At 40.1% G+C, this 144,179-nt stretch overlaps 1 protein-coding gene across 1 annotated transcript; it reads left to right on the top strand.

Moving 5' to 3' along the window:
• The first annotated feature begins 51,502 nt into the window (after positions 1-51,502).
• Positions 51,503-110,607, top strand: RECQ4A (DNA helicase (RECQl4A)). Its single transcript, XM_087676190.1, has 26 exons — positions 51,503-51,836; positions 52,519-52,702; positions 52,847-53,002; positions 71,462-71,519; positions 71,612-72,217; positions 72,314-72,502; positions 72,573-72,703; positions 72,960-73,368; positions 73,461-73,592; positions 102,116-102,202; positions 102,297-102,424; positions 102,525-102,645; positions 102,836-102,987; positions 103,094-103,229; positions 103,325-103,448; positions 103,529-103,599; positions 103,691-103,759; positions 103,857-103,991; positions 104,070-104,228; positions 104,975-105,055; positions 105,140-105,301; positions 105,403-105,455; positions 108,688-108,814; positions 108,894-108,988; positions 109,167-109,244; positions 109,328-110,607. The coding sequence occupies exons 2-26, from the start codon at positions 52,680-52,682 to the stop codon at positions 109,884-109,886; spliced, it is 4,041 nt and encodes a 1,346-aa protein (XP_087532316.1). The 5' UTR covers positions 51,503-51,836; positions 52,519-52,679; the 3' UTR covers positions 109,887-110,607.
• The last annotated feature ends 33,572 nt before the right edge of the window (positions 110,608-144,179 follow it).

Here is a 144,179-nt window from a genome sequence, read left to right on the forward strand (position 1 = left end):
ATTTGATTGCCATGATTGTCTTATACTCATGATGCATGATTTGATTTGTTTCCCACCCCTACAATTTTTTTAATAAAAATAATCACTTGCACATGTTGTCTTTATACGTGACAATGTTGTTGATTCGAGCCTTGGAGCTCTTGTGGCTATTGTGACATGTTCTTTAGGCATTTTCATTGCATGGTTACATTGGTTTTTGCTCTTCTTTGCATGACATGTTGTTTTATTCCTTTTATGATCTTATTATGTCCTTGACTGCACACTTTCATTGTATTATAATCCTATCATGCAAACAACATTGGAAGTTAAATTCTTGCATCAATTAAGTGCTTTGATTGTCTATACTAAGGCATGCTTTTATTTCTTAGAGCTTTGGAGAGAACATCAAGAAAATCTACATGGTAACATGAACGAGCAACTTCTTTATCTATTTTTAGATCCACACAAGGAAAATTGGAACAAAACTTCATCATAGAATATGTCTCCCACAGTAATAGATTCAACAAAGCACGTAATATTCTTCATTTCAATGAAAAACAAATAAGAAGAACTCATCCACATGATAATATGAATGGAAAATGATAACATAGTATTCACATCATGTCTGCAATAATGTATCCATAGTCTTCTTCTCTTACTCAATTTGTTATAGATACAATAGATTGATGACAAAAAATGACTAGTTCTTTCTCCCAATTACTCTCTAATATGATCTCATACAAAGATACAATTGAATAATGATCCATAAACCTCTCTTAGTTGTGGAGCCACCCCTTGAAAGGGCATGTTTGAAATGAAGAGGCATCAAAACCACTACAGTGTCCCTTCACATTGAACTACTTTCATCGTCATTCAAAAACTTTAGTCTTCAACTCCTACTTTCTTCATTTGAACTAGCTAAAAAGAGCTTCTATTACCATCTTTCCAAAGAAGAAAAACATCTCAAGCTATGAACTCATCATATGTAACCCACGCAAACACATACAAAAGGCTACAAAAGCTCATTCAAGCTACAAAAGGTCAAAAAAATGTAATAAAACCACATAGTCCAAAGAAAACCCATATTAATCAAAAATCATCCAAATAGTCTTCAATCATATCAGCAGGGGAGATTTGAACTCAAGTATGAGCCTTTTAGTTTTGGAGAGAGAAAGCCTCTTGACCAATAGGGCAAGAGCTACCGTTACGGTAACACATGGGTTTGTCAATTTTGAAGTCTTTTATCTCATATTTAAATATTTTTTAAATAAATAATTTTGAGGTATTTTTGAAGCAAAATTTCATGGAGACGAACTACAAGAGGTATTGTTACAATAAAAGGTGCTAGATAGAGACATTTCTTGTCAATCCAATATAACTTTGCAATCTCCTAGTTGTTTTCTTGAAATTCTTGAATAGTACACCCAAATATATTCCTTCCATTGTAGCATTCCTCTCTTTTTCAAGAAAGTATATACCCTCCCTTCATTTTTACACAAGATTTTCTATTCTCTCTTTTCACTTGATGTCCTCTTTCGATTCATCTTCTATCTCAATGGAAGCTTCATGTCCTTGGTGTCTTCATCTTCTATCAAGGCAATCACAATATATAACAATTTTGACCTTGACAATAGTATGTGGATAAAAGAGAAGAAAATATGTAAATGAATTCATTGATACTTAAAGGGGCAACTTAAGGATTTCAAGCTTGAAGGACCATGAAAAAAAAGCAAGGAGGTGCTTATACAACATGCATATATACACTCAAAATTGCACTTGTAGAATTGGCCCATTGACATGCCATGCCATAGATCAAACTATAAGTTTACTAGAATATTTCAATAGGCTTCAAAATAGGTTTTATGTTTTAGGAATTTGCTAAAGTTTGTCTATGTTTGTAGATATATATCCATCTCAAACCTCAAAGATTGGCAACCTATCAAAAGCATAGTTGGAATATTTGATGCATTTCATGGCTCTATTGGCGAGCATTTGTAAAAAGTGATCTCAAACAAGTTATTGGCTAAGGAATGTGTATTTTATTATATATTTTACAATGTACCATCAAGCATGATAGGATATAGATCTCTCATGCCTCTTTCACTCCTAGCTCTAGAAAGCATAGGGTGGCCAACTACAAACCCAAAATCACATGAATCTTTTAAGTTAAAGATTTACATAAATATTCAAAGATATATGTAGCCTAATATAGCGATTCGGCAAATGAATATCACAATCTTCATACCATTACATGTTTTTGTGGACTTCTTTTATGATGAGGAAGTTTTGAAAACATAATCAATGTTCATATGTACATCCAAGACATACATGGACTTCTTAAGTCAAAGTTGGGATGCAAAAAAAGTGCATGGGATTATGTCTAAAATCTTTAAATATATGAGTGTATCACAAAATGTTATTTTGACTTTCTATTACATGAGATAGCATTATGTAGATGGAAAGCTTATAGTAATTGATCAAGACTTTCAGAATGACATTGATAATCTTATAACAATGTAAGACATTTGGTTAGAAGATGAGCTCTTAACAATGCTAAGTGTAAGGGCAAACATTTCCCTATGTCAAGTACAAATGAACTTAGCAAATGAAGACATAAGTATCCCTACTACTTATTCATTCAAGTGCAATGGCTACAAGGTAAATAGAATATGTAATCCAAAAATGTGAAGCATTGTCTAAGATACACATTTTTAAATTTACTAATAATGCTAATCATGGTGAACCTCATGTGTAGGTGTCCCAAAGAAAAGAAAGAAATACTTTATGTGGGAATATTATCACAAAAAAATCTATTATCACAACCTATCTTATAAGAATATGCAATAGCTGTAACAAGGACAAAATGCAATATAAAAATAATTTAAATTCCATTATCAATGATTGCATCTGATTACAAGGTTATGTTTGATATACAACAAGGCGGCTTCTAATGTGTATACAAATTCATAGTGTATTTATAGTACTTGCATTCTTTCTACATCTAAACTCTCAAAGCCATCACTATTGTCCCCCCTACCTCATCACTCGGCTCCACATCATTAAAATGTATGGTATTTGGATAGGATTGAGTCCTTCTGACTTCACTGGGAGGTAGGCGAGCTGGCAGAGATGCATAGGCTAGTGGTATCAAGACACATCTATGCATCATCAACTTCACTTTCTAAGCATATTTTGGCCTCCATTATTCTCAAGAGTTAGAGACTATTCATGTGCAAATTCGATAAGGTTCACAAACTCTACAAAGCTCTTCATTTCACAAACAGGTTGCAAGTGTTAAGTGTGGCAAATAATATTTACAAATTGTTAGACATCATAGGTGTTGCTCAAGATATACTTATATATCAATTTCTATAAATATGACAATTTACATGAATTAGCAGGTTATTGTTAAAAGCATATTTTTAGATTTTACTGCACAATGTATGAGGGGTTTAATTTTATTGTCAGCGAAAAACTTGGCAAGCATAACTTTCATGCTTCAAAGTTCATATTCACTAATTTTCTTATGGGGAAATGTTATTGGGACTATGTTGAAGGAGATAATGCTGAGGCTCTAGAGTTATCAAAGGAAAATGCCATCCTTGTTCAAGCCAAGGCATTTAAGAAATGGAATCAAGCGACTCACAAAGTTATGTATTGACTTTCCATGAATGTTTCAAACAACATGATTGGGCATATATAAGATGCATATAGTCCTATAGAAACATGGAACAACCTGATAACATGTTTGGTACAAATACTAGAGCTAGAAAGTTGCAATTGAAATATCAATTAAACAATGTCAATCATGGAAATCTGTCTATTAATGACAATGCATTGTAGATTCGAAGTATTGTTGAAGCTCTTGGATCTACTAAAGTGCAAGTTGATGATGATGATGAAGTCACTACATGTTTGGATAGTTTAGACAAGGAGTGCAAGTAGTTATGAACCTTCATCAACATAAGGGATACTATCCTTGACTTTGTAGACCTAATATCTACATTAATATTAAAAGAGGAAAATTTAGGCCTTATTGTATCCTTGTCACAAATCAAGAATAATTCAAAATTACATGCTCTACTATAATACAATGAGGTAGAGATCATGGTGGCAGAGGCTGCGATGGTGGCCGTTATGGGCAGAATTAGGGGCAATCTCATGATTCACAAGAGTAGTCACATATAAGTGGTAGGGGCTAGTCTCAATGCAGGGGAAACCATAGAGAACGTGATAAATAGAATGTAGGTTATGATAATGGAGAATGCTATAATTGTGGTAAAAAAGGTCACATTGTATATGATCTTCTAGAAAAGAGAAGAGGTGCAAACAATAGAATGGGAGAAGACAATATAATAATTATGCCTCTACCAGTAATCAAATTAATAATCAAAAGTTGTCACTTATGTAGCACATGATGAACATTGTAAATTCAAATCTATTAGTAGTAATAACTAATGATCTCTGGTATATGGATTTAGCCTCTAACCATATGACGTCTCATGGAGAATGGTTTAGAGAAATGAAAAATCCTCAAATACTTGATTTTGTGAAAATAGGTGACAATACATCACATCCTATTGTTTATCTTCAGAGTATCACATTGTTTACTAACATCACAAAGAACTTGGTTTCCATTGGGAAAATGATTGAGAAGGGATTGTAAGTGAAGTTCAATCAGGATGGTTGCTTTGTAGAAGGTTTCAAAAATGGAAACTAAAGGCTACTATGTTTGCACAAGGTGGCCTTGTAGTTGATATTGACATTTGGCACAAATATATTGGGCATGTAAATGTGCAACAGTTGAAGAATATGTAGTCATACGAATTTGTGATATGCTTACCTAAGTTTAAAGTGGTTGATATGTAAAAAGTGCGTGATGTCAATTTGGAAAATAAATAAAGCAAACATTTACTTGAAGTTGTACATTCAAATATATGGGATCCTACAAATATTGCATCAATGGTTGGATATAAGTGTTATTTAACCTTTGTTGATGATCATATAAGAAAGATATGGATGTATAAAATTGAGGCATTCTCTCACTTTCAAGATGTAAAAATGTTGTTGAGAAGCAAACAAGTGTGCATATTAAGTACCTAAGGTCAAATGGACGGGGAGAGTATTGCTCAATGAATTCAATAAATTTCTAAGACAACATGGAGTTCAATGACAATTTACATGTAGGTACACTCTGCAACAAAATGGTGTTGTTGAAAGGAAGAACATGCATGTTATAAAGATTGTAGAGGAACCTTGATAATGATTGAAAAGAATATACCTCATTATTATTGCGCCGAAGTTGCCTCTATAACTCTGTATATTATGAATAGGACTACTCATATAGTGCATTGTATAGCATTAGAGGAGAATTTTACTCACAAGAAACTAGATTTATCATATGTTAAAGTATTTGGATGTATTGCATATATACATGTGCCTCATGAACTAAGAAATAAGTTGGATCCAAAAGTGAAAAAGTGTATATTTATTGACTATTCCTTTGAGAAAAAGTGTTACACGTATTATAATCCAATTATAATAAGATATCAATAAGTAGAGAATTGTGTTTGATGAGATGAGAAATTGGTATGCTATTGAAAGTAAATTATTGATAATGATGTAAAAGAAAAGGTGGTTGCAAAAAATGTGGATTCATAGTCATAGACATTGAGTGGGCTAGAAAAGTCTTCTAGTAGGTCTACTAAGAGGCCATGGAGTGGTAGGTTGCATGTGAATAGCACTCCTATAAGTATAGAAAATATATCACAAAAGGGAAAAGAAAAAGTGATTGAGCCACTTGGTGTACTACTAGAAGTTTTTGCAAGCTATTCACATGTAGATGGCGAGTCCAATGGTTCATATTAGAGTATGGATGAGGAATTTAATATTTTGGTTATTCATATACTTGGTGTAAGAAAAGTAGGGGTGATGTAAAGGAATCATAGAGTGCTCCGCAAATGTGTAGGTCAACAAGAATAAGGTATCCCATAAATAAGATGATATATAATGGTTACGTTGCTCACCATTATGCATATCTGGAAAATGTTATAAAATCAATTGAGTCCACTTCTTTTGAGGAAACTATTGTGCATCAGGAGAAAGCTATGGATAAAGAAATGTATTAAAAATGATAGACTAGAGAATAAGAGAATAAGATGACACTATGCATAATGTATAGAAAGAGAGACAAAGGGAGTATGAAAAGTAGAGTGAACTATAGTTGTTGATTTCATTACTTGCAGATGTATATATACATGGTACATTAAATGAGATAGGTGAACTCGTACTCTAAATATCTGAGATATTTACAATGACGATAATTATGGGATCCTTTTGTCCACGTGTTGCATATCCTTATCTCTAAATATCTTATCCTAACATCCCCCCTCAAAAGGATTTCATGAGTGTGTGTGTGTGTGTGTGTGTGTGTGTGTGTGTGTGTGTGTGTGTGTGTGTGTGTGTGTGTGTGTGTGTGTGTGTGTGTGTGTGTGTGTGTGTGTGTGTGTGTGTGTGTGTGTGTAATTGAGTACAATTGAAGGAAAAATAGAATACCAATGAAGATTTGATTTTACATCCATCCATGAATTCATATCATGTCTCCCTTCCTAGAGCATGCAAAGGATTTGCATTGTAATTTTGTGCTTTAAGTGAGGAATTTATTTGATAAGAAAGTCATTAGCGTTGTCACAAGAGGGAACAAAATCATGTAATATGAGAGTTTTCCACTAACTCTCATACAAAATGATATCTCATGTCAATATGACGGAGGTTAAGAGTTAAATTTGGTCATTACTTCAAAGTGCTTGAGTGATACAAGGACATATTGGTGGCTTGAGAATGTTGGCATGGAGAGAATCTCCTGTTAAAATATCAAAGATATATGCTAAGGAGGATCATTGATGAGAAAATAGATAATCATAATGAGGCATAAGCAATGACAAAGAAGAACAACTGATATTATCCAAGCATAATGCAAGTACAAGTGAATGAGAATGATAGATGAAATGAGTGTGGGGATGAGTGCCTTTTATAGGCTTACAATAGGTGGTATTGGTAGGTGAAAAAAGGTGGAAAGTGACCATAGTATTCGCCAACTGTGGTTTTAATAAACCATGCATACATGATCTAGTCTTAGGATTTATTTGCAATGTGTTTCTTTGCCTTGCTATACCTTACAAAGAGGCTATGGAGGATGTGATTGCACATTTCTCAACACCCCTCCTCAATCACAACCAAGAAGAACACTGAGTATACAAAGGATGTCATGAGTAGAACCTTGCTAAGTGTAGACATGGAAACAACCAACCATACAAATCTAGAGGCTGTCACAAGGCCTCATTAAGTGTATAGAGGATGTAGTATAGGAGCTTATGGTAAGAACATTAGGCAAGTCCACATTTAAATCTTAAAAAAGTCCATCAAAAAATGAGCTACAAAAGAGGGACTAGTGAGTCCTACCCTTTTGTTCTTGGGTGTCTTCTTCTTCTTCTCCATTGTTGTCTTCATCTTCTTTGACTATTGCAAGATATGATCTTTGAGACCTTTTCTTAGCATGGCAAAACTTCTCAATATGCCTAGTTCTCTTACAAAAGTCACAAACTATGCTCTTCTTCCCTTTCACATAGAGGAGTTGTTGGTCTCCTCTTGTGATGCTTGTTTCTCCCTTTCTCTTAATCTTCTTTTCCTCTTCCAGGAGAGAGGTTTTGATATCCACAAGCTTCGGCTTTTTCATGTTGACAAATGTGGTAGATGCATTATCAAACTCAGGTGGATGACTCTTGAGAAGCACTCCAATGTAAATGTCTTCATCCATCTTTCTTCAAGTTGATTCCTACAAGTTGTGTCAACAAGATTTCCATATAATTCAAATGAGTTGCAAGTGAGGTACTACTTTTCATGTCAAGCCTTAAAAAATCAATTAGTAAGCCATATTTGGAGGATTTTGAGTGAGCTCCAAATAGGGTTTCTAATCGATCCCATGTTGCTTGAGAGGTTTCACAATCATCAACATGATGAAAGTACCTATCATCAAGTTTGAGCTTGATAATAGCTTGAGCCTTATCATCATTTTTATCCCATATGACTGAAAGTGTAGCTTCCCTTGGTTTCTTCTCTTGACCACTAATGATTGACCACAAGCCTTTCTTCATCAGGATTAGTTTATCCTAGTTTGTCATGTATGGAATCCGACACCATTGAATTGAATTGTTGGTGAGTCCTTGCCCATGTCGAGGTTGCAAGATCAATAGCAAATTAGCTTCAAAATTTTTAAATTTCAATAGAGTAGAAGAGTTGAGCACAAGGGCCAAGAAGCACTAGGTGATTAGTATCAAGAGATACTAGGTGGCTAGTATACCCTTTGAACTTGAAATCTTCAAAGAGATTTGAGGTCTTCCAGATCTTGCAAGTCCCCAAGTCCTCCCCTCCTTGATTTTATGTTGGAGTAGCACACAAAAAACTCAAATTTGATCAAAGGCATAGCTAATTGTGTATGATGACATAGTGACAAGAGTCACTAGATCAATGTCGAGAGACACTATGCTTGACTATGCTTCAATCTGGCAAAAAAAATCACCAAGATCTCCCCTCCTCTCTAGCATTGTGTGGTTTCTCAGTCGCTATGCTTGTTCACACCTGCATTCTGTTTCTACAGCCTACGCAGTCCGTGGTGCAACATTTCTAATGATTTCCATGGGGTTTTTTAAGCCTACTATCTAATCTACCTCCCCATCAAATCTCTTGCTACTCACTCTTATATCATGTTAAAATATTGAAGGCACATGCTAAGGAGGATCACTGATGAGCAAATAGATAATCATAATGAGGCATAAGCAATGACAAAGAAGAACAATTGATATTATCCAAGCATAATGCAAGTACAAGTGAATGAGAATGATAGATGAAATGAGTGTGGAGATGAGTGCCTTTTATAGGCTTACAATAGGTGGTATTGTTAGGTGGAAAAAGTTCGAAGGTGACCATGGTATTCACCAACTGGGGTTTTAATAAACCATGCATACATGACCTAGTCTTAGGCTTTATTTGCAATGTGTTTCTTTGCCTTGTTGTTCCTTACAAAGAGGCTATGGTGGATGTGATTCACATTTCTCAACATCTCCTGCTTGACCAATTGCAATATTAGCTTGAACTAAAAGATCGTTTGAGCTTTTGAAGCATGGAGTGGGCATTTATAGCACTTCATCTTCATCGTTGCAAATGAATTGAAAATAGTAATGGGTTTGGAAGAGAAAATGGGTGAAGGAGGATGGATATTAGTAACAATGAGGGCACAAGGGGTGTGATGTTATTTGTGGAAGACATTGCAGCTAAGTGTGCCAATCTTTGAAGAACTCTTGCATAGGAGGAAGTCTCTTTACTTCTTAGATTACTTGATGTTCCTTAACTTGGCACTTCAAGAGATGAAGATGATAAATGGGGGTTCCCATCAGCAGCACTGAAGGTAAGGAGGATAACCCCTTCTCTGGAGCTAGAGAAAATAAAGATGGATTAGCAAAGGGAGTTTTGAGTGTGTCTTGTCCTACTTGGCTTGCTAATATAGGTGCCTTGTGTGGGTTACTACTGAGCTGAAATGGAGAGATGCATGAGTATTCAACTTTTGAGCTTTCATGACAGTGATTAGGAGAGTGGAACTGAGGTGGGGAAAGACTGAACAATTGAGCAGGAGTAGCAACCGTAAAGGAAGTTGAAAATGTAGCCTACTCATCCTACTATTATGGCACCATTAATGGTACTTGGTTGTGCTGATTTAAGCTCCTTGCAGGGTTAGGATAATGATGACGATGGCCTACTTCAAACTGAAAATGGTGAGGAGGATTTTTGGGCGAATGAAGAGGAGAAGAAAGAGTTTAAATTTTTCCACCATGGCTACATTGATTTACACGTTGTAAGCTATATTGTAATGTAATAGGGGAATTACTTTTGTTTTGTCCCTTACTAAACATTTAAATAGGAGAGCCGTTAAGGTTTATTGGACATGTTAAATTACAAGAGGATATGCAAGACCCGGTATTTGAAGTGTGATGGTCAATGGATGAGAATGGAGATGTGGTGGATTTAAGGGGTACAACTTGGAGAGTAAGTGACTAAGAATGAGTGGTGGCTAAGGATTTTGGAGAGATCTTTAGTTCATGAAATATAGCACTCTAACCACATATGAAGACTTCATTGTGTAGATCAAAAAATTTGTAGGCTTTGTGGCCATAGGGCTCACAATATCCAATGAATACAAGTTGTGTGTCTCTAGGTAAAAATTTTGATTTGTGGTAAGTATTGACCAAAAAGGTTGTGCATCCAAAAATCTTGAGATGTGATAAGTCAAGAGGGTGGACAAACCATAATTCATAGGGAGTGTGATTGTGAAGAGAAGTAGAATACATCCTATTTTGGAGATAAGTTATAGTGGCAATTGCTTCTTTCGAATACTCTTTGTCAAGATGTGTCATTGATAGCATAGCTCTTACTGCATTTAACAGAGTGCACTTCTTTTGTTCAGCAACTCCATTTTTTTGTGGATGATACAGTATAGTATGCTTGTGATGAATTCCAAAGGCTTTGCGGTAATCTTGAAACTCATTGGAAGTGTACTCTTCCAAGATGCTAGCTCATTATTTATCAAATTTTCCTAGGTAGTCAAATTGCATTTATTACAATCCCCCCCCCACTCTCGAGTTATTTGCAATAGGTCAACTAGATTTAGGGCCCTTCTTTCCAAGTTGGCTAGATTTGGTGGTGCTCAACTATTTATAGTTGGTCACTCTTTAATGTGACCATCATCTTTTGCAGGTCACTCCTCTCAATTTGTCATCCTCCTCCATCTTCGATGTTGCTACTTTGCTGCTACTGATGCCATGATTTCAAGCTAATCTTGTGCCCTCACTGACTCTATGCAAGGATTGATCAGTCCTTCCTTTGTATTTAGCATTCACTTTTAGTTAGTGCAAATTTCTTTCCTCTTATTCTTGTTGTCTCTCTCTTTCCTTCTTATGGTGTTCATATTCCTTCTTCCATTGTGCACTCTCACATGGTATCATCACCTAAGAGAGGACACAGTGCAGTCTGTTTGATAAGAAGACCATCTAGCCCCAAAATGCAAGTACAAAACCTCGTGCTAGTTGTAAAAAAAACATTCCCTAGTGCATGCAACTGCGTTTGGTAGTAGAGGCAATATACTAAACAATAGCATTTGACTGTCAAAATGCAAGGTGTGCTACTTCCAGTTAATAGTTCTTGCTAAGTGATAGTCTTTGACTGTAGGCATATTGATTGACATCATTTATTGTCTCAACATCAAATTTTTAGCTTTGATGACTCAAAGGATGAGATCTCTCATCATCATTCCTCTAAGAGATGGAGAGATTATCATGCTAGCCTGTGCAAAGATCAAGAAGAACAAAGGTCACCAAGCTCATTTATACATGAGCCTTCTCCTATTCCATCCCTTCATGTTTCTCACAAGACCCAACACCATGGTCTTAAGAGGTTGCAATGGCACCCTCTATACAAGTTCCTATACTTCCTTCCTTGCGTAAGGAGGACCGCTTGGATGGTTCCAACTATTCTTTGTGATCATGTAAGGTGGAGTGTATCCTTCGCACCTTCGACATTTTGGGAGTTTGTTTCTCATCTCATACCTGGTCTCGTGGAGGATCCGCTATCAGAGATTGACAATGGATTGTGCTTCCTTGTGGGATGGGCTCAACTCTCAAGCGAGATTCTTTCTGTTTATGAGCTTATAGGATTTTATCCTAGTGCATGTCCATAGATTAAAGATTGTTGTGGAGGTTTGGAAGAAGATTGTGTCGTTCTACCATCAGAAGATGTTTTCTTACCACATATCCCTTGAGAAGAAACTTCAGATGCTCAGTGTTGACGATTCCCCTTCCATGAAGGACCACATCAACATATTGGAGGACATAAGAGATGAGCTTGCATCTCTAGATGGACTCTATCTTCTGAGGACATGGCCATGATTTGATTGACTCAGCTACCATCTACAAAGTTCAATGTATTCTACAGCAATCTTCTTACTTTGAGGACTTCAGATATGCTTCTTTGTGAGGATCTTGCATCACTAGTCTTGGAGCATAACGAGCAACTCATAAATATAGGTACCCATGCATTTTAGCATGCATTTCTCCTATTTTAGTCCCTTTTCATGTGTTTGTCAATTGGTTTTTACCTCCTACCAATGCCTACCTACTTCTAGATTGTCTATGATGCCACCTCATTATTTGTCAGATTTTCCTATGTAGTCAAATTGCATTTATAAGCAAACCTTCAATTATTTGCAATATGTCAGTCAAATTTAGGGCCCTTTTTTCCATGTCAGCCAGATTTAGTGGTCCTAAGCTATTTACAACTGGCCACTCTTCAATTTGGCCATCATCTTTTGTAGGTTTCTCCTCCAACTTTGGCATCCTCCTTTGTCTTTGGTGCTATTGCTATTGACGTCATCATTTCTAACTTGATATGGTGCCTTCACAGACACCCCGAGCTACATGTAGGGATTGATCATTCCTCCTTTTGTATTCAGCATTCATTTTGAGTTAGTGCAGGTTTATTTCCTCTTATTATTATAGTCTCTCTCTTTCCTTCTCATTATGTTTGTGTTCCTTCTTTCATTGCACACTCTGACAACACTACCTTGAGTTACAAAGCTCGGAGGCTAAAAGGAGAAGTTACAAGATATTTATGTTAATCCAAGGATTCTTATTATCCTTCACATCCATCAAGATAGTTGGCTGTTGTCCATGAAGTATTAGTATTTGAGTCTAACCTCATCGAGGCAAACACTAAACTCGCTCTACTATACCAATGCTCCTTACTTTCTTGACCATGCATGCTAGAGAGGGTTTCATCTAGTAATTGAGCACATGTCAATGTCATGAAATACCCATTCAACAATTGTGTTTGTAGCTAATCTATTACCCACACCAATTTCAGATCACTTAGACATTATCAAACACATCCAAATTATTGTTCTTGTGGTTCAAGATCCATTCAACACACTTGGACACCCATGCCTTCGACCACCTTTTCCCTAATCTTGGAGATATAGAGGTTTAAGGTCCTCTAATTGTATCTATTATCATTAAAACTACTAAAAATATTTTATAAAACCTTAAGAGCTAGTTTGTGATCACTTCTACAATAAAACTAGTGCTTTGTATTTATTACAAATGGATTTATTAAATTCTTCTGTGGAAAAAATAAACTTACAGTGATGGATTTATAAATTATGGTGAAAAGTTACGAAATGGTCAAGAAAATGTCACCAAATCACTCTTGCTTGACATATGCGTTACTCTCCACTTTCCATATCAAAGCCTGTGAATCCATAGGGTTATGAACATGCATCAATCTAACCTTATTGACTCTAAGAATGAATTGTCAATACACCCTAATAAAGCTATTCTATTGCATGGAAGTTTTGTGTGAGGCCATGGAAACTTGAGCAATACTAAGAAAGTTTATAGTAAGAGATAGCACTACATCATCAATATAGAATTGAATTATGATGAGACATGGCTTGAAATTTATACCTCATATCAAACTTGTGGCCTAGTGTGTCCTAGAGCTCTTCCAAGGAGCTTTCTTGCTTGACATGAAACTCCTATGACACATTTAGACTTTTTTAGTGTGAGATAATAATATTGATATTATTATCAATAAATATATTTACATGTGCATCTTGATAGATGCTACTAGGGGACCAATGGGCTACCCACCAAAAACTTGGACAATGATCACTTAGGAAGGGTACATTTGAAAAGGGGCTTTCTTTAGTAACTTAAAACTCACTTTAAAGAGATGGCACTTCTTCTTCAGCCTTTTTACTATTGCCAAGGTTTCCCTTACTATTTTGCCACACAAAACTCGAGAGTTAAGCCTAACTTCCTTTGCCATTAACACCACATATTTATTGTTCCACAAAGCCCATGAAAGGTGGAGTAGAAATGGAAGCACAAGTAGAAGTGAGAGAGAAGCAAGAGCTATAAGAAGAGAGAGACTAGTGTGTGGAAACTCCAACAGTCACAATGTGTGACCTACCTTCACTTATTCTATTGTCATGTAAATAATAAAGAATAAAGTGATAGTGATGACACCTGCAAGGTACAGGTGTGGGACAGCAAGTACAAGTAAATGTGGCGACTAGACATATGCAAGCTTTAACCCCTAACAACCTCCCGCTTAAAGGTGAATGTGCATGAGTGTATAGAAAATAAGAAAAAGGTGACAAAGTATAATGCATGCATGTAAGTACAAGTGGACAAGGAATAGACGTCATCTCATCCTATGCCCATTATCTTCCTAAAGAAGGCATAACATTCCACTCAAAGACTTTTAATGAGTGAATTTGCAAGATTTTTATTAGTCAAGATCTTGACAAGCTCTATCTACTTGTCCTCAACCACCTCTCTGATTAAGTGATGGCAGATCTCAATGTGCTTGGTCTTCACATGAAAGACCGAATCAAATGCCAGTCGGATGGCACTCATAGAGTCCAAATGTAATGTAGGACTCATAATCATACTAAGGTTTGCCATTAAATGGCCTAACCATGAGCCTCCTTACAAGTCTCAGTGGTTATAATGTACTTGGCCTCAATAGTAGACAAGGCCATACATTTTTGAGACATCTAAGAAACAACATCTCTAGCAAAAGTAAAGACATACATAGAGATGGACTTCCTACTATCTACATGTCTTACATAATTAGAGTCTGTGTAGCCCATGACTCTAGTATCCTAGCCACCATAACAAATGCATGTATTTGCAATGCCCTCAAGGTATATCTCATGATATCCTTCACAATATCCTAATGTCACCTGCCAAGTGTTGCCATATAACAAGCCACAATTCCCATTACAAATGCTATGTTAAGTCTAGTGGCTATTATGTTATACATTAAGTTGCCCACTACAAATGCATACAAAAAAACTTGGCTATCTTAGCCTTCTCATCATTTGACTAGGGACAATCTACCTAACTAATCTTCACATGAGAAGATAATGAGTAGCCAATAGGCATTCCACCCTGCATCTAGAACCACTCAAGGACTTTATGAATGTACTCCTACTATGACAAGTAGAGGATTACCTTAAAGTGATTGTGTATAATGTGTATACCAAGTATGTAAGATGCATGCCTATTGTTACCCTAATCTATACAAAATGCATGGTAAGACAGACATTGCCCCATGGGAAAAATACCTAATCTTATATCAAACAACTCATAGAAACTCAAAGATAATCACATAGAGACATAAGAACACATAATTTAGTACTGATAATCAAAAGAATGAGAAGTAGAACACAGAGAGAACATGCTGAGAATAGAACAAGAACACAATGAATGATTGCACCAACTATCAGATCTACTATATAATAATGAGAATCCATCATACACAAGTCATGAACATCAGAGATTATCCCAAAAAAGAGAATGACACCAGTTTGCCTTGTTAGGCCATGCTTTTACAACTGCCTATAAACTACACTTCATGAGGCATCTAAGGGCTGCCCTACACATAGGACTATCATGACTAAGGTAAAACCATGCTAAGGGCATAATACATGAATTGTGTCACCATGGCTAACACCTGGCACAACTTGGTGGATGGCTGGCATAGACATGACTCGAACCCTAGCATGATTCATGGTGTCAAATGTCTTATCTAAAAAACTGACATATCTAGTGAGAAAAATTATGCCTTACTCAAAGCCTTGCACCATGAAGTAAGCCACAAAGAGAAACAATAAGTAAAGCCTCTCTTGTAGGATACTTATAGCCCTCTAATATGGTTGTATAATCCACTCAAAAGAGAGTCAAAACAAAATAAAGGCATACATAGTGAGTATGATGGAAAAACAAAGAAACAAAATCTGACAGTGGAACGAAAAGTGTGTCATGATCTATGAGGCTCATGAGCATCATGAGAATCGGTGAATAGATTGCTCTTCTGCATGTTGCTCATGTGATAGAAGAGGTAAAACTTCCATGTCATGGATCTTATCCAATGTAAGCTCCCTCATCTCTGCATGTTCACTGATGTCATGCAATACATCATTGATATCAATCTTGATAACATCAACATCCGAAAACCAATTTTCAACATGGTCAATCTGCTTAACACTCTGCAAACTAGAAACCATTTCCACAAGTCTATGATACTTAGCCTGCATCCCATCAAGTTTCTCCTTAAGAACATTCTTTTCATGAATAAGTGCTTTCGTATTTTCAAACACAAAGGATTGCTACAACACTGAATAAGGGCGATCAATAAATTGTGACATCCTACCAGCAATAGCAACCCACTAATCATGCATCTCACGAATCAAAGTCGCCCTCATAGCAGCCAAATCCTACTACATAAACACAGAACCATCCAAATCCACTTCCATATCACACAAAAGTTGCTTCTCAACCTTAAGTAAAGGTTGCGACCAAGCATCTAAAAGAATCCTTTCATCCTTAAGTTTGGCATTCTGTTGAGCTACTAAATCAAGCTCATTCTGAATTTTTTCTTGCATATTTGATATCCGTTTCTTAAAAGCGGCCAAATATATCTTACATTTAGACAACATATCACCATATTCATCAATGTGGCTTCATAAAGCATCCACTTCACTAGCATGCAATTCTTTCATTTTTTCCATCTTAATGAGCATAGCATCCCTCTTAGATTTCATTCATGTCAATTTTTCCTGCAAAGATTGAACCACATATTATTTAATAGTACCACTTTCATGCAAATCAACCATAAAACTATGTAATCCTGACATAAGCGAGCAAGCCTCCTCAAGATTTTGAGGCACATATCCTACTATAATAACTTCCCAATCATAAGGCATACCATCTCCCTATTGTATAGAATCAAATTGCTTAGACATATTCTCCATTTTACCTTTGGAGAATCTTACTTTCTTTTGCACACTTGTAATGACCATATAATCATGAATCAGATCATGCTTAACGTCCTCGTTTAGCCATTCAGAAAAATCCAAAGACATAGCACTACCCATAATCTCAACATTTGATACATCCTATGAAGAAAAATCCATAGACAATGGAGCAACAAGGCGTTGTCCTTGATCATTGTCAGCATCCAATGAAGCATGAGAGTGATGCAAATCCCTGTCATCAAGATCCACAAGAATGCCATCCACTAACTTTTACTTTTTGCATACATTAGACTTATCCCCCTTTCATGATTCCCAAAGAGATGCATGCAAAGTTGGACATACCACCTGCAAATGAGCATATAAACTTGCCAACATTGGTTCAATTTTACGCTTTTGCTATTGCTTTCTAATTGTCGGTGCATGCACCTCTTGCATGATTTTAGAATGTAAAGTACCATGTCAACTAGGGGTTGCTACATTTTCAACATACCAAAGTGATAACACCCATTTTGAAGAAAAGAAGAAACCTTTGCATAAACCATTTAATGAAGAATCTCCTTTTAGGATCAACATGCCTCAAACATATTGATTTCTGGCACTTGTAATATTGCCAAACTCCTGTTGTGTAACCTCATCCTTGCATCTCCAATGCTTAGGTTGGTCACTAAGCTCAAGAGAGAAAACTTGAGATGGAAGAGAAGGTGTAATTTCCAATTTACCCCCAACTTTTCCACTTTCTTTAAGCATAGCAAGTTGCTATTGTGCATGCATATTATTGTTCCAAGATTCCCATCGAAATTTAGCAAAAGACAACAAACTAATTTACTTGAGCCACCCTCTAGTGTTGGGCTCAGATGTATCCATGAAAATAGTATAATTGGTGATTGGTGTTGACAAATCACCATCTTTGTCACTCGAAATAGTTGGTGATGCATTCGGTGTAGTTTTCTTTGAGTTAGAAGGAATGAACTCAAGAGGGCTATCACTACAGTCCTCTTCCTACTCATGAACCCATCTCGACTTGCTATCACCCCCTCTTAATAGGTAATTTTGACGACTTCTTTTGCCTCGTTTTCACCACATTAGCTCTAGCAGTAACCTATGAAGAATTGGGTAGCAAGAAAGATAGAGAACAAGCAGGAAGATGAAGGTGTGGACTCGAGTGATGGCATTGTTGAGCAGTCACTTCAAAAACCTATGCCAAACATCATGTTTCCTTGCCATGTCTCTCCCTTTCCCCCTTTTTCTAGCTTGACATTGAATGAATCCACTAGAAAAGAGGAAGTGTGTTAAACACTAATTACACCATATGTACTCTAAATGAGTTGACATTTGTCCTATGTCCCCTCAATTGGACCTCATGCAACTAAAATTCTATGACTTCATACAATTTTAGTGTGAAAATAATTTCAATTGAGTCCATTTGTCCTTTTAACCCATCATTTACTAATTTTTTGTTAGAGGTTATAAATCCTTTCAAAGCATACTCTACCAATGCCATAATTATACTTTCCCAAATCATGATGTCTTGCAAAAAAAATTTAATTATATATTTAGTTGTTAACCCTCAAACGAACGAAGGTGGAAAATCCAGAAAAGCTAAAGCAGAAGACAAAGAAAAAGGCCAAGGCAAAGAGAAATGGAAGACAAAGTCACACAAGGAGAAGAGTCCTAAATAAGGGAGAAAAGCGCAAGTCAAAACTTTTGTAAAAGAGCGCAAGCGCATCATGTTTTAATTCAAGGAGCGCCGGGCTCTCACCCGTGCAATTTGTAAATGTAGATGGGCGGTGGAAAAGAAGCTAGGAAGATAGAAGGACAATGGGAAAAAGGGCCTAGGCTATGGCCGGCCATGTAAAAAAGGGGAAAAGGGAATGACTCCCAAAAGGGATTTAGGATTTTGTATATAAAGTTGAAAAGTGAATGAGAAGCTCATTCTTTGGTGTGTGGCAAAAGGAGTCTTCTTCTTCCTCTCTTCTTCTCTCTTTCTTGCTTGTGTGTGCTCTTGAGAGAGGGAGTGTGAGAGTGTGAGGGAGTGAGTGTGTGTGAGAGTGAGGGATCAAGAGGGTGAAGCTCTTCACCATCTCCTCTCCTCTTCTTCTCTTCTCTTCTCTTCTCTCCTCTTGCGCACGCGGCTATAGAGAATGGAGCTTGGAGATGGAGGAGGCTTGAGGATGCTTGAGCTAGCATCTAGGATCGTGGAGCTACCGGAGTGCAAGAGGGAGGAGGGTACTCGATCGAGCATCAAGGTAAGCTCACTACACTCGTAGGATCAATGGCGTGTCGGCTAGGTGAGAGATAGCCATTGGAGCTCGCTTGAAACGCTTGAAAGAATAAGTGGTCTGAGGGTCTTGGCGGTTGAGCGAAAGCTCCCACATTTTGGTTTCGTTTTTCCGGGACCAACGAATTCAAGCCTTGAGCGCTTGCGCGCTTCGAATCGAGCATCAAAGTAAGGGGTTTCCCCCGAACCAGTGCTTGAGATAGGTAGGAAGTGAGGGGGTTGAAGATGGTATTCGATCTCCTTGACAAGTAGGTTTTTTGATTTTTTGAGATTTATGTTATGAGATGGAGTAGTGTAGGTATTTACTTTGTGTTTTGGATGCATTTAGGATAGGAAAAAACAAAGAAAAAGAAACAAACAGTAGGGTTCTCTGTTGCTGTATAACAGGCTAAAACAGGAAAATAGGGGCACAGATCCTTGGAGTGCCATTCGATTCGAGCACCACAGTGGTTCCAAGCATGTTTGGCATTCCCTTGTAGTGTCACGCACCTATCTAGAAGGCGTTGGACGATTCGATATAGTAGACGTCAGTTTAGAGGCATCGCGTGCAACTTGCGGGCCGTCGACCGCGTAGTCGGACCAGGTCGTCCGAGTCCCAGAATCGGACGAGTCCATACTCGAACACTCGAAATCAGACCACTCGGACCAGTCCATAATCGAACGCTCGCCGGGCCGATCAGGCCATCCTCTCCAATCGGACCACTCGGATACTGGGACTCGATCCACTCGGACTACTCGGACCAACCCCGTCCGATCGGACCAACCCGTCTGACTCAGACTCGGACCACTAGGACCAACCCGTCCGATTTTGGAAATCGAACCACCCAGAATCGGACCAGTCAGAATCGGACCACCCAGAATCGGACCAGTCCGAATCGGACCACCCTGTCCGATCTGATTCCCAGAATCGGACCACTTTGAAAATCGGACCACTTTTTTTATCCGATTCCCTAAATCGGACGTGACCAAAATCGGACCACTGGGCCGATCGAACCAACCCAAAATCGGACGTCCGATTCTAATAATCGGACTCCTGAAAATCGGGCATCTGAGAATCGGATAGAAAACTGTCAAAATCGGACAGGTATCGAGAATACAAATTTTAACGCATCTAAACCCCAAGATTGACCCCAAAGGCTACGTAGAGCTAAAGGCACACCACAAATCCATCACTGGGCTAAATTTTAGAGCACGTAGTTCAAAATTTGGCTATAAACGGTCCTCCAAATTGTGCATGGATTTTACCACAACGGCCCTGCGGGCCGGGGGGGACTGCCCCCCGGACCCCCGCAGAGGTTTGCCCCCTCCGCATCTCCCCTGAGTAGGTTGAAGAGAAAATGCGCGTCGTGATAGGTCTTCCAAATTGGACCCTAGTGAAGTAATGGCTCTACACGAGCATGGATTCTCACTTGCAAAAGAGCAGCCAAAAGTCCATACCCTAATAGAGACAAACAGAGACCCTAGAACCTCAATGGGCCCATCTAGCCAACAAGGGCAAAAAGGCCACACTGCAAAAACAAATATGTGTTGCATTCGGACTGCATCTAGTCAAAGCGAAAAGCAACAACATCAAGCTACAATAGCGAGAATGACTAGATATGATAGCCTTGACGATAGATGCTCCTTGAATAGCACTACACTAACGATCCAAGGCACCAGTGGAGAATCCACATCTGGTCGTACAATTGGGGACTTAAGGGCATTTGTCAAAAGGCTTAAATTTACAAGCCAAGACCCGAAAGATGAAGACATAGTACCACCTGCGTAACTTAGGGTCAAACTCACCGCAGAAAGAGGGCATAGTGTTGATGCTCTCATTGATGAAGGAGCAAATTTCAATATCTTGACTTACGAAGCATGGACTTTACTAGGTCAACCAGAGCTCAAACCGACTGATGCAACTCTTGACCCTTACGGGGAACACCCACAAGCACTTCTAGGGAAGTGCAAAATCCTTGTAACTATTGAAACAGAAAGCTTGCCAGTCTTGTTCTATGTTCCTCCAACTAGCGAGAATTGTGGAAAGGAAATCCTCCTAGGAAGGCCCTTCAAAAAGGCAACGAAGTGTGAAGCCGACTATATAGCACAGAGGATACACCTAACACTACCAGGTGTGAGGATAATCACAACTTTTAGCAAGGGTGACCTCACCAAACCTCGAGGGAAGGGAAAGGAGCATTCTGACATACCAAGCAAGCCTAGTAATGAGAGCAAGGAGTTGTTGAAAGAGTTAATACAAGCGCAGGTTGAACGGAGAGAACCAGTGAGTAAGGCCATACTTGAGACAAAAAGGGTAGGAAACAAGGCCAAGGATAGGGTTTGGACTCACAAATATCATAGAAGACCACGAAGGAAGCCCAAGCCTTATAGGCGAAGGCATCGATGGAGAGCTAGCACAACGCCACGATGGATATCCAAGGCATTGCTTCGTACTCAAGGGTATTATGCAGGCAACCGATGGATTTGGGTACCAAAATCCCCTGTTAAACCGCCTCTATCAGCTGAAGGACAGATTGCATCAAAAGCAATGAAGCACAGGAGGAAATCTAAGAGAAAATCTAGGTCTCGAGGCAAGAAACCAGACATTATTGTTCGAAGGAAAGAGCCTCAGCCTAGCATGCTAAATAGACAGATGTCATGCGTAGCCATTGAGCATGCACAAACATCATTAGTGCCCAAAGAGCCTTTGATTTCCCAAGGGGAGAACAAGCATCATAGGCACAACATTGCTCAAGGCAAGGCTGATCGCTCAACAAAGCAAATGGCACAATCGTCTAATAGCCTTGAGCAAGTCAGTCAGCCAGTGCCAAGTCTACTTAAGAGTCTTAGATCTCCTACACCCTCTTTTGCCAAACAGACACAGGAAGCACAACAACAGTCGTCAAGGGCGGCTGCTCAATCCCAATCTCCATCTCCATCTAAGCTTCCAAATGTCCAAGAGGTGGGACATGACGCCATCTGTAGCTCTCGGCCCAAGGATAGGCCTGTGCAACCTAATGTGACTAGATCAACTCATGCTCGATCTACACAGATAAGTGCTCAAAGGGCAACAAAAGACACGACCACTTCCAATCACCCTAGGGACTTGACACTGCAATCCACCAAGGGTAGCCAACCCACTGGACTAGCCGCTACTACTTCCAATCAGGGATCACAGCAGTCACAATCCTTGGCCATGACTACGCCCCTGGCGGAGCGTGACCTTAGTAGTACACCTGTGAAGGAGGTGCCGCAACCAGTGTCCTTGACAACTCCAGCACTTCCAAAGCACCTAGAGCCTAGGCTTGAGGAGAGACCTCCCAAAGAAGTGGCCAAGGAGACGGCACATCTGACCACTAGCAAGGCTACTCCGCAGGTCACGACTAGGTCCCATGAGGACCATCTAAAGAAGGAAAATACTGAGGCCCGACCAAGCACATCAACAGTCGATGTAGCCCAGGTCCTAAGACGTTAGATACACCTACATTGACCAAGAAAAAGAGGAGAAAACATCGAAAACAACGGCAGCTACAGGTGGTTGTGGACCCCAAGAGCATTGAGACCAAGAGCGAGGGAGAGCAGAGGAATAAAGCATCAAGTCCATCCACCAATGAACCCACTGATGTCTCTCTTGATAGCGGTGAAACCTCAGACACATCCATGTGCTCTGAAAAACCAAAGCAACCGTTGCCATCAACAGTTGCTTGCAACACTCTATCCACTAACAATGGAACTTACATTGATCAATTAAGAGTGGATACAATGCTGTCACAACAAGGTGATAAGACCATACTAGTCACATCCAAGAAGAACCATAACGCAGCAGCAAAACCTTAGGAAAAACATGAAAACCCCAAGAGCATAAGAAATCCTAGTGTTGACCAATCTTGCTCATCTAGGCCTGAGCCCCCAGCCATGCTAAAGCCTAAGGAAACTCTTAGAACTTTGCATGAGATAGCAACCGAGCAAGCCCTCGTTGAACATAGAAGTGTCATAGAATGCTTAACTGAGTTGGATGCTAAGCTCAAAGTGGTCGCACGTGTCTACGTCCTTGCGGACATGGGCACAATCCCCAAGGAGTAGCTTGGAGATTACTTGCCCTTTCCTCTATCCTGGGAAGAGCAAGAACATCTTGACGAGCACTACGACAAGCTCCTGCATCAACACATGCAACTCATCTCTGATGAGGAGGCTAACAAACAGCGCTTAACCGTCACGTTCAGTGAAGTGCTCTGCCGACCGAATCTCGTAGACATAGAGCAACTAAAGCGACTGACAACAGGCCAGACTCAATTCGAGCAGCGTTGGTACGAAAGCCGCGTTGTAATGGCCGAACTAGGGGCTCAGATAATGATAGTCTCTGAGGAGCGATTGGCCAAATGGCAATCCCAAAGGGACCCAACATATGTGGCACCAACTTCCCTTCGAGTGTTGACTACCATTCGGGGTAGGGACTTGGCTAAAACTAGCCTAGAGAGCCCTCTGCTTGATAAGGTTCTCACTGAGGAGGAGTTACATGTTGCCAGTAGACTCGGATAAGAGTCCATACTGCTCGATGTGGCAAAATATCTATTGGTCCTAAGTAAGCTGCCACGAGTACTACATGTGTGCGCCACGCTCCGGTACAACCCCGAGTTCTACACTTGGTTCTTATCCTCGTGAAGTGACATGGATTCATAAATATGTATATAAATAAACACTCATTTTGGTGTCACCGTGTATAAACAATGTCACCACACATAAGCAATGATAGTCAAGCGCAACGAGAAGAGTTGGGTCTGACAAACTAAGCTCCTCCAGTCCTCCTCTCATCACGCATTGAAAAGCCATGTGACCATCCCCACCTCCAAGTGAAGGGCATGCAACCCACATTACCGCCATAGGAAGCCTTGACCAACAACTCTGATGATGTAGGCAAGATATAGTCCCTTTCTATACACCTTCTTCCCTTTTTAATCTATCCTTTTGAGGATGTACCCTGTCCCACTCCATGACAACCAGTCCACACAACTTAGCATAGGCCAATATCGGCTAATGGCTAGAGGCAAAACGAACATCATCATGGGGGCTATCCCTTTACGACAAACACTGCATACCTCACCCCTCCCCTTCTTGTCATATGCGCTTGATAAACCACACTAAAATCCCTTCCATGTGAACAGTTGTATCCTGTATCAAGGTCTAACCCTTGAATTGCATCTCGCAGGCTTCCAAACGGAACACATAGAGAACCATGGATGTCTGGCATGCAAAGACGCTCTTCACAGATGACGGGAGAATGTGGCATGCGCCCCTCCACCGGAGCGCTATGTGCCCACCCTCAAGAGGTATGCCAAGAAGCAAGGCCCCAAGCGACACCGCCCCGGACGAAGGCCAAAGAATCCACGGGCCAGGGGAGTGGGCGCTCAGGGAGGCACACAAAATGTGGCAATGCCAGTTGCACATACCCCCAACGCACGCTCGGGCACCAGGTGCTCATGAAGTGACAAAGCGGCTAGGGAGAGGGCGGAATTTGATGAATTGTTTAAAGGCATACTGGAAATGGTAGCGGCCCGGGACTACACCATTCATGTTCTGGCCGACATGTTCCCTGATCAACCCCACGGGAGCCCCACACCAGTAGAGCCCCAATCACCCGGCCACCCAGACTCGCCTCGTCTCGTACAAATCGAATAGCCCATGATGCATAAAGGGCTTATCAAATGATAACTGGCCATAACTTTTTGTTTTTAAATGGTTAAGTGTTTCCGACTTGTTAAGTGTTGACATGTTTCCGACTTGTATGAACTTTTCATATCTACATTTCTGACCCATTGAAGCTTAACATTTTCCAACCCATTTTCCAACCCATTTTCCAACCCTTAACATTTTCCAACCCATTTTCCAACCCTTAACATTTTCATATCTGCCCCTTTTCTGAGCCTTCGAAGCTTAACATTTTCCAACCCATTGAAAGGCTGATAGTCTCAACATATTGTAATGGTTGTACTCAGGCAGGTCAAAAAAAAAAAAAAGAGAGAAAAAGAAGAAGAAGAAGAAGAAGAAGAAGAAGAAAGAAAAGAAATGAACAAAAAGAAGCACCCACAATCACATCACATCACCTAGGGGTCCTCAAATTAGGTACGTCCAGTGACTTGATCGACTGGCTCCGTCCCTAGTCCCCTAGCCCTTTAGCATCACCCACAATTGTCCAGGGCACATCAAGGGCAGGACATACCTAGGGAACTTGTCTCGCCTATGGGTAGACCTATCACCCTGACCCACTTGCACAATTCTCTCTTGCACTCTGCCATAATACCATTGCAATCAATTATGGTAAGCATCGTACAATTGGCCATGAAATGTACACCATCTTCATCAGGCAAGTCCAATAGCTTCCAGCTACCGAAAGTGCAGTGTCCCTGTATTCAATTACGCTCCGTCGTGCAGTCACAATGCAAAAGATGTCTCGTATACATTCACGTGTACTTATTCTCAATATGGACAACTTTGCTTCATCCACACATTGTTACGAGAAACTAGCCCATGGTCTTCTAACTACGTAATATCTAAGTATGCACGAGCACTCACCTAATATCTGCACCAAAGTATATACACAGTTTGGGTCCTCAAGTGCAGGACAATACTCTCAGCTTGCTTAGAGTTTGACCTGTCTCCCAAACTAATCAAATATATCTTGTGCACGATAAGAAGACTAGCACTACCCCTTAGGGAGAGACCACACGAGAGGTTTTCAAATTGCAGGTGTTGAAGACTCCAACAAAAGTGTCGTTCGATCTTCATCAACACCCAACTCTGAATGCTTACCCCTTACCATCCGACAAGCCTACAAAGGATCATCATGTGAAGAATCCCCAACAAACCAACACTTGTGCTGGCCATCAATGCAATCTCCAACACAAAATAGCCCTACCGCCAACTCCAACAACCTTCCACCAGCCACCTTGGCCACCAACAGGTCCCCCAGAACCTTCTGCCACACTACCACCAACACTCCTCCATGGAAACCACAGGCGTCCTTGTCACCCATGTCTTCGGTGCATGCTAAATGCTTGCTACCTACGACGGTGAGTGCCATGGGACTGGCACTCGTCTAGGAGGGAGGTAATGTTAACCCTCAAACGAACGAAGGTGGAAAATCCGGAAAAGCTAAAGCAGAAGACAAAGAAAAACGCCAAGGCAAAGAGAAACGGAAGACAAAGACGCACAAGGAGAAGAGTCCTAAATAAGGGAGAAAGGCGCATAAGGAAAAGCACAAGTCAAAACTTTTGTAAAAGAGCGCAAGCGCATCATGGTTTAATTCAAGGAGCGTCGGGCTCTCACCCGTGCAATTTGTAAATGTAGATGGGCGGTGGAAAAGAAGCTAGGAAGATAGAAGGATAATGGGAAAAAGGGCCTGGCCATGTAAAAAAGGGGATGACCGCCCAAAAGGGATTTAGGGTTTTGTATATAAAGTTGAAAAGTGAATGAGAAGCTCATTCTTTGGTGTGTGGCAAAAGGAGTCTTCTTCTTCCTCTCTTCTTCTCTCTTTCTTTCTTGTGTGTGCTCTTGAGAGAGGGATGTGAGAGTGTGAGGGAGTGAGTGTGTGTGAGAGTGAGGGATCAAGAGGGTGAAGCTCTTCACCATCTCCTCTCCTCTTCTTCTCTTCTCTTCTCTTCTCTCCTCTTGCGCGTGCGGCTATGGAGGATGGAGCTTGGAGATCGAGGAGGCTTGAGGATGCTTGAGCTAGCATCTAGGATCGTGGAGCTACCAGAGTGCAAGAGGGAGGAGGGTACTCGATCGAGCATCAAGGTAAGCTCACTACACTCGTAGGATCGACGGCGCGTTGGCTAGGTGAGAGATAGCCATTGGAGCTCGCTTGAAACGCTTGAAAGAATAAGCGGTCCGAGGGTCTTGGCGGTTGAGCGAAAGCTCCCACATTATTATTAGCCAAAAAGCTCCCATGGCCAAGCTCTAATATTTGATAATACCACCACTCCATGAGGTTCCATAACGCTTGTAACAAGACTATTAATAATTCCAAAATACCCCACACCTCATAGCACCATGAAAGTTTGAGTAGCTTCCTTATGAGGACCAAAAACAATCTAAAAGATAATAACGTGAGCAAACATCTGACAATGAAATGATGGTACTCCATTTAAGAAATCAATCCATGCAAATTTATAGACAACCATAAGAGTGAGAGAGTCATAAATTGTCTTATGAGGCAAAACTCAACTGCTTGTTGTTGTATGAAGCAACACTGCAGAAAGTTGAACCAGATTAATTGCAGGTGTGTGCTTCCTATGAACTTCTTGACCTAAATCATCATAATCTAGTTATATAAACCCCCTTAATCTGAATCCATTTATTGTTGGCTTAATTATCTCACCATGCAATGTAGCCAACACAAAATTTCCTTGACCCACATCTTTGACAACCTCATACGGACCATTATACCACAACTTCAACTTTCCTAGATACTTTCCAAGCTTTGAATTATAAACCGTGACAAGATCTCCCCCCTTAAATATCTTCTTCTTAATGTGTCAGTTTACCCATGCATGTCTTCTTGATTGCACCATCGCTAAAATATAATGAGCTATAATCCGATCGTCTTCGAGTTGCATTAACTATTGTAGCCTATCATGCACTAAATCCTCATGAGATAATCTATGGGTCACTGTCACTCTCAGGCTAGGAACTAAAAACTCCATTGGGACCACTGCTTCAAGTCCATAAACTGACTTAAACGGAGTCAAACCTATTGAAACCTTATATGTTATACAAAAAGACCACAATGCTGAATCCAATTTAATGTCTCAATTCTTATGATTATCAGTGACTATCTTCTTAAGAATCCATAGCAAGATCTTGTTAGAACTCTCGGCCTGCCCATTTGCTTGAGGGTGATAAGGTGTAGATTTCTTATGCAAAATCATATGTTTAGAAGTCATATGTTTAGAATCCATAGCAATATCTTGTTAGAACTCTCGGCCTATCCATTTGCTTGAGGGTGATAAGGTGTAGATTTCTTATGCAAAATCATATGTTTAGAATCCATAGCAAGATCTTGTTAGAACTCTCGGCCTGGCCCCTTGCTTGAGGGTGATAAGGTGTAGATTTCTTATGCAAAATCATATGTTTAGAAGTCAACTCCTTAATAACTTCATTTAGAAAATGCTTACCATGGTTACTTACTAACTCTATAGGGCAACCAAACCAAGTCACTATATTAGAATAAAAAAACTATGCCATACTTGTTGCCTTATTGTCCCACAAGGCTTTAACTTCAATCCACTTAGTGCAATCATCCGTACATACCAAAATATACTAGTTTTTGCTTTGACGAGCAGCTACCTTAATAGGACCCACAAAATCAATACCCCACTTTTGAAAAGGCTCTAGAGGCAAAACGAGATGATCCTGCATCTTGTCCGTAGACTGAGGTTGACCTTCCTGCATATAGATAATGCACTCCTTTGCATATTGTTGGGCATCTTTAAGCACCATTAGCCACCACAAACCAGCTTGAAGAATCTTCTTGCCCATAATCTCACCAAAGAAATGTCCTCCTATCAATCCCACATGTGCCTCATGCAGTACAGAGGGTTGTTCTTCAACAGTTACACATCTTCTCAAGACATTGTCAATGCCCCTCCTGTAGAGCGCTCCATAATAACCTAAAAGTGTCTGCTCTGCAATGCCAACCTTCTACAATGATCTCTTGACAATTCTACAGGCATCACTGCATCAAGCAAAAAATTCAGCATTTGATCATAGAAAGAACGAATTGATTCACCGAAACACTAAAAAACTCTCCATCAGGTAACTAATCATTTACCCCTGATATAGAGTCTATTGACTCTAGTCTACTAAAAAAATCAGCTACTATCGCATGCTCTTTCCTCAGTGTATGTACTATTTTATAATAAAACTCTTATAAAAGAAGCATCCACCTTACCAATCTTCCTGTAAGCTGTGGTTTATTGATGAGATACAATAAAGCTTGATGATCCACATGAAAATTTACTTGATTCTCAAACAAGTAATGTCTAAATTTTTGTAATGCAAATATCGTTCCAAGAGCTTCCCTTTTAGTCACTATATAATTCTTCTTGGCTACCACTATAATTCTTCTACTTGCATAATAGACACGTCTAATCCAGTATGCAACTCTTTCCTGCATCAGAAGTCCACCCATTGCAATGTCAAATGCATTAAAAAATACATGAAATGGAATATCCCACACCAAAGGTTGTGAAATTGGTGCTACTACCAACGTCTTCTTCTATACACCAAAAGATTTATCATGGCCATGCCTCCAAACAAACTAAACTCCCTTCTTAGTAAGAGCACAGATATGAGCTAAATACTGCAAATACCTACAATGTCATTTCACTTGCCCCATGAAGCGCATCACTTCTTGAACTATTGTAGGTACAACAACCTTCTATAAGTACCCTAAATTTTTCTTGGATCAATAGCCATACCTTCCTCTGTAATAATATGACCTAATAGAACCCCTCTTTTAGCAACAAAAATATATTTAAACGAGTTAAATGACATCCCAAATTGACGGCATCTTTCAAAGCACAACCTAAGATGCTATAAGTGATCTACTTTCTTGCCAAACACACAAAAATCATCTATGAAAACTCTCATAAAAGAAGTAAGATATGGATCAAAAGTTTTATGAGCTACACCCTAAGACTCTGGTGGTCTGTTTTTTTGGCCAAATTTCATAAGAGTACTTACAAACTCTCCCCACTCCGTTTATAAGTGGTCTTATCCATATCATTTGGATGCATTTGGATCTAATTATATCTCGAGAAACCATCCCAAAAACTATAAATCTCATGACCTCTGCTACATCATCCAATAAAGAATTTGTAAATGGAAGAGGCAATGGATCAGATATTGTTGTTGCATTCAATTTTCTATAATCCACGCAAACCCATATCTTGTCATTCTTTTTTGGGCATCACTACAATATGTGATAGCCAAGTCACTTCATTCACAAGCTTGACAAAGCCAACTCTAAGAAGTTTGTTAATCACTTCTTTCACCTATTTAGCATAGCTCAAATTCATATAATACCTCTTCTGAATGATAGGTTTAGTATCTGCCTTCAAGTTAATTCTATGTTGACACACCCTTGGATCAAATCCCTTCATGTCAGTATCTCCCAAGCAAAAATATATTGAAATTCTTTGCATAGATCAATCAATTGCTGCTTAAAATATTCCTCAACAAAAGTACTCACCTTTATCAATTTAGAATGAGACTTGACATCCAAATACACTTCTTGAACATCATCTTCGAACACTCTAGCTAACTTACTCATAATGTGTTCATATTTCAACTCCACATCAATAATAGCTTGTTGACTTGCTCTATCAAAATCCTCCTATCTTTCTGGTGAAGGCTTTTACTGCTCCTTAAGTGTCTCCATATCAATTCCCTCATTACCCTTAGGGTTACCATTGCTCTTTGCGACCAATGTAATATCCTATTGTATCAAGTTACTATCTTGTTGTATGGGGTCCTTGTTTACGAACAATGGTAAACCTGTTGTTGCTTGTAGCGGTAAATCAGCTTTCGAAAATATACTACTGAAAACACATTATATTGAGATAGAATCTTTGCAACATCTACCTCAAAAACTAGTACAATAGTAGGATTAGCCTATAAAAACAATTCCTCTTTATCATCTTCAATCTCAAGTATGCCATTTATTGTTTGAGCAGCCAATGGATGGTACTTGGGTTTCAATACCACTTGATTAACTGAGGATAAGTTAACCTCCTTACCACCATGAGGAATGATTGCGATATCCGAATCTCAATCTTGCTTCAGCTTGGCTATAAGATCTTCCCAACATCATATTATATGAACCCCCTAAACCTTTCATGTGGAGAACAACAAAACTTACCTTGAACTTCAAACTTGCTACTCAAATAAGTTGATTCTTTAATATCCCCAATGATTGAAGTCTCCATTGGTCTGCCATTTTAACTTGAAATGGTATTGCCACCAATCCCTATCGTTTATGTGCCAAATACAACTCTTTAGGTAATATATTGACTCCTAATCCTATGTCTAATAATACATCATCAATTTTACTACCCAAGTATTCCACTTGAATAGTTGGAACCTTATAATCCACCATCTTTCACTGTGTGAGGATAACTATTTGACATTGTGACATCTTCCTACTATCATTGTTTCCACACTTTTTCCTGATTTAGCATAATCTTTTCTATGAGATTTTCCTTGAATCCTAGAATCAAATCAAGGATTTGTTCCAAAGTTAATTGAAATGAGAAATTAGCTAATGCAACAAATAGTTCATGAGACTGCAACTGATCATATGAATCTAAGCTTTGGTGCTGGTCACTAAACTGCATTTCTATCAACGGCATATCCTGTTGTTTTTCCTCATATAGTAATTGTCTATCCTAGCCCCATGTGGCAATCATGCGAAATTAGGCTATTTTAACTACTTATTCTTCTGCCATTTCAGAACTTCTTAGAAGGCCACTTCCCCAACTTTTTCCTAGTCCTCCCAATTGAACTTCTACCTACTTGAGCTCTAATGACGACTAAAATTGTTGTCTCTTCCAGAGATACTCTTCCACAACTATACAGTTTGAGCAATCACATTCTACCTATGGCTCTAACCCATGCTTAGTTACATTTAGGACACCCTTACTTGGCACCTCTATTGGAAAAACGTATTTAACTTGCTACTCCAATTGTGTCGGGCTGTTGCCTGGACCTTCGTGACTTCAATAGGTATCTCAACAAAAACGATTGCTATGGGTGCCGGTGGTTGTTGTCCATGGGGTAGTTTTGTCAGTTGCATGCTTTGCTGCTCTTTGGTCTGTATTCCCCTTTCAACCCGATGGCATACCCATAACTCACAATTAGGTCCTGATGTATGTCCCTACCTACCACAGTAATAGCAAAGCCCTCATTGTCTCTACTAGAAATTATTCCACAGCCTTGGTTATTCATTGACCCATTGCTTAGGTGGTTGACCCTTCCTGCCAAAACCTCTAAATCCTCACTACTATGCCATCTCAGGCGCTATTTGGTTTATCGATGCTGCTATTGGTGGCATTGTTTATTGTCTTGCATTCCACACCACTGAGTTATACCAGCATTCTCTAGTCTCATGTCCCACATTCTAACATATGCTACATGACTTCACATTCCAGGAAGTACTCATAACTCCCATACCTAACAACTATTTCTTTATTTTCTTTCCAACCTTTTTTCCAAGGCTGTACTTCTCTCTTTCTGTTTCCCCTTCCTCTTATCCATAAAAGAATTCTTATCCTTCTTGGATTTCTTTATATGCCTCTTTTGATGATGTCTACTCCGGTCATCATCTAAGTCACTTGATTCAATATCCAACTCAAAACCCAATGAGGTATCCTCTTCATCACCACTATCCCCTGAATTAGGATCATCAGAGAGTTCGAGGAGTCCCGCATACTCTTCTTCTTAGATTTGCTCATGCTAAGTCTTTTTTCCACTCATTGCACAGTTTCAGCTAGTGCATCTCTGGTTTATTATTTCCTACTTCTACATTAGCAATTGTTCCTACAATAGCTTTATCCAACCCCTTAACAAAGTATGAATATTGTAAATCCAAAGAAGGCCTATCTTGTTGATTCAACCAGTTGACAAGGTTTTTAAAATTCTGTGCATAGTCCTGGACCAACATGGTCTTTTGTTTGATTTGATGTAGCTTCTTAACACATCCGTAGCCGTCTCATATTTTCTAAATGTGCTAAGAAAAGTATTTTTAAGGCCATCATATGTAGTAAAGTGTCCAGCATCATAGGTATTATACCAATCCATGGCCTTACCTTTAAAGGTTGTTGCAAACTACTGTAATTTGACTTGATCCCCAAATATATTGTTAAAACTGCTAGCAACCCACCTTGTTTGAAATTGCGCCACACAACAGTCCGAGTCCTCTTTCTTCTTACCCGAACACTTAGATGCCGTAACCGAGTGGTGGGTTAGGATTCATGGCTTGCAACTTTGTCTTCTTTAATGGAGGCAATGGATCAAAACTAAGAGACTTCTTTGTAGTGATTACTTTACTCCTTAACATCACTACACTTCCCATCGCCAAATGTTGTAATCTTTCTATTACATAGTCTAGAGGAGTTGAAGTACTATCCAAATTAGGCATGTCATTTTTCCCTTCAGGACTACTTGGAGGAGATTTGCAAGATGTAGCAGGGGAATGATACATTGTAACAGTACCAGCAAAGGTACTGACCTCCTAAAATTCCCCTTCAAATGGTGCAAAATTCCTCTTCATCTAGGATGCCAATTTCTCCTACCTCACTACCATCATTTTGCAGCAACCCCTACTGTTTTCTTGTCAATAACTCTCTTAATTCTTTAGATCTACTTTGGGTGAGGATAACATTCGATAGATGCGGGTAATTCTTTGACGTAAATATAGAAATGCAAAATTAAACCTTTAAACTGTAGCATCCTACTTTAGTCAGGTTGCCATTGCTTAAGGTCTTGACAAATATTTCAAATTTTGGACATCAAAGAAGAATAGTGTGATTAAGCTTTAAATCCATAAATAGAGAACACCATAAGAAGGGTTGTATCGTCTTGCTTCCAGCCATGCATTACTACTTCATACATTGCATTCTGCTTCATACAAGATCTTTGCTTCAAATAGGAAATTTGCTTCATGCAGAATAATCAAATTGCTGGTCTCAATCTTTGCCATTTTTAATGGTGTTTTAACACAAAGATACATGGATGCAATGGTAGGGTATACAAATAGAAAACCCTTTGAACTCCATATAGAAAATTCATTTTTCATCCATAAAACAACAAAGTCATTTTTTCTAGCATCAAATTAAGTCATTTTGATGTTAAGATTCCACACCAAAGATTAAAAAAAGCATGGTAGGATCACCAAAGTATTGCTGCCCTAGTCTATACTATAGAATGTATAGCAAGACAAACATTGCCCCATGGGGAAAATATCTAATCTTATATCAAACAACTCATAGAAACTCAAAGATAATCACATAGAGACATAAGAACACATACTTCAACACTAATAATTAGAGAATGAGAAGTAGAACATAGAGAACATGCTGAGGATAGAACAAGAACACAATGAATGATGGCATTAACTGCTTGATCTACTATATAATAATGAGAATCCATCATACACATGTCGTGAATATCAGAGATGATAAAAAATAAGAATGACAGTAGTTTGCCTCATTAGGCCACAATTTTATAACTGTCTATAAATTGCACTTCGTGAGGCATCTAAGGGCTACCTTACATATATAACCACCATGACTAAGGTAAAACCATGCTAAGGGCATAATACATGAAGTGTGTCACCATGGCTAACAATGCCCCATATCCTTCATCTCAAACCTCTTCTTGAGCTAAGTCTACAAAGCATCGAACTCATCATGAGCATTTCCAACAATCAACATATCGTCAACATATAGTACCAAAATGATAAAGCCACCATCACAAGTCTTCTTCAGGTGAAGACGCAAATCCATATCATTATGGGAGTATGAATGCATAAAGGCATCACACTTATGATACCATTTCCTAGGTATCTACTTAAGTCCATAAAGACACTTCCTCAACTTACACACTAGGTGTTCCCTACCCTTTTCCTCAAAGCTCTTAGGCTTCTAGATATTAATGTCCTCATGTAAGTCCACACGAAGGAAAACCATTTTCATATCCACCTAGTATAAGTTCAAATCCATCTATGCAACAAGGGCCAATACCAAGCATAGGGTAGTCATCTTGATCACATGAGAGAATTATCTCATCAAAATCAACTCCCTTCTCTTGCTTTAAAATATTGGCAACCAATCTCGTCTTATATGCTAGCTTGGGGAAACCATCCAGTGGTACTCTTCAACTTGTATACCCACTAGCATGGTAATGTGTGTTTCCCATCGAGCAAAGGAATAAAATCTCATGTACAGTTTTTCTATAGTGAATAATACTAAAACTGCATGATTCTTTCCTAAGAGTGACCGTAACCTTTACACATAGCCTCCTCATAAATAAGGAGCTCATCAAAATCTATCACCATGACATAATGCATAGAGGGCTCAAAATGATCAAGAGGACATGAAACTCTAGTAGAGTGTCGCAAAACTAGGTATGGGGCCTATATGGCCTATCCTCTCTATCCAACACAATAGGTGGATCTTGGGCTACTACATCATCAACAATTGCAATAGACTATCTAATTGGGGTTGGCCATATTGTAGCTGGATGCTTCTTCTAAAAGATCACCCTTTGTACCTCAACTACCTACTCTGGTCTCATATGGATTTTTTCCTCATGAAATTTGATGTCGTGGCTCTGATACCCTTCCGAGCATGCAATTCCCAAAGGCAATAGCCCATCTCACCTACATCACCATATCCAAGAGAGATACATTTGACAGACTTTGGATATAACTTATTGCATTTGTATTTGAAAACATGACAGAAAGCCTCATGTCCAAAGCTACACAAGTGCATATACAAGGGAGGTTACCAAAGCATACCTCCTTTGCAACTCTATCAGCAAGAGAAGTGCATGGGGATCTATTAATCAAATGAATGGTGGTATAAATATCTTAATCCAAAAGTATTGTGGTAAGCTTTCTTGACTAAGTATACTATGGACTTTTTACTGATTAGTCTTATTCATGTACAGGTCAGTCAACTGATGCTTAATACTCTTCTCATCATAACACTACTCAAATTCCTTAGAGACATATTCACCGCCATTGTTAGACCTTAGGCATTTCAGGTTATGCCCGGCTAGTCATCAACCATAACTAAAAATCATTGAAACATAGCCGAGACATCAAATTTTTACGTTATGGGATAGGCTCAAACCTTATGCAAATAATCATCAATGAACGTGACAAATACTTAGCACCATCTAATGATTGACAATGGGACCACAAACATATGAATGAACAAGAGCTAAAGGCTCACCCACGTTTTATGACTATACTTTAAAAACACATCATAGCCCTCTTTAAAAATAGTCATGCTATGAATATAAAGTTGAGGGAGTCAAGAGAGACCAATCCATCACCCTTTAAAGGTTATATGGTGAAGATGACTCCACTCTAAAACATAATGTAACCCCTCATAAGAAATAACCCTTATGCTCTGAAGATTAGAGAAAATTCAATATGAGTAGTCAAGAGACAAAAAATATTGCAAATGGGTGAGTACTTTCACTCCTTTAAGAGACATATTCCCAAGATGACAATGGCAAAGAGATACATGAGGAACATCAGTCACGACCAAAATATGATCATCAACATATCCAAACACAAGCAAGGGGAATAGGCTATCAACCTTGGCACCTCTACCAACAAGAACAAGACTACCATGAGTGATCTTCAATGCAAAATCACCAAAAGAGACATGGTATGTGTCATCATCTAACTATCCAATGGAGATAAGGCTTATGTCAATATCATGAAGCACAAAATAAGCACCATTATCAAAGTGCAATCTCACATCACTTATACCAATAATATTTGATGCAATGTCATCTCCTAGTCTAGTGAAACTTTTAACAATACAGCAGGTATAAAACCACTAATGATACAAAGTAGCATGAAAGAAGCCCACAAATCAAGAAGCCAACACTGAGTAAGAAAATAAAGTATCAGTCGATTAAGTAGCATCAAGTGATGAAGTAGCAAGTATGTAATCATCTAAGCTATACTCTAAGGCATTTGTCTCTTTTATCTTAACATTGGACTTGGGAACAATGTTGCAGTCATCAAAAGATTTGGCATTATCTTATGCTTTTTCTTTGCCTTTTTTACACCTATCATTGCACATCTTATGGAAGTTCGACCTTATTTGATCTTGTTGCCCATAATAATAACAAGTAAGAGAGGACTTAGGACCACTGCATGATTGCCCATGAGACTTAGACTTTCCCCTGCTAGATTGCGAGTCTCTACCATGATTTTTTTTCCCATTACCACCTAGTCTGCCTCTTACCGTAAGTGCATGAGAAATATGAGCTACATTAACATTTTTCCTATTTATTTTCTCTATAAGCAAATTACCCTCTATATCCTTGAGTTGAAAGCCACCTTTGGGAGGGCTTACACTCATAGCAGTGTGGAATATATCCCAAGACTTAAGCAGTGTGACAAGGAAGAAAGGAGACTTGGCATTCTCCTCAAACTTAAGGCCTTGTGAAGTAACCAGCAATGAAATGAAACTCATTTAGCTAAGAAGATATAGATGCCCCTTTCTTCATACGAAGGTCCATGGGTTCCATTAGGCTAGATGAAAATCAGCCTTTGAGTGCAAAGGCAAAAGGGAGCTTGACTGCAAGTTTCTTAAGCCAATACAGTTGAGTTGTTGGACTCTATTTATCATAGAGATCATAAATCCTTTTTCATAATGCATACACACCACCCTCAATCTTAATGATATTGAAGTACACCTACTTGGACAATGACAAAGAATAGTTGACTTGCATAAATCATCAAGCTCTTCCCAATTGTCTACATCATGAAGTTCTAGATTTATGCCATGTAATTTCAATGGTTTGGCTTACTTCTTTTGCAGAAATATCTACCAAATCTGAGTCTTCCAATATTGAAAGTTATTACCATCCAACTCCTTTATGTTGAAGATAGCATTGTCATTAGAAGTATTTTGGAGCACCTACCATTATGTCTACCAAATAAAGAGAGTACATGCTATTGTAATAACAACAAATTATCCCCAAAACCAAGCCAAAAAGAGTGTAGCAGAAGAAGGACCGAGCCAATACACTACTTCCACAAGTAGGAAGTGTTAGAGTGCTAAATACGAGTGACTGCTCTTAAGAGAACTACTCAAATTTGATTCTTGACATGGCTATCCATTAACTAAAGTAAATCAACATGTAGTTATAGGAAAACATACAAAAGAATAGACTCCCACTGCCAAGAAGATTCAAGTAGCAATTGGGATGTAAAATGTAACTAGCAATGTATCATACCACCTAGTACCAAAGACTGTCAAAAGCATCCAAGGTGTTAGGCACATAGATGCATACCACAATGCATGCCAAGCATGTATCTACCATTGATAACCCACTGACAATAAGTGATACAAGGTATCAAGTTAAAGGCAAATCAACCCACAATCATAAACTCTGGGGTGATAGTATATTCATAAATTAAGAGAGCATAAGAGAGCCTTCCACTAACTCAAATGAACTGAGATCTGCATAAAAAATAGCAAGTACTCCCACTGGAGCAAATTCAAAGTATGAAAAAGAAAGCTCAAACCATAGAACTCGTAGCATTCAAGTGCTCAAAATACATAGTGTATATATATGGGAGTATAAGCTCGTAGCATCCGAGTGCCCAAAATACATAATGTATATATCATGGACCTTAAACCTTCAATATATATTCCAGTTCGCAAGTGGAAATCACCAAAGCAAATAGGTGTTGCCCAAAAGCAATAAACTAAGTTCAAATCCAAGATGTAAAGCTCAATACAAGCATATTCGAGCATAAATAACAATGCCAAGTAGCATCAATATCACCATGTAGAGTATAGACTGGCATGTAGGTATTCAATACATAGGTACTCATTGTGAATGCTTGTTGTTCAAACTTTGTTATATCAATAAACCCTTGAATAACTAAGTTAATCAAGCTCAAATCTGTCCCAAAGGGTTTCCCAAGCATTAGACCAACATCTGAGAGTTTCAAGCTTGCCCCATAAGCATTGCATAAGCATAGGCATTCAAATACATATCATCCACTATATTACAATAGGCCTATCATGAAAGATAGTCAATAGATAAATGTATTCATCCTCAATATGTGCCCAAATGCAAGCTCTCAATGCTAGGGGGGATAGTCGCATACTGTATTGTCATGTAAAGAATAAAGAATAAAGTGACAATGATGGGTGGCCACCACTTGCAATGTACAATTGTGCAAGTGATAACTGCAAGTAAATTAGGTGATTAGGCCCATGTAGCCTTTAACCCCCAATAGACTAAAGAGTGACACCTCTAATGATGTGCCATAACTTTATGGTTTCTTCATCAATAGAGCTTCTGTCTCCAAAGAGAGCACCCTTCGAATCTTGCAACAAGCAACCCATGATTTGATTCTTTTCACACCACTTGGGCCGTAGGGCACCCCCAAAAGGCACGAATGATTGACTCGTTTTCCTCAAAGCACATCTGGGATGAAATTTGGCTATCCTATCTTTAGTTGCAACCTTCTTGGTGAAAATATCCCATAGCAAGCTATTCAGTTTTTTTGAGGGCATGCAAGCTTAGACTCTTATGACTCTACATCTCTACGTTTTCTAGTGAGTTTTAGGGAAGTCATCAACTCGACCTACAACCTTAGGAAAATATATTGTTATCTTTGAAGTCCTTTCTTCACTTGGCTTGTAGGACTCTCTTGCCTCTCTTGGTACACAAGGATCGAAGCAAGGAGTTCACATTGGAAAAGAGCCTTGTGGACCAATTGTCTTTTTTCCTCTCAAGATTCTCCTCTAGCTAGGCTACCTCACCTCCATTTAGCCTAAACCTCCTACATTTTGAGCTACCTCTAAAAAGGAGTTGTGACCAATATCCCATATGTCCACCCATTTCATGAGGCCTTTTCTTTCTGCTACCTTGGATTTTTTCCAATCTAGTCTTATAGGTGTCACTCTGTCTTTGTAAGCCATAGGGGATAGCCAAATGTGTTGTACCAAAGATACATTGCCCCTTTTCTCTTGGTTAGATACCCATTCAATCTTCTTGAGCATATCCTTCTAGCTTTTCAACAGAGACTTAGCTAGTGTGGATTGCTCAATTCCTCCTATTAATACATCCATCCAACAGAGATCACTCCACCTTCCTTTGCAGTTATGGCCATACTCATCCACTCTCTCATAATAACCACCCAAGGTAAGTTCAAAGCAATCCCAATGATTAATTTGAAGACAAGCCAATATGCTTTATTCTTCATGGCCTCTACCCCCAAGCCTCCATTGGCCTTGGATTAGCTAAGTAGACCCTACATCATTGCATGCCAATTGGTTTTGTCTGCATAACCCCACAAAAAGTCATTGCCCCTCTTCTCTAGGGTTTCCTAGTTTGCCTTTGAGAAAGCATTGGTAGCCACAACAAATGGTAGTGGGGTTAATGATAGTGTTGAGTATGATGATCCTCTTGCTCAATCCCAAATGAAATTTTTGAAACTTTGCTAGTTTGGTCTCCACCTTCTCTAGCAGCCAATTGAACTTCTACTTCTTTGAGATTCCCGTCCCCATTAGAAATATGAGGTAGCAAAAGATTTGAGCTAGTCGGATTTCCTTGAATCCATAGGCTTGCAACCACTATTCCTCATTGTCAAGAGAAATGAGCAACAATTTCATCTTGTTGACATTGATCACCAACCTTGACACAAAGCAGAAGAGGTTGTAGACCCCCAATAGATAATCCACATTTTCTTTGGTGGCCTCTACCACATTTCACTTGCCATTTGCAAAGAGCTGCATGTAAAAGATAGTCTTGTTTAAGAGTGAGAGTCCTTTTAAGGTGCCTTGCTACACTTTATAATCAATAAGACTAAGCAAAGGGTCAATCACCACTACAAAAAGGAGAGGGGATAGGGGGCAACCGTGTCTTGCTAATCATCTTAATTGGAAACTGTGGGAGGTTAAACCATTCACACTGACATATGTCGTGGCATTGGTAAACAAGTCATTGCTCATTCTACAGAAGGGTGTACCAAGTCTTAGAGGTTGCCAAAATGAAATCTCATCTGATTCTATTGTATGCTTTGTTCATGTCTATGTTAATTAGGACAAATTTTCCATCCCTCTCCAACACATGATCTATGGATAGCATCAAACTAAGAATGACATCATGTATATGTCTTTTGTGAATGAATCCATATTGATCTCTATGAGTTATGTGTGCCAATAAGAACTTGATCCCTAGAGCTATTGCTTTAGTTGTAATCTTATATCATACATTTAGCATTGTCAGGGGTTTCCACCACTGTGTGATTGCTAATCTATTTATTGACTTCAAAATGAGTTTGATCATTCCATGGTTGGTGTACCCATGCAAGTATCCAATCTTATTAAAATAATTGACAAAGTCATAAATATCTTGTCTACAAACCTCCCAAAGGACCCTATAGCACTTAATTGGTAAACCATCACGACCAAGAGACTTTTGTTGTTTAATCTTCTTTTGAATTCCAATTCATCACAGTGAAGGGTCTAGCAATCAGAGTAGCTATCTCAAGACCCACATTATTGGCATACAACTACAATAGTTTCATCGTATGCTCCTCATTGCCTTCACAAGACACAGTTGCTTGTCCCATGATTGAAGCCAAGTGTTTCACAAAAGCTCTTGCTATGTTGAACTCATCTTGGTGCAATACTCATTTAGCATCCTTAATCACAACTATTTCTTATTTCTTCTTATTGGCCGGCAACATTTGAAAGAAGCTAGGATAATTAGCCTCATACTCAACATCAACCTTGGCTTTAATCAAGTCTTAATATAATCAATTTAGTATATTTCCTAAGCCTTTGGTGCACAGATCGGATGCTGTTTGCTCGCGTAGTGAGCACCGGAAGGTCCCCAATAACAAAAGAACTCTACTTTTTGCACAAAACTCAAGGTAAAAAGCATGCACGACATGAACAAGAGACCAATTGGGTGCAATCTCCCCCCATGCCTTGTGCGAGTGCTCCACAAAGCATGTATTTTATGTATTAATCATCTTCAAGCTCAAATAATAGCCCAAAATACAAAATAGCACGCTTTTGGCTTTTGAGTTTGCTTTAGCACAAAATAGAAATAAAGCTAATGGGTGAGCGCCCAAAGAGTCTGGCATACCCAATACAATGTCCAAATACAAATATCATAATCGTGCGCCCATGCGCATACAAAATAATAAATAAATCGACGCGACAAAATATAGGCACCATGCCTAAGGTATGCGCCTATCAAAATATAAGTGATAACTCGAATACACGCTATCCTCCAATGCTTTCCTCCGCCACTGTTGCTATCTCTACACATCAACTAAAGCATTCACAATCGTTAGTAAAATAATACAATTAAACCGACAAAAGTGAATACCTAGCAGTCTTCAGCTACATAAATAAATCAACTGGTTAGAAATCAATCCTAACCTTAATTTATCACGAGTGCGCACTCTAAACTCATAAACGTTTATTAATTTAATATGTATTTTACGGAATCACCCACTATGGAATCACCCATGTACACACTAAATTAATGAAACGCCCGAAAAGGATAGGCGTCCCCATCAACTTCCCGCACAAAGAATCCACTTTGTGTATGAGCCCCGGTCAACAAAGTTTACGGAATCCACCGTAAAACCTCACGGAATCCACCGTGAAATATGCCTCCTGGCATCATACCCCCGGGGTGGGATAGCAATGGTCCTCAATTGCTATTAGCTCAATGTGGAGCTAACAGAGTGGGGAAAGCATTTAAGTCTCTAGCGTGCATCCATTGGGCCTCTTCGACAGGATGGTTTTTAAACTTGACCAAATATCTAGAATATCTACGGCCAGTTCTAGTGGTCATAAAGTCAGTATCTATGATAGCTTTAGGCTCAAGGATTTCAATCTCTTTATCTAGCAAAGGTGGGTTTTCATAAACAAGGTGTGCAGGTAATTGGCCTCTAAAGGGTCATAATAAACTAATGTGAAAGGTGTTGTGAATTTTCCAGTGTGGTGGTAGTTCTAACTTAAATGCATTGTCATCGATTTTATGAATTATCTTAAATGGTCCATAGAATCTAGGTGCTAATTTCACAATTGGGTGTTTTTCTACACTTTGTAATCTACGTTTTTCTATTCTTAACCAAACATAGTCATCAACTTTGAAATTCATGGCTTGTCTTTTCTTATTGGCTTGTTTTGTATATGATTACTAGGCTTTGGTAATCATGTCTTTAACCTCATCAAAAATAGTAGCGTGCATGTTAGCAATATCATCAGTACTATGAATTCTATTTGATAAAGATGCAACATGTGTAGACAATCTATAACCATAAATCACTTCAAACGGCGCTTTCTTTGTAGCTGTGTGTGATGTATTGTGTGTGTATCCCATGTCTGTGGTTGAGAAATAGTGTAAGCACGTAAAAGATCTAAAATAGTACTATTAGTAGCTTCTGTTTGTCCATTAGTTTCAGGATGAAATGCAGATGAGAAATCAATCTTTGTTCCTAGATTAGCAAACAAAGTAATCCAAAAGTTATTACAAAATCTAGAATCACGGTCAGAAATAATAACTTTTGGTAATCCATGATTAGTGACAACAGTTTTCAAAAATAAATGTGCTGCCTGAAATGCTGTTAAAGTTTTCTTGCATGGAATGAAATATGATTTACTAAACCTGTCTACAACAGTCCAAATCATATCATGGTTAGCTTTAGTGTTAGGTAAACCAGTAATAAAATCCATAGAAATCTGTTCCCATGGTCTTGATGGAATAAATAAATGCATAAGTAAACCATACTATTTATCATGATGTCTCTTAACTCTTTGACAAACCAAACATTCAGAAACAAAGTTAGATACATCAGTGTCTATATGTGGCCAATAAAAATCTTCAGTCAATGTACACAAAGTAGATATAATACCTCTATGCCCTTGATATGGAGGACAATGAATCTCATTACTGTAACACATAATCTCTTTTCATAAAACATAAATCCATCATTGTAAGACAGTGAATCAATAGGAATCCAGTTATTTCCAACTAATTTATTCCAATCAGCATGAAAAGTAATGTCCTGATGATAAGTATCTTTCATAGGGGTTAGAGAATCAAATGATATGACAGAGATATTATGAATGGTTGGTCTTCTACTTAAAGCATCAGCTACTACATTTTCTTTTCCTGGTTGATATTGGATAAGGGGATGAAAACTCTGAATAAAGGCTACCCATTTGATATGTTGGTTAGATGTTTGGGGTTGACTAAGGAGATGTCTAATGCTTTGTTGGTCAGTCTTAATCATAAACTCAGAACCCATTAGATAATATTTCCATTGTCTTAAAGCTTGTACAACATCTAAAAATTCTTTATCATATGTAGAATTTAAGTCCTGATGGTTTCAGTTTACAGCTAGAATAGGCTATGGGATGATTATCTTACATAAGTATGGCTCCTATTTTAAATCCGCTAGCATCAGTAACTACTAAAAAGAATGGTCTATTAAAATCAGGTAGTTGTAATACAAGAGCATGGGTTAATGCATGTTTCAATAAATCAAAGGATTTCTGTTGATTATCAGACCAATGATAAACAATACCTATCTTTAAAAGTTTAGTCAAAGGCAAAGCAAGTAATGAAAAATTTTGCACAAATTTTCTGTAAAAACTAGCAAGACCTAGAAAAGAACGTAACTCATGCACATTTTTAGGTATAGGCCAGTTCAATATTGCTTCTATCTTCTTAGGGTCAACCTTAATACCATCTGATGACACAATATGACCTACATATTCAATTTCTGTTTGAAAGAACTCACTCTTTTTCATGATTAGCATACAATTGATTATCCTTCAACAACTTGAAAACCAAAGACAGATGTTCATAATGTTCTTTCTCATTTATACTGAATACCAATATATCATCAAAGAATACTATAACACAATGCTGATATTTTAAAAATATGCGATTTATCATTTTACTAAATGTAGCAGGTGCATTAGTCAATCCAAAAGGCATCACTAGAAATTCATAATGACCAAATTGTGTTCTAAATGCAATTTTAAATATATAAAATTTATCTAATCTCACTTGATGATAACCAAATTTAATATCTATTTTAGTAAATATAGCAGAACCTTGTAGTTTATCCATAAGATCATCTACCCTAGGAATTGGATATATATTCTTTACAGTAATCTTATTTAGGGCACGATAATCAATGCACATGCGATAAGTATTATTATTCTTCTTTACCAATAAAACAGGTGCGTCAAATGAAGAACTACTAGGTCTAACTAATCCTTTGTTTAATAATTTCTCAACTTGATTTTGAATTTCTTTCTGTTCAATCTGGTTATGCCTATACGGTGCTTTACAAGGTGGTTGTGTACCAAGAATTAAATCTATTTTGTGGTCTTCAGGACGTGAAGGAGGTAGTCCAAGTGGTAAATCTTCAGCAAAACAATCTTTAAATTGTGCAAGGAATTCTTTATGCCTAGGGTGCATATGTTTATCTTTAGCTTGTAGTTCATTCACCCAAAAGATAAGATTTACTACTTTTGCGTAATGCACGTTTAGCTTGAGTATGAGTAAGCAGTGGAAATTTATTAGATGTGTGCATACCATACAATGTAATGTGTTTTCCTTGAAAATAAATTTTAATTGAATGTGTGGAATAATCTATGTTAGGATTATGCTGATGATGCCAAGGCATACCTAGGATAATATCGCTGGACTATAATGGTATAACTAGAAAATTCATTCTTTCAGTGTATTCACCAATTTGAATTTCTAAATCATGCACCTCTTGTGTTTCATTATACCTTGTGCCTAAGAATGCTGCTTTAATGCGATAATACATAGGAACAATTTGTAATTTTAATTCTTTCACTAACTTTGCAGAAATAAAATCATGTATACTACCATCATCATGCAAAATAATCTTTTATTTTCCATGCACTAAACATTTCATTGTCAACAAAGAATGTGGAGTTGGCATACCTGGTAAAGTATCCGAAGGAGTAGCAATGTCGTCCTCATCTTCCGTAAAGTCAGGCGTTTCCTCATGTTCTACATCTTCCATTGCTCCAAGATAGTTGATATAGATAGGTGGATTCTTTGATTGGCAATTGGCTGCTAGATGTCCAGGTTGATGGCATTTGTAGCACACTATAGGTTTGGCTTTAGATACATTGTTTGCGATGGTAGGAAGTCTAGGAATATTAGGATTTGGCTGTGAGGATGGCTTAGGGTTTTGATTGGTATTTGATGGCAAAAGAGGTGGTTTTGTCCAAGACTTATGGAAAGATGATGAAGGAAATCGACTTTGATTGAATCTTCTAATATTTGAATTGAATTGCTTAGAACCATAGTTACCATTTGCTTGAAATTGGTGTGGACTCTTGTCTCTTCCTCGAATCTTGTCTTCAGTGTCATGAGCTAAAGAAATTGCATCTTCAAGAGTTGCAGGCTTGAACATATTGACTTCAGCGCAGTAATGCCCAAGTAATCCAGACATAAACTTGCACTTGTGAGTCGCTTCAGGTACGTCTTCAAGCATGCGTAGTTGGAGTAAAGAATTCCAAAAGTGTTCGGTGTATTGGGAAATAGGCTCACGATCTCTTTGCTGAAGAAGGTCCCATTGCTTTATGGTTTTTTCATGGAACTGTGGAGGAAGGAAATTCTACATAAACTTCTTTTTGAAACTCTCCCAGGTAGTAGGACAATTTATGCTTTTACGAACCACGGTCCACCAAACAGATGCTCGATCCACTAAATGATTAGTGACACACTTAATTGTATCTTTTTCAGCGTATGTCTCTTTATGGAAGTAATCATCAAACTGACTGATGAATGCAAGGACGATCTTTCCATCCCGAGTTCCATTAAAAGTACGGAATTTGAAATTTCTTTTACTTATCTTTGTTTCTTTGCGGATGGATTGAGCTTCGAGAGTTGCATCAATGGTTCATGGGATAAGATCTTTGGGTTGTGGTCCATCTTTGTTAGTAGTAGATCATTGTAAATTGGCCAATTGAACTTGCAAGGCTTGCTGGGCTCTTCGTTCTTTATCCAGCTGCATTATAATTAAATCCAATTTTTGTTCCATCGTAGGTTTAGGAAGATCGCCTTCAGCCATTAAATCATCCATATTTTGTTCTGTCATCCTGTAAAAATTCAAAAGACCTCACGCTCTCAAAATCCAATTAGCGGGATGAGCGTAGCTCAAAGTCGGGTGTACAAGGCTTATAAATTTTTGTGTTTGGCTTTTACGGTCTTCAACTTTTGTGGTTGCAGGATTTAAAGTCTTCGTAAAATCTGTGTATGACCTTCTGCTTGTGCTGAAACTGGTTCAATAAGTCTACGTATGTGAACAGAGTCTTCTAAGGAACAACTTTGCAGTTCAGTGCTTCTACGCAGGAACAGTCCTTATGGGAGTTTTTAGCATAAGTCAGTTTTGACCTTTGTTGGCTTGCAAAACTTGCAGAGTTGCAGAACTTAATGTACTTGACAAACTTTGGAGATTTTCATGACTTGAGACTTTGTTGATTAGACTTGGAGCTTAATCTCAGTGCCACGTTGAATTTTGGGGGGGGGGGGGGGGGGGGGAGGGGGGCGTTTTCAACCCGTGAAAATTACGGGATGCTGCCACCTGTCGCCGAAATTCACGCTTGAAGCTCCTAAGCTTCTTATCAAGCTTTTGCTAAGCTTTATTTTAAAGATTAATGACTTTTTGAGCTATGGAGATAAGCTTCCTGTCACTGTATAAAAACGTCTTAATAGAAGAGATGTAGGAGTGGTTCTCCACTTCCTCAAGCCCGGTCCTTCACGATTAGAGGCTGTAGACAAATGTTCTTGACCGCCAGGAATCCACCCGTATTGACCGTTCGTGATGAAACTGACTGTAGAGCTTGATCGTTCCAGGAGCTCCGCCTTCGCGTAAGATGGGTAGCGATTGGAAGCTCTCGATCTCAGCTTCGCTTTGATACCACTGGTGCATAGATCGGATGCTGTATGCTCGCATAGTGAGCACCTGAAGGTCCCCAAGAACAAAAGAACTCTACTTTTTGCACAAAACTCAAGGTAGAAAGCATGCACGACATGAACAAGAGACCAATTGGGTGCAATCTCCCCCTATGCCTTGTGCGAGCGCTCCACAAAGCATGTATTTTATGTGTTAATCATCTTCAAGCTCAAATAATAGCCCAAATTACAAAATAGCACACTTTTGGCTTTTGAGTTTGCTTTAGTACAAAATAGAAATAAAGCTAATGGGCGGGCGCCCAAAGAGTCAGGCATACCCAATACAATGTCCAAATACAAATATCATAATCGTGCGCCCATGTGCATACAAAATAATAAATAAATATCCAACACCTTAATAAATAGACGCAACAAAATATAGGCGCCATGCCTAAGGTATGCGTCCATCAAAATATAAGTAATAACTCGAATACACGCTATCCTCCAATGCTTTCCTCCGCTACTGTTGCTGTCTCTACACATCAACTAAAGCATTCACAATCGTTAGTAAAATAATATAATTAAACTGACAAAAGTGAATACGTAGCAGTCTTCTACTACATAAATAAATCAATTAATTAGAAATCAATCCTAACCTTAATTTATCACGAGTGCGCACTCTAAACTCATAAACATTTATTAATTTAATATGTATTTTGCGGAATCACCCATGTACACACTAAATTAATGAAATGCCCGAAAAGGATAGGCGTCCCCATCAACTTCTCGCACAAAGAATCCACTTTGTGTATGAGCCCCGGTCAACAAAGTTTACGGAATCCATCGTAAAACCTCACGGAATCCACCGTGAAATATGCCTCCTGGCATCAGCCTTAATGAAACCTTTAGCATCTTGAATGAGCCACACAAGAATAAGATCATTAGGCTACAAGGCAATAGCAAGAGTCCATGTGATGCTTTAGAGTTTTAGCTCTATGTCTATCATAACTTTTAGAAACGTGTACTACAAAGTTAATGCAGGCTAAAAGGGTCAAGGTGACACACTTGCACCTTTCTCTATTGCTCCTTGGCTTGCCGTAATTAGTCATGATCCTTGAGAAACGATACGTTTAGTGTAAAGGGTGGTGGACCCTCATTACTTGGAGAGGTAGTCATGATTCAGTAGATCACCTTTGGTGGAGTGTGATTTAAGACACACATCTCAATTATCAATCTCATCTTGAGTTGTGGGGTCAATCCACCATGTGCCCTAATTAGCATATATACAGTGTTGGGGGAGGAAAATTATCAAGCCGTAAACAACTAGGGTTCAAGAGATAGACAAGTTAGACGATAGAATCAAAAGAACCCAAAACACACAACCTATTATTATTTGAAAATTTTTGTATATTGTAACCACTCTTTTGGATTACAAACTTTGTGTCTAAGGTGATGGCTCAGACAAAATTCTGACAAGATGATTGCTTGACCACTCTATGCAATTTGAAAACTATGCTTCATATACTGACCAAAATAACCCAAAATGCACTATGGACTATCTAGATATACTTTAGCCCACTCTCTTTGTCAAAACCCTATCACAAACACTTGTTTATAGCAATAAATCTCTTTTGAATCTCACCTACAATAGTAGATAATTCCAAGTGCAAATCTAGTTGAAGTTGGGTACTCCTAGATAAGCCTTTTTGGGCAAAAGGCACCCATCAAGTCGTAGAATCAATTTAATCCACATGATATTTGCATAAGATAGCTCTCTTGATTGCCCAGACCTTCATATATCAATCTATGTATCTTATAGAGAAGTTCATTGCATAGGATATTTGCATAAGATAGCTCTCTTGATCACGCAGACCTTCATATATCAATCTATGTATCTTATAAAGAAGTTCATTGCATTGCTTTCCATGCTAAAAACATAGGCTTTTGCTTTCTATGCCTTGCTTTTTGCTTTTCCTTGTTTTTATTTTTGTGTAGGTCTTAAGCATGGCAACGACTTGTTTTGGCCATAACCTTGTCATACAAACTCTAAATAGAGTTGTCTAGGCACTCAAAAGGATTGGAATCAACTTGATCTACAAGCCCATGAGGGAAGACTTCTAAAAATCCTCTCAAAGTACTTGAAAACACCACTTTTTGTAAAGCATGTCACTTTTTAATATTTTTGGGCTTGGATGACTTGTAGCACTCAAGATAAGTCCTTGCATGTATTTTAATCCAACCAAAGTTGTCATTGAGTTTGTAGAACTTAGTAATGAAGACTTAAACTAGATTTGTAGAACAGTTCTAAATATGGAAAAACCTATTCACATCCTGATTAAATCTCCCATAAGCATATATCTAAAATGCTTGTATAGATGTCATTCCATTACTTTTCCTTCATTAAATGTGTAGCCATATGACAATGGTCTTACGGCCCTCCATATAACATTCCTTTGCTAGTTGTGCCATGTGTAGGCACCCTATAAGGGGTTCTTTGCCATGTGAGACAAATCCACTAGATTATATTTCCTACACAATTTTTCCCATGCAAATTTCTCCTTTGCTATCATGGTGGTTGAGGCATGCAATTTGTTGCCTTCCCATGTTGTCATGTTGAGGTCACCAAATAGAAAGGCTCATGTTTCCTTGCATAGCTTCATCCAACTCCTTCCATTTGGCAACCTTGCTAGCTAAGATATTTTAAGCATAAATGGAGATGATTATAATTTCCTATGTTCCCAATTGTAGAGAGACTATTAGGAAGCATCCCCCTTGTCCCTTTTAATGACCTAGGGTTTGAGGTTCTCCTTGGCACAAATCAAGGTTCCACCCTTACCCCTAACTCCTCCTTGGAGGGTATCCTCCTAATAAAGAAGAAGAGGATTCCAGTAGAGCCAAGAAATCTACATACATCTGTTTGAGGCATTGGAGTGAGAAGGTAACTGATGCTTAAGCACTTTCTTATGCTCTTGAATCTATGCCCTCTTATTCTCTAAGAACTGCTAAGCTCCCCTTTGATCTCCTTCTCAATGGCTTGCATGTCAACGCCTTTGTTATTTGTTGCCACAAGATAGTCGAGCTCCATGGTGTCTACACTCTTTCCTACCTTTTGTGATGGTTGAGCTTGGTCATTAGAATCAACTGCTTGTTTGCCATGTTTGACAAAATGCATGGGAGGTGAGAGGGTAAAGCCACGTGGCAATGTTGGCAATCGTGAGAGTAAATGCTATTAATGCCCTTAAAGGGCATTTAGTTCACATGTGGTGCCTTCTCCAGTCCTCCTAGCCTCGTGCAAGATCAATAGAGTGAGCTCTTGACATTTACTTTGAGTGTTGGGTCTATGAACTTTTGCATGCTCTAGAAAACTTTTGAAAAATTTCTTTTGAGGATTTAACTTCCCAAGGTTAGGCGAAGTTTATAAAGGGATATATTATATGGTCATTCATTCTTGGCATATAAGGTTAACCCGCCATTATCATTGGACTCTTTAAAGTAGCTTTGGTGTAGTGAAAAGCAAGGAGAAAATAGAATATAAAAAAGGTCAAAACGGTACAGGTAAAATAGTGGTGTAAGCTAGTTTTCCGAAATTTTCCCATTTCCCGCCTCTCTCTCTCTCTCTCTCTCTCTCCGTGTCTGCGTTTGCGAAGCTTTCTACTCTCGCCTGCTCGTCCATGCTTCAGGCCCATAAACCGAGACCAGGAAACACAGAAGAAAATGGAAAACACAGATTCAACAGAGGGTTTGCTGCGTACATTCCTCGAGGCTGCATAGATCCCTGTCATTTTTCCTCCCTGCATTTGCTGCAAGCACTCTGACTGCTCCAACCCCTCGGGTGCCGCCACTCTTCTCCCCAAGGATTGTTGCTAGGGTTTCCCGCATCGTTGCAGCAGCTGTCTGCTGCTTTTCCGGTTGTTCATAGCTGCTCCTCACCAGGTTTTTCTCAATGTTCCTTCTAGCATTTCGGCGGCGTATGCATGCATAACTTTCATCGCACACCGCAGGGGTACTTCGAAATTGCGATTCGAATAAGAAAGCCTGCATTTCTATCTTTGTCATGGGAGGGCTGTGCCACTCTTGGAAAAAAGGCACGTAAATTGTTGATCGCGGGCTCAGGCAGATGCGAAGACACTGGCTTCTCATTCAAATCCCTGCATTACCATTCCCACAATCTGGACTTGGAGTGTCCTTGAGCTAAATAGCATTGGGACTCCGGGATGAGTAAAACTCTCAATGCATGCCTTGATTCACAAAAGCTGAAGTGTGTATCCTTTCAGTAGCAACAAACGACTGTCATTTGGAAGTAGTCTCAGGCTGAACCGCAAGATGTGTCATTGATTTGAACAGGAACTGTTCTCCAATAAAATGGCTATGCTGGCTCCCCATGGCTGTTTAGATATTTGAGAATTTTGTAGTTTCGATGTGCGTATACAGCGGAATCAGTAGTTTTAGGAGATGATAAGGAATTTAGGGTGTTTTCTCCTTATCATCATACAGCGACCTCTGTTTTATGTCACTATTTTGCAAAGGGTGGATGTGCTGTATGTTTAGACAAGGCTATTCCATACGTTGCTTGTGCTCATGACAAACAATTTAATGCCACACAATTTTGTTCCAGGTCAGAGCTGCTCATACATGCTTTTGTAACTCAAATTATGGAGAATATTTGAGCTTCGAGCTTTGGCAAGCTTCTCAATAGCTGCATGAACCTTTGCAAAGTCAACAGATTACTTGCCCTCCTTGTCAATTGATGACAACCTGCAAAGGCTATGGTGACCCATGAGTAAGAGCAGCTTTCAGAGGTAGGGATGATGTTAACTACGATGGCTATTATTTTTCCAACTGCCGAAAAATCAATCTGTTTAAATGCTTGTATATATCCTGCTTAAAACGTTATTGGATAAATGTATCAAAGCTTTTATACACGGGAGCTGTGCCTCTGATAGATATGGTAAGAAGGACAACAGATTGCCATTCAGCAACTGGGAGCAGCACTGCAAGGCCTTGGAATGTTTGGATGACAAATTGTTGAGTTCTGGTTTCCTTTATTCTCTTCCTGGTCAAAATCCAAATGCAGCTGGCAAAACTGGTGCACCTAAGAGGTCAGCATCAATGCATGTCTTCAGGGTGGCATGTTTAAATTGGGATAGAGTATACTTTTGGCTGCATGTGTGAAGGAGACTGCTGCATTCCTTTTGCCTCTGGTCACAATTGATTCTGTGTTGTCTGTTGGTTTTGTCTTAGTATGCGTGTAATTAGTTTTGTGTGGAATTTTTTGAGGAATCCTAGCTGAACTGTAATTATGCTTCCACCCTGGTGAGAACCTATACTGTTCTGTGCTGAAATGTGATTGGTGAAACAGATTTTTGGTCTCAACCTGGTGAGAGCTGGGACTATTTATTGTTGAAATGTGATTAGTGAAACAGGTTTTGGGATGGTATGATTAGTAAAAATCAACCTCATGCTGTTGTGTGGAGTTTCACATTGACAATTAATAGTCTAGTTGTGGGCCTTGGGTCTTGTCTCCTAGGGTTCTTCTTGTTGGGCTAAATTGTGAAGAATGTTTAGAATTTGATCATTTTTAGAATTTGACATGCAGTTTTTCAATGTGTGTGTTAAATTTAATTTGTGATTCACAAAATGTATTGATAAAAGGGACACTTTGATTAAACATGTTTACAGCTTTGTGGCCTACACATTAAGTTGGGAGCCTTCAGAACTGAAATGAGCCCTCCGAACAGCCAGGAATCCCCACAAACATGCAGCAATTAGCTATTTCAAAACTATGCTTCAAATTAATGTGCCTTGTAGCTAGAGGCAGCCAATTGTACTATTTCAATAGTGCAGTGCCCATATCTGCATATTTGTGGGGGAAAACTATGTTGACACGAATATAATGGAAAGAGCAAGCAAGATCAATCTATTCCTCGTGTGTCTACACATGTCTACACATTTGCATTATAAGAGTAAAACTGAGCATCCTCTAATAAGATATTCAAGCTGGTTCCTTGAGGTGGGATCTTGGGAGATGGTTCCAGTCTACTCAAGACACTAGCTTGAATCACCTAGCGTTTGGCTTTTAATGAGCTCAAGCCTCATGCCCTTACAACATTATCCCAATGGCTGAGGGTGCATCTTTTTGCTGACTTTATGACACTTTTGATGCTGACCCTAGGATCTGTCCAAGGACGGAAGTTGGATCCATCTGATCAGTTTGGTCTGGATTGGACCCCAAAAAAAAAAACCTTGCCAATTTGAAGAAAAAAAAGATGGATTGAAAATCTTCCTCTTCCTTTGCGCATACCTCTAGCATACCTCTACCTCCCTTAACCAACTCCTCTTGCTTTGCCTCCCTTACCATATTCATTCCTCATTCTCTTCCTCTTCCTCTACCTTTCTTTTGCCACCTCTTTCTCCACTTCCTCTGCTACCTCTCTTATCACTTCCTCTCTCCCCACCTCTCTCTTACCACCTTCTCTTCCCCTACCTCTCTCTTACCACCTTCCTCTTGTGTTTTCCCCTACCTCTCTCTTACAAGTTACCACCCTATCTTTTATAGTACTCATTGGGTTAAGGTATTTACATTTAGTCTCGTCTCTCATCTTGTCCATTGCTGAAGCAAGAAGGTCAAAGTTATTATCGAGTAGATGATGGCTCCCTCTTGACACTATTTCTTGGGTCATAATTCTTATGTTGAAGCAAGTAATATTTACTAGATCAACCTTTAATTTCTTATGAAATTTTTAATGACCATACAAAGCACTCTATTTTATTCAAGATTTTATTGTGTACATTTGATACCATACTAAGTCTGTGAACTAGATGGATTAGATGGATCATACTTGACTACCTTATCCTAGGATAGCTATGGATCCTTGTACGTGACTCTTTTGGTTAGTGGCTCATTATAGCTTTGTAATTGGAACTTGGCTTGCATGGACAGAACACTCCTAGGCTTGCCATCTTTGTGGTAATTCATTGGGACATGATTATATGGCCATTAGCTTATATATTTGGAGTGTTATTCTTGGTGCACAATGTGTTTGCATGCTTGTTTGGGCATAGTTGCTTTGCTTATTGGTATGTACTTTCTCTTGTCCATGAGGACTCACCATTGATTGGTAAGATCCAATAGAGGATCCTTTGCCAAGGTTTCTCAATATATACAAGTTAATGGGCACCCAAAACCTTGATTCACGAGTAGCTTTATTTGAGTCTTGGTTGATCTACTACTCATAAGTTGTCTCACATTTTTGCCTATAAGATGCGTGTCACTCATTTGCCTTGCTCTCGTAGGTTCTTTGTGTGGATAGAGGAAACTTGTAGAGAGTCTGAGTTGGCGCTTGATCATTGTACTCTTTGATTTTCATAGTGGACTCTTGTTCATGTACTTGTCTTTCTTTTATGTCATGAATTGTGCATTGTCTCTTTCCCTATTGTATTGTCATATTGCACTAGTGAAAACAATGAACATGAGATCTCAATGACGGGTAATCGTTAATGTTATCCATATCGTAAATCAGAGATACAAAGTGTACCAATTGTGAAAGCACATGGCTTTTATGTGCTCCTCTCTTTTCTCTTTCTCTCTAGTAGTGTGACCTAACAAAAGAACGAGAGGAGAGAAATATATATATAGTGTGAGAGAATGGGATGCTTAACTCTCTACAAAGTGCCACTAGGCCACCCATAAAGTGGCTATACCAAAATACAAGCTAATTAAAATTCTCACACACGTGATATGTACTATGCTAACACCCTTTCTCAAATCATGGGTCGTTAGTACAATGATATGTATGATGTAGAGCTTGAAATCAGCCATCAAAGATCCTTTGAATGTCCACCATGTCCCACATGATATACCACAATAGGCACTAAAAAACTCGTTGCATAGTAGTACATATGATCATGACAGGTGTTGAGATATTGGTAATCATACCCAACTTAGCCTTTTTGTATGTAGTAGTGTGGGCTTAGGATACAGAATCCCATACACAGTGGTGGAAAGTGCAACCTAGTCTATTCTTATAAAGCATTGTACTTGTTCTCATTTAAAATGCAATGTCATAGTACTTTTGTACTTCCAGCAAAGTGTCTGTGTTATTGTTAACACACAAGATTGTGTTTATGAGTCCAAGCTTTCATATTAGAACTTTATTTACTTGTGTGACATTTGGTCTTGATGTTTGTTACCTCATGAGCTTACTTTTTCTCTTCCAGTCTCCATAGCCATGCTCTAGATTTGATATTTTAACGTGGTATTAGAGCGTAGTTGAGCATGGTGACGTACCAGCGAGACAATAGGGTTTGCGGAGAGGAACATGGAGTGAACTCGGCAAACATGGAGAGGAGAAGAGAAAGGAGAAGAAACTTTGATAAATGGAATGATGAAGTTCTGAATCATGGAGTGAATGTGATACAAGGGAATAAGGGTGCCGTAGTACAAGAAAGATGATGAAGACAGCTAGGAACCAATTGTAATGTCCTGAAGGGGTGTAAGGGTAGTGGAGAGGCTAGAGAGAAGAGGTGATGGACTGAATGAATCAGCCGCTAGGAATGAATGAGAGAGTGGTCTATAAATAGGCATAGTTAATCTAGGATGATGCTTCTTTTTGGGGTTGCAAACCCTAAACATAAACCCTAAATGTAAAACACAAAAACACAAAAGCGTAAATTGCAGGTGAAGGGTTTCTCAACACCCCCTCTCAGGTCGAAAAAGGGAAACAAGAGAAGAGTGAGGTGGAGATGCAAGGCTACATGTTGAAGAATGCTCATGCAACAGGTGCCACTTGGACAATGTCCCTTGTGGGAAAATTGTCCACTTGCCCAAGCGTCCTAGTACAAAGATGATGAAAACATGCAATGTATGGGAGGAATGTCAAACTTTGTGTGGTGCCCAGAACCATAAGGATATGTCTATACTTAATTTCGAGAGGTGGCTCCATGCTAACTAAGTGACCAAGGCAAGACGAGAAGAGAAGGAAGAAGATGTAGAGGATCCCTAAGATCCAAGATTTCCACCGGAAAGGGAACCTGCAGTAAATAACAATAGACAGAGTGAATTGGAGAATCCGAAACTCAACCTCGGGAGAGAAGCCACTAGCTTCGTGCATCCATGCTGGAAGGAATACGAAGGCCTTGTCACCAAGTCGCGGTTGAACCTCCGAGGTCCGGATCTAGGTGGTACTTGAAGATCTTGGGTATCAGTAGAAGAGATGATTGGTCAAAGACAGCCACAAACAGAGAGAAAAACTAGGACCTTGTCTTGCAAACCCTAATGTGCCATAGCCATTTCAACTTCAAGCTTCTCTTCTACTTTATTTTTTCTCTCTTGCCACTCAAACCAAATCTTTGCAACTTTGATCCATTGAGAATTGAAGTTTCCAACAAGCATTTTTCATCAAATCAACAAGAAGGGGAGAAATCCAAGCATCAAAGCATCAAACTCAAGTGTTTGAAAGCATAGTATCTATTGATACTTATCAAGTGTTATTTGACACTACATTTCTTGTGTCTCTTGACAATTAAATCTTCTGTTGCTCAAATATGACAGTTTTGGTGTTGATTTGCTACTCCAGCATAGGCAAAGACTCTCCAATTGTTCTGTTCAAATGGTTCGGGTTTCACACTTGGCAAACCTGTATCAATCTCATCTTGATGAAAAAGGATCTTTAAGTCATTACAAATGGCAAAGAGAAGAAGTCTCGGGACGTGAATCTTGCAACTACTTGGCAAAAGAATGATTACAAAGCACATGCCATCATTAAGTTGAAATTGGATGACAACTACATCCACCATGTGGATACTTGTGAAATCTCTAATGATACATGAAAGAGATTATATACTTTGTTTGGTGCACAATCAAAGTCATTTAAGTATGGATTATTGATTGAAATTTTCAAGCTAGATATGAAATCAAACACATCTCTTGTAACTCATTTAAATTACATGGAAAGTCTCTTAACTTAGCTTGCAAGAATTGATCTTAAGATGGATGAAGATATTTGTATTGGATGTTGTTAAAAAGCTTGTCTCTTGACTATAATAATGTATCAATTACATTGATTAACATGCTTAGTTCTAAATTGGTTGACATTAAGGTCTCCTTGTTAGAAGAAGAAAAGAAGGTAAAATCCAAAGAAGAACCAAGCACCTTTAAAGATGAATAAATGTTATATGTAGGTACTAGGTACAAGGGTAAGAAAGATCAACTAGTATGTGACTTTGGCAAAAGAATCGGGCACATGGCAAAATTCTGTCATGCCAGGAAGAGGTTCCAAAAGGCCTATCTAGTCGCTGTTAAAGATGAAGAGAATCAGACCATGGAGCAAAAGAAGAAGAAGATGACCAACAAGAGAAAGACAAGCCTTATCATTCCTTCTATTTTGAGAGACTTTTTTATCCTTGTATTGCCTAGCTCTTATGCTTCTGACATAAGCTTGTAAACTACTTATATAACCTTGTACTACAGTCTCTATACACTTTGTGAGGCCCTTGTTACAGCCTCTAGATATCTACCACGTCTTTGGTACCCACACTTAGCCTTTTTTGCAATAACCTTTGATGTTCACCATGTTTGTGGTGTGCCCACACTTTGTAGGTGGTTGCTTACTAAAGCCTCTACACACTTTGTACTTTTTTGGTTGTGATTGAAGAGGGATGTTGAGATATTGGCAATCACACCTAGCTTAGCCTCTTTGTATGAAGCGGTGTGGGCTTAGGATATAGAATCCCATATGCATAGTGGTGGAAAGTGTAGCTTAGTCTATTTCTATAAAGCATCGTACTTGTTTTTATTTTGAATGCAATGTCAGTGCTTTTGTACTTTCAGCAAAGTGTCTTTGTCATTATCAACACATAAGATTGCATTTATGAGTCAAAGCTTGCATCTTGAAACCTAATTCACTTGTGTGACATTTGGTATTGAAGTCTGTTACCTCATGAGCTTACTCTTTTTCTTTCAACCTTCATAGCTATGCTCTTGATTCGACATTTTAATGATAGGTTCACCATGGATACTGTAGCACTATATACCAATGTTGGATGTGTCTCAAAAGAAGTTTCAAGTTGTGTTAACTTGTATTAGGTTAGTTTGTCATCTCTTAGTTGTGAGCTCTGTTAGAGTCTGATAGAGATAGAGGAGCTATGATAGTTTTAGCCCATTCTATGTGTGTGTATTTCTTTTCAATGTATTTAGGGCGTGCTTACACTAGTACAAGTCACATGCATTTCTTTTTTAGTGGTTGGTCAACATGATTTTCCATGCTAAAATGGTGTTGGCTTATCTTGATATTCTTGCTAACATTTATTGGTTATTGTCTAGTTGGTTGGTGAGTTTTTTGTTGGTTGATTTTATAGCCAAGTCCCCTATGCTTAGCAAATCATCTTTTTTGTTTGCAAGCCAAGCACACTTTGTCTCTAGCATTCTTCCATCTGCAATGCAACCATCACTATCAACCCGATCCACTGCCCTCGTTGATGCCTTGGGCTATGTTCAAGGATTGATTAGTATGCTATTGTGTTTGGTCTTCCATTTAGATTTAGTACAAGTTATCACTTCACTCTCTTTTCTCTTGCTATCTCTCTCTTCTCTCGATGTTTATGTTACTCTGCACTTTCACAAGTGGTCATTGATCATACTCCAAGCTTTTATCATAGAGTAACAATGTAATTTCTATGTTTGTCACACACAACTATGTAGAATCTCAACAAGTACCATGGATTTGTCTCCTTTAGATGTCTTGCCAAAGCGTATCCCCTTGTGGATACAAGACATGAGTAAATCCACTCTATCACAGATCCATCATGGACCTAGAGTCAAATCAACTTGTAGGGTTTCATAATAGCCAATAAGTGATGTATGTAGAAAGCCATAGACATTGGTTTGCCACATCATAGACTGGTGAAGCACGAATATGCCACTACCACTTTGTCAATTATCCCTATTTGGCTTGGGGACACCTGAGGAGTTTCACTTCATTGTTACAAGGCAAAAGCATCTCCTCTAGTTAAGGAATTTGTAAGAGGTGAATCAAAGTTGCTATAAGGGAGACTAAGGAAGAACATGACCCATAGTAAGTTGTCCAAGAGTTGGACATGCAAAGACATGCCCTTTGATGGCAAAGGTATGGTAACCATGAAATGCATTTCACCAAGCATGAAATGTGAATTGCATTTCACTAATAAAACGTTTCACTATGCATACATCTCACCCATCCGTTTCACTCCCAAGGGAAAAATGTAAAATTCTATTGAAAACTTATTGAATATAAGTCTTTTGGATGTGTTATTTTGCCATCTCATGTGGTGTTTCACTTGGGACCTACCCAAGGTTGAACTGTTTCACATTTAAGCACAACATTTCAAGGGTGAAATATTTCGTGGTTACCTTGGTATGGTTGGTGATTAGCTACCTTGCTTCCTTGGTGAGGATCATGCAGTCGGATAAGTGATAGTGATCTCTTCAAAGAGGGTCATTCTGTTCTCTCTTAGCATGGCTAGTTTCATTCAAATGTAGATAGATTGGCAAAAGAGATCTATAGAGTTGAGGTTGTGGTCAAGTATGACTCATGAGGAAACATACTTGTAGTGGAAGAATACATTGCCTTGTAAAAAATCTTGGCTCTTAAAGAAGTCCTCTAAAGACAAGGTAAGGCCATGATAAATGATACATGAAACCATCAAATAGAAGTCCATAATGAAAAGATGATTTGCTAAGTGAAAGTAGTGAAACGAAGTAGAAAAAATGAGAGATACTTCGAATTACCAAGAGGTCCTTTATGATCCAACAATCAGCTTGCAAGTTCAACTGTCTTAAGGAAAAGTCAAGCTAGATGAGGTGAGATTCCATACATGTCAACATCAAAAATAGGTTGAACAATGCACAGAGTTTTGCAATATGATTGAGTCAACACTCAAGAATCCTCTCTCAAGGTACAAATATAGGGTGAAGATGTTACAATGGACACAAGAGAAGGAGAGAGAAAAGAGATAGTAGGATACAAGAATTTGCAATGAATGAATGCTGAAATGAAGAAGACAGATGTACAAATAGGGTGTCAAAGTATCTCCTCGATTCAATATCTCATTCTCTCTATACTTGAAATAGATAAGTGAATATGGGTTGGTTGGGGGCTGAATATAAATAGCAAAAAATAGGAAAAAAAAAAGACCAAATTGGCCAACTAAATCTGGCCAACCAATTTGTCGAAAATGGCTAATTGCACATAATTAATGCAAAAAATCCACAATCTGCCCTAGATGTGCCACATGACATCATTGATTGCCCACAGATTGTTTGACTTGTTTGGAATAAGGTAATTGTTGAAAAATGCCCAAATCGACAGGAAATGCGTAACTATGCTTGAGAGAACTAAATGTATCATTGTAGCTTGATAATGCTAATCTAGGGGATGACTAAATCTCTAACACCCCATCTTAGATCTTGGATGGGTCGTAAATCTCAAAGATTCGGAGTGTTATTGAAGAACGATTGGAGGAAGTGCCTTTGTGAACAAATTTGTCGAATTGTTTTTAGGCTTGCAATATGCCATATCAATGCTCTCATTCAAGATCTTTTTCCAAATCAAATGGTATTGTATCTCAATGTGCTTTGACCTAGCGTGAAACATAGGGTTATGTGTCGAACCTCTTCTACCATATGTAAGACAACCCTTCTTATAGTGTCCCCTTCTTTCTACCATATAGAGTAACACCTCTTATAGTGTTCCCTTTGTTTGCTTGATCTTCTGGGCATGGTTATGCGTTGAGATCATCCACGTAAAGCATGAATGGCCCATGTCCTCTAGTTGAAGTGTGGACATATAGCTAAGAATTGAAAGCCAACTGTCGATATTCTAGTTGCTCTCGGAGAAACAAGTTGATCTTCTCGTTCCAAGCACGTGGAGCTTGTTTTGAGGTTGTAAAGGGCCTTCTTTAACTTGTATATCGTGCCATTGCATGAGAAAAAGCTAGGAGGTTGCTCAACATAGATCTCCTTTTTCAAATATTCATTAAGGAAAGCAAGCTTCATATCAAGTTGATAAACTGACCATGTTTAATGGTTGGCTAAGACAAGAATAGCTTTAATGGTAGCCATCTAATTGTAGGTGCAAAGGTTTTACGGAAATCCACCCTTGGCCATTGTGTAAAGCCCTTCGCACGAGTTGCACCTTCTACTTATTCAAAGTTCCATCACTATGGTACTTGGTCTTAAAGATCCATTTGACTCCAATCATCTGCTTATGAGCAGGTCGAGGTACAGGATCCCAAGTGCCATTCCACTCAATTGTGTCCAACTCTTGCTCCATAGGCTTGATGTTGTGATTATAAAGCCTCCTTCTCGAAGGTGGGCTCTCTATCTTGCATGGCACAAGCCATCATATAATAGCTTGTGTCATGAGGACATGTATTTTTGAAACCTCACTTAACGTGTGGATTAATTTTTAATCACATGATTAAGTAAATGTTGCACATGTGAGGTGCAATGAGAGTAAGAGTAAAATTACGAGCTTGAGACTTGAGAAAAACACGGGATGCCAAAGGCAAAAGTTGTTATAAGTTATGTTGTACTGGTACTTGGTAGTACTGGTGTTAGTTATTGGCCTAGGTCATTCATTTGGCCATATTTGTAGGTTCGTGACACTAAAGAAGTGGCGTTTAATGGTACCTAATGCCAATTTGATGGTCAAAGATGGCACAAGACACTCGGGAATGAAAGTTTCTTAGTCAATTTAATTATTGACTAGTCAGATTATTTTTTAGGGCATCGAAATAATTATTAGATTAATTTTTAGTATTTAAAGATTGAAAATTAATATTTAATCATAGCAAATGTTGAAAAAACCATTTGGGAAGGTTGCCACTTGTAAAAAATGCCCATGCAAGATTGAAAAACGTCTTTAGAGGTTGGAGAGAAGCATTTTTAGTGTATTCAGCTTGCAAAAGAGAGGGAGGAGATGTTACTAGGCTGATTTGCAACCATTGGAGGATATTTGAGGCAGCCAAGGGCAAAGGAAGACCAATCAACAGTATGTGCCAACATCTATACGTTGTTGAGACAGGGTAGCAGCAGTAAATGATTGATTTTTTTCAGTTCTTTGCATCTACAAGAATTTGAGATAGAGCATCAGCAGTAACTGACAGATTTTCTTCAGTTGTTTGTGAAGAAAGATTGAATTTTCTCTCTCCTCAATATTCTCTATCATCTCCTAACCTTTTTACAACCTTGCTTCAAAGATTATAGCATTGAGATCACTAAAGGTTGAGAAATTTCAGATTTCTTTGCTGTAAACCCTAATTTGCAGCAAAAATTAGAGTTTAGCAATAGCCTCAGGAAGCGTGCCAAAAATTGGAAGCTCCAAGACTTGGATTCAACAGGGTTGATGGTGAATTTCAGTTAAATTCAAGTGGAAAACTAGTCAATCATTGAATTTGGGGCTTCATCGTCTATGAAGTGGGTGAAGGCCAATTAGGTGCTTGAATCAAGGGGCAAATCAGATTGAAAACTTGTTGGTCGCTTTGGACATCAAGGGGAATTTAGATTGCGAAGGGGATTGGGAGAATCCCATTGTAAGTCAACTTCTTCTTCAATAAAGCTAAAGAAATATTGAAAGGGGCGCTAATTTTGGGGCCAATTGAGTGTGCATTGTCCAAGACCAATAGATAAATTTGTATTTTCAGATTTGCATTAATTGTTTGTTGCTGTAATTAAGTTGTAGTCAAGGACTTATCTTCCATTCACGGAAGGAAGGCTGGTTACAACCAGTATAAACAAGCTTGGTGGAGTGTGCATGGTTCCTTTGAGATTGTCACAAGCCATCTTGCCACTTTTCAGGGACCTCCTTAATCCTTGAATCACAGAGAGTATTACCCAATGAGGAGGTTGTTACTTCTCTCATTGCTTTGCTCTTGTCAAAGTCTTTGGAATATCCATTGGTGCTAGCTCAATCGGTAAATTCAGTGGTATAGTAATCTCCTTCTTCACTAATGTTGGAGTCAGTATAGGTAGAGGCTCCAAAGGCACTAGATCAGGTGCTTAATTGTTACCTAGATCTCCAAGGATGGGGTGCTCAACACCCCCTTTGCGGTTGGAAACTCCACGAACCGAACACCTCTTGTGAAATGAAATCATAAATCTTTTATCCCTAGGGCTTTTAGCTACAACGTATGAATATCTGTCTTTTGGAAGCTGGCTCAAACTTATCCCTCTTTTTCTTTGGGATGTGAACATAAGTATTAAGGATCACACTCGAACATCTTGAAATGAGACATATATGGCTTTTGATCAAAATAAGCCTCAAAATGTGTCATACAAACCATGGCCAATGTAGGGGATTGATTGTAGCAATGGTTATTGCTTTGGCCCATAGACAATGAGGTGTTTGTTGATGCTTCATCATAGTCCACGCCATAGTGATCACATTGTGATTCTTCTTTTTCAATATGCCATTTTCTTGAGGTGTGTCCATGTTGGTAAACTTGTGTATGCCACCATTTGCACTAAATTGAGCTAGCTCATGGGAGATAAACTCCTCTTTCTTGTCGAAATGCAAGGCCTTGAGTTTCTCACTAGACTTGTTCTACTTGGAAATCAACCAACCCTTAAAAGTGTGAGAATGCTTTTGACTTCAGCCTTAGGAAATACGCCCAAGTCATCATGCTAAAAGCATCAACAATTAGCATAAAGGATAAACTCCCCTTAAGGGACCTTGTTCTCATCATTGGTCCATGTCGCAACAAGCTTGAAGGGCTTCTTAGCCCTACATGAAGCCTTGTTGGAAATAATATCTCTATGTTGCTTGCCACAAATGTAAGATACATATGGCGGGTGGCTCACCCAATCTTTAGCAATCCATGCACAAGATGACCACGAGCTGTGTTTTGAAGATACTCGCGGCTGAGGTTGGCCTAATGGAGTCCGCTATGGTCTAACTAAGTTTGCCATAGCTCAATTGAGTTTGTGAAGAAAGAAGAAGAGAAGAAAAGATGGATGAAGTCAGAATCTTGTAGACTCCATTCTCTTCATGACTTGAATAAAGAACCTGTCAAGAAGCTTTATCAAGAACTGAGAAAGAGTCCTTATCAAACTTGATTGTAAGACCAAGAGCACAAATTTTGCTCATTGGAAGTAGATGATACTCTAAACTTGGCATATAGAGAATCTTTGATATGTGGACACTATCTTGCCCATTAGAAATCCATTGCATATCACATTTGCCTTGATCGGGATTGAAGAGCTATCATTGGTGAGAATTTGCCCATGTATTGAACGCATGTGAGCAATACCATGTGAGAAAGGAGTCATGTGGTTGATAGTGTCACTATCCACCATGTGAGGAAGGAGTCTTGTGGTCGATAGTGCCACTATCCACAATGTGCTCACAAGATTGGGGGGGCCAACATCGCTATATTAGTGACCATTGGAGGAGCATACTCAATCATCTCTAGATAGACCAAGGCGGCCGATAAAGAAGCAACTAAGGGCAATGCTTCTTCCAATGACTTGTCTTGCTACAAATGTGACAAGTAGACTCCTTGGCTTTATCTTGCTTGGTCTTTTCGTCCTTCTTCTTCTTCTTCTTTTGATTCTTCCCCTTTCGTTGAGAAGATTGACTTGTCAATGTTTCTAACGTGGAAGTGTTTTGACCTTTGAGTTATTCCTCTTGGTCCAAGACCATTGGAAACAACTCCTTCCTCTTAAGGGCTTGTGTTTTCCTTGGAGCAATCAAGGCAGAACATAATGCATTGAATGAGGGTGGTAATTGTGAAAGAAGAGTTATTGCCATGACCATCGGAAACAACTCCTTCCACTTAAGGGCTTCTATCCTCCTTGGAGCAATCAAGATAGAATAGAATGCATTGAATAAGGGTGGTAATTGTGAAAGAAGAGTTATTGCCATGCTCTTTGTGGTAATCACCTTGTGTTTTGGACCTATATTTGCAATTGTCGAAGCTTATTGACATGCTCTTGCATAGAAGAAGACTCATTGGGACTCAAAGTCCGCATTTGAACCTCTAGAGACACCTACTTCATAATGGTCATTCAATTATACATTTAATCCCAACTCTAGCCATATCTCCCTCGTCAATTTACAATGTGTCTATAACCTTGAGCAACTTAGCTTTATCATTAGTAGAAAGCTTGGAGGCATCACGATGTCGTGACGTTGTGTGTCCACCACTGCGAATGTGAGGGCAGAATTTTTTGCTAGGATTTTGAACTCTTTAGTCAGCGTCATTATGAGTTTATTTTCCGTTGTGTGTATCTTTTGTGTTTTCATTTGCATGACGCACGAGCACATGTAGTTAGGCTAGGTACAAATTCTTCAATGCATTCATAATTTTTTGTGTGGAGCATGGCTCGATTGATTGCATAGCATGGATTGTAATTTGCAAATTGTACGAGTGATTGTGCACGAAGATATTTTTCAAAACATATTCTCGATAGGGCACATTGCATGGAAAAACATGTAACTATTTTGAAGGCTCAAGGATCCAAGGAAAAGACCATCTTGGTTTTGAACTTTGCTTGTGAGTTAGTGCTTTGGAGAGGTTGATCTCTTGGTACTCAAAGAGCTTGTAAGATACTTTGATTGTGGAAAACATTGAGTTGTCTATCAGATTGAAATATCAGATGCAACAAGAGCTTTATTTGCCTCTCAAATTGTGTGTCAAGATGATGACCACTCTTGCAATATAAGTGCAAGATAGCCAAATCAAATGACTTATTAGGAGGTTGGGTTATTGAACAAATAAGGAAGGTTATTGTAGCTCAGATTTGTGTCATGCCCAAAGTAAATCTTTCTTCGTGTGTCTTTTCCACCGATGATCTAATGCAACTGTAAGGGACTCCAAACATTGTATGTTATTTCATCAAAGCTCTATGACAATCCTCGTGATAAGGCACATGAACCTCCAATGTACACTAAGTATGCCTCACTTTCTAGTGACCACCTATATCATCAAGTGGCTTTATGATGGGTCACTATGGCCGCAGTGGTTCTAGGAATGTGTATCCCATATGTTTTGGTTGATCCGATGGTATTGCTGAAGGAGAACTTATGATTTGTATATGAAAAAATTGACGTTATTATTGGAAGGGATGGCGATGTGATTCGCAGAATACGTAAAGATACTTATGCGGATTGCATGGCTTGGTTAGCAACTATTGTTAAAAACGAGAGTGAAGGCAAAATGGCATGAGATGTGGCGAATAAGATATGAAGATGGCATATTTTGAGAGGGTGGAGAAAAAGCATGAGGATCGGTAGCAAACAACGTAGTCTCTAACGTAAAAAGGGGATGCTTTCCTTCGACGCCTCAAAAAGAAGATACAATTAATGTCGCCATAATGCTTTTCTAAGTTTTTTTTTTCGAGGTGACGATTAGTTATAAATGATGATTATGGGAGAGGAGATTGGAGGACGTGGACGTTGCTGTGGGAGAGGAGCCAAGAGGATGCAGACGCTGTTGTGGGAGAGGAGCTCGAAGACGAGGACGTTGCTGCGAAGAGAGGTCGAGACAAAGAAGAGTCGACGGAGTTGAAGTCGGAGGAGGACGATTGAAGCATCGACGAACATACCGAAGAAAACGCCAACTTGTAGTTAAAGAGGGGCGAAGTTGTAGCAGAAGACGAGGAGTTGAAGAAGAACGGCCGCGACGAAGCCGAAAGAAAAGAAGACAGAGGTGATGAAGGAGAGTCGAGAGCGAAGGGGGATGTAACAAGGCAAAGGATGCAGACGAGACAGGTGTTCGATTGGTCTATCTCCTGTCAAGGAGGTGTGAGCCATAGCTCTTGCTTATAAGCTTCAACCCAAGATCGCATTCATACATTACAAGATCGATCTCATGTCTGTGCTTTGGCTGTCGATTTGGTTGCCAAAACTCCATCAGCAATTGTAGCCATTGAGAGCCTCGTCCTTAAGGTGCCTCATTCTCCTTTGTCTCACATCTCAGTATACCATCTTGGTGGCACATGCTTCTAGTGGCATCCCTCAATTGTGTTTGTGCTTCACCATTGAAATCGTCCTCCACAGTTGCTTCGTCTTGATTGAAGGATGTTGCGGTGACACAAAGGAGGAAGTCGACGGCATTGTTGAGTTCGGAGTGGCACGCAAAAGGGTAACCTGCAGACGAAGGCAAAGAGGAGCATCAACGTAGAAGTTGCAGTGCGACAATACTGGGATCAGCGAAGACTGCAACAGGATGACGAAGCCAGGATGGAACGGAAGGGAGAGAAGACGCAGTTGAAGGACGAGAAGGGATAAAGCTCAAAAGATGAAGTCGAAGGACGCAACAGCAATGGAGGGAGACCATAAGGCTTCAACGAGCTAAAGTTAACGACGGCAAAGACAAAGGAAGGCGAAGCTAAAGTTAACGAAGACGAAGACAAGCGTTGTTGCAACGACACATGTCATCGAAATTGCAGATGAAGATGAAGCTCTTCAAGATGATGCAGAGGGTGACGGAAAATTTATGCATTTTTTTAAACTTCAAAGGAGACTGAGAGTGACGACATGGCCATATGCATGATGAAGACGTTGACCATGAGCAAAAGAGACCTTTTCTTCTTCAGTGTGGCTTTGTTGCTGTTCATAGCAGTACTCTAGACAGGCATGAAATATACAAACCCTTACCAAGATGTTGTTTAATCTGCTATCAACACCAACAAAGAAGAATTTGAACTCTTTAGAAATAACATATAGGTTGGTCTCATCATGCGGCAGTGCTTATGCAAGAGGAGTGCATATATGAGAAGCAAACAAAATTCTATTCTTGAAGAAGAAGTGCTAGACAAACATGTCTAAAGCTTGCACTTGGCAGTGGATTTGTGAAACCTTGGAATATAAGATTGTGTATTGTTGTTCCATAGGATCACTTCTTCCTTATATGATGACAACTCTATGACTTGATTTTACCCACAGAGGCTTCAGAGGCAATAATCACTTCTCTTTTCATGCATATCCATGATATATTAAACTCTCGTGTGACTAAACTTGGGAATTCTCTTGTGAATTGATTCTTCTATTTTATCCCTTGTGAGTAGTAAACTAGAGATCTATGTATGAGAACATACCAAGAAAATTGAAATCTATGTATCATGATGACACATGAAATTGTTCGAATGAGAATCCTAACCATTCCTTCACTCCATGTATTTATTTGGATTTGAATACTCTTGATCCATTATTCCCATCTCGCTTAGTGTCCTTGCGGCGAGCGACATTCACAATTTCTCCGCGCGAATTTTCGTGCGACAACATGTTGCAAGAGGGTCAATAGCCTCAATCATAAGCTCCATCAAATCATAGGACTTCAGGATGGCAAGCATCATTACCAGTTAGATGCAGTAATTCTCCCCATCGAGCTTTTGATTTGAAGGAAGAGCCAGTAACATGGGGACCTTACGGTCCATAATAGCTTGAAACTCTGCGTCAATCTCGGAAGACAGTGTCACTTGAATAACATGCACAAAAACAAGGACAGCCCCTCTGACTCTGCAAATGGTGCTTGCTAGGGCTTCCTCCACTCATCCCAAACATGTTCAACTGCCAGAGGCGATGAAAACTCAAAATTTTACTCCTAAGGGCTGAAAATGCAGCCTTTTCTTGCTCATGAACAGCAAAAACCTGCAAAAGACAGTAGCTTTGCTTCTTTTCCATGCTTCACTTGTTCATCTCATCTCTGAATACTGAAAACACTAACTTTTGTTGCGTTGAAACCTCTTGTTCGGGCTTGCCTATGATCAATCAGTCCTTCAACATTGCTCTGATACCATGTCAAAGTGTAGCGGATTTGGAAGCATATGGACAAGACTGAAAGATAATGAACACGAGAGAAGAGGGAGAGGGAAAAGAGGCAGTAGAATGCAGGAATTTGCAGTAAATGAATGCTGAAATGAAGAAGACAAATGTACAAACAGGTTGTCGAAGTATCTCCTCAATCTGATCTCTCTCCCCACTTGAAACAAACAAGTGAATGTGGGCTGGCTGGAGGCCGAATATAAATAGCTTAAGAAAAGGTCATTCAGCTAAATCTGACTGACCAGCTGCTGAAAATGGCAGACTGCATCATAATAAATCCAGAAAATCTGTGATCTGCCAGTTGGCAAATGCCCAAACTGAGAGGAAATGTGCATTTGTGCCCTAGAGAACTAATTTTAACACTGTAGCTTGATAATGCCAGGTCAGGGGATGACTAAATCTCTAATAGAACCATGACAAATAAACGTGTAGGAACAACCACAAAAAAATGCACATATGAATGACCTAGTTTAAAACACATGTGATGATTCTTGAAAGCAAATTCAAACTCCACATTGAGATGTCACTAGCAAGGCACGAGCAATCCTTGAAAAAGTTAAATGTAGGTCATGGAAAGTTGTTATGCTAGTACTTATCAATCGCGAGATACACAAGCATCAACCAGGTCAACTGTACAAATGCCATGCTGCACTAGCTAATCAACCTCAATCCACAATAGTCAATGCCATACATTGCTAGCAATGCACAACAAGCCCTTGAAATAGTCAAATGCAGGCCATAGCAAGTTGTTATGGTAGCACATATCAATTGCGAGACACACAAGCACCAGCAACCATGTCAATGGCCTACTTTAGGACAACCTATTAGTTGGGTGACTATCCACCTTCATCACCCCCTACTGTCCTCATTGTGCATACACGTCATACCACGTGCAGGGATACCATTGTATCATCCTTTGCTTTTGGTGATTATTCATTGCCTTCATCACACTCTTCAGCTTTCTGTCATTCTGTTTATGGTTTTCTGCTCTTGATCAATGACAGTACACTGTGGTGATACCTTATATTACTGGTGGGAAACCTCAGAAATGGTGAAAATACAATCCAACCACGTCATGACACGTACAAGAGTGCACAAGTTACAATTCCTTGTCTCAAAGAAGAGAACATGTGGGGATAACCTTTGTAGAAATAATGTTTGACAACTCAAAAGAGGAGGGGCTTGTACATTTGAACCAACTTTATTGAATGCAAGATTAAAAGCTAGATGATCAGCAATCAAAAAGGACAGGCAAGCATTGGTAATTTGCTGAAAAGAATAGCGAGACACTAATTTGCATTGTCAAATTGACTGATCTTATTGGTAATAGGCTTCTATGAATCTATATTCAGGTTTATTCTAAGAGGCAAAAGCACCGAGTGCTTGTTTATGATTAATCAGATGAATAAGAAGCAGAAATGCAACAGGTGCTGTCTCATCTAGTAAGTGCTGTATGCACATACTGCCTCCCTGTGAGATGCTTGAGCAACTATAACTGGAGATGGCCAAAAGGGCTCTTCATATACTTCCATATCGTGCGATTGTGTTTGATTGTCAGAAATTGATAATGCATGACAGGTGTACACAGATCTATTTGATAGAAAGGATCTGAAAGATGTTTTAATGTTTTGTCTTTCTGTTCTGAAATAAAGATTTTGTACCTGCACTGAAAAAATGGATGCTCAGATCTTGCAAGGAAAAATAAGGTGTCGGAACCATTCAGTTAATTACAGTCACTAAATTTCCTTTTCATTTTAGGTCCATGGCTTGTGTGATTACACCTTGTGATGGTGAGCAAGAGCTGTTGGCGACCAAGGTAATTGAAAACTCATTGATGAAGATATGGTTTGAAGTTTCCAATCTAGTTTATATTATCAAAGCTGAAGTTTTTGATTAACTTTTCAACAGGCTTGGAAAAGTCTGGAAGGCTGGAAGAAAGTAGATTACATCAGACCTGGAGTAACTGCACCTTTCAAGAACCAACAAGGCTTGCACAACCCACAAAATATTCCAGCTTCCAAATTTACTGGCCAGGTTGCACATTCAGTGTCTAATACAGTCTTCAAAACAAATGCCTGTCCTTTCAAACCACCAAGGCCGGTCGAAAGTGCTCAAGCACAAGTACAAACCTTTTCAACATCTCAATTCGGAGGGTCCCAAGGCATTAGTGGCAGAATGGAAGATGCCCAAAACAGGACAATGCAATGCCCTCAAAGTTCATTTCCCTCTGTGCTGGGCAGCTTTTCTGAACCAGCCGTTGAGGTTTCCCAAAAAGATTCTGTTACTCATGTGAGCAATTCGTTGCAATATAACAGCATGAATGTCAGAAGTTGTAATGGTGTATCGATGCCTGGAACAAGAACAAGCAGTTTTACTTCTGTGAATAATGGCACTGCCAGATTTGCTAGCAGCCAGACATCTAGGGTGTCTGCTGCTGCAGCAAGCACATCTTTCCAGCAAAGAAATCATTTTGTAGGATTGCCTGATGATGATGATGATGATGAGCTTTTACAGGTTTGCAATTGTCCTAGCTATTTTGTTAAAAAAGCTTACAGTGAAAAAATGTTCACTTTGAGTTTCTTCTACAGCTTATGTGAGTTGATTCTGCAGGCAATTGACATAGATCAAATAGTTTCTGAACACTATGAAAAAGCAGGATCACACATGTCTACTCCAAAAGTTTCTCAGAAGTTTGATGCCTCAGTGTTTGTCGGAGGCAGGACGACTATGATTTCATCATCATCTCCTGCAACTTCGGAAGTTCCAGTTAAAGAAAGCTTTTGCAGGCATGGGATGAAGGTATTCTACTTGCTGGACCCTATTAATTTGGAACAACTGTGGGCATGCTTTTAATTGGACATGCCTTCAGGTTTTTCATTGTAAGGAGGCAAGTGTCCACCTTCAAGAGATGAAAGATAAACTGATACAAGTGTCAAATGAGCTTCTTGACAATGCAGCTGAGCTAACCCCAGAGCGTTCAGAACAGCTTCGTGTTGAAAGGTGATAATCACATGTCAGTTTGTACTTCAGTATTACCAAATTTATATCCAACTCAGTAGCCTTTTTGAATCTCATTTCACCTGGACATGTAGTAGTGGAAATACCTAGCTTACTCCATCATAGAAAACAATCTCCTTTTCCATGTTTTTGAAATATGGTAATGTAAGACATGAACTTATTTCTGTGGGTCTAAAGACATTCATGCGGGAGACTCATAATGGGTAAATTAGCCGTAACACTTTTAAGTCCTTAACAGACGAACACTAAACAATGAAGTTCAGCAGTTGGAGCAACATCTACAAGCAACTATCTTGGAGGATGAAAGAAGGAGCTCACATCTTTTAGCCTCAGTTTCACCAAACAATGGAGCTTCAGAGTTAAGATGTGATTCTTACCAAGGTTCAGTGCCAGCCTCCACCAGATTTCGTGTTGATTATTGTGGCCAGGCAGGATCTACTGTTCAAACTTTGAACTTTTCCAATGAACCTGCACCTACCTCTGGACGATATGAGATAGTTTCTGGAAACATGGACTCATGTAGGACTCCATCATTTTCCAGTCCCAGAGTTGCTCCGAGGTTACAAGTTGATACTGTTACGTATAGTGAAGGTTCTGGAGACCAGCAGTGGAGGAGAAGGGATTTTCCTTGGAGTCTAGAACTAGAGGTCTGTTTTGTATATTTCTAGAACTTTAAGCCCAGTGACTGCTTGCTTTCGTCAGCATATTGTGAATGATGCTGGATTATACTATTTTGCAGGTAAACAATCGGAGGTACTTTGGAAACCACTCTTTCCGTCCAAATCAGCGTGAGATCATAAATGCCACTATGAGTGGCCGTGATGCATTTGTACTGATGCCCACAGGTGGAGGAAAAAGTCTTACATATCAGGTGAACTTTGAGTTCTTACATTGCCTTGCACTATTTGCTAAACTACTATGAGCTTTGGTATGATTTGGATGGATACCCAAGAGGAAGGAAGCTTGATATGAAGTGTTAAGATGGCATTTTTAAGGGTATTTATGGAAGCTAATACTTTGTTAGAAAGGATGTGGTAATGCACTTGACATCAGCCACAACTTGCTGCAGTAAGTGTAGCAGAAATCAAGACCGTGTGTGCTGTATGGAGTTAAGGCTATTCTGGGTGAACCCTTGCAGTAGTTATTGCGAGTAGTTTTGCAAGATATCATTTTCTGTGCAACTTGGACCACAAAATCCTTTGTGATTCCTACATCACTGCCCACGTATAATTCTTCTTTTGCAATTCGTCTCTTGCTGCCTTAAAGTGCCCTACTCATCCATTGCTGCTTTTAGGTGCCCTACTATAAAATCTCCTTTGATGTTATCCCCTCTGCCTTGCATCCACAGATTCAATGCAGATCCTGAGGTGAGGTCCCATCTATGTTTTGCTCATCACCAGTTTGTGCAAGCAGGCTTGCCTGGCAATGAATAATGCACATGTGCATCACTTGAGTAGGGTGGACCAGCTTGCCTCCCACAGTTTGGCCAAAAGCAGGGCTGGCCCTTGGCTGCAGTAGATCTGGTGGCTGCTCATTTTCCATTTAGCCTTTACTTTGTTTGGCATCTCCTTGTCTGTGGAATAGCTGATAACTATTGGGTGTGGGTCTGGGTTCTCGGTTCTGCTGTCTGGCGTTTTACTTTCCTTGTACACAATATTTTGAGCAGATATATGAGTCTTGCGGTTCTGGCTGTTCTCTCATTGTTTTCCTGCCTGCTTGTGTATCTTTCTCTTGCATGACGGTTTGACTGTTGTAGTCATTTCCCCTAAGTTGTAAATATATGCTACAATTTGCATTGAGAAACTACTGAATATGCAGACACAAGTAAAACACAATAACTTTGACAAAAACACAAAACACAAAACACAAAAAATGTAAAAACATGGAGTCAAATTTGATGAATGAATGGATGCTGAATGTACATGAGTGAATATACACAATGCTTGAAGGTAGAGCAGTCCAACAGGAGATGACTTTTTAGGGAGTAGTTGAGAGAGTTGTCGGAGTCTATTGTCCATTGGAGATGGATCTTAAATGCAATAACTATGAAGAAATGCTCTAAATGCAAAAAGCACAAAACGAATCATCTGACAAAGCACAGATTGATAAACTCAGAACACAGTTAGGGTTAGGGTTAGGGTAACACAGAGACAGTGAACACAATGAATAATAAAGTGAATGAATAATGAATATATACAATGCTCATGCAACAAACATATTATGTAGTAAATATTGAACCTCGAACTCTCCTATCTTTGGGATTAAGGCGAAGGTTATGAGTTGTAGAGTGTCGTACTTTGAAATGGATTTTGAATTGCAGCAAAGGCAACCTCCAAGTATTGAACATGTTAGCGATCAGGTCCTGGCCGGCCGTACAGGCGCCACGTGGCAGCCTGGTCAGACTGACCAGTCGGACAGTCATGTGGCAGTATAATTTCGAACTGTATTAATCAGCCACGTGGCAGTCCGACCTGTACTGATCAGTCAGCCGACCTGCCATTTCTGGGCGCATTCTGGCTGGCTATTTATAGCTGATGTTCTGCACAGTCTTCCACACTTCTGTTTGCAGATTACAGGCTGGAGATTTGTGCAGACTGCAGAGTACTTCGAGGTGAACAGCAGGTTGCATCGTCGAGGTGGAGACATGCAGTCCCGCACACTGTGCCCGTGTATATATCTGCATATCTTTGTATACAGCACACCTTATATAGTAGATCTTCATCTTCCACTGTCTCTTTCTCTCTCTCTTCTCTTTGTGTTCACTCTCTCTCTCAGTCTTGGTCCCATGCTTCCGCATCGCTGCACTTTGACATGGTATTAGAGGAGTGAAGAAGGGTTGACTGAGTGAAGAACTTGCCTGAAAAGGAGATTTCATCGCGACGCAAGGTTGTGTTTCCAACGTTTGAGGGCGAGCGGGAGGGCTGTGCATTGGAACAAGACTGAAGCGAGCGTGGGCGTGTGGGAAAGGAGTCCAGTTGGTGAATTTGCTGCTGTTTGCTGCTGTTTGAAGAGGAGGAAGGCTGTGTTTTCAGCCTTCAAGTGCAGGTTTTACTTTTTTATCGCCTCCGGCGGTTGAAGAAGTTTTGGGATGCGGAAGAAAGAGCCCTAGCAGGCTGTGTTTTCACAATCAGAGGGGGCTGCTTTTGCGTTTGTGCAGGCATTGGTGCAGTCGGACAGTGTGCAGTCGGACTGCCACGTGGCAGTTCGACCCACTATAGGCAGTCGGCTGCATTTAATGCAGCCGACTGGGCATTTCTGGTGCTCTATTTCCTGGCAGTTTCTGGCTATAAATAGTCAACATTCCCAGCAGTCTCCCATACTTCTCTGTTCGTAGATTACAGACCGGTGACACGCGCAGATTCCGTCTCTGTTCGCAGATTTTAGACAGGAGACAATGCAGACTGCAGCGGACTTCGAGGTGAACAGCAGGTTGCATCGTTGAGGTGGAGACACGCAGTCCAGCGCACTGCGCCTGTGTATATATCTGCATATCTTTGTATTCAACACACTTTATACAGTAGATCTTCATCTTTCACTGTCTCTTTCTCTCTCTTCTCTCTCTGCGTTCTCTCTCTCAGTCCTACGCTTTCGCACTGTTGCACTCTGACATGGTATCAGAGCAGTGTTAGAGGGTTGACTGAGCGCAGAATCAACCTGAAGAGGAGTTTCCATTGCGACACAAATTTGCGTTTTTTGCGTTTAAGGGCAGACAGGAGGGTTGCGCCTTGGAACAAGGCTGAAACGAGTGTGGGCGCAGGAAAGGAGTCCAGGTGGTGGATTTGCTGCTGTTTACTGTTGTTTGACGCGGAGGAAGTTTGAGTTTTCAGTCTACAAGTGCAGGTTTTGCTTTTTTATCGCCTCTGGCGGGTGAAAAAGGTGTAGGACGCGGAAGAGCCTTAGCAGGCTGAGTTTTCCCAGTGAGAGGGGGCTGTTTTTGTGTTTGTGAAGGCATTACAGGTGAAGATGTCTACAGAGATTGACTTGGAGTTCCAGTCGATTATGGACCGGAAGGTGCTTGTCTTACCGGCTCCTCTTGCAGATTAGAAGCTCGACGGCGACAACTACCGCATTTGACGTGTCATGATGTTGGCTATCCTTGAGTCCTATGATTTGGCGGAGCTGGTTCAGGAGGAGATCGACCGGCCCTCGGTAAAAGATGAGTCCAAACTCTCTTTTGATGCTCGTGCAGAGCTAGCCAAGGCCCAGTCTCATTGGGACAAATTGAATGCTAGGATTCGTTTCTTTCTCTTTCTATCATGTACTACAACCGTGATTGCTCACATCGAGCACTTGACGGTGGCTCGGGAGATATGGCTGGAGCTTGATCAGATGTACAATTGGATGATCCTTATGAAGCGGGTTTCTTTGGAGGTATAGATGCGGACCTTGTCCGTAAATAAGTCTTCTTCGTTGCGGGAGCACATTAACAAGCTAAGGCAGCTTCAGATGCAGGTTCAGAATGCGGGGAAGCCGATTTCCTTCGAAGACATGGCGATCACACTTTTGTCCCAGTTGTTGCCACGATTCGGTACGTTTTACTCTGCCCTTATTGCTTCGAGGCGAGAGTCTACTCTTCGGTGGGAAGAGTTGGTTCCTATGGTCTTGGACCAAGAGGAACAGTTAAAGGGACAAAATGCTTTCAAGTCGGAGGCGCTGACAGGTTAAGTCTCTCAGAAGAAGGGGAAGGACCAAAAGAAGAAGAAGGGGGATAACAAGTCCAAGAAGGACAAGGACAAAGACTCCACATGCCATATTTGTGGAAAGACTGGCCATTGGAAGAAGGGTTGCCCTGACAAAGACAAGAAGGACACCAACAAGAAGGATAACAAGGATTCTGGAGCGGTGGCTGCACCCTCATCGGCTGCATTTTTTCATCTAGCTATCATTGAGGACGCTTCACCGAATGCTTTTGATGCTGCGATGACGGCTCCCCAGGCTCGAGAATGGATCGTTGATAGTGGTGCCTCACGGCACTTGACTCCTTCATCAGATGGTGTTGCCCAATTGCAACCCTCGCGTGGGCAGATTCTCATTGGAGACAGCTCTTCAGTATCTATTGCAGGTCGGGGTAAGATGCAGCTTATTTCCGATGGACGAGGTGGTACCCATACCTCAGAGGTTTTGCATGTACCAGGCTTAGGGTACCATCTCCTTTCAGTTCATAAGATTTGCTTCCTTGGCCTTTTGGTGGAGTTTGACAGTACTACGGTATGAGTCCTTAATCGTGGATCGAGAAAGGTTCTATCATCCGGATATGAGAAGAACGGCATTTACAAACTGAAGTTTTCCACCGCCCTCTCTACTCTTCTTCTTACCTCTCAGTCATAGTCAGAGTTATGGCATGCTTGGTTTGGTCACCTGAACTATGATTATCTTCGGAGAGCGTCACGTGGACAGCTTGTTCGAGGGTTGCTAGATATAGTGGTGAGCCAGTAGCCATGTGTCTCTTGCATTCGGGGGAAACAACATAGGGATGCCATTCCCCACACAGCTTCGCGGCGGTCTACTTCACCGATGGAGCTTGTATCTACGGATCTATGTGGCCCTATGAGGAACGAGTCCTTGCGTGGGAGCTCGTACTTCATGTTGATCGTGGATGACTACAGCAGGATGACATGGGCCTATTTTTTGGCATTAAAGTCAAAAGCTTTCTCACACTTCCAGGATTGGCTTCTCTTTGAGGGAAACCGATCGGGCCGGAAGTTGAAGACCTTGCGATCCGACAAGGGCGGTGAATTTGTTTCTAATGAGTTTGCTCGGTTTTGTGCAGATAAAGGAATTTACCAGGAGTTTGCCAATACCAACACTCCTCAAGAAAATGGCATACTTGAACGGAAAAACCGCAGTGTGATCGAGATGGCGCGCACCATGATGGAGCACCGATAGACCCCTCAGGTTCTGTGGGCGGAGGCTGTGGCTACTGCAGTCCACATCCTTAATCGATCCCCTACTTCGGCCGTGGAAGGGATGACCCCGTTTGAGGCTTATTTTGGGACGAAGCCAGATGTTTCTTACTTTCGGGTCTTTGGGTGTGATGCATATGTTCACATTCCCAAGACTCATCGTGTTAAATTTGCAACAGCTTCCCGAAAATAGGTATTTGTTGGTTACAGCTTCCAGTCCCAAGGCTATCTATTGTATGATCCCATCAAGTGGGATGTGTACACTAGCCGTGATGTGCGGTTTGTGGAGGTTCTGGCTACATCAACGGGTGAGGAGCATCCCGTTCTTGGAGATCCAGGGGAGAGTTGGGCTCCTTCTACAGTTCCACTGAAGCACGTGCCTTTTGATTATGATTGTGTTTCTGACACAGAGTCTACTGCACCACGGGTCACCTCAGAGGAGTTACCACCGGTGGATATTCCAAAGTCTTCTGCTGATGGAGAGAGCCGAGGGGAGGTTCGGTCTCCTCTTCGCTGGGCCCGTGACACACTCCGTGATTCAGGGATCGAGGGGGTTCTTGAGGAGTGGGGACCGCAGGATGGTCCGCGGCGGTCACGGAGGTAGCAGGCACATTCTACGGAGCTTGTTTGCTCCAACTATTGTTTGATGACCCGTGTTATGCAGGATCGAGAGCCCACTTCCGTGAAGGAGGCTTTACAGTCCGCACCATGGAAGAAAGCTATGGAAGCCGAGTTGGAGGCTATTGAGAGGAATGACACTTGGTCACTTGTGCTCTGCCCCTCAAATAAGAAGGTGATTGGCGTCGAGTGGGTCTTCAAGACCAAATACCTTAGCGACGGTTCTTTGGATAAGCACAAGGCTCGCCTTGTTGCTAAAGGTTTTGCACAGCGCCTAGGGATTGACTGTCATGATACTTTTGCCTCCACAGCTTGTATGGCAACCATTAGAGCTGTTCTTGCTTTGGCTGGCCATAGGAGATGGCCTGTTTACCAGTTGGATGTGAAGTTGGCCTTCCTCAATGGTGATTTAAAGGAGGAGATCTATGTTGAGCAGCCTCTTGGTTTTGGATCTTCAGATGGGAAAGTCTATAGGTTGAAGAAGGCCTTGTATGGCCTCAAGCAGGCTCTGCGTGCATGGAACGAGAAGATTGATTCGTTCCTCCAATCTCAGTTGGGATATCGGTGTTCCAAGGCCGATCCGCAGCTTTATGTTCACACTTCCGAGGATGGTTGTGTGCTTTTTGTCTTATATGTTGATGATTTGATTGTCACAGGTGATGATGCACAGCAGGTCCAAGAGACGAAGTCAGCTTTACATTGGACGTTCGAGATGACGGACTTGGGTCTACTCCATTTCTTTTTGGGCCATGAGATTTGTCAGTTTCAGAGGGGGATCTTTATCTCTCAACAGAGATATGTACAGGAGCTCTTGGTGTCTTTTGAGATGGCGGATTGTCGGGCCCTTTCTACTCCTATGGATCCGAACTGGAAGGCCACTTCCCATTCAGCTTCTCCTTTGGCGGATGCGTCCCACTACGTCAGTTGATTGGGTTCTTGATTTGGCTTCTCAACACTAGGGTTGATCTATGTTTTGCTGTTGGGCTCTTGGCAGGGTTCATGAGTGAACCTCAGACGGTGCATTGGCAGGTTGCTCAGAGGATACTTCGGTATTTGAGGGGGACGTCTGATTCACGGATTCATTACTCCGCAGGGACAGATGGTTCAGATCTTGTACTTGCAGGTTGGAGCGACTTGGATTGGGCCGGTGATGTGGACCACATGCGGTCTACTACAGGTTACTGTTTTAACTTGGGTGCAGGTGTTATCTCATGGAGTAGCAAGAAGCAGTCCACGGTAGCCCTTTCGTCTATTGAGGCGGAGTATCGGGCCGCGTCTTTCACCACCTGTGAGGTTGTGTGGCTTCGAAGATTATTGGAGGAGCTTGGGTGCCCCCAAACTCGTCCTACTTTGCTGCAATGTGACAATAAGAGTTGCATTGCCTTGGCACGGAATCCTGTTTTTCATGCCCGGACGAAGCACATAGAGATCCAGTACCCACTTCATCTGAGAAAAGCTTCTGGATGAGACCATCACTGTGGAGTACTGCAAGACGGAGGACAATCTTGCGGATTTGTTTACAAAGGCACTTCCCCAGGCTCTACTTCGGAGACATTTCAAATCCCTCAGGCTTTTGCCTTGCCCAGGCTCTAAGAGGGGGTGTTAGAGACAACAGCCTGGTGCAGTCGGACAATGTGCAGTCGGACTGCCACGTGGCAGTCCGACCCATTGCAGGCAGTTGGCTGCATTTAATGCAGCTGACTGGGCATTTCTGGCGCCCTATTTCTTGGCAGTTTCTGGCTATAAATAGCCGACATTCCCAGCAGTCTCCCACACTTCTCTGCTCGCAGATTATAGACTGGTGACATGTGCAGATTCCGTCTCTGTTTGCAGATTTCAGACAGGAGACAGTGCAGACTGCAGCGGACTTCGAGGTGAACAGCAGGTTGCATCGTTGAGGTGGAGACACGCAGTCCAGCGCATTGTGCCTGTGTATATATCTGCATATCTTTGTATTCAGCACACTTTATACAGCAGATCTTCATCTTTCACTGTCTCTTTTTTTTTTTTCGTAAAGGGTAATTGTATTAATTACGAAAAAAAAGTACAAGTTTACTTGATTACAAGATACATGATGGCACTAAGCCATCATGTGAAACGGTTCTAGTTTTAGGAGTTACAAGGTCATGGCAAAGATATAGAGGAAATTGCCATATGCCAGGGACGCAAGTCCTCCCGGGAAAGTAAGTCAGAATGCTGAAGAAGATCTATCTGCCAATACAAGAGACCCTTAAGCCTAGCAATATGCCGCTGAACATTACAGGCAGAATCAAAAAGAAAAGCATTCCGAATGGTCCAGTTATGCCAACAGCCCCAATATCGAAGAAAGTGAAACACGAGCTTCATATGTGGTTGTGCTGGTGTTGGGTATTTGGGCTGCACAAAGACCCAATCAAAGGGCCTTAGCGAGAAACCAACCACTGCTCTCCAAACGACTAACAAGAACGACCATATTTTCTTAGCGATAGGGCAAGAAATAAATCGGTGACGGGCAGATTCCACTCTCTTTCTCTCTCTTCTCTCTCTGCGTTCTCTCTCTCTCAGTCCTACGCTTCCGTACCGCTGCACTCTGACAGGTGCTTCCCGGCACATGACTCCTTCATCAGTTAGTGTTGCCCAATTGCGACCTTCACGTGGGCAGATTTTCATTGGAGATAGCTCTTCGGTGTCTATTGTAGGATGGGGTTAGATGCAGCTTATTCTAGATGGACGTGGTGGTACCCATACCTCAGAAGTGTTGCATGTGCCAGGTTTAGGGTATCATCTACTTTCGGTTCATAAGATTTGTTCACTTGGACTTTTGGTGGAGTTTGACAGTGATTCGGTACGAGTCCTTGATCGTGGCTCACGGAAGGTTCTCTCATCAGGATATGAGAACGGCATCTACAAATTGACGTCTTCTACCGCTCTCCCTACTCTTCTTCTTATTTCTCAGACACAGTCCAAGCTATGGCATGCTCGATTTGGTCACCTAAACTATAATTATCTTCGGAGGGCGTCACGTGGACAGCTTGTTCGAGGGTTGTTGGACATAGTGGTGAGCCAGCAGCCATGCTTCTCTTGCATTCGTGGGAAGCAGCATAGGGATGCGATTCCCAACAAAGCTTCGCGGCGGTCTACTTCCCCGATGGAGCTTGTATCTACGGATCTTTGTGGCCCTATGAGAAACGAGTCCTTGAAAGGAAGCTCGTACTTCATGTTGATTGTAGATGACTACAGCAAGATGACTTGGGCCTACTTCTTGGCGTTGAAGTCGGAGACTTTCTCCCACTTCAAGGATTGACTTCTCTTTGAGGAGAACCGATCGGACCGGCGATTGAAGACCTTGCGCTTTGACAAGGGTAGTGAATTTGTTTCTCATGAGTTTGCTCATTTTTGTGCAGATAGAGGCATTCACCAGGAGTTTGCTAACACCAACACTCCTGAAGAAAATGACATTCTTGAACGGAAGAACCGAAGTGTGATCGAGATGGCGTGTACCATGATGGAACACTGACAGACACCTCAGTTTCTGTGAGCCGAGGCTGTGGCTATTGCAGTTCACATCCTCAACCGATCCCCCACTTCGGCCGTTGATGGGATGACACCTTTTGAGGCTTACTTTGGGACTAAGCCCGATGTTTCTTATTTTAGGGTTTTTGGGTGTGATGCTTATGTTCACATTCCTAAGACTCATCGTGATAAATTTGAAGCGGTTTCCTGCAGACAGGTGTTTGTTGGCTACAACTCTCAGTCCCAAGGCTATCGTTTGTATGATCCCGTCAACCGGGATGTGTACACCAGTCGAGATGTGCAGTTCGTAGAGGTTTCAGCCGTAGCAGCGGGTGAGGAGCATCCCGTTCTTGGAGATCCATGGGAGAGTTGGGCTCTCGAGACAATTCCTTTGGAGCTTGTGTCTTTTGATTCTGATTCTGATTCTGTTTCCGATACAGAGTCTTCTGTTGCATCGGTTATCCCCGAGGAGTTACCACCGGTGGATATCCCAGAGTCTTCAGTTGCTGAAGAGCGACGAGGAGAGGTCCGGCCTCCTCGTTGGGTCGGTGACACACTTCGAGATTCAGGGATCGAGGGGGCCCGTGAGGAGTGGGGATCGCAGGATGGTCCGCGGCGGTCACGGAGGTACCGGGCACATTCTACGGAGCTTGTTTGCTCTAACTATTGTTTGATGACTCGTGTTATGCAGGATCAAGAGCCCACCTCCGTGAAGAAGGCTTTACAGTCCGCACCATGGAAGAAAGCTATGGAAGCCGAGTTGGAGGCTATTGAGAGGAATGACACTTGGTATCTCGTGCCTCGCCCCTCGAATAAGAAGGTGATTGGCGTCAAATAGGTCTTCAAGACCAAGTACCTTAGTGATGGTTCTTTGGACAAGCACAAGGCTCGCCTTGTTGCTAAAGTTTTTGCACAGTGCCCTGGGATTGACTGTCATGATACTTTTGCCCCCACTGCTCGTTTGGCGACTATTCGAGTTGTTCTTGCCTTGGTTGGCCATAGGCGATGGCTTGTCTACCAGTTGGATGTCAAGTTGGCCTTCCTCAATGGTGATTTGAAGGAGGAGATCTATGTAGAGCAGCCTCTTGGCTTTGGATCTTCAGATGGGCAAGTCTACAGGTTGAAGAAGACCTTGTATGGCCTCAAGTAGGCTCCGCGTGCATGGAACGAGAAGATTGATTCGTTCCTTCAGTCACAATTGGGATATCGGCGTTCCAAGGCCGATCCGCAGCTTTATGTACATACTTTCGAGGCTGGTTGTGTGCTTTTTGTGTTGTATGTTGACGATTTGATTGTCACAGGTGATCATGCACAGGTCAAAGAGACGAAGGTAGCTCTACATCAGGCGTTCGAGATGGCGGACTTAGGTCTACTCCACTTTTTCTTGGGCCATGAGATTTATCAGTCTCAGAGAGGGATTTTCATCTCTCAAGAAAGATATGTACATGAGCTCTTGGTTTTTCTTGCGATGAACCATTTCTACTTCTATGGATCCGAACTGAAAGGCCACTTCACATTCAGATTCTCCCTTGGCGGATTTTTCCGCTACCGTCAGTTGATTGGCTCCTCAACACTCGTGTTGATCTTTGTTTTGTTGTAGGTCTCTTGGCGGGGTTCATGAGTGAACCTCAGACGGTGCATTGGCAGGCTGCCTAGAGGATACTTCGGTATTTGAGGGGGACCTTTGACTTAGGGATTCATTATCTAGCAGGTACAGGTGGTTCAAATCTTATACTTGCAGGTTGGAGCGACTCGGATTGGGCTGGCGATATGGACCGCAGATGGTCTACTACAGGCTATTGTTTTACCTTGGGTGCCGGTGTTATCTCATGGAGTAGCAAGAAGCAGCCCACGATAGCCCTTTGTTCTATTGAGGCGGAGTATCGAGCCGTGTCTTCCACCACATGTGAGGTTGTGTGGCTTTGGAGATTGTTAGAGGAGCTTGGATGCCCCCAGACTCGTCCTACTTTTTTGCAATCTGACAATGAGAGTTGCATTGCCTTGGCATGGAATCTTGTTTTCCATGCCCGGACGAAGCACATAGAGATCCAGTACTACTTCATCAGGGAGAAGCTTCTGGATGAGACCATAGTTGTGGAGTACTGCAAGACGGAGGACAATCTTGCAGATTTGTTTACGAAGGCGCTTCCCCAGGCTCTACTTTGAACACATGCCAGATCCCTCAGGCTTCTGCCCTGTCCAGGCTATGAGAGGGGGTGTTAGCGATCAGGTCCTGGCCGGCCGTACAGGCGCCACGTGGTAGCCTGGTCGGACTGACCAGTCGGACAGCCACGTGGCAATATAATTTCGAACTGTATCAATCAGCCATGTGGCAGTCTGACTTGTACTGATCAGTCAGTCGACCTGCCATTTCTGGGTGCATTCTGGCTGGCTATTTATAGTTGATGTTTTGCACAGTCTTCCACACTTCTGTTTGTAGATTACAGGCTGGAGATTCGTGCAGACTGCAACGTACTTCGAGGTGAACAGCATGTTGCATCGTCGAGGTGGAGACACGCAGTCCCGCACATTGTGCCCGTGTATATATCTGCTTATCTTTGTATACAACACACCTTATATAGCAGATCTTCATCTTTCACTGTCTCTTTCTCTCTCTTCTCTCTGTGTTCACTCTCTCTCTCAGCCTTGGTCCCACGCTTCCGCATCGCTGCACTCTTATAGAACATTGGTAAACGCAGCCAAGGAAGATTGGATATAATGCAGATGGTAGTGTAGGAGAGACAAAGACTAAAAACACAGATACTTGAGGAGAGAGATAATCTACATGACAATTGTTTCGGTGAGAGAATGTCAGGGCGGCAACTAGAAATTGCAAACATAGCATTCAAAGAAGAGAAGATCATGGCGACAATTGCTAGTAGTTGATGGCATTAACAACCAATTGTTAGTGAAAGTATCCAAATGTTGACAACTCTTGGGACGTGGCGATAGTTGCAAACAGGCATGGAAGGTTGGAATTAGATGCCAGATGATAAGAGGTGGTTGGTGGAAGCTCTGACCATGATGTCCTTCGTGAATGGGATGTGGATAGCAGATATATGACTCTTGAAACTTGTAAAATCAAGATTGAGGGAGAGCAGTAAGTTGCATGTCTATTCATAGAAAGTTTGGGACACCGAAATTAAGATTTTGCATGTGGGACACAGTAATGCTCTAGGATCACGTTTCTTTTAAATTTAAAGGTTTTCTTCATTAATTAAGTGTGTTTTGGGGTTGTTTAAGTCAAGCTAATGCATTTTTAGCTCAATATCTCCTCTTAGGTCCAAAACTAAGCCATGAGAAATAAGCCCTTGATATATATTTTCTTTTACTCCAAGGCATCTCATCCCAAAGCAACTAGGGCATCGGGCAAAGGGTGCATGTCGGCTCTCTAGCGACCTACCAAGACTATAGAGGCGATGGTTATTTTACTAAGGGAGCCCAAGTGATTATCCCAAAGAGGCCAAGGCATTGGACCAAGGGTGCTCGTCGGTTGTTGAGGGGTCTACCAAGTCTTGTAAAGGCGGATGAAATCAGCAATGGCCTTTTTTTGTTTTGTTTTTTTGGAGGGCTTTTGGTGTGATTTGGTCAAAAGATTTACTATTAAGTGGTCTAATACTAAGTGATGATTTTGAATCAGTTTTCGTTCCATTGAGTCACTATGCTTCAAAGTACGGAAAATTAGGGGTGGATAGTCTTGCTACCTTGATACAATGAGCAAAACAATTTTACACACTATTAGGATAAGTGCCTAGGAATACCTAAGTGTGTGTGTGTTAATCATATGGGGAATATGTGGATAGAAAGGCAAAACGAGAATGAAAGCAAGACAAGCAAAGCCATCATGTAAGCATAAGGAAAAAAAAAAAGCCTTTAGAGATTGTCATGTGTAATGTTACGATTATGTTTGATCCAAAGTTAATCACTCCAAGGGTGATCGAAAAGGGATGAATGCGCACAGATGATGCTTATACAAATAGAATGCTAATGCATGGGAAAATGCAAATATTCATGCTTATGTAAAATGTAATACAATGATGCCACTTGGATAGTGCCCTCATAGGAAAAATTTTCACTTGTTCAAGTATCCTTTTGTAAGTATGTCATTCTGACAGTACAGATAAAGTTATAAATGTTCAGAATACATAATACATAATACATAAATGTTTGAAAGTTAAAAGCTGTAAACATTATCATTATCACTATCAAGAGAAGAAAATTACTTTCAGAAGGAAAAGTTAGAGGCAAGTATCATTTTTCCGCCAATCGAGAGAAGTAGAGAAGGGTGTACCCAAGCCAATCTGTGGTAGAAGATATTGGAGAATTGGCCGGTTGATCGCCTTGGTCAAAATATTTGCAAGATTGTTGCTTGACGGTATAAACTCTAGACGAATGGTGCCTTGCTCAACTTGCACTTTGGTGAAATTGTGGTGAATTGCCAGATGCCATGTTCGAGAAGTGATGATAGGATTGCCTGTAAGGGCAATGACACTCTAGTTGTTGCAGTAGACAACTGTAGGTGACTCGCGACAAAATTGTAATGCGGCTAGCAAGTTTCTCAGATAGATGGCATCCATAGGGCTATTGAAGAGAGTCTAATACTCTGCCTTGGCCATGGAAGCGGCCATGGTTTCTTGCTTACGGTTGGCCTAAGAGATGGGTGTTGTGTCCAAGGTGTAGAGATAGCTTCCATGAGAACACCAAGTGTTAGAGTCTCTGTCTAGTCATAATCAATGTATTGTTGCAAGCATAAACCATGACTATAAGTTAATTCAAAATTATAGGTATACCTTAAATATTTTAATACACGAAGATAAGCAAGCTAGTGAGACGTTCTAGGTGCATTACAATATTGACTAAGCAAACTAATTGAAAACGCAAGATCTGGCATAGTATGAATCAACCATAGTAATTTTTCTTTAACAGAACGATAGGTATGAGCATCAAAAGGTTGACTCAAGGTGTCCTTGTACATATGGACAATGGGATTTAGAATCGGAGCCATTGGTCGTGCTTGATTGGTGTAATATTGTTTCACTAGTTATAGGGCGTACTTCTACTATGATAAAAAGATACTTTTCTCGGATCTAACAATCTCCATCCCCAAGAAATAAGATAACAATCCTTAGTTTGTCATCTCAAAGATAGGGTATAGCTGTGCCTTAATATTTGTTAGAGCCACATAATTTGAGCTACTGAGTAGTGTATCATCAACATATAGTAGGATATAATGGATCCTTATGCACATGCATAGATTTGGATCATAGGGGTTAGAATGGTATCCATGAGGCCGTAAAAAACACATCTATCTTGTGATACCAAGACCTTGGCGCTTGCTTCAGTTCATAAAGAGCTTTTCGTAAGCAAATTACCTTGTCAATCTGATCAGCAGAAGAAAAGGCAGAAGGTTGCTCCACATAGATTTTCTCCTCCAAAAAACCATTCAGAAAGACACTTGTGATGTCCTTTTGATAGATAGGCCAAACATGGTGAGCGACGAGTGCAATTGACAAACGAAATAAAATCAACCGAGCAATAGGGGCGAAGGTTTTTTCATAGTTAATGTCGTGCTTTTGCCTGAAACCTTGCACTACAGCGAGCCTTATATTTGTCTAAAGTACCATCAATCTTTAGCTTGGTTCAGAAGCCCACTTCGTCTTAATGACCAGCTTGTGGCAAGGATAATCCACCAATGTCGAAGTCCCATTGTGATCAATACTATTCAGCTCCTTCTCCATGGCCTCACACCATGGAGAGTCTTGAAGAGCCTTTTGCAAATTGTTTGGTTGAGAATATGCAATGTAATCAAGTGTAAACATCGATGCATATGAAGCATGAGGGGTGAGCTGAGTAAGGCCCTTTGGAGTGAAATCGGACGGAAGGATCCTCGAATTCCGCATAGTTTGTTGGTAGTGGTGAGGTAACGGATTTCGTGGAGGAAGCCTGAGGGTTGAAGTATCTGCAGGTTGGTCAGGAGTGGATAGTAGACCTGGCTCAATAGGCACGATCTCAAATGATATGAGCAAAGGTGAGGATGAAGGGGTCCAGTGTAGAGGATTAGACTATATTTCTCTCATCAAAGATGACATCCCTTCTAACAATCACCTTGTTCGCTCAAGGATCGAACAGACGATAGGCCTTTCCTTTAGAAGAATAGCCCACAAAAATCAAGAGATCAGCTCGAGGGGTGAGCTTTTTTATCTCGTCATCAGAAGTGTGCGTATAAGTACAACTACCAAAACTTTGAAGTGAGAAATAATAGGATGAGAGCCAAAGAATGCCTTGTACGAAGTCTTGTTAGGGACTGTTGTCGTAGACTTGCAATCGAGCATTGGTTGAGGATTTACATTGAAGTGTTAATAGCCTCGATTCAAAGCTCTCAAGGAGCTCTGTTGTGAATAGCATCGAGTGTGCAACTCTATTCCTATACTCTACAACTCCATTCTGTGCAAGGGAGTTGGTATAGGTGAGTTGGCATGAAATGCCTTGCTCTTGTAGAAACTCAGAGAACTCACGGGAGATAAATTCACCACCAACATTATTGCTCATAGTACCAACATGATGACCAATTTGGTTACGGACCAACAACACCCAAGCATTGGAATAAGTAAAAGCATCAGACTTGTGCTTGAGGAAGTATACCCACATGTATGTAGAGAAATCATCCACTATAAAAAAGAAGTATAGTGTGCCATTTTAGGCGGCAGTGGATGTGGGACTACAAAGATCTACATGAATGAGTCTAAGGCATTCAACAACACGAGTGACAGTTTGTTGAGGAAAGAGTGTACGATGTTGCTTACCTAGGTAATATGCTTTATAGACCACTCGAGGTAGTTTTAGGTGTGGAAGGTCCTCAACCATCTTGTGACGTGACAACACATGAAGAGAGTCGTAGCCAAGATGTCCTAAGTGAAATTGCCAAAGACGCTGAGAGTTTGTGGGCTCTTGTGTAGTGGCCAAAGCCTATAAGCGATGAAACTCCGAATCATTGGTAGTTGGCTTGGTAAGAAAGTGTGTCATGTGGTAAAGGCCATTAGGTTGTGCCATATTGTGAGCAATCACTAAACCAATTTGAGAGTTTAGGATCTGGACTGTAGTCGTTGTGAACAGGGTTGCACTTGTACGTCGAACGGACAGGTTTGTACCATATGAACTGTACGGTATATATCCGTACTGTTTCGTACAATATTTTAAGCATGTTTTGGCCACGTATCCTGTGGGACAAAGCGAGCTATCCAGGGAGTTTCCGCGCGAAACGGGTTGGGGAAAAAGGCGCAAACTGGGCACGATTGATCATTTGCGACTTACACGTGACACGTCACACACTCTTGCAAGTCTCGACTCTCTCCTCAGCCCTCCCTCTTGTCTCCTAGACTTCAGGGCTGCATCAAGCTCCCATCCCCTCCAAGCTCCCTCTTCCTCTCTCCTCTTCCCCTCTTCTCTTGAGTCTTTCTCCCATCCTCTCCCTTTTCAAAGTTCGTTCTTCTTTCAACTTTCCAAGTTTCCTCGATCCCCTCCCTCTTCAAGGCTCAAGAATCATCTCACTCTCTCCTCTTTCCCCCATCCCCTCCCTCTTCAAGCATCACCGCCGATCGGAGTGACAAGTCTCGACTCTCTCCTCTTCATCAAGCCTCCAGCCTCGCCTTGGCACCACGACACGCAAGAAGCATGAGGCCTTAAACTTGCATGCCATCCATGTGGAGAGGGACACAAAGAAGCCCAACTCCCACAATTGGATATGCAAGTATTGTAGAAAGAGCTATACAAGTGGTGCAACTCGGCTTCTTCAACATCTTTCCAAGACGGGGGGGCAAGTCGATCCCTCAACACATTGCGGATAAGATTCTCGCCAATATGAGAGGGGGATCCACTAGAGGAGGAGGCGGCGGATCGGCGGCGGCGATATCTATACCTATGCCTACTCATGAGGAAGCCTTAAATGTAGGCCTATCTTCGACCGATGTGGGTGACGTCTCCACCATTGCTGGTACGGACTCCACATCCGCTTCGGGCTTCGGCATTGGCAAAAGGCAAAGGTTAGAGGCTCATGTGGTACCGGAGAGGCAATCCTCTCTCTCTCAAGCTCCCGGTCATACACGTGGATTGGTTGCCTTTCTTAGAGAAGGGCAACGACAAGCCGATGTTGAGATTGCACACACGGTGATCGAGTGTAATCTTGCATTTAACATCCTAAAGCATGAGCAATGGAAGAAGATGGTGAGAACCATCGCCAATGTGAGTCCATGTGAAGGATGGAGCAGCGTCTCATACAATGATACAAGGACGAAGAAGATTGATGAAAAGGAGAGGATTGATAAAGTCCTTGATCCTATTCGGGTCGCATGGACAAAATACGGTTGTTCCATTCTCATAGATGGATGGAGTGATTGTAAGAAACGGGGTATCATCAATATACTCGTTTCATGTCCACTTGGTATATATTTTTTGCGGGCCGTAGACACCGGCAAGAGGGGAAGAAAAAACGATCGGCCCTTTTATCTACCGCCACATTCGGCAAGCTATCATTGAGGTACACATTGCCTTTTAAAAGTTGCTTTCATTATTCATGAATCATAATTAGAATTTTCAAGTCATGATTCATGATTCATCTCTCCTCGAAGCTTTTATAATTTGTGCCATGTATGATGTGCTTGTAGGTGGGCCTGTTGAATGTGGTGCAAGTTGTGACCGACAATGCATCCAATTGTTGATGCATGAGCCGTTTGCTTGAGGCTGTGCTTCCTTCGATCGTGTGGGCTCCATGTGCAAGTCATTGTTTGGACTTGCTCATGGAGGGCATCGGGAAGCTAAAATGGGTGAAGAGGGTGGTACACAAGGCTACATCGGTTGTCATTTTCTTCACGGTGAAGGTGAAGGTACTTGCGATGTATGGCGAGCATAGCAAACTTGAGTTGAGGAAGCCTTCTTCAACTCGGTTTGCTTATATGTGGTCATTGTTGGAGCGGCTTTATGAGGTACGGTCCGTCCTACACCAAACAGTGGTGTCCACTCTATGGAATGAGTGGGATGAGCATGAGACAGAGGAGGCAAAAGCCATGCAACGGTTGTGCCTTGATGAGCAATTTTGGCAGAAAGTCCGTGCCATTGTGATTGCCATGACTCCCTTTTATAGGGTGTTGTGCATGACTAATTGCGAGGGGTCCACCATGGGCCTTCTCGTTCACTTTTTCAGAGTGGCATTGGGGGAGGTACGGGCTTGCACGATGATTACAGATTCTCAGCGTGCATACATCATAGAGATAGCAAAGAGAAGTTGGGTATGGATGCATAGGTCCATCCATGGTTTTGCAGCATTGGTGCATCCGGCCTACAAGTCACCGATGATCATGGTAACAGAGAGCTCCGGTCAGCTTGTATATTTGACTCGTGTGGTCCCCATAGATGACCACAACACAATCCTAGAGAAGCTTGGATGCTATGCAGATCAGAGAGGATATGTGACATTTTCTTCTCCCACTTGTTGGAGAAGGGAGTCACTTGTAAAGCCTCTATTTTGGTGGCAAAATTTTGGATATGCGTTGGAGACTCTTCAGCCCTTGGCCATGAGAGTCCTTACGCAGGATTGCTCTTCGAGTGCATATGAGAGAAATTGGAGTGCCTATTCTCTCATTTACACGAAAGTTCGCAATCGTCTTAGCACACGATAGCTAGAGCGGCTAGTCTATTGCCGCACTAACTTGCGCATGATGAAGGCCATGATGAGTATGTGTAGTCCAAAGCAGATAAACACCTAACCATAAAATGATAAGTCAAGTTTAATTTTTAAATTTGTTGGTTTTAACTTGTGACTTTATAGTATTATACTCAACAATTTAGTATTTATAATCTATTATCTTATGTGCATTGTGTAGTTGAATGTTGATACATTCAAGTTGATGGGCGACACTCTTGCAAGTGTATATCAGGAGGTCGATGAGGAGGAACAGATCTTTGCAGAGCTCTATAGTGAGCTCATAGCAGCAGACACCTGTGACACTCGTAGTCAGCGTGCTCGTGGGCGAGGAGTTCGAGTTGCCAGTAGGGGCATGGTCATTCGACCCCCTTCGAGATCAACGAGGGGTGGTTTAGGTGGTTTGCAGACATATATGAGGCGGGGCTTTAGTAGCTCTCGTCCAGTTCTTGATGATGACATTTCCCCCTTGTCTACAGTTAGACTGTCATTGCGTAGGGAGCCATCATTTGATGCCTTATTAGTGAGGATGAGTATGGGAGTGCCTTATCATTCGATGATGAGGAGTCGTCTTCAAACTCTCTTGATGAGCACTCAGATGATGATGATGATGATGCTGATGATAGTGATGCCTCATGAGTCATTCTAGTCTCTAGGCCTCAGCTCTCTCGAGTCTCACCTTTTTGTATCTACTTACCACTATCACTGATGATTGTATCCAGTTTCACTCATTGATGATTGTATGATGTATCCAATACACTGTACCATTGCCCGCATGTTTGTTGCTCGCATGTGATTGCGAGGGCTTTTTACCTCATGTATTCAGCATATTTTGTAATGGCAATGCTAGTTTCACTTTGAATATGTGTTCTATTATTTATAGTTTTTAAAAAATGAAGTTAATTTTTTTTCGTATTAATATCGTACCGTACCTTATAAAATCTTAAGGTACCATTTAGTACCGTGTTTTGTACCGTACCGTATCGTACTTTTTGTACTTGACAACTATGGTTGTGAAGAAAATTGCTCGCTTCAACTAGCAAAGTTGTTGAAGAGACAACAAGTTTACCCCAAGCTAGGGGACATGATAGACATCATCCAATGAAGCAAATTTTGGACCCAAGTTAGTGGGAAAATTGACGCGACCTTGGGCTTGAATTGTGACCGAGGAGTTATTTCCTACGCAGGCACTCCTCGATGCGGTTGTTTGGGAAATAAAATGTCCACTCTAGGAGTCATGTGATGGGCAGCTCCATTGTCTACAAGCCAAACAAGTATTGATGTTTTGTGTGACGAGTGGGCCTTTGCAGGCATCTTATCAAGAGATAGCTCGTAGATGTGAATGAGACTCGCATCTAATGTCTTCAAGAAGATGATTTGGGTCTCTATAGACTAGTCAGACAAACCCTTTGGAGTTGAGTAGGTCGTCAACTATAATGACGAACCAGTGGTAGTATGGGTCTAGTCTCTCCACTGCCCTGCTATGGGTTGCCACCACTCTGCTTTCCTTGTTGGGGATTGATTGACTAGGGTGTAGAGGTCTAATTCTTGGATTTTGGTTGTGTGCCTCTTGCCTTAGATCGGCACTCGTCTCATAATGGCTAGTTTTTTTACAATGTTGATAATACTTATTTTTTAAAGGTATATTTTGCCATCTAGGTTTAAGTGTAGGTTGATTGGTTTTGAAATCAGCCTTCCTCCTTAGATAGGGTGGCAAATAACTTGATTAAGTACGATTTACATCAATTAACAAATTTACAAAATTGAAATGCACACTTTACCATATAATCTTGGACATTGGACACCTTGTTGGCTTCAAAATTGACTCTCCTTCAAGTATAGCCTTAGAAGCCTCAACTTTGAGAGTGGGATCTGAGAAGTTTATAGGTGTATGACATTCTTGCCCATACAAGGCTTGAAATGCTGATATCTTGATTGTTTGTTGAAAGGTAGTGTTATAAGCAAACTCCACCAAAAGTGTTATAAGCAAACTTCACCAAAGGTAGATGTTCAATCCATCGTCTTGATTCTTTGCCATAGTAAGACCTTAGAACATCTTCAATGGTCTAGTTCATCCTCTTAGTTTGGCCATTAGTATGAGGATGATAAGCAATATTGAAGCATAGCTGCATTCCAATTGCTTGGAATAGGCAAGTCTAAAACTTAGAGATAAACTTAGAGTCTCGGTCACAATTATACTCTTTGGCAATGCATGTAACCTAAATACTTCTTTGATAAAGACTTGAGCAATGTCAGATGACTTATAGATTGTTTTGATTGGGATCAAGTGTGCAACTTTTGTCAATCTATCAACCACTACTATGATGGAATCATATCCACTAGTAGAGCAGAGGTAATCCAACAACAAAGTTCATATTTATTGACTCCCATTTCATTTGTGGAATGTCTAAAGGTTGTAACTCCCCACTCATCTTGATCCTTGCCGCCTTGACTCTTTGACAAGTCAAGCATTGAGTTACATACTTTAATATTGTTAAAAGATGGGGATCTAGAGCATGACACAAGCTATGGTGGATGAAAGATGAAGACCAAAGTCATAGTTGCAGTCCAAAATGACCAGCAAGTCTTCAATCTGATTTGCCCTTTGATTTGGGCAATCAATTGGCCTTCACTTGCGTTGATGGAGATGGAAAATGTCCCAAATTCATTGATTTGTTGGTCCCTCCACTTGAAATTGACTAAAGATAATTTCAGCCCTTTTGAATCCAAGTCTTGGAGCTTCCAATTTTTGGTATGCTTCTCGAGGCTGTCTCTAAACCCTAACTTTTGCTACATATTAGGGTTTACAATAGAGAATTTTGAAATTTCTCAGCCTTTGGTGATCTCAATGTTGTATTTGGAGCAAGGTTGTAGAAAGGTTAGGAGATGAGAGAGAATGCTGAGGAGAGAGAAAATTCAGGCTTTCTTTGCGAAGAATTGAAGAAAATCTGTCATTCACTACTGTTGCCCTATGTCAATAGCTTGTAGATGCAAAGAATTGAAAAAAATTAGTCGTTTACTGTTGTTGCCTTGTCTTAACAACCTATAGATGTTGTCACCTATTGTTGATTGGTCTTCTCTTGCCCTTGGTTGTCTCAGAATGTGCTTCAATCGCTGCAAATCAGAGCAGCAACATCTCCTCTTTCTCTCTCTTGCAAGTTGAATATACTAAAAATGTCTCTCTCCAACCTCTAAAGACGTTTTTTAGTCTTTCATGGGCATTTTTGACAAGTGGTAGCCTTTCCAAATGGTTTTTTTAGCATTAGTCATAATTAAATATTAAATTTTAATCTTTAAATATTAAAAATTAATTTAATAATTATTTTGGTACCCTAAAAAATAATTTGATTGGCCAATCATTAAATTGGCTAGGTAACTTTCATTCTCGAGTGTCTCTGTGTCATCTTTGACCATTAGATTTGCGTTGGATACCATTAAATGCCACTTCTCTAGTGTCACCAACCGACACTTATGGCCAAATGAATGACCTAGGCCAACAACTGACACCAGATATCACCAAGTATATATGCAACATAACTTATATCAACTTTTGCCTTTGACATTCCGTGTTTTTTGCGGGTCTCGAGCTCGTAAATTGACTCTAATCCCAATTGCACCTCACATGTGCAACATTTGCTTAATCATGTGATTAAAAATTAATCCACATGTTAAGTGAGGTTTCAAAAATACATGTCCTCATGATAGGTTTCTTGGGGTTCACTATTTGGATTTTGATTTGAGTTTTGTGTATCCTTGCATTATTGTCCCCTTTGAGAAGATGTAACTAGAGTTCTCTCTATCGAGGACATATTATAAAATTGGTCGAACAACTATGCGTAAGACAATAATTGACAGTCAAACTCATAAAATATGGGGATCTCAGATTGTGAAATCACTTGTTGCATTAAATGAAAATATTTTCTTGGGAGCTTGTTATAAGGAACATGATAACCTAATCGTCAAAGGACTTAGGAGCCCCAGTGGTTTAGAACTCAGTGAGGAGATGTCGATAATCAGTCAACTTGACTTTCAAGTCATCCTTATCTATGATTTTGAAATTTTGAAGCTCATGATTCAAATTGATGGAATGAGTCCTATTTCGAGCCGTATAGCGGTCAGTCAAGTGTGCCCAACGCTTGGATGCTAAGTCGAAATGTTAAAGTTGAGAATGAAACTTAAACAATAAGCCTTGCAGAAGCTCGATAATAGTGGAGGTGTTACGAGCATCATGAGCGGATGATCTCATATGGAATAATAGCGGGATTAGTTTGGGGTTTCAATCCTTACATTAAATCCCATAGATTTTGAGAGTCTAAGACATGCCTCATCAAATTTGACTAGGTGGTGTAGTTTGATTTGCTGAAACGAGTCTGGTCATTAAATGCATGTTAAGCAGATGAGGAACTAGAACCATGAGGTGTATGGGAAGGTGGATTAATGGGATAAGGTGGTGGATAAGTAGAACAGGGTAAAGGTGGATAGGTAGAAATAGGCTGTTGATGTCCAATGAGTGCTGATTGTTGTGGAGATATCAAAACGAACATAGGTCCATATGATACCCTAGGTACAAGAGGAGGCATCAAAACATGATAGCCTTGTTCAAATATCGGTTGGGATACTATAGAATGATCGGATGGTCCATTAGGTATTGCTATAGAGACAAATTGCGATTTTAAACGATCCACACTTCAATATAGCTAGGATGCACTCCTAGAGGGATAACTTGAAAGTGTGTGTGGGAGGTCGAGTCTGTGTCACAGGTACACCACTTGGAAATAGATATATAGAGGTTCTAAAGGCTGTGTCTAAATGTGTAGAACCCCCCAATGTGCTATGTGGTGGATAATGTGGTGCACTTAATGAAAGCAAAAAGAAAGGTGCAGTGAAAGATGAGGGAGGGATGGATGGGAGCCCAAATGGATTTGTGATGGATGTTTTGAGAAACATTGTAGGTTCCTTTTGTCCATTAAATGCATTAGATAAAGATGCATCGACTCAATATTGACCACGAGAAATAAAATCATTTGAAGGAAAATGATAGAAAGAAGTACTTACAAGTTCTTCTTTTAGCTTCTTACCTAGTTTTGAGTTCATGAAGAAATACATATCTTTCTCATTACTCACAAACCAAAGCTTGTTTGGAAGAGTCTCTTCTTGAGGAACATCTTTTGATTCAATAGAGAATACAAAATCAATTGGTGTAGAATTTGAAATAGTAGGGTTCATACTTGACATTGGAGAAAAGTACTGGGGAAGTGATGTATAATTCGAGCTTGGTTTCACTTACGATTGTTTGTTCTATAGTGGAGATTTTGAATGTTTTGCAAGATCATTAGTTCTGTGTATCGAATCTAAGGAAGAAAACTCATGCTAATCTTCAATCTCTTGTTGAGCCCCATGCATAAGGATGAGATTATACTCAGTGGCAGAAATTTGATATGGTCTGCGGACTCCATGATAGTTCGGTGATTCTTCGTCCATGTTAGATTTGGTAGTAGCAAGCTAGAAGGCCCACTCTTGATTGTTTGTGTCTATATTTGGTTGTGGAGATTAGAGTGGTATCTTGAATGTTTTCAAAGTCGTTTGACCCTTTTATTGTTCTTGCTTTCACTAATGAGCTTTTTGATGAAAGGCCAAGATTTCTTAGAGAGTATGTAGCTCTGATACCATATGAAGAAATGCTCTAAATGCAAAAAGCACAAAACCAATCATACGACAAATAACAAATTGATAAACTCAGAACACAGTTAGGGTTAGGGCTAGGGTACCATAGAGATAGTGAATACAATGAATAATAAAGAGAATGAATAATGAATATATACAGTGCTTATGCAGCAAACACACTATGTAGTGAATATTAAATCTTGAACTCTCATATCTCTTGGTTTAAGGCAAAGGTTATGAGTTGTAGAGAGTGTTTTACTCCGAACGGATTCCAAATCGCAACAAAGGTAGCCTCCGAGTGTTGAACACCAGCAAACACAGCCAAGGAAGGTTGGATTTGATGTAGACGGTAGTGCAAGAGAGAGAAAGACCAACACAAGTACTTGAGGAGAGAAAATTTGCATGACAACAGTTAGATGCAAACACATCAAATAGAGATGATAGAATGTTAGGGCGACATCCAAAAACTGCAAACGTAGCATTTAGAGGAGAGAGAAGATCGCGTGGAACCAAACACATGTGAAAAACCTCTAGAAGGTCATGATAGCAAGTGGAGATGATGAGCAGATTTGAGAGACTAGGGATGCAAAAGGATTTGAGGTATACAAAGTGGTTGGATAAATCCTTATTTATAGACATATGAGCCAACCATCTTTGTAGTGTGGCGCTCGGGTTGTCTTGAATGGTGCTCGGATAATTTGGGTGCATTAAATGTGGGGATCGAGACACTTTAGGTACATTTAACATTTTGAGATTTAGGGATGTTTAATGAGCTGAAAAAAGGGGTTAAAGTTACTTAACTCTTTGTTGCTCAAGGCTCTCTTGGCCCAAAAACTCAAGCCAAGAGGAACCACACAACATTGCTCATCCAAGGGGTCTCACACCAAAGTAATGAGGGTGTTAGAAAAAGAGTGTATATTGGTTGCCCAGTGGCCTACCAAGACTATAGAGGTGATGTGGAAGTATCTCTATTTTACCCCAAGAGGTCCCTTCACAAAGCAACTAGGGCATCAGTCAATGGATGTTTAGTGGTTGTCCAATAATCTACCAAGATTACATAGTCGACGGTTATCTTTCATTGGGAGCCCAAGCATTTTAATTTTTTGTGGCTCTTTTTTTTTTTTTTTGATTTTTTAAAAAAATCCCTAAATTTTACATAGCGAGTGCTCAGTAGAAAAGGAATGGTTAGCTTATATAATTGTCAATAGGAAACTACCTAGCCACCTGCAAGGGTGTTGAAGACAAAGTAACGGTGAAGAGGTATGTAGGTGATAGAATCATAGGTGGAAATTGCTCAAGATCCGAAGTGAGCAAAGTAGTCATGCCACTCATGGGTGCTTTGTAAAATGAGATATATTGAATTGCATAGGACTCGAAGTGAGCAAAGTACTTATGCTACTCATGGTTACTTTGCAAAATGAGATGTATAGAAGAATGCTACTCATGAATGCTTTGCAAAATGAGATGTATAAAAGAATGCTACACAATGAAAACGAGAATGCTTGTGAAGCAAGATGCCACTTGGATAATGTCCCTCAAGGAAATTGTTCACTTACCCAAGCGACTTTTTACGAAGAATATATGTAGATTATGCAACACAAAGGGGAGGATACAGTAAGGAGGGATTTCTATATCGAGGACAAGAAGATACAAAACTTGTAGGTACCAAATGAAGGGTAGGAATCCTCTCTTAACCATGGATGTCGATGTCAAAGGAGCTTGATGTTGGCCTTTATGTGGTGTCAAGAACCACGTAAAGAAGGATGAAGGACCCAAGTTGGAAGAGCTAGGAAGCAACTAGTATGGTAGGACAAAGAGATGCTCCATGAGTATCCTTTGTTCGATGCCTTGGTTTCTTTGGGGCGATCACTCGGGCTTCCTTAGCAAGATAACTATTGCCTCTGTAGTCCTGGTAGACCACGAGGCAACTGACGTGCATCCTTTGTGCAATGCCTTGGTTGCTTTGGGGTGGAAAGCCTTGGGGTAAAAATTGGCTTGGGCTCATATGTGCTACCAAATGAAAGCTCTTGTGCTAGTAAATTGGTTGTAGAGGCATCGATGGCCTTAATGAACACGGTGCCTTTGCATCAAGATATCAAAACATTATACATATTTTTTCTATGCAGATTTGATCATGTATTTCATAAGATCATGCATCCATATTTGATCCAAGTTCCCTTTAAGAACTCCACTTGAGCCTCTATGGATACCTTTTCTTGTCTACATTCTTGTTTGTGTAGTGCCTCCGCAAAGTGACATTTCCACTCGCACATGTGGCTCATTGCCTTGATAGAATTCTTCCATTGTTGTGTAGCAGCTACATTGAAAGGGATGGCATACCAAATGAACAAGTGTGTGAACTCTCTACTTGCCTTTGCAATGGCTTGCTTTTGAAGCCATGTGTGGATACTTGCACTATGCAATGAGCCTCTTTGTCCACTAGGAGATGACAATGGAGTCCTTTTTGCACTAGGACTTGATAGAGATATAGATACACTTCATTTTGCTGGCTTACTTCCAATTTGCAATACTTGTATCATCACTTCTTTGATTCACCGTAGCCCTCATATCGCGCGATCGGAGTGGCATGGCTCCAACATGGATCAAGCGCCATGACTTGGAAGGAGGTGTGACTTGTGAGAAGCTAGAACTTAGGAATAGAAAGAAGGAAAATTATGGAACTTGGAAGGTTAAAGGAATAAGAAAAAGAAGAAGAGGAACAAAGGAAGGAATAAGAAGAAGGAAGAAGGAGGGAGAAGGAGGAGGCTTGTGAGCAGGCTCAAGTGAAGGAGATGAGGAGGAAATGAAGAGTGAAAAAGGAGATGGGGAGGAAAAAAGAGACGATTTTTTTTTTTGGTATAATGTCATTTCTAACTGCAGGATGAACTGCCTGAGACGGGGTCTTGACAGCGGGCCAAAATGGCAGGTCCATTTCCGGCTGCTTGAAATGCCATTTCGGGGTACTAAGAAATAAATCTGGGGGAAAAAACCTCTCATAAGGAGAGTAAAAATTGCCCCAGTGTCCTATTGAGGATCACGGACACTCCTCTGTGAGCATAGGTGTGAGTCAAACCCAACACAGTTTAATTTAAATTCTTCAAAGATTAATTGCTTAACAACTTTAAGTTAGTTTAGATATAAGTAAGGTGATCACCCTTAATGAAGCAGTGCACGCTTTCATGGGTCCAATACCTTTTATAATACAGTGGAGATGGGCTATAGATTCAATCCAAGGTAAACATGAATTAAACTCTTCAGCTAAAATTCCAAGAGCGCAAGGATGAGGTGAATATAGTCCAAAATACTAGGAAGCGCTGCCAAGCAAAACACTTCACAAGGAAGTTGTCAACTTAACCATTACGTTTATATAAGCTTTGCAAACAATTCCACCTACATTCATTAAAATGGCAAAGAGGACAGCCAAATGCGGCAGTTCCTGACTGTTTCGGGGTGGCTGATGATGAAGGCAGCAGTTGGAAAGGTTCAAGCAGCAAAACGAGTAAAAGCATGCTTTTCGAGCCAGATGTCTGATTCAGATTGATTCAGGCTGGCAATATTGATTTATGGGGAATGCAGGAGATTGCCAGTTTTGGACCTGGGAAGGAACTGCTCTGGATCTTTTTAAGAGAGCAACTGCTGATACTTCTAAACCATTTTCTTGTCCTATGATAACTCAACAGTTGGTACTCCGTGGTTTCAAGGTACTGTTTGGTCCTGTTATTTGGGTCGTAAATGACACTCAGATATCATAAACTAAAGCAATGTAAATTGTTGACACACTACAAATATGAATGAAGTCCACTGTGTTCCATCATTCCTTCCAAGACATGCATCGAATTTTGTGCAAAAAGGGTTGTACAATGTTTTTTTTACAAGAAATAGGGTTCATTCAAAGCATGTACATTCAGAAGTTTACGAGTGAGGATTGTTAAGGTTCAGAGTTTCTTACTGCACTAGATATTCTGGTGAGAAGATAATTGAACTTGTTGCGGAGTCTTATTTTTCTTTTATGTTCCTTGCCAGTTGCCTGCAGTTTGTGGACCAGGGGTCACTTTGGTTGTATCTCCACTTGTATCATTGATACAAGATCAGATCATGCATCTGTCTCAAGTAGGTTACTGATTCGATCAAAAAGTTACATCTGAAGCTGTAAGATCTCTCAAGTGGATGGATTGACATTTGTTCAAAACTGTTGATCGTCCAGGCTAATATTCCTGCAGCTTACCTTAGTGGAAGTATGGAGTGGCAAGAGCAGCAGCAGATTTTGAGTGAGCTGAATTCACTGTATTGCAAATATAAGCTCTTGTATGTAACTCCTGAAAAAATTGCCAGGTACAAGGTAGCTCTCTGCTTCCATCTGATTTCTGTAATTCCTATTTCTGTCTGTGGTAAAGCTGCATATGGCTAATTCATCTGAACATTTCGTTTGTAGGAGTGACAATTTATTTCGACATCTAGAAAGCCTGCACAGAAGAGGCTCCCTTGCAAGAATAGTTATAGATGAGGCACATTGTGTAAGCCAATGGGGCCATGATTTTCGACCGGACTATCAGGTAGGCAGACATTCAGCTGCTTCAATATTGTCGTTGCATTAACAGGATAATAACTTGATCCATTTAACTCACAAGCCTTGGGAGTGCGTGTTCAACAGGGTCTAGTTTCCTGCTTCAATATTGTTGTTGCATTAACAGGATAACAACTTGATCCATTTAACTCACAGCCTTGGGAATGTGGGTTCAACAGGGTCTAGGTGTACTTAAACAGAAGTTTCCTACTGTACCTTTGATGGCCCTTACAGCCACTGCAACATTGAGTGTGAAAGAGGATGTTGTTCGAGCATTGGGTTTGTCAAATTGTATTGTCTTTAGGCAGACTTTCAATAGGCCAAACCTAAGGTTGCTCTCTCTCTCTCTCTCTCTCTCTCTCCCCACCCCCCTGCCCAGTTGTGTAGGAGTTTACTGAATGCTGCAACAAAATCTGGTGCTTGTTTTGTTTTGACAGGTATGCAGTGATTCCTAAAACAAAAAATTGCCTCAACGACATTAACAAGTTCATTAAAGAAAATCACCCCAATGAATCAGGAATTGTTTATTGTCTTTCCCGAATGGATTGTGAAAGAGTTTCTGAACGATTGAAGGTAACAAATGAAGTCAGATTGGAACTTCTGTTAAATTCAGTCATCAAGTGTACATGTCTAGAGGTGGTTGCCATTATTTATGTCATTTGCTCCAGGAGTATGGCCACAAAGCTGGGTTTTACCATGGCAATATGGAACCTGATGAGCGCGCCTATGTACAGCGCCAGTGGAGCAAAGATGAAATTAACATCATTTGTGCCACTGTAGCATTTGGAATGGGTAAGATTTTCTTGCTTATGTTTCAACACTTTTAATCCTCTCTTACAAAGTGTAATGGTACTCTTCTTATGACTTCACAGGAATAAATAAACCAGATGTTCGCTTTGTTATTCACCATTCGATCCCCAAGTCTATTGAATCATATCATCAGGTAGTATGAAAATATGACGATGCATCTTACACTTGATAAATTTATTCTGTAGCTACTGAATCTTACCTTGTATTCTGTGATCTCCTGCTAGGAATCAGGCCGTGCTGGTAGAGACAATCTTCCAGCATCCTGTCTGCTATACTATAACTATGGTGATTATGTACGTGAAGTTTAAGTTATTGGGGTCAGGGGAAAGTTTCTCTATGAAACTATTAGCATTTAGATGTTGGCATGTTTTCTGTTCTCTGCTGCTGCAGATCAGGGTCAAGCATATGCTAACTCAAGGGGCAGCTGAGTGTAGTCCTATGAACCAAGGCCATAGTCGTGTGTGGAATGCACCTACTAGTTCCAATGCCCAGCTCACAACAAATATTGAGAACCTGTTGCGAATGGTATGTGTGGTTGAATCCCAGGTTATAGAAATCCTTTGTAACGTGCAAAAGTTAAAATGCAGAAGTATATGTTTTCAGGTGGGATACTGTGAAAATGATGTTGACTGCCGGAGGTCAGTCCAGCTTTCTCACTTTGGCGAGAAGTTTGAGAGCTCTAGTTGCAAAGGTACATGTGATAATTGCACTAAGGCACTGATTGCTGTGGAGGAAGACATTTCTGAGACAGCGAAAAAACTGGTATTGTTGTGTTCCCATTTAAGAAGCAACTCACATGTATCAAATCAATTTTTGTTCTGATCTGATTAAAAAAAAGAATTTCTATGTGAGACAGTAAACTTGACACATGGCAGTTTTTTTTGGGCTTGAGACAAAGAAAGCAGTAATCATTAATAATTTCACATTGGTCATTGATAGGAGCACAGAAATAATTATGATCAAATCACCAATGAGGTACAGTCTATTCTAGTTTTTCTTCCATTTTACAAGATTCACAGTAAACTACGAATTAGCTACCCTAGGCCTGCCATTTTTAAAATGATAGTACAGAAATTCACATGAATAAAGACAATCAGACTAACAATTAACTACCCTAGTAGGTCTGCCATGTTGAGAACAATATAGCAGACGTCTGTACTATTCTGAACATATTGGCCAGAAAGAATGCCATTGCTGTAATAAATCCCTCCTTTACTGCACTCAGAGCTGCTAATGGTCATCATTTTCCAGCTGATAAACACTGTTTTGGTACTAGATACATGTCCATCCTTCTTCGTAACTTGCAGTTGTTTATCTAACACATGTTATGTGTGAACATTTCAGAACATTTCACATTGATCTACAGTGTTAAGTTTATTGGTCTTTCATACAGGCTTAGTAAAATGTCCTGCATATATTGTACACTTTATAGGTGTAATAAATTATGCCTGCTCGGTGTATGTATCATAAGTATGCATACCAGGTGCATAATTGATGATTCTTTACAGGTGCAGTTGATTGTTGCTATGGGTCAGCGGTTTTCACTCTCTCATGTATTGGATGTCTTTCGTGGGTCATTGAGCCAGCAGGTTAGTATTCTGCACTCTTTTGGAGCAGCAACATGTCAGGTACTAGCTTCTACTTGAATTGGCAGATGTCCTTTATGTATGCAGGTCAAGAAACATATGCATGAGAGAATTGAACTTCATGGAGCAGGCAAAAGTCTCAGCAAAGGAACTGTAGAGCGCATTTTGCATCGGATGGTATTTGAAGGAATCCTCAGGGAGGACATAAATAAAAGTGACATGTTTGGCTCAATTTCTTCTGTTCTAAAGGTTAGGATTTGTTTTCACGCCATTCAGAAATAACAAGAAAAGATGAGCCGATACAAAATTACAGGACTGTAATACATTCCTGCTCTAATTGGGTGTTTCAGGTTAATAATCTTAAGTCAAAAGAGCTGTTCTCTGGCTACAAACTTATCATGAGGTCTCTCTCTCTCTCTCTCTCTCTCTCTCTCTCTCTCTCTCTCTCTCTGTGGACTGTCTCAGACAAGTATTGGACTGGTAATGCCCTAAATTGAAAAAAATGTGGCAATATGAACACTTTGTGATTTTGGCTGGCCAAATAGTGTAAATGGCCAGTACATCCAACATAGAATCTGCCTGTAATTATCTATCATGTCTGCAACATTTTGGAAAAGAGTGTCTGGTACATGGGGTGTTTTATTCTAAGAATTGTGGATCATGGTGACACTCCAAAGTAGATATTTGTCCGAAGAAGCTGGGGGATGACTGGAAGATGCAGCTAATACAGTTTTCTTCCTTTCTAGGAACTCCCATATTGGGATGTATAATATTTACATCGCCTGTTGAAAGTCTTTGCTTCAGAGGAAGTTTGAGGGTCAGACATTTGTGATCGATTGTTTCCACCTACATGGGGTGTTTTATTCTAAGAATTGTGGATCATAGTGACACTCCAAAGTAGATATTTGTCCGAAGAAGCTGGGGGATGACTGGAAGATGCAGCTAATACAGTTTTCTTCCTTTCTAGGAACTCCCATATTGGGATGTATAATATTTACATCGCCTGTTGAAAGTCTTTGCTTCAGAGGAAGTTTGAGGGTCAGACATTTGTGATCGATTGTTTCCACCATCGAGCATCCTTTATCAATCATCATATTTCGGAGCTGATTTCAAGGAATCAACGTGTAAACATCTGGGAAGTGAGAATTTTACTTTTGTACCTCCTATTTCTTCTCGAGTAACCATTGAACCAGTTGGACAGCATTACACTCTGGAAATCTATCTAAAAATTTCCGGGTAGACTCTCCAAGTGCTATTCCCTTTCTTGGCTTCAAGACAGGTAAGGGCCCTTGGGCATCACTGTAAAACCTCCTCAAGTAAGGGAATCATTACTAGCAAGAGGTTTTTCCTTCTAGTCCTTGTGAAAATGAGGGAATATTTACAATTATCAGAGATACAAATCTGGTAATCTAAAACATAAATGTTTACACCACCTTAAATGTTGGCCTGATGACTGTGGCTAGTCTTGTCTCAGGTATCATTGTTGCTCTAGACAAAATGGATGATTGAGTGACTGAGAACCAAGATTATGGGATCAGAGTTTTCCAAGCACAAAATGCTCTTTAAAGCATGTGTTGAAGTTGAATTTGTAATCCAAAGATGTCAGAGAATAGAATTTGTGGAATTACAGCAGCAGGTATTAGCATTGTGGATAACCTTGAAATGAGTTGGACTCTTTACATGCATTGAATGAAGACACTCTATACAAGCTGAGATCCAAGCAACAAGAGAGAAGTATTGGCTACTAGAAACCCTACTCTTATATGCATGTAATCTGAACCTCAGATGATAAGTTTGGGCCTTTGGACATGTTCATGCTGCTCTAAAACAGCCTTTACTGCTGGTAGCTGCCTAAGAAAGTGGAGGTGAAATACAAGTCAGACACATTCTACTACGATTTAAATCATACTTGGCAGAGGAGTCTGCCATGGATTCTGAAAGATAGACATACAGAAGCTCTTACTCTGCCATGAAATAGGATGAGCCAAACTATGCTGTTCTACCAATTCTCTTGGACTCTGTGATTGCTAAAAAATTTGAAACCTTCACATCTGATAAAATTTAAGTTACCTTGCAGTGGGCCTCAATTAGATAAAATTAGTGTCCTGTCTTATTGTTGCAGTAGTGCTTGGATGACATTTATATAGGGACTTACAGAGTTCGTGGGCTTTGTATTTAATTATGGGGATGTGGCTTTACCTCAATGAGAGATCCCTCTTTGACAAGTTTCCATTCCTGGCTGTATTTTGTTGGAGTTTGATTTCTAATCCAAAACTTTACTATCTAACTGCCTATATGCAAGTGGTGGGTGACTAACGGTCAGTTCAAAATGCATAACCAGTACTCATTTCTTCCCCTTGCTATTCCTGAAAGCATTGTTGTAAATGCTTTCCAAGGCGATGGCCTAGCTGTTAACACTTGGCCCTGAAGTTAGTGGTTGTGAGTTTGTCTTCTGGGTGCATCCATTGGTTGGATACCAATATTCGTATGGTGCATTTGTCAAAGCACTTGGTTAGTCGTCCTCCTTGGTAGTGTCTCCAAGGAGGGTCCTGGTGCAATCAAGCTCTGCCATTCATTGAGCAGCCAGCTATCCTATCTACAAATAGGAAACTGCCAGCATGGCTCTTGCCTAGTCTTTCTGCTGATATTTGGATTAGAGACACCCTCCCTTGTAGTGTGTGTTTTATCTTGGGGAAAAGTGCATGATTTGATGATATCTTGTTGAGACCAATCTGCTGTCCAAATTCCAGAGATTGCAGTTCACAAGGTATGTTTGTAGGAGCAATTGGTTGGCTGTCCTCCTTTGGTAGGGTCATCAAGGGGGGTCCTAGCGCAATCAAGCCCCACTGCTACTTGGGTTGCCAGCTATCCTACTTGCATATAGGAAAATGCCAGCTGGCTCTTGCCTGGTCTTAACTGATATTTGGATGGGAGATGCCCTCCTTCGTAGGGTGTGCTTTATCTCCCACTCAGATCAAGCCTGCTGAATGTTTTCGTGTCCAAATTCCAGGAATTGAATGCTTCTTTATTCTTATTCAGAGCTTAAAAATCCATAAATTGTAAATAACCAGCTTCAGGCATTAGGCTTCATTAATCTTTTTTCAAATAACTCATTTAACTTACTCTTTGTGTTGGAGAATGTCTTAAAGGAATCATTCTTGCATCTTTTGGCTGGTATTTTGTTTTGAAGTCTTGGCTTCTTGCTAAGATAACAAACAGCAGATTGAACCTCATTGCATCAAGTATTTGTATATGACTGAGAATCTATTAGATGCAAGCGAACTCCATTTTCAACTCAATGTTCCTCTTATCTTTGTGTGCGTTACATTTCTATGGTCATTGATGAAGGGACAGAATTGTCAGTGTGCAAAACTTCATGTGACTTACCATGTGCCATGATGTTGGCACATAAAAGATCGCTGGGTCAAATGTCTTGGTTTTCTCCAGTGCCATAATTCAGAATTCTCTTTTTATTATGTAGTAGTTATCACTGTATCCATCAGAGTGTTGCGCTTTGTTTTTCTTTTGTTCTTTTTTTTTTGGACCAGTTAATACTATGTGATAAAAAGTAGAAATATGAGATCGCAGTCTGAGTTGTCTTATTATTACTCAGCTTATGAAGTTCTGTGCACCAGGTTTCCTGCCACAAAAAAAGCTGAAAATCTTGAAAAGACTGATGCTTCAAAGAAGAGTTTGCAAGTGTCTTCAGCCAAAGTCAGTACCGAAGAGAGTTCAACCCAAGTTCAAGCATGCGCTTATCCTGTAAGACTTTGCTTTTTCATCAAGACTTGAGCTTTAACAGAATCACATCCGTCTCTTATGGTTTAGAAACATTTTACAGGCATTGTCTGCTAGAATTTATGCCGACTTGCAAAAACTTCGTCTGGAGTTAGTTAATGAGGCAGGCGGAAACCTTATGCCTTATCATATCATGGGGTAATAATTTTATCCGGAAAATTTCTAGTAAGAAAGAAGTCCTAGGATTTGATTTAAATTTATCTATCTCAAAATAAACTTGGGCTGTCCAGTGCTAATGCTGTTCTTATATGAAAGCTCACATATTTAACGCTGAAATGTGAGTTGGCATGAAAGCAAATGTCTTCTGCTCCTACAGGAATGCTGAACTTCAGCAAATAAGCAAGAAGCTGCCTAAAACTACAGAGGAGTTACTCGAAGTTAATGGTATAGGAAAGTAAGTAGAAATTTAAATCCTCGCTGCCCAATTCTCTTGCTGAAAGTTAAATTCCAATCCTAACTGCTTACTTCCAAATATAGGGTGAAGAGCAATAAATATGGAGCTCGTATTCTTGCGGTAGTTGCTAAGGCTATTGAAGCGTGTCAGAATCTGGAACATCTAATTGGGAACGAAAACATTGAACCCATGCCAAAGAAAAGGAAAGAGGGTGGCGAGTCCAAAGCAAATAGACCAGCAGGGCAAGTGAAGGATCCCGACATACCCAAGAAAACTGTTCTGCAGAAGACACAGCACCTTGAGGAAGAAGACTTTGCGAACGAGAGGCGAGTAAACTCCAAGAAGCCCAAGAAGAAAGTAAACAGCGATTCCCCGTTCGCATGGGCAACCGGAGCCCCTTCAAGCAGCTCTATAGTTGTGTCAGATGAGCCGGATGAAGACACAGTAAAGATTCCGGAAGGGTTTGTACCTACCAATGATTTGGATGACAACTCAACTCTTCTCACATTCAGAGAGAAGCCTGCTAGAACCCTTCCTCCTTCTCTTGTCCCAAATAAGAGGGTTGGAGATCATCTAAAAGCGAACCACCAGGATTCCACATCCTTTGCTGACTTTGCTTTCAAGAAAGTACACCGGCTGTGAAACATGAAAGCTGGTGGTTCTTGAACAAGGGAGAGCATATATATGCAGATCACGGTGTAGAGCTCTTTGTATGCTAGCACGCATTCTGTGGACGGAGGTCTTTTGTCCTTGGGTGGGCTCTGCTCCATTGAGATTGGCAGTGGCGCAAGGGCAAATTACACACTCAAGCCTACACTATCAGGGAGCTCCATTGAGATTGGCGATAGCGCAAGGGCAAATTACACACTCAAGCTTACACTCTCAGGGAGCCTCTACATGCCATAGCAAAAATACGACTCATCCTCATGAATAAGTGCACACATACACCAATTTTCCAGTAAAACCTGTAAATATCTGTCAACAGATTATCCCCATCCAAATTTAAGATTGGATGCTTGAACGAATGGTGCCTATAATGGCTGTATTGAAGCCGTATAAGGTAGCAGTCCAAGCAGGTGGTTCAAGGGTTATGCATGTTCATGGTGAAATTCTAAAAAGTTCTCACGTGAGAGAGAGAGAGAGATTCCCGCGAACTAGGCCCTAGCCATTGATGTGATGATGCTCTCTCGTAATTTGGAGGGAGGGGACAAAAGAGTTTATATTTATTCAGACAAAGACGAAAACAAATGGGTCACAGATCCGAAGCCATGGAATCTGGATTGTCAAATAGCTAAAAGAATGCCTAAGTGGCCTTTGTTCATGTACATTTCAATACATTATAATAATAGGGAACATAACCCAAGTACAGAATTGGGATGCCTCCCCTGCAGGACATCCTCTTACGGAGACTATTTTCTAAGTCAAAGATAAACACTCGTGGCAACGGAGCATACGTAATGAAAACAAGATCCTGAAGGCGGCATGTCCAGTGTCTGTGATATCTTACGGTAATAATTAGCTGTAATAGGATGAGAGTTAAGGGAAATGCCAACTACTACAGGAGTATACAAAGATTTACGAGGAAATGGATACTTGCTAATTATTAAGCTGCAAGAACAAGGAGCGGCACAATTGAGTGATTGGTCGCATGAGAAACATGCCTTAATATATGGTCACTAATTCGAAAGGTCGGGATTCCAAAGGATTCCATGCTCCGAAGAATCTCCATGGTAACTACAAACCTTGAGTTACATTATGCTCTCGCTTTGACCACATACTTTGTTGTACTCTTTGCCATCTCTATTGCATGGCCAGCCTCCCTTGTTAGAAGAGTTCAAGAAGGTTTATGTCGTGAGAAGAATTAATGATAGATTAACCCATGGCTATGGGGCATTAGGAGTTGTGGAGAACCAAGAGACCGAGGTAGGTTTATTTGGGGATTGCTTTCACGAGATCAAGGTTCACTATGAGGAGAGGAATCAAGGATAGATTTACCCATGGCTACGAGCCATTAGGAGCCATGGAGAACCAATGTGCCCATATTCAATTTCAAGAACCCATGGCTATGGGGCATTAGGAGCCATGGAGAACCAATGTACCCATCTTCAATCTCAAGAACCCTAAACCAAGATCTAGCTATTTCACACATTGGTTACACCAACATTTCAATATGGAGCTACTCTTTGGGAAACAAGCCTCTACCTTAAGAGAGCTATATCAAAGCAATCACTACTAGATGGAGGGGAGATCTACAATGGATGAGAGTAGATGGAGAGGGCCTTAGTGATGATGATCTCTCAAATAACCAAGACTAGGTCCTCACTGCCACATAAAATAGTCAAAGCAAAGATGGAAGCACCACCTATTGGCCAAGGCCCGTTTCCAAAACAATGGGTTTTATGCACAATCTTTGAAGCCTTTTGAGACAAAGAAACTCTAGACTTATTCTATAGTCATCTAGACAATTAGCATGAAATTGAGTGTGTTGATATGCTTAAACAAACACATAGTAGCAACTATATGGGCTAGATATGAATCACCCCCAGTTGCTATACTACAACTTGGATTTCCATTTCTTAAAGCTCAACGAGATCATAAACATATGAATCACTTCCCATTGCCCTTAGCAACCAAAATTGCAACATCTTAAGAACATAGAATTCCTACCTTGATATCTATCTAATTGACTAATGGGCTAGAGATTATTATAATTAGTAAGAACAAGTCATTCCATAGGTGAAGGAAATTAACTAAACTACCAAATAGTCGCACAATTAAAAACTCGCTATGCATACACACCATATCTTGACAATCAAACCTATCTAGTGAACCACATCACTTTGGTCTCAAGAAAATTACATGGAATCAATGCCAAACTAGATGCAGTAATTATTTGGGCTTGCATGCTCCCAATGTGATATAACTTACAACAGATAACTAAATGAATCACTCAAGCATGTGTAGCATTTTTATCAAGTGAATAAAATGGCAACCTCAACCTCTTCAACATGCCTCAAAGAGTGCACAATCTAAAAGCATCAACCTCATAGACCAAGAGAACACAATGGAAACCAATTGATTGTGATAGTGATATTCCTTGGGGAAATCGAGAAGCAACCACATTTTCCAAGTCGTTGGATGGAAAAGGGCTTAGAGCTCAAGTTGATAACGAAGAGCTTCCTAGTAGGATGATTCTTATACTAAACCAAGTATTTATAATACACCTTGCCAACTCTATTGCTGCACGGTCTTCGCCAACCTTAGTTCCAATTTCCTCAAAATGAAGGTGCATTGCCTAGTTCCTGACATTGAATATGGGCATATTGGTTCTCCATTGCTCCTAATGCTCCATAGCCATGGGTTGATCTATCCTTAATTGTTCTCCTTATAGTGAATCTCGATCTTGCGAAAGCAATCCCCAAATAAAGGTATCTAGGCCTCTCAATATTGGATGTGTTAAACTCTATAGCCTTGGTCTTCCCAAGTTTAATCATAAGGTCTCCCCCTTGGCAAATGGTATTTAGTGTATCTAGGTGGTGTTGCACCTCCTCTCTACGGTGTCTTAGATAAGCATAAAATTATTGGCATACAGTAGTTGAGGTATTCAAACTCCTCCAAGGTTCGGTCTAGCTCTTAATCTATCAAAGTTTGGTAGCTTATCAATGTAGCACTTGAAGAGAGTGCCTGAAGAAAGTGGGTGAAAGGGGATAACCTTACTTTACTCCAATAGTGTTGACGATATCCTCAACATCCCTCATGGAGCTTGAGCTTATCCATTGGCTCAGTGTAGTTATTTGTTTTTGGTACCGTTGCACCCCACGATCCCTGTGCCACTCCAATATCCTCAGCTCTTTGGATTGTCACCCCTCTCTGTACATGTGTGTGTGTAGTCACTATTTGGAAGAAATTGGTGAGGTGTGATTGTTGCCCTCCTCTTTGTAGAGCGCTTGCATGTAGCAATGAGATGTAGAACCTTTGGAATTCAACTAGGAACTAGCACAAGTGGTGTTGGTTTGCAGACTTCGTGGCTAGTTTAAGGTAGGTGTCTCATTTGAATAGGGTGGGATATCTAGCTTGAAGTAGGCCTTGAATTTGAATAGTTTGAGGTAGGTGTCTCCTTTGAATAGTGTGGGGTATTTGGCCCAGAGTAGGCCTTGCATCTACAGATATAGTGCTCCTCACTCTCCACTTCCATATGGCATAGTTTGCAAATCCTCTCAGCTCTAGGGACATGTGTTGCTCTCCCTCTTGAGCTTGAGTTGATGAGAGATCTTGATTTGACCCACACCTCACATGGAATGTATATGTCTAGATATCTAGGTCTCTCAACGAAACCATATGTTGTAGTCCTCATAGCTTAGTCCTTATAGTGTAACATCTTTGGGAGAAGGGGTTGTTAGGGTGAGATCAATGTAGTATGTGCAATTGGTAGAGACTTGGTCACATAACTAGGTTACTCTTAGTGTGAGAGGTGTATGTAGAGGAATTTCGGGGTAATTGCCCATTGTACTTAGTAAGGATGATCTTGTCATGGAGGTCATTGGGGCCTTGCTATCTATGAAAACCTTGATGCCTATATGTACCATATTGCCCATACATACCATGTTGTCCATACATGCCATGTTGTGCATTTACTCCATGCTACCCGTGATAACCATGTTGCCCATGGATGCCATGCTACCCAATATTGCCATGTTGGCCATTAATACGACACTATCCATTATTGGGCTGAGCCACATAAGTGCTATTGGGGCACCTAAGGAGAGTGGGGAAGTTTCTACTAATGGTGGGCGAGAGTCTCACTAGAGATTGGCTATATGGATGATGGGAGAGCTCAAGAGAGTCTCGTCATTAACATGAGAGGGCTCATCAAGCTCATAGGTGGTAGGGGAAATATCCTTAACTCCAAGGATACCTTTTGTGGGCCATGTAGGGGCTCCAATGGCAGATGCATTTGTGATTCATGCTTGGACTCATTTGCTTGCTCTTGAGCCAGAGTGGTGGTTAATTGGGCTACAAGAGGTGAGATGCTCTAAGGTTGTTGTTCAAGAGTTGGAGAGGGCCAGTTTCTCAATCACTAGGATAATTTTTGAGCACATTTGATGATGGTTGGCAACGATGTCATTGGGCGGTTCCATGTGATAAAGCTCATGTTGATATAGAGTGTAATTGAGTTTATTGTAAGGGTCCATATCAGACACCTCCTCTTGTATGCCACCATTATAATCTTGTACCGAGTTGGGTTCATTATTCATTGAGGCCCTAGAGTCTCTAATCTCCCTCTAGACCTCATTTTGGGCCTTGCCTTTGCCTTTATTTCTTGCCATCTTAGTACAATTTAGAGAACCCAATGCCAGTAAAACATGCATAACTTTTGGTAGGTAGTTCCAATTGAGGAGATTTTTGAAAAAAATAAAAGGGGACAAAGTCCTCATTGAGATGAGCTATTAAGCTTTGTGATAGAAAATGATCAAAGAATTCTGCAATTGAATCTTTGTGATTGTTGTCTTGGAGCATTCTACACCTTGTCCATAATGACCTTTATATACAAAAATGGCGATATCTCCTAAATCGTAACTTTGACCGGGGAGGTTTTTGATTCAAATCGAAGGGGATGATGTCCTCTTGGAGATGTGTTATAGGGTTTCTTCATAGATTCAATAGAAAGTTTCCTACAACAATCTTTTTATGACTATCCTAAGATTCTTACAACTAGGACATTGCTTGTCTCGGCTCAATTTCTCATTGTTTGAGTAGCTCAGCATCATGTCATCGAGCATATATAACATACTGATCATGATCCTGAGTATATTTGAGCATCAATTTTCTTTGTTGCAAACACTGCATATGGAGGCCTTAGTGCCATATATTTCACATTGACTACATACATATCAAATGCCATATAGAAATAAGTGCCTAAGATGCTTGGAAGTACATACATAGACACTAGCAACAATTTTTAGATGGATCTGCGACCATTATTAGAGTGAGACAATTCCCTGTTAAACTCTTCGATTGACTAAACACATTGATCATGGAAACATCCCTTCTGGAGGACATTCCTAACAAGGCTCTTCAGAGTGTTACCAATTTGTACATGAGGTCTTTTATAACAGATGATCCAAGTGGGAGCTCTCTTTTTGCGTCATCTTCATCATCTCTACTTCATATTTTTGTGCACAATCTTGATTTATATCATGGACTGGCGTAGTGGGAGCTTTCTTTTTGCATCATCTTCATTATCTCTATTTCATATTGTTGCCCATGAATCTCAATTTATATCAATGACATCTTTTGGGCTAGTCCCATAGATGTGTTTCTCAATTAGAATGTTTGTCCAATTGTTTGTGGTCTTTTCCTCCAATTATCTTTATCTTCCAACGTGCAATTCACAATTGCACATGTTTCCCAACATCTCAACATAATCTCTAGTAACTTGACTCGTCTCTAGATGTTTTGTTTTGTTGAGATGCCATTTATAGAAAACATACTTGCATTTTCTATCTACATTGGTTGCCTTGCTATTTGCCTAGCCATGTTTCCCAACATGGGGTGCTAACATCATCACATCACATTGGTAGATGAATCGGTGGTGGCTAGTCCCTCAACCCCAAGTCAACACTATAGGTGAAAAGGAAAGGATCTAAGGTCTTGGGAAGGACCACATATATCAAACTCCATCACGAATATATTGCTGTTTATATTATTAACAAGTTAAAATTTGTGCATAACTTATGTTGCATAAGTCGAATTGAAAAAATATTCTTTAGCAAAGTCGGACTTAGAAGGTATGCTACAACTTTACAAATATAGTTTGAGCTAAAAGCTACACATAGGCAAGGGTTGAGTAAAATTGACAAGAAGAGATTGATTAGCTAAGTTAAATTTGCTTTTGCACTTGCTAATGTCTAGATGATGTATACTTGGAAAGCTTTTCCAATCATAATTAGACCATCTATTTGCTTCTAAATATAGTTTGAGCATAGAAAGCATGAGAAATTAACATAATTGGTGAGTGTGCGTAATGGGAGGAACTAAAGTTCTAATGGGAACCTTCTAGTTTCATCCCATTCCTCACACCCCCTTGCATATAATACCTTGGGGATTCTTCATCTTTTAATGTCGTCCTCCTAAAAGGGAAAGAGCATAGGTACCAGGGGTTCTCTCCTCCTCGAGGGGAGGGGGGAAGGGGACCTCCTCGCACAAATGAAAAACCACATAGGTGTTCCAATATGCTGACATAATGTGAAAAAAATTGGAGTGCATCATCATCTATGTTTCTTATTAATCTAGAGAGTTAATGTCATATTATTCATTAGTGTTAGTATTTGTAGTACGGATGGTTAAAAAATACAGGTTTTTTGGACAATTTTAGTCTAATTTTGATATTATTTATCGTAAATATCCTAAAGAAGTGAAGAAAACTTCTAGAATATGGTGACATGCAAAAATCAAGTGTCTTTTCAACTTGTTTGGGAGATCTCATGCAAAAAATAAGGGCTCTCGAATTCGCATGTTGCACGATCACAATTTTCAGGTAGCAAATAACACTTGGACGAGAGGAGAGGAGAAGGAGCGATCTGAGAGAATCTTGATTAAGTGTCTTGGGTTTTACCACCACCGCCGCCTTCCCCCCCTTTTGGAGCCAATGAAACCATCATATTTACTATCTAAGAAATAGAGAAGAAGCTAGTGTTTGGTGTGCTTTTTTGGATATAACAAGGAACTCTAGGAGATCTAATGCTTGGAGATTGCTTTCGAGTAGCAGTAGATTGTCTAGATAATCGAAGAACCATTTTTCTTGGAGTTTAGCCATCAAAAAATTTGCTTATGATTGCTATAATAATAAAAAATACAGAGGGATGAAATGTATTTGGAGTTATATACAAGGATTTTGTTTATCTTCTCAGGTTCCATCAATACATAGTGCTTTGACTCATTGAGCTTTGTCTTTATATTGTGTAAAGGCTTTGACTAGAAGGTTTTATGATTGATTCATGATATGTGGACATGTCTTGAAGAGAACTTGATTTTCGGCATTCTTGGGATTCATTTGAATATTTTACCTATTCATTTTTTTCTCTTCTATCTCCTCTTCTCTACTTCATTCTCTCTTTGATCTCGATGGATATAACCTTTTGACTAAAACCCCATCGACATTGGTAAACTTGATGTGAAAGGTCATCAGAAGGAAAGGCAAGATGGAAGAACCTTCAAGCAAAATTTCTAGTGAATTTTTGTAGTAGTTAGTGTAGAATATGAACATGATTATGCATGTACAACAACAATAGGTGATGTAGGCTTTTGCTCAAATAGAAAATGTTGTGATGAATGCTTTATAGGCAATATAGTATGAGATGAAGTTGTTTAATGGCAGGAATGTATGGGCATATGTGCATACCTATGCTCAAAAGATGGAGTTCTTTGGGGTGGCTCGACTTACATGGAGCCAATATTTTGTATGGGTCATTGCACATGAATTGAAAGCTCGAGTTACTGAATTGTACATGCAAGATGTTGACTAGGTAGCTTTCAAGAAGACACTCTAGGAGGAATTTTACATTGAAGACATTAGTTTGATTACCTGCAAGACCTTTCACACGAGTGGATTCTAAAACCCAATAAGGGTCTTGTGGCTATAGAGTTATTAAGAGAATTTGAAAGTCGGTTTGAGCAATTAGATCTTGTAGAACAACAAGATCTTGCAAGTCAGAAAATTGAATTATTTCTACAAGTGGCAAATCTTGAGCTTCAAGAGAAGCTTAATGATTTATTAGAGGATTGGACTATAGAGATAAGATTGAAAACAGAGTGGAGGTATATTAAAGATGCAGTTACTACACTAGTGAGGATGAAAAGCATAGAAAAAGAGAAAGATTGCATGTATCTAGCTCACCCAATGTTACGAGCAAAACAATTGATGTATCCAGTAAACCACCTACTTTTGTGGCTAGTCCTATGGCTACACCTACTGTTCCCATTGTTGGCCAAGTGATCGTTGTCTGAAGGTTGCAATATGGACACATGCTTTGCATGTAACTGAAAAGAGGAAAGTTACTAATAGTGGAAATGTCTCATGCATGGCAAGACATTCATGACATAACTGTCTAGGAATCACCTATAGATGCATATTCAGTGTATACATATTTAGTAAAAGTGCAAAACACAGATGTACTTGTGGAAGAGAAATGGAAGAGAGATGGTGATAATGTAGGGACATCTAAGAGAGTGACAAGAAGAAGTGCGGATCAACCTAAAGCTACAAATCAACCACCTCCCGAGCATGCTATGGAAGAGGTTGGGTTGAAGCAGAAACATGATAATAAACAAGAGGGCAAAAAAAGGGCAAGCAATTGGGATACAAGTTCTAGTTTGATATTGAGACAACCACAAATCTCAAGAAAGTTCTTAAAGAAAAAAATTTAAATAGTTGGGTGGAATTCATCTTAGGAGAGGTACTTGGCATTGCCAAGCGAGAATTTCATGACCAAATCATTGACATGATTAAGAGGAAGCGTTAGTTTTTTGGTGATACCACTAGTGCATTGCTACAATTTGAAGAGGAAACTAGTTTGTTGGGCATTTAGATTGAATATAAGCATGATGTAAGTGCTGGTTTATCAATGGAGGACATTGCAATAGGGAACATGTGGAAAAGAGAAGAAAGCGACTGAAAACACATTGTCTTGTAGCGATATACATGATGGAGTCAAGCAGATGTAACAATATAGGGAAGAGAATCCAAGATTTATTACTCGAAGTCATTCCACAACAAATCACTGGGCAAGGGATACCATTGAAGCGGTAGTGAAAATAGGGGAGCATGAAACCCCTTGTGTTGCTTTGCTTGATTACAGATCTAAGATTAATGTTATAAAGCGTGGATTGTATAAGAATGGTGCATGGCCTATGGACACTAATCATGGTTGACATATAAGGGCTGCAAATAATTCTTCGAGGGAGCTCTGTGCTGCATGTACTAATATAAAAGTAATGATTGGTGATGTACAAGAAGAGCATTACTTCTTTGTGCAAGATAGTTTCTCATATGCAGTGATTTTGGGACAACCCTTTATTATGGGAGTGCATATGGAAACAAAGGTGCTTGATGATGACTCTGCTTATGCAAGAGTCAAAAGCAAGGATGGGAGGAAAGCAATCCAATTGTATTAATCATCCTACGAATCTTGATATGCTTCTACAGCCTCCTTTGCCTCTAAATGCAAGAGAATTCAAAGTACTAGATTTTCACTGAGAGCACTGCTATAATACGGGGCTATAACACTGCTATTCAGAGGATATACTTGCCTCTTGAGGTTATTCTTAGTTTACATCAAATAGTTTATGTTGGTTTAAGCCTATGGAAGCTATGTGCAAGGCTGAATGCATATCTATGAAACAGGCTGCTAAGGAATTGAAAGCATCGGGATCGTTAGCTGAAAATAAAGGCATTTCAGGCCTCTTTTATGGGTTGAATATTACTGACACTATCGCTAAAATTTTAGCAATGATTCAAATGAGGCTTAAAATAGTTTGTTGTCAGTATGTTCTTTGGACATGTATGATGTTATAGCACTATTTGCTCAGTAGAAAGGATTACAATGGGCGGAAACAGTCGTGGAGACAAAATATAAGACGGTTGGCAAAAAGGTAAAAATCAATTGCTTTGCTACTTCCACCAAACAATGAGGGTCTGTATGAGAAAGTGTCAAGGTAGCCAAGTTTATGAGATCCTAAAGATATAGGTCGTTAGTTTACAATTGAAACATTATAGGAACTAAAAGTTGGTATAGAGGGGTTTCTTTTTCCTTTTGAAAGAGACTATTTTGTGTAGATGTTGGCTAGGCATGGGAAAGCATTTGCATTTTAGCCAGCTAAAATAGGTTGTGTGGATCAAAATGTTGTCTCTCCTATGATAATACTTACTATGCCACATGTACCATGAAACTTGAGGGCTATTCTAGTGCCTAAAGCTTACTTGCCAAAGCTAATGGATTTACTAAATGAAATGATACCATGAAGATCTTGGAGCCCTCTTTAGCCTGGTATTCAAATCATTGGTTTACTATGCCCAAAAAGAATGGGGCTTTGAGATTTATTTAGGACATGCAGTTGGTCAATGAAGTGACCATAAGAAATGTGGGTGCAGGTCCTGTGATTGATGAATTTGTAGAGGCTTTGCAAGCAGAGTGATCTGTTCTTTGGGTAATATTTACTCAGGGTATGATCATTTTCAGCTTGTAGTTGAGAGCAGGGATGTCAGAACCATGAAGACTCCCTTGGGGTTAGTGTAGATGTGTACTCTCTCGCAGGGTGCAACAAACTCAGTGGCACACATGACAAATACTATGAATAGGGTACTCAAGGATTTTATATGACAATTGACAGTGCCCTTCTTGGATGATGTTCTGATCAAAGGGTGTGTAGTGGATGAAAAGAATGAAAAGATGGATGCTCATGGATGCAGACAATTTGTTGTAGACCATATTGTTGATTGTGAAAGAATTTTGACGTGTGTAGAAAAGGTGCATGTAACTCTTTCTCAACAAAAGTCTTTGGAGTTGAAGAGGTTTTAATTGTTGGGCATACGTGTGGGCCCTATGGGGAAGACCATCACCGGTGAAAATAGATGGGATTGATAGAATGCAAGATGTATGCACGAATGTATCTGGGGTGCGTAGATTCTTGGGTACATGTGTGTTCTATTTGAAATGGATCCCTCACTTTGCACATGTAGCTGATGCTCTATATTAACTCTTAAGGAAAGGTTAGAGGTTTCACTGGGAAAGAAAGCAATGAAGACATTGAAGTGGCTCTTGAAATCTGCTCCTACATTGAGAAATGTTGATTATTCACATGTGAAGCCTATTATTATTACTATTGATACGAGCCTAATTGGGATTGGATGGGAAATTGGGAAAGTTGATGAGGAAGGACAAATATATGCAATTCAATTTGGTGCTAAAGTATTGACCGAACGCCAAAGAAGGTATCCACAAGTAAAAAGAGAACTATGGGAAATTGTGATAGCCCTTAAATATGATGAGTTTTTATGGGTTCTCATGTAGTCATTGAGATTGATTGTTTAATTGTTTGCCGGTATTGGGTATGATTACTAGTTGTGCTACCTCGGTCATTGCTATGCTTCGGTGGATTGCATATATTAAATCTTTGAACTCTGAATTTCAACATATTGTAGGAAGAGATAACCTAGTAGGGCAAATATGCTATCTCGACGGCATGCTATGAGAATGAAGATTGGTTGCTAGATAAGAATGAAGAAGATGACTTTCTTGTTGTTGAAAATGATGTTTTGATTTGTGAAACTGAATTGGCAGCTGTTGTGACTACATGTACATCTCTCATGAATGTAAGGACGACATTAAATGCAGTAAATACAATAGCTCGTTTGTCAAGTACAAGTGCTGTAAGAGTGAATTGAACAATGCAGGGAATTGCTACGACACTAAACAAAAGCTTGGATAGCAAAGAGAAGACACTTTAGATGCTATTTATATTGTGTAGAAGTATTTCTGGAAGACAAATATGCAAGAGAGTGGTTGAGAATTGGTCAAGATCTCAGCACATTAACAAAGAGAGGACAATGGTCAGATGAGGAGTTTAAGAAGATGAAGAGGAAAGCCTATGGGTTTTCCTTAAAATATGGTTACTTGTGGAAACATGCTAAGAAGAAACATGGTATACCATTGGGAGTTTTAGGTGACAAAGCTTCATAAGTAAACATTATGCACGAATTTCATGAAAGGTTATGGGTTGGCCATAGATGCGTTTGGGGTACTTTTGCAAAGATCAAAGAAAGATATTGGTGTCAGGGGGCATGTATAAGGATTTTGCTCACTTTGTGGAAACATGTACGACATGTCAAATGTATTCATCTGTGAGACATCGGAATGGATTGTAGCCCACATATCCCTTGTCTCTTCATTTCAAGTGGGTGGTGGATTTAGTCATGATGCTTATAGGTCTTTGGAAAATGAGGTATCTTGTGCTTGCTCCTCGTGAAGACTTGACTAATCAAGTGGAAGGGAGAGCTCTACATACCAAGACAACAAATGCAATGTCATAGTTTTCTCTTAGAAGAGATCTTTTGTCAGTATGGCTGTGTGGGAAAAATCATAGCGCAAATAGGGGTGAACTTGATGCAGATGAAGCCCATGATTTCTTTGCACGGTTGGGGAGAAAGTTTGCTTTAACTTTAGCTTATAACCCTAAAGAAAATGGCAAAAGTGAAAGAGATCACCTGCCTATAATAAAGGCATTGGCAAAAGCATATGAAGATAAGGTAAAAGAGTGGCCACAATTTCTCCCTTATGCTTTATGGGATGACAAAACAACTTATAGTGTTGTTACAGGATATATGCTTGCTAAATTGATGTATGGTTAAAAAAGCCTATCATGCCGATAGAAGAGATGACATTCACATAGAGTGTGCTACCTTGAGAAGAGGAGCTAAATTGAGAGGAGTTATTAGCCGCCTTACGAGTTAAACAGTTGGATACAACAAGGATACAAAACCAGAAAAAGTTTGACAAAAGACATAGATTGAGGCTAAGAACCATACAAGATGGGGATTGGGTGTGGTGGTTTATGATAGTAGTTTGGAAAACTAGCATAGTACCATGTGTAAAGTCTCCAAATGATGGTTTAGACCCTATGTAGTAAGACAAGTGTTTAATAATGCTACTTATGTATTAAATGATTGGATGGGATAGCCATAAGTAAAGTAGAGAAAATAATCAAATTATTCAAGAGGTGGGAATCTACTGCCTATGAGTTGCGAGAACTGGATGAAAATAGTGGCCATAATACAAGGGCTAGCCAGCACGATATGGAAGAGGAAGAAGTAAAGGATATGGTTGTAGAGGATAAGGAGGATTTAGAATCTGGTGACAGCTAGGACTTTGGCTTGGAGTTTAGCCATCAAACAATCGGCTTAGGACTGTTGTAATAATAAAAAATACACAGGGCTTAAGTGCATTTGGAGCTCTATACAAGGATTGTGTTTACCTTCTTAGGTTCTATCAATACATAGTGATTCGACTCATTGAGCTTTGTTTTTATTTGTGTAAAGGCTTTGACAGACTTGGCAGAAGGTTTTATGATTGATTCATGATGTATAGACATGTCTTGAAGAGAACTTGATTTCCAATATTCTTGGGATTCATTTGGATCTTTTGCCTATTCTTTTTCTTCTATTCTATCTCATTTTCTCTACTTCCTTCTCTCTGTGATCCTCGGTGGATATGACCTTTTGACTAAAACTCATTCGACACTGCTGGTCTCTTTCCCTCTTAGGAAGTGTGGAACAAAATCTTCCTCCTATCCTCCCCTAGTTTAGAATAGTATTAGCCCCCATCATGCAAACATGCCCCTCCTCGACTTACCATCATGATTTGGGGATGGTTAACTCTCTAAATAAATTGTATGGGGGTATTGTTGGAAATGTGTTATTCAAGGAGCTTTCTTCCCAATATATCATCCATGGATCCCATGGTCTTCAAGGAAGAGGGGAAGACATCCATTAGCATTGGAGGAGGAGAATGATGGACATTTAGAAGTTGAGAAATCAACATGGGAAGCCTTGGAGAACAACTAGCAAGAGGTGGTGGTGAAATCTCCATCAATCAAAGGAGGGTCTAGCAAGGATCGAGCTTATTGAGCAAGCTTTTGATTGGAAATCCCCTATTTTTATTGCACATACTACACTTGTTGCACCCTTTGGTGCAAGAATAACAACCATAAATACCACTACCACTACTAGTATCAACACCACCACCACCACCACCACCACCACTAGCATCACCACCTCTCTCTCTCTCTCTCTCTCTCTCTCTCTCTCTCTCTCTCTCTCTCTCTCTCTCTCTCTCTCTCTCTCTCTCTCTATTTGCATATTCATCTTCTACAAATTGGTTTGCATACTTTTAAAACAATTGTGATCCCTTTATGAAAAATTTCAAGAGTTTCCCTTTTAATTATTGGTTGACTTATTGTAATATATACATATAAGTAAATCAACTCTATGTACATATGTGCTCATGCACACATGTAATTTTTGTTGATTAATTGTTATAAGGGGATTTTAATAGATAGAAAAAATATCTAATTTTGATACCCATCACATAACCATACAAATCTCTTCATTTTATTTTCCATTAAATCTTCTAACTCTAAACCCCGATCATTTGTTAGGGGATCTAAACTTCATTTGATTTTTTTTTTTCAAGCACTCTTTCACTTTCAATTCTCTTCCCTTTCCTCATTCAAGATGTCAAAACCTTCATTTAGAAGGAGAATTGTAATATATAAATGTGTTGATTTTAACTTCATAGTTGTCATTTTCTTTATATGATTTCGTCATTCACCATGAAATCAAGTACATCCATGTAATTGTTTGGCTAGCACATGAGTTTGTTTGCATTGTTACAAAAGATAGGATCATATGAGAACATTCATTAGGAACTTAGAATTCCTATTTGTACATGGCTCTAGCAACCTCACTAAATATTGGTTAAAAAACAAAAACTTGTGATTCAAGCTTGCATATTTGTTGATTGCTTATTGTGGTAGCAAGATTGGTGAATATGAGAGAGAGAGAGAGAGAGAGAGAGAGAGAGAGAGAGAGAGAGAGAGAGAGAGAGAGAGAGAGAGAGAGAGAGAGAGAGAGAGAGAGAGAGAGAGAGAGAGAGAGAGAGAGAGAGAGAGAGAGAGAGAGAGAGAGAGAGAGAGAGAGAGAGAGAGAGAGAGAGAGAGAGAGAGAGAGAGAGAGAGAGAGAGAGAGAATGTGCTCGCAATAACTTAGTTTAGCATGCACGGATGAGAGTGTCATACAAGACTATGTGTCCCCATGTCTTTGGATCATAAGTTGTTATAATTGACACATTGAGTGCATGTTTCTAGTATATATACAAGCAAAATAGCTTATATTCTTTCATATATAAGGGATGAATTTTAGAGCATTTTAACATGAGGCACCAACCCTCAGCCAATATCCCGTGTACTAGTCAATGTTAGGATTTGCAACTGCTACATAAGTAATTAATAATTCCACTGGAGGTCTACCATCTCATTTGGTAGCCGATTTCACCACCACAATTTTTGAAAGCTGGAATATTATTGATGATGTACACTTCAACAAACACTCTCAATCGCTTCCACAAAAAATGTTTATGAAAGATGAAACTACCATAGGCAAAGCCACTATGGAAAATGATACTTTTGAAGCCACATAATCACTTTGAGGTAGCATCGAGTTGAAAAATGCCCATAATAAGGAAGGTCGTGTCAATCCATTCCACTTATAAGCATGCAACACTACATCATATGCATAAATGAGAGGCAAGCCCATTCTCATGAGCTACCATGTAAGTTCTTCAATTGTGGGCAATATACTTCTACTCATGAACACTTGATTGGCATGAATTCTCCTCCTTAAGGCAGATGAGCAAGGAAATGTTTGATCCTTGGGAAGGGAATTTGCAACCCATGTGCTCACTATCTATTATAAGAAGAGAATCCACAAGTGACAACCAAGAAAACATCAAAGAATTGATGATCTCCCTTTTGAGAGTGTTGTAAAAAATGCAATTGAAAATTCCAAGTCCAAGACTATTTCCAATCAATCCAAAGATCCAAGTTCACAATCATCTTTGATTGACAAGATTTACAAATCCACTAAATCCACAACTACTACTTATGATTTTGAAGTCCAAACCACATAGTTAGTGCTTTGGCATCACAAAATGACACAATATTGAACACAGAGAGAACAATGAATCTAATGATTCACAAGACTTATTCTTCTCAACCAGAAGCTCTAGTTTATTTGAAGCCTAAGGTGATCAAGAGATCCCTTTTGCAAGATGGCACAAGAGAGAGTGCTAAAGGAGGATCGATTTGTAATTAATTGCCACTAGGAATTGGATGATACAATGATATCACTGGCTTGTGCATATGTCAACATAAGAACTTTGACAAAAGAACATAAGAAGCTCTTGAAGACATTGACTTGGGAAGTACAAGAGCACATTGGTGTGCCATTGGTCCCTTTCCCTTAGGGAAGTTTGGTATAAAACCTTCTTCCTATCCTCCCCCAGTTTAGAACAATATTAGTTTGTATCATGTAGATAGGCCTTCCTTGACTTACCATCATGATTTGGGGATGGCTGGCTCTCTAAATAGAGTCTATGGGGGTATTGTTGGAAACTTTCTATTCAATGAGTTTTCTTTCCAATATATAAACCATGGATGCCATGGTCTCTAGGAAAATGATTAGCATACAAATTAGGCTTCAAACTAACTAGTATCTCAATGCCATGACAGTGCTATGGATCTCTTTTGTTCATTTTGTGCACACTTGGTTCAACATTGCTTCTCATCCTTTTTAATAATCTCTTGCAAAATTATACTCCTCACTCTTCTAAAGTTTGTTTTGGTGGTGCACCAAAACCTATGAACGTAGATTGTAATTTATCCATAATTACAATCTACATTCGTATGTAGATTGTAATTTATCCATAATTCAATGGTGACTACCATTTGATTTAGCTGGACACTTATAGAAACTAGAAATCAGTTTTAGTTAACCATTTGTGTACCTTCTTCCTTATCTTTTTGATGCAATTGCCATGCCAAAAGCGATGAAAAGGATCCTCTTTTTTGAGCCTTCCACAAATGGCAATATCTTGAAAGAGGCATCAACTTACTAATACTAAATGTACCAAAATACTTTTTATTCCATGTTAAAATTAGACTATTGCATTCACTCACATATAAAAGTCAATGTGCTTACTTCAAAATGCATGTACCATGAGAAACTAGCCTATCTGCCTTGGGGCTTTAACTTTTATCATATTCTCTAATGGGATACCTTGATATTCCAAATGATTTAGCTTGAATTGAGATTGTTCCTAGGCAAGGTGGGAAAAATGTTCCTAAAAATTGGCATAATTTGGGCTAATTAGTTTGATTCCTATGATGCTAGGAAGTATTGATAATCAATTAGCTATATTCAATTCAATTTCTATGACATTATGAAGTACTAATAAGCAATTAGTTATAAACACACCTAGTTGGTTCCTTGTGATCCCACAAGTTCTCCCAATAGTTGATTTCCCTTTGAGAAATATGATATGAAAATTTAGGATTTTCATTAACAACAAATATATCATTGAACCAAATAGACAATTCAAGTGATCAATCAATCCTTACCTAACCACCTAGCCAATGTTGAGTATTTTAAGCTATGGTTATTGATATTCATGTTTTAAGCTATGGTTATTGATATTCATGTTTTTCATGTGCAAGATACCCTTTAAGGAGAAGCTTCTATAATGGCTCAAATACTTATTTATTGGCAAGGGATTTGTTCATGATCTATTGGGTTTAGAAGGAGTTGGTGATCCATTATCTTCCTTGGTTAGCAAGCTTTACTCTTGAAGAATGAGAGAGTGTACATTTATAATATCACAAGGTCATAAACAATATTAATGATGAAATTTAGAGAGTAACTCAATATTGATGGATATTACTCAAGAGTTACCCCAAAGCACACCATCAGAGAATATGCACAAGAAGTTGGAGCTAGAATGAAGCACCAACCAAGAGAGAGTCAACAATGAGTGTAGCACACAATGTGTGGGATGCCAAAATGGTTGCTCTCATATATATGATGTGTAGGGGATGAGTTTTGAGAGGACAAGACTTGAGAGGAGCCTCACCAAAGAAACCCTAATAGCACTTTATAAAGCAATGCATATATTTTTAGCATCCCCTCTATTGGAAGAAATCACCAAAATTTTGCCAAAAATGGAAAAAAATTCATAAATCACTAATTGCCAAAGAGTAGAGTTTAGAGAGAAGAGTGCACGAGAGACTAATTGGATACGATCATCCACCCACATATGGGTGAGCATACGTTCCATGCATGCATTTATTTAATTTTATTCTCTTGATGCTTAAAATACAAAAGACATCCCAAAAATATGCAACATATTTCTCTTCCTTACGTAGCTCATATTTTCCAAATTTTTTCTCCAAAGTAGATTGTTGTTTCTAAGGTAAGATCTAAAATATCAATCCTAATCTAGTAAAGTCAGTTTAAACTTCTGATGTTGTACATTGAGATTTGTAATTTGAAAATTTACCTTGGGTGCTCCAAATTGTTGGTGCATAGTGCCTCTAGGTGCAACTTTGGATTGACGAGGAGGTGAAGCAACATTTGAATGAAAAGGGATGAAAGGATTTTGTGGATTGCAGTTGTTGTTATGAAAATAAATTTGGGCATAGTGTTGGAGGATATGTGCAATGGGTTAGATTTCTTTTTTAGCATTGTGTCCATGGGATATGGCAACTTGTAAAGAAGAAGGTTTAGCGAATGAAGTTTAGCTTGTATGCTTGACTGAAATCAATCTTCATATTTTTGTTGAAGTGTGTCTTTTGAAACTTCTTTTAGCATTCATACTCTTGGTTTATAAAGCATTGCCTAGCAATGTGTAGGGGGATGATTCCAACATAAGCTTCTTTCTCTCTCTACTAGAGATACATGGGGGATATTATTGTGTGGCCAAGAGGTTGGCAATGTTTGCATACCATGGTGTCATAGTCTCTACTAGAAACAAAGCTACATCAGGAAGGTCTAGATTGTCTTGCTCCCCTTCGTCTCTAAGGGATTCACACTAAATGATCAGCTAGAACATGGGAACGATTGGCTTGGTAACCACTTCAAAATCAAACTCCTAAAATAGAAGGAGCCATCTCATTATTCTTCCTTTAACATCTATCTTATTCATAAAAAAGGAGAGAGCTTCACGATCCACATAAAAATTGAAGTGTGTTGAGAGTAGGTAGTGTCAAAACTTCTCCAAGGCAAATACCATTGCAAGGAATTCTAACTTGGTTACAGTATAGTTCCTCTCCCTATATAGCGACTTTTCGACTTGTATATATAGATGGGCTAATCTAGCTTTGAGGAGCTTTTTAGATAGAGAACTGTACCCAACCCTTTGATCGATGTATCAATGTACACATGGAAGATAGGTGCTTTGATGAGGCATTGTTTCAAAGACCAAATGGCATCACCCTGTAGGCATAGGGACCGCATTCTATTATGAAGGTCATCTTGGAATGGTCTTCTTCAGCAATCTACACTTGATTGTATCCACTAAAACCATCTAGTAACGAATAATGTTCATGATCTACCACTGTATCTAACAACTGGTTCGTGAAAGGGATAGAAAAAGGATCTTTCTTTGTTTTAGAATTCAACTTCTTTTGAAGGTCGAGATAGATATGCAACTTTCCATTCTTCTTAGATATGACCATGATGGGGGAAACCCATTTACTATTGACCATTGGATAGATGAACTCATCTTCTAAGAGCTTCAACGAGTATAATTTTACCAAGTGGCAGAGTAATTTGGATTTATACGTGAGTGTTGTTGCTGTATGGACTTAACATCAAGCTCTAAGTCAATGTAATGTTGACATACAGTGGGATCAATCCCTTTTAAGTCTTTGTAAGACCAAGAAAAAACATCAAGGTTCTCCTTCTTCAATTAGATATGAAGGGTCAATAGCTCCTCTTCTGGAAGGTTATTAACCACTTGAGATGTCTTTCCATGCTGTTTGCATCCATAAAAGTCAATTGCTTTTCACCTTTCACTTCTCGAATGAAGGTCCCACAAACTACTTTTAGAAATAGGTCAAACTCCTTCAAGGGCATGGTGTCCTCATTTGATGCTTTGGTAGAACCAGCTTAGACCTTTAGTGGGGATTTTTCCAACTGTTTGGAATATTGAAATGGTATCAAGGATGTTTCAGATTTTGTTTGAGAGTTAATTACTTCTTGAATCAAGAACTCATCTTTTGAGGATGCATCCAAGAATGTCACTTAATATGGACTATCTAGATTTTGTTTTTGAGTTGTTGTAGGATTGGTGCTTGTTGGCAAGGTGCATCATCAACATCCTTTCTCGAGAAGGGTAGTTTAGGGCAATAAGAGCCACTGCTAAAGGAAGGCTTATTTTACTTAATCCACTTCTTATAAATATTTTGTATATGATGAGATTCATTTACCAGTCATTTGAAGGGTAGTATAGTCATTTTGTCTAACAACTTGGGATCTTCAGCTTTTGTGGCATCTAGGAATTCCTCCTCATTAGTATCCTCTTTTGGTTGGATAGCTTCTTCACTCTAATCATTGTCCTCTTCAGACTCTGTCCCTACCTCTATAAGAGAAGAATAGGCTCTCCATTTTTGCTTTTGCTTCTACCTCTAGCTTTGCTTGCTATGGCCATACAACAAGAAGAGCACTACATCCATGCCTCTATATTAGTATCAAATATAATTTCGAAAATCATTCCTAGTTCTAGTAGGAGGTATTCACCCATCGGCAAAGATTGTGCATCTTTTGGGAGTTGTCTTTTAGTGCCCACTACTGATAAGGGCTGTGCTTTTGGATTCTTTGAAAAAATTTGCTTGATAGTATCGTCTTCAGTTGATGTCCCATCCTCTAATTCATTGGGAGAGTTAGAGGAGATTTCTATGGAGGTGGATCCATGGTCTTTCTATGAACCATAGAGTTTCAAAACCACTTTGTTGGGTCCTCTATGTAGGGCTAGGGTTCCTTTAAACCAATCTATACTTGGCCATGCCTCAAATAGCCATGGTCTTCCGAGTAACAGAGGGTAAGATGTTCCATAAGAGTTGGGCTTTATCATTGGGCATGTTATCCAATAATATCGTCTTGCAACTATAGTCTTGGATGTCTAAAGGCTTAATTTTGTTCCAGGAAGTTAGTTTGATGAGCCGCTGAGTGGGTTCCATGCCTTGCAGACCTAAATATTTCATCGTCACATCTGTCATGATGTTCATTGAAGAGCCTCCATCTATTAGCACACTTGCAATGAAGAAGATTTTCCATCCAAATGCCAATCTTTGGAGTGCCAAGATCTAGGAAGGTGGTTGGCCGCCTCCACTTCTTTCATAGGCTCTGGGTTCTTACTGTTTTTAGTAAGAGTTGTAGGGTTTACAATCCTTAGGCCATGTCTTTATGTGATAATCTTTTGAATCTTTTTTTGCAACTAGGAGACATCATCAATAGTTGTTAGAATGTCAAATTAGGGTGAAAGGTATCCAAGTCCTTTACCAAGTCGTACTCCTTGATACAGTCCATAGGAGTTTCCAAACAACTAGGGAACGAGGCAATATCCACTTTTATATTTCCTCTTTCTTCAAGCAAGGGTTGCATCACCACTTTGTCTATCACTGGCATGTGTAACTAGATTGGAGGTAGGTCCTTGATTTTTCTATTAGTTGTATGTGGCATTAGCCTTGATAGGGGTTGGTGGGATAAGGACAATCTTTAGCACTGTGGCCTTATCCTTTGCATTGGCTATAGAGGGGCCTGTAATCCATGGATCTTCTAGGGTTTGGGAGATTTGGGGAGATGTGACCCTTTTCTCCATATCTCTAGCATTCCACTTCTGATCTCTGTCCACCATTAGATTGTCTTTCTCTATAACTTTGGGTAGGGAACCTCCTTGGGCCAAAATTAGGACCAAATTCTTTGGGCTTTGGGCTGATATGTTGGGTTGTCATCTTGGATTCCAATAGGTTAAACCTTGCTTCCTCATCTTTCTTCTCTCTATCATGCATCTCCTTTAGAGAGGAGACATCCTTGGTATGGTTGTTTCTTAGGAAGTACGAACAGAAGGCTCTAGGGATAGTTGGCTTTCAAGTACATTCAATGGCTAAATGTCCCACCTGATGGAACTTTCTTCACCATGTGTCCAACTACATCACATCTCTTTTGCCTCTTATAGTACTAGATATGCTAGCGGTATTCACTTTCTGCCTCTACAAATATTTTGTAATTACATCCATAAGATCTTGATGCTTGCAATTGAATTGGCCAAATAGCCCTTCAAATTTCTTCTCTTGAAGTACTCGCAAATAGGATTTTGGAAAGTCTCTGTAATCATCGCATAGACTGATTGGGTTGGTTGAGAGGGTCTTTTGTTCTGATTTTGAGTTAGAGCTCCTATTGAGATTGTTAGTTGCTATGGTAGAGTTCCAATGTTGTTGTTGAGTTGCCTTTGGGGGAACAGTTTGAGGCCATTGTTGTTGTGGTCGAATCATCATTTGAGGCATTATTGTCTGTGACTAGTGTGGATCACTGCACTGTATTGTGGCATTGTTTGTATATCTAAGGGCAGGGGTAGAGAATAGTCCTTGGGATTGCATTTGGTGGGTAGGTCATTCTTGGAATGGAAGGAGGTAAGAATCCTCTTCCTAGGGTCGTCAACAACCTTGCTTCAACTTCATCATACAATCTCACACCTTCCACTATAGCTTCCAGGTTCACTGGTCTTCTCAGCTCCACAAACTTACGAAATTTTGGTTGTAGGCATCTAAGAAAAACTCCCTTTTGGATGCCTTTATCTAAGTTATAGTTGGTTCATTTCTTCAGTATGGATTCCATTTTAGAGACGTATACTTCCATCTATTCTCCAAATGACTTGACTTTAGCTCATAAACTCCTCTCGCATCTGCTCTTCAAGACCTTTGTGTTCGAATTTGGTGAGAAAGGGCACATTTAGGTCATCCCATGTGCCAAAAGTTCATGCTGATTCTCTCTCATACCACTAAAACATCGCACCTTTGAAAGTGGCGAGGAATATTACCAACCAATACTTTGTGGTTCTAGCCTTGTTGGATCGACACACTACCATGAACTCACTACATGAAGATCGGGGTCTTCATTGTATTCTCTCTTAAAGATTGGCAATGGGACCACATTTTCTTGCTTATCACTCATCAAAATTTCAAAGATGAATCTGGCTTGGAAGGGGACCTTGGTTCGCTATTGGGACTTCTGTACAGAGTGCCACAAGGGCATCAAAGAAGACTTGTATTGCTAGCTGGTTCTTGGATTTGATTTTTGCATTCTCTCTTCTGATGCACCTCTGGATTTCTTCTAGTGCTCGCCTCTTGATGGCATTATTCATTAGGGACTTGGCTATGCCTAGTTTCTCTGTAATCACTATAAGGAAATTAGAAAGGATTCAACCCCTCTGGAGGACTCTCAGGCCAGAAGGTATCAAAATTCATTCTTTTGAGGTTTTTCATAGTGCAATTGTCATGATAAGACCAACTTTAAAGGGTTTTTTGCCTAATACTACCAACTTTAGAGGGTTTTAATAGCATAGTTGTGTAGAACACTCTATCTACTAACTTCTAGTGGGATTCCAATTGGATAAAAAAAAGGTTATCAATACAATAAACATCCCACATATGTGCTAGTGGGCATCCACGAACAAATTCCAACGCTTTTCCTACTTTTCTTGTGAACCTCAATAGACCATGACTCTTGAAGCTTCTTCACAAACTCCGACTTGATGATGTATGGAAAGTAATCAATTGAAAGCCAAATCTTCCATTGATGCTCATTCTGTCTATTTTGCTCTTCAATTTTATAGGAAACAATTGGCTATAGTGATACAACTTTTTGTAGCTTCAAAAGATAGTGGGATCTATCATATAGAGCCGTATCAAGATAATGACGTGTTTCCACCATTGTGAAATGAATTTCTTGTAGAAAATGACTTTGACAATGAAGATCTCCAATTCTTCAACAATAGCAAGAATTTTACAAACTTCCATTGCTTTTCTTCCTATTCAATAGTGCAATTGCTTCCATTTGCAACTTTTGTTTTCTCAGCTACGCATAAAAAACATGGAGTCCCAAGAGAAACACCAAGAAAAGAAAAAAATGACCATAGAAAACTATATAGTGTCACATTGATAAGCATATTCTTTATACTTTCATTAACCATTAGAAGAAAAAGAAACTCAAGAACAACAAATCTTTACACAACATCATATAGTGAATCTCCCATGGATTTATCACAACAAATCTTCAATATATTCTTCATAGAAACCATCAAAGAATCAAAATAACACAAAGGAATGATCAACTTTGAATGGAATTTATCATGTGGTATTCATATTTCATTATCTTTATAGTCTTCATAGTCTTTCTCTAATCTCTCTCATGTAGATATAACATTTCTTCATAGAAATTTGCTGTCTCATACACACTCTCTCAGACATATTCTCTCTCCCAATAGTACATGAAAATAAAAAAGAATGATTCTCAATAATCCTCTCTTGGACATGGATATCCCTCCCAAGAGGTATGCTTGATATGAAGGGGCACTTGAGCCACTATAGTGACCCTTCAGAGCTCATCAGTGCCACTATCACCTCAGTCTTAGTTCAAGTCTTTATTAGCTTCTTCTTTTGCTTCTTTGAGCTATTAAAAACTTATATTCTTCTCTTTTCAAGATTAGAGAATACCCCCAAACTAAACATCCATCCATCAAAACACTTACAGAAGCATAGAGAAGACACTAGAAGGCATACAAAAGCTCAATAGTATACTATAGAAGGTCTACATAAGGCATAAAAATCATATAGCTCAAACCAAAACCAATTTAAACCATTAAAAACCATCCAAAACACTCTCAATCATTCCTCAAATAATTAATTCACAATCATAACCTCTTAACCAGAAAGAAAATATACCAAAATAGAAACAAAACAAACCCATCAAAACCAAACAGACACACCATAGAACTAATCAGAACATCATAATTGAACGAAAAACCATAAGCCTACTCAATCCATTCCAAAATACTTCAAAACACTTCTAAACCATCAAAAACCAATCAATCAACTACAAAATCAAACAAAAATCAGCTAAAAATATAGTCATTTTAGCACTCAACAAATGATCACAAGCTTAGGTAGCCAAAATTTGCGATGCAATACCAAAGGAGGCTACTAGCCCCCTATTGGCATGATTCTTGGGGAGGTGATCACGTAAGGAACTTTTAATCATTCCCTAAGTAGCAAAAAAAAGGAATTCCCTAGTTAGAAATACACAAAAGTAGGAAAAGTGTAAACAAGGCAAAATGGAACATTTGTTGGTTAGAGTACTTAAGGAATCATGCATGAAATTTCCTATGCAAGGAAATTTTCCCTACATTAGAAAAATTTGCACTAGTTACATAGGGAAATTTCCCTACACAATAAATTTTTCTACATTAGAAAAATTTCCACTAGTTATATAGGGACATTTCCCTACAATGAAAAATTTTCTATGTGTAAGATCTCCCTATATAGGAAAATTTCTTGACATAGAAAATCCACTATGTGATTCCTTGGTTACTCTAGCCAAGGAATATTCCATTTTTCTTGTTTGCATTATACAATCTAACAATATTACTGCATAGGAAATTTTCTATGCGATTCATTGGTTAATCGAACTAGGAAATGCTCCATTTTCTTAGTTTATAATATACAATTAGATAGGATTAGCATCATAGCAACTCAAGCATTATGGGCAGTAGTTAACTAATTTGTAGTTAAATTTTCTTTCAAATGAAGTGAGTACTCCTACATCCTAATCCACATGTATAGCAATGAAACTATATTCTTTGTGGCCCCACTTGCAATTGGCATACCATGCATGACCCAAGATCAAGGAATATCTTCTTTTAAATCAAGCCTTTCAAGTTGCTCAAAAAATTGAAGTTAATATGGATATAGAGAATTCACCTACCTTAAGTTGCAACTTGTTTTCCAAAATGAAATTTGGGGTGGAAGTTCCAAGATCCAATGACTGCAAAGTCTCACAAATAGGCAAGCAATACCAGTCAACCATGCACATTGTCACCCAAAATGCTTTGAATGTAATAATTATAGTCATGTCAAATGTTAAGATGATTTGTGGATCTGTTTTAGGATTTTCCAGATCCAAACTTCATCATCACATGTAGTTATCTCAAGCTACTAATAGTCCTACTAAACCAAAAAAGAGTAGTAGAGAAGGAGGGACTCCGCCTCTTGTTCTTTGATGTCAACACAAGTATTGTCAAGTATGCTTTGGTCTAGACTCATTTTATGCACCACATACTGCTAGCTAGTGTCTAAACTTGTTAAAGGACATGAATACCCCATGCTTTACAAGTTGTGGTCACCCCTTTGTACCTATGATCCCCCTGACAGTTCCCATGGTAGTGAAGACCTACCTCATGTAGAAACCTTGCCTTGAATACTGAGAGAAGAAGAGGATATATATGTAGATATATATACAAGTACCCATTCACATTCATAGTACCTAGGGGTCCTCAAGCTTGAGAGTGCTCAATGATGTTTGTCGACTGGCTCCATCCTCGACCCTCTAGCCCATTTCTTCCCCACAACTTGTTCATGGTCCTTAATGGCAAGAAACCTAATGAAACTGGCGCATCTATCTCCTTGAACATATTTAGGGTTCTTAATGGCAATACACCTGAAGAAATTGGCAGTCTATGTCCCCACAACATGTTCAAGGTCCTTAATGGAAAGACACCTGAAAAAATTGGCAAACTTATCTCCTTGAACATTGCTTCACATCACACCTCATCTCTCAGTGATTGGGTCGTCAAGTGTGGGATGGACCTAGAAAGCCTCTGCTTCTCTAGTGTAGACCCATCTCCTAATTGCACCATTTACCCACCACACACCAACTATTCCTCCTGGGTACTTGAGGAGCAGTAAAGACCCATCAATGGCCTCCCTCCCTTCATATTCACATGACCTCTTACCCTCCATTCCATCATTCCATGTGGATTCCATGTACTTTCACCTGTGCCATGGGATTGACACTTCAATACTGAGGGGGGTAATGTTAACCCATTTGGCAAAATGGATTAAAAGTGGAGCAAGTGAGCAAAAAATGACAAAGAAGTAGGAAAAAGCGAGAAAAAGAGAAGAGCATGTAAAATATCAAGCAAAGAGTTAATAGAGAGCTTACATGGCAAGAAAAGGACATGGGTCCCTATGACACAAGATGTGCCAAAATTAAAGGTCACATCGCCTAAGGACTGACGGGGCTTACTCTCATGCAAATTGTAAAATCAAAGCACAATTAATGACATGCGAGTGTGTGAGTCAATCTCTTTTGAGAAATAGATATCTTGAAAAATTGCAGGACACTTATGGCGGGTCTTAAGAGAATGAGTGATGGGCATTGATAGAGAATTAGGCCTTGTTTAAGATCCAAAAAAGTAAAAATTCTATATAAGGTGAAAGATATTATTGTAAAGGCATTCCATTGACTAAATAATCTTAGCTTCTCTATTTCTCCACCATTGTTCATTTCTTCATCTTCTAAGGACACATCCTGCATGTGAGCTCATTGTGAGACAGGGAGAGACTTTGTGAGATTGCTCTTGGCTTCTATGGCAACTCCTTTGTTACTTCTCCTCACCTTCGTGGGACTCTTCCTAGTTGAGAGGTAGAAGGATAGAGATGTGCAACACTAGCAAGAGAGAGAGAGAGAGAGAGAGAGAGAGAGAGAGAGAGAGAGAGAGAGAGAGAGAGAGAGAGAGAGAGAGAGAGAGAGAGAGAGAGAGAGAGAGAGAGAGAGAGAGAGAGAGAGAGAGAGAGAGAGAGAGAGAGAGAGAGAGAGAGAGAGAGAGAGAGAGAGAGAGAGAGAGAAGGTGGATTCGTTTTGACTTGGATGAACAAATGAAGGGGATTGACTTTCACATTTTTAAATTTACCTTTAAAAATAAAATTTAAATGTGAGAAAACCTATAAATTTTGGTAAATTTTAGTGTATTTTTGCCTCAATACCTTTAGATCTGGGCAAAATACCTCTTATCTAGTGGGAGAAAAGGGTGGTTCATGGGCTAGCGAAGAAGTCTTGTAACAATGGAAACATGCAAGAGAATAAGTGCCCCCTCTCCCTAAATTAGTTAGGTACCAATTTTATATTTATAGACATAGCTTTAATAAGCTTTACTAGGCGCTCCATGCCTGGTTTCCTCTTGGTCCTTTGCGCTGAGGCTGGCACTATGCGCTAGGCATTTATGCTTTGGGAAAGCAACATGTGGACCAACCTTCAATTTGAGTGGATGTTTGTAATGAAGGACCTAACTGTCCTAACTGAGGGGAAAGAGAGAGAGAAGGACTGCAGAAGAAGAGGGAGAGGAGAGAGAAAGGCAAGAAGAAGAGAGAGAAAGAGGGAGAGAGTAAGAAGAAGAGGAAGCCATGGAAGCTTGAGAAGGTGAAAAGAGAGTTTCTTGATAATTTCCGTGGTCCTCAAAATACCCTCTTACACCTTATATACCGTCAGTGTGACTGGTATATTCCCATGCCATATTCTCGTGATCCCCGTTCATTACAAACCATCCCGTCTCATAAAGTTTTGGTCCTAAAAAACAAGGGATGTAGTCATGGACTGTAAGAGTGTGCTGTAGGAAATCAACCATAACTTTGTGTGGGAAACTCTGAATGGGACAATTGAGGTGTCGTTACAGAGCCCATGAGATGTACTTTCAGCCCATGTGGGTGAGGTGGGGCTGCAATCAGGTCAGGACCAAAACTGGTACAAAATAAAGGGCTGTCCAGGAATTTCTAGTGTGCAGTCCCAGATGGTATGGCTGGAGAAAAAGAGCCATAACTTCCACTAGGGAACTCCGATCGGGGCAAATAAGGTGTCAGCACGGAGCCCTCGAGGTATACTTTCAGCCCATGTATGGAGGATGGGGTTGTGAATGGACCAATACAAAATCTAGTACAAAATAGGTGGCTGTCCAGATGCAGATTACAGCCCAAAACAGGGGTCATGGTGAAGTGCCAGCCAACACAGCCTCCTTGAGGTGTGGAAATTCATCCAGTTTAGATACTGGGCACCAAGAGGCTTCGTCTATTTGTAGTCCTTGCCATTTGATTAGGTATTCATGCATGGAACGGGTGCGGAGTTGCTTTTCACGTTGCCCAATGACTGTTTCCAGAATGTACTGAATAAGGCCCTCCTCATCTATGGGTGGGAGCTCCTCCACATGATCTTTGGGAGTGCCAATGAAAGGTTTCAATTGGATCACGTGGGAGACATCATGGATCTTAGAGGTGGGAGGGAGTTGGAGGCGGTAAGCCAAGTCCTCGACCTTCTTAATGATCTTGTAGGGCCTATAGTAATGGTGTGCCAACTTGTTGCAAGAGCCGTCCTTTAGCGTGGCATAACGGGACTTGGGGACCTTGAGGAGTACCATTTCACCCTCTTGAAAGTCAAGGGGTCTTCTTTTTGCATCAGCATGGATCTTCATGTGCTCTTGAGCCCTTTTGAGGTTTACCTTGCATTGTTGAAGTAGAGCTTGCATGCGGTGCAGCTCTTCTTTTCCCAAGGGTTGAGCTTTTCATTGAAGATCACAGTAGGAAGGGGCACCCGATAACCATACAATGCCTCGAAGGGAGAGACTCCAATGCTTGAATGAGTGGAGTTGTTGTAAGAAAATTCAGCCAAGTGCAGCCATACGTCCCAAGAATTCTACACATCATGACAAAAATGTCGCAAATAAGTTTCAAGCCGCTTATTGACTCTTTCGGTCTGCCCATCCGTTTGGGGATGATAGGCTGTAGACGGAGCCAATTTGGTCCCCATGGAGCTGAAAATGGTCTACCAAAACTGACTCATAAATTTGGTGTCCCAGTCATGTACTATGACTTGGGGCAAGCCATGAAACTTAAAAAGATGCTCCATAAACTAAGTGGCAACTTGGGATGCTGTAAACTAGGATTTTGTAGGGATGAAATGGGTTGCTTTAGTGAGTCAGTCAACTACCACGTAAATGCTATCCCAACCCTTCTTGATTGTAGGTAAACTAGTGATGAAATCCATGGTAATGTGTCCATTTTCCTTCAGGAATAGGTAAAGGCTGCAACAAGCCACCCGGTTTAAGAGAGCTATCTTTATTTTGTTGGCAAGGCACACATCTAGACACAAAGTCTTTTACATCCCGCCATAGACCTTTCCAATGGAAGCTTTTTGAAACTCGATCATATGTTTTGAAGACCCCTAAGTGGCCAGCAATTGGTGAAGAATGCATCTCTTCAAGGATCCTTTGGGTGAAGGGAGAGGCATGGGGAATCACAATATGACCATGGATCCAAATGAGGCCATTATGGAGTTGATATTGGGAATTGTCATCCATGACACCTTGCTGTAATTTCTGGAAAAGAGGGCTGAATTCAGCATCAAGCAAGTATGCCTCTTGGAGCTCTTAAATCCAATCATGGTGGAGTTGAGTGATGGATGAGACCTTGCATGCCCACATGCGAGAGAGTGCATCGGCCACTACATTGTCCTTGCCACGGGTGTGGGTAATCTCAAAGTCATAGTTTTGTAGTGTCGCCACCCATCTATGTTGTTTGGGAGTGAGGTTGGGCTGAGTCAAGAAATATTTGAGCACACGATGGTCACTTTTCACCTTAAATCTGCTGCCATACAAGTAGTGATGCCACTTTTTGATAGCATGAATGACTGCCAATATCTCCTGATCATAGACATGCAACTCTCTCTCTTTATCATCCAATTTTCGGCTCTCAAATGCTATTACCCTGTGTTCCTGTAGCAAAACTGCACCAATACCACATCCACTAGCATTACACTGGATGGTAAAATTCTTTGAAAAATTGGGGCATACGAGGATGGGGGCTGAAGTGAGCAGTCTTTCAGCTGAAAACTGTGGGCAACCAATTCATCCCATAGGAAAGCCTCTTTTTTCAGCTTGTCTGTAATGGGGTTGTAATTGTGGCATAATGGCGAATAAATCTCCTATAAAAGGAGGAGAGACCAAGAAAACCACGCAAGGAGGTAGTGGTAGTGGGGGTGGGCCACTCCCGGACACATTGCACTTTTTAAGGATAAGCTTGGGTGCCTTTTTCACTAATGATGTGTCCTAAGTACTCAACCTCTGTTTGCATAAAGAAACACTTGCTTTCTTTGGCAAAGAGGCGGTGCTCTCTCAGTACATCAAAAATATGCCTGACATGCTTCAAGTGCTCGTGCATTGACTTGCTGTAAATATCATCAAAGAATACCAACACAAACTGGAAAAACCATGGCTACAATATCTTGTTCATTAAGCTCTGAAATGTGGCTAGTGCATTTGTGAGCCCAAATGGCATGACAAGGAAATGGTACAACAGTCCGGAAGGCTGTTTTGACTTCATCACCCGCCCTCATTCTGATTTGGTGGTAACTGGATCGCAAATCAATCTTAGTGAAGTAGCGTGCACCCTTGAGTTCATCAAGCAAGTCATCAATTCGAGGGATGGGGTATCTATTTTTGACGGTGATCTTATTGAGATCACGATAGTCAATGCGCAACCGGAAAGATCTGTCCTTTTTCTTAACCAATAGGACCGGGGAGGCATAAGGGGAAGAGCTAGGCTCTATGAATCCCATCTCAGTGAGCTCCTTGACTTGCTTTGCTACTTCCTCTCTCTCACATTTAGAGAGTCTATATGGGGGTTTATTGATGGGCTTGGGATGGGGCTCCAAGTCAATATGGTGATCCACCAATCGTTGAGGGGGAAGGGTAGTGGGAGGCTGAAATAGGTCCTCATATTCAGCCAAAAGTGCCTTTAGTGTGTTGCATTTTGCTTCCCCAAGGTGTATTGGTCATCATTATCCTTATGCAAATGCAATACAAATATTTCAGAGTGTTTCTTGAATTCGTTTTTAAGTTGTCTTGCTGTTATAAGCTGAAAATATGCATTTTCTTTGATTCCCTCCAAGTGTACAAGCTGCCCATGCATTACAAACTCCATATACAGCTGAGAGAAGTCCATAGAGATTTTTCCCAATTGCTGAAGCCAATCACATCCCAATACAACATCCATGGGGCCCATATAAAGGGTAATCAAGTCCACCCTTGCTGTGTAATTTTCAGCCAGCATAAGAGACACTTGTGTGCATACATGGGAGCTCACTTCCTCATTTCCATTAGCCACTTGAACCCGAAGGGGTTGCTGTAATTCAGTGGGAACACATGTCAAACAACTAAGAGTTGATTTATTTACAAAGATGTGTGTGCTGCCACTATCTATGAGGATGTATACACTCTTGCCATCAATGTTACCATGCACCCGTAAGGTGTTCGGACTCCTAGAGCCAGTCCATGCATCCATGGAGATTGAGCAGGCTGATATAACGGTGAATGAGGGGTGCCAAGGGTCATTCCCAAGCATGTCATCAATGGGGCAGCCACTGGGGTCAAAAGGGAACCCATCCAGTGAGTCATAAAACTGATCGGGATCAATATCCTCCTCATATTTAGCTTTTTCAGCAAGTGTCATTATTTGAGAGCTATCATGCATGTCCTCTTCCAGCTTGTCACTATCTTCTAGCACATACATGCTATTAAACTTGATAGTGGCGTTCTTAAAGGGGCATTTGGATGCATGATCAGTCATGTACTTATCCCCGCATTTAAAACACAAGACTTTGGCTTTTCTATCCTTGACAACTTTAGGAGGAATGAATTTCTGACCGTTGGGACCGCGAAGCCATTTCTAGCCTTATTTTCAGCATACTTTGGGTCACTTTTGGAGGGTGGTGCTATCCCAAAATTGCCATATTTCCTTTCAGCATTAAAAGTGGGGTAAGTAGGAATTTTGGGATTTCCATTCCCTGCATTGTTGCTGCAATAATTGTTAACATATGGGGGTTGTCTAACAGGGTATCTTGGTTGTCCTGTAATGGGCTGCGTACTCTCATTGTGGCGGTACTTTCGACCATAGCGTTCGGCCAATTCTATGGCTACAAACAGGGTGGCTAGCTTTTGAGCCATTACATCAGACAGCCGAGAGATGCGCATCCAGCCCATAAACATATTTATGCAATTTGGCCTCATCACTAACTGCCTCAACATACATGGATAGGTTTATAAACTGGTTGGTGTACTCCCTCACGGTGAGATTTCGCTGATCAAATTGATACCATTGCCTAGCCAAGCGTTCTTTTTCCACCGGGGAGACAAAAACTTGGATCATATGCATCTTGAACTCTTCCCAATCACGAAACTGCCGGTTTTCCCATTGAACAAATCTCTACCATGTGTGGGCAAAACCTTCTAAGTGAAGGGAGGCAAAAATGATAGTTGCTTCATCGGTATGGGGGTAGATGAGAAAATAGGCTTCCAATTTAGAGGTCCATTCCTCTAGTTCAGCTGGGGATGAGGATTGCCCATTGAATTTTGTAAACACAATCTTGTCACGCAGTTCATTTGGGCCTGGTTGCCCATGAATGCCATGTGCTACATGCTGCCCATACATGCCTTGCTGTCCAAAATTCCCATGGGGGCCATGCTGTTTGTGCATTACATGAGGACCAAATTGCCCATTAGGACCTTGCTGTCCAAAATGTCCATGCTGCCCATTACCATATACATGCTGCCCATTGCCATATGCATGCTGCCCATTGCCATATGCATGCTGTCCATGCACTCCGTGCATTCCATGCTGCCCAAGATTTGCATTGGAGCCATTCCCTTGAGTGTGCAAGTAGCTGCCGTTACAGGGGATTTGGGGTGCCAATGATGGGCTGGAAGGATTCGTAATGGGGGAGGGAAGGAGGGGCTCATCATGTCGAGTGGAGGGCTCACCCATCTCATAAGTGCTATGGGGAATGCCATGGGTACCACCAAGACCTTGTGGGCTGCGCCCGGTCTCCAAGGGGGGAGGGCGGTTAGCCTCACGGGGAGGGACACGCTCCTTGGGTCGATCCGAGGGGGGGGCAATGGCGGGGATGAGGGCGCCCATGTGCTCTATGAGTAAGTCCATCTTGGCCATCATCTCGGATCTTGGCGAGTTTCCATCTCCTTGTGGCGTTGCTCAATCTCTCGATGTCGTTCAGCATGACGGGTCTCATGTTGGCATAGGGTTTGGTTGAGCAGAGACAAGTGATCTATCTCGGGGGCACCTTCTTCAAACAAGTCTTCATGATCCTCCTGGGCTATGCTAGGATCGTTCATTGAGGCACGGGAGTCCCTTATTTCATGCTGAAATTCCTCCTGGGCC

The sequence above is a fragment of the Lygodium microphyllum genome, chromosome 4 (genome assembly GCF_053477565.2).
Source record: "Lygodium microphyllum isolate KBCC chromosome 4, Lygodium_microphyllum_v1.1.10, whole genome shotgun sequence".
Classification (NCBI taxonomy): domain Eukaryota; kingdom Viridiplantae; phylum Streptophyta; class Polypodiopsida; order Schizaeales; family Lygodiaceae; genus Lygodium; species Lygodium microphyllum.

What these genes read in the sequence shown, in the direction of transcription:
- RECQ4A (XM_087676190.1), top strand. Translation starts at nt 52,680, where the DNA reads ATGAGTAAGAGCAGCTTTCAGAG. An exon ending in AGTAAGAGCAGCTTTCAGAG is followed by an intron (nt 52,703 to 52,846) that starts GTAGGGATGATG and finishes TGCCTCTGATAG; the next exon opens with ATATGGTAAGAAGGACAACA. An exon ending in TTCAAGCATGCGCTTATCCT is followed by an intron (nt 108,815 to 108,893) that starts GTAAGACTTTGC and finishes AACATTTTACAG; the next exon opens with GCATTGTCTGCTAGAATTTA.